Source organism: Manis javanica, chromosome 1, assembly GCF_040802235.1.
Source record: "Manis javanica isolate MJ-LG chromosome 1, MJ_LKY, whole genome shotgun sequence".
In the NCBI taxonomy this organism is placed as follows: domain Eukaryota; kingdom Metazoa; phylum Chordata; class Mammalia; order Pholidota; family Manidae; genus Manis; species Manis javanica.
In genome coordinates this window covers 6,056,243-6,200,421 of record NC_133156.1, presented here as the reverse complement: position 1 = coordinate 6,200,421, position 144,179 = coordinate 6,056,243, and the positions used below count along the sequence as shown (strand labels likewise).

Genomic DNA, 144,179 nt, shown 5'->3' with positions numbered 1-144,179 from the left:
TTGGAGTTGAGAGGCAGTGAGTTGAAAAGACTGCCATTACACTAAAAGAAGTGTCCCAGTTGTGTAAAACTCTTAGAGCCGGAGGTAGGGGTGTAGATAGAGAGGCAGTGAAGTGCGCTGGAGGGGGGTGGAGTTGGGCTTACACAGTGGTACAGTGGTGGATGGTGAGATTATCTGCGTATTCTGGTTCCCATAGGGGTATGCCTGCCAGAGGGCAGAGGGGTTGTCTTTCTGCATGGAAGGAGTAGTTGGAAATATTAAGGGGCACAGCGGCCAGCAGTGGGCACTGTAGTGATGCACACAAGAAACAACTGGCTGTGTTAAGGGTGTGGTTGAGAAAGATGGTGGTGTCCTGAATGAGCTGTAATGAAGAGTAGGAGAAATGGGAAGAGGGGCGGGGATAAGAAGATGAAGAGGCGCAGTCAAGAGTTTGGATAATGACTTTTTTGGAATGTCTGATATCTGATGCAACTTGAGAGATCTGGGAATGAGAGGGAACATACTTTTAAGAGATATGAAGGGTACCGTGGGGGGTCGAGGAACCCCCCATAGTAAACTGAGGCTGTGACTCTGGGAGCCCATCGAGAGTCCCAGGGATCTGGGATTGATAAGGAGAATGAGCCGTTGGGATATTTCATGAAATGGTTGGAGGAGTAATACTGTGGGTACTGGAAGTCACTCATGTAGTGAATGGTGCAAGACCAGTAGGGACATCTCCTGTAGGTGTGTGGCCATCACCTGCAATAGGCTTGTTTTTGGTCATAGAGGAAGCAGAGGTAGGGAGAATAAGGGTAGCTGCTAGTGAACACTTCCGTGGAGGGAGGAAAGTGGAGGTATAAAGGCTCAGAGCAGCTTTTCAGAGGGCAGTCTGGTGTGGCAATGAGGGCAGTAACTTTTGTTTGATGCTGTGTGTAAGTCTGTCTGACTTTGAATCGCCATACAAAGGAGGCTGGGGTGGCAGGGAAGACAATAGGAATGAGGGAAAAAAGCAAGAGAGCAGTAAAGGAGGAAAAAGTCATGATTTGGGTATGGATGGCAAAGGGGGTGAATGGGATTTTGGAGGAAAGAGGACAGTAAGGTCAGGAGTCTGGAGGGAGGGAGGGTCTGTAAACTTTTGTAGGTTAAGAGATCTTTTAGGTGATGTGGGGACAGAATGGTAAGGGGTGCCCTGAATGTCAGTCTATGAGCTGCCTTCTGCAAGAGCTGTCTAGCGGCTAATGCTCGTAGGCAGGGGGCCCATCTCTGAACTGTGGGGTCTAATTGCTTGGAGAGATAAGCTACTGGGGCAAAGGATGGGCCATAATATTGGCCTAGGACTCCTAGAGCTTGACTGGACCTCTCATGAATGTATAATGAGAAGGGCTTTGACAAATCAGGAAGATGGAGAGCTGGGGCTTCCACAAGGGCTTGATGGAGGTTAATGAAGGAGTGTCGGGGTGAGGAGGATAATGGTTTTTTAGGGGGGGCTCTTGCTGAGGTCGTATAGGGGTCTTGCCAACAGGGAGCAGGGAGAAGTTAGGGATCTACGCTCTAAAATATCTAGCCAGGCCTAGAAAGGAAAGGATTTCTGTCTTGGTTTTGGGAATGGGCAGGTCAGAGAGGAGCCATTTTCTGTCTAAGGTAATGGACTTTCTTTGTTGAGATAGAAGGAATCTGAGGTAAGTGACAGAAGGGGAAGAGATTTGAGCTTTGATGGGGGATACTCGGTAACTTTTGGAAGCTAGAAGGTTAAGTAGGGAGGCAGTGTCAAGTTTAGACTGTTCCCACGAGAGACTGCAGAGTAGAAGATTGTCTATGTATTATAATAAGGTGGACTTGGAGTGATCATGATGAAACTGTTTGAGGTCCTGAGCTAGGACCTGTCTAAAAATATGGGGACTATCTTGGAAGCTTTGTGGCAAAACTGTCCAAGTGAGTTGTTCAGAATGTCTTGTGTATGGGTCCGTCCAGGTGAAGATGAAAAAATCTTGGGAGCAGGGGTCTAGAGGGATAGAAAAATAGGTCCTTGAGATCTAGGACTGAGAAGTGGGATGCTAAGGCTGTATGGATTTGGAACTAAGGGATAGATAGGGACAATGGCTATGTTGATGAGGCGAAGGTCTTGGACAAGGCGGAAAGATCTGTTGGTTTTTTTAACAGCTAATATGGGGGTATTAAATGGGCAGTGAGTGGGTCTGAGGTAATTTATGTTTAAGAGATCTTGAATGATGGGTTGGAGGCCTATGAGGGCTGAAGTGGTTAGGGGGTATTGGGCCTGACAGATATACTGAGACGGGTCACATAATTTGATAGAGGCAGGGGGACATAGGGCCACAGAGGGGCTTGTATATGAGGGCAGAACCGGAGCTTTCATTGGGTAGAGGGGTGTCGTCAGCTATGAGGGCCATCAGAAAGGAAGTACTGGGGGCTGTGGGAGTGGATATAGTTATGGAAACGTGGAGGAGGGAAAGGATGTCTCGTCCTAGTAAAGGGATGGGACACTGGGGCATAACCAGGAAGGAGTGGGAGAAAGGTATGGGATTGTCTTGGATTGTGCATAAAAGGGGGGGGTTTAATGGGAAAATCTGTTTACTTCCTACCCCGACTATAGGAGTAATGGCTGGCGTGGTAGGGCCCCAGTATTCTCGCAAGACTGAGAAGGTGGCTCCTGTATTTAGGAGGAAGGAGATGGGGCGACCGTCTACTGTTAAAGTAACCCTGGGCTCCTGTTTGGTGATGGAAATGGTCGGGCGAGAAGCCCCCGGGCCCCATCAATCTTCTTCTGCCAGCCCCACTACGGCGGGCTTAGGATGGGGGTTGTTCGTCCAGCCTCCCCTTCGGGTGGTTGGGCAATCAGACCCCCAGTGAACCTTTTTGTGGCATCTGGGGCATGGGGTGGTAGGAGATCTGGGGGAGGGGCACGCCCTTGACCAATGTCCCTCTTTTCCGCACTTGAAACAAGCTCCTGGGGGGGCTTGTTTGTAGAGGGGCGCCCAGGTTGTGGTTTTATCAGCTGGGCCAACATCTGGAAATTGGCCTGATCAGCCTTTTGTTTACAGCGTTCTTTCTCCTCCTCCCGGTTATGGAAGACTTTAAAGGCCACTGTTAGGATCTCAGTCTGTGGGGTAGTGGGGCCCTGTTCTAACTTTTTGAGTTTAGCTTTAATGTCGGGGTAGCCTTGAGCTAGAAAGTATGTCATAAGGACATGTCTTCCTTCAGGTGTTTCTGGGTCCAGGCTGGTATACTGTAATAGGGCTTGAGTGAGTCTGTCTAAGACCTCGGAGGGCGTTTCATCTCTCTTTTGAATTATGTCTTGGAGCTTTTGAAAACTGACTACTTTACAAGCTGCCTTTTTCAGACCTGCTATTAAGCAGGAGGCAAAAATATCTCGAGAGCGGAGACTTACGGCAGTGTTATAATTCCAGTGTGGGTCTTGTTCGGGGACAGCAGTGGGGCCAGGGGGATAGGTGGGGTCAGTCCTGTGGGTTTCAGCGTGCATTTGGACGAAGTCCCAAACTCGTCTATGCTCTTCAGGGAGGAGAGTATTGGCCAGGAGCATGAAAATGTCATGATGCGTGAGGCTGTAAGACTGGAGGGTCTATTGAAACTCCCTGATGTATGTCATGGGATCAGTGGAAAAGGAACTTAGGCATTTCTCTAGTTGGGCTAAATCTCTTAAATGCCTTTGGATCCTGCTACCTCCAGGAAGGGGGCGATAATTCGGGACTAAGACTGAGGGGGACTGAAGGGTTCTGGCTCAGTCTGTGGGTGAGTGACGTGGTCTAGCTGCGCCTATTCAAGCAGGTCCTGAAGTGCGGAAGAATCAGACCCACGTGTTGCCAGCCTGCAGCCCAGCTGCTTGCCTCTGCTGCTTTAGTTGGGCTTGAACTCATGACTCTAAGGTTATGAGTCCCATGCTCTACTAACTGAGCTACAGCAGGGCTCCAGTTAATTGCTTATGGAATGTGTTGTTCTCTATTCCTGCCACATCGGCAAGTGGGGGAAGGGCATAGCTAGAAGCAGGGGCAGTGTTTCTACACATCTTCAAGGTCTCCCTATTTTCAGAGTGAGGAGTCTTGGCTCGTCTTCGAGGACAAGATATGTTTTTGTGGACAGATAACTTCCAAGGACTTCACCAGTTCTCTAGCTTGTGCTTTCTCATGCTGCATTCAGACATGGGGGAAGGTGCTTTCTCATTCTCCCTACAAACATGTGAGAAGACAAAGGCGGTCCCTAACAGGGGAGAAACAGGTGATGAGGGCAAAGACGGACGAGGCCCCTGGGATCTAGTTAAAGGGGGGCTGAAAGGCTCAGGCTTAATCTGCAGGGGACGAAGGCAGAGGAGGTGAGATGGGGGAGGAGATGGTGGGGGAGGAAGGGACAAGGGCTGTTGTAGGAGAAGAAGGGGAAGGGAGTGAACGGGAGGCTTCTGTGGGGGCAGCGGCTTGCAGGCTAGGAGAACTTGGGAGGGGGCGGGGAGAGGAGGAGGCGGAAAGCTTCGATATAGGGAATCTCCTTCCATTTTTTCAGGCGCTGGCAGTAGTTAAAAAGATCGTGAGTGATGTTAGGATCAAGAGTTCCCCCTGCAGGCCATTGGTTGTTATTGTCTAGGGGGTATGTCTGCCAATCTTGGGAGCAATATTTACGGAGAAGTTTTGGTTTTATATCAGGCGTCAGGGAGAGGGTAGCCAGATGCTTAAGCAGGCATTCAAGAGGTGAACTTTCAGGGAGGGATGAGGAGGCTCCCATGGCTAAAGGACAGAGAAGGAGACAAACAGGGGAAGACGAATGGAGATCCTCGGACTGGAAGCAGTCCACAAGGAGACAAAGGGCGTCCCCGATGATCCTTGGTGGTCTGCGGAAACTCGTATATGAGTCGGAATTTCTTAGGAAGTGTGGGTCGTCACCCAGACTTCCCTAAGAAGGCAGAGTGCCAGAGTCACAAGGTACCTAGCGCTAGGCGTTTTCGGCGGACAGAGCAGAAGGAGGAGGGGGGGGGAAAGGGAGCGTTCTCATCCGCAAAGGAGTCACCTCGTTTATGGCTGTTGGAGGGGGGGCCTGAGAGTCTGCCGCAGCCGTGAAGGCCTGAGGCGGGGATTTATGGCTGTCGGAGGAGGGGCCTGAGGGTCCGCCGCAGCCGTGAAGGCCTGAGGCGGGGAGAGTTCCCTCCTCGTCCCCGAGCGTCAGGGCCTTGCCGGACAATCATGGTCAATGGCACTGCGATAGCTTGGAGAAGAGTGGCCCACCCCGGGTCAATTTTGCTTAAAAAGTTTCAGCACTGATGGAAGGGATGGTGAATGCGTTTATGACTGTCAGAGGAGGGGCCTGAGCGTCCACCGCAGCCATAAAGGCTTGAGGCGGGGATTTATGGCTGTTGGAGGAGGGGCCTGAGGGTCCGCCGCAGCCGTGAAGGCCTGAGGCGGGGAGAGTTCCCTCCTCATCCCCGAGTGTCAGGGACTTGCCAGACGATCACAGTCAATGGCACTGCGATAGCTTGTGGAAGAGTGGCCCACTCCGGGGGGAAAACTTACCTAAAGGCCAGAGAGGAGTGGTGAGTGTGATGAGCCAGCGCCGGAAAAAGAGGATGAGGGCAAGGTGCTGCTGGTGTCGGGGGGAAGACGGGGCCCAGTTGGGGTGTCCCGTCTCCCGGGTTTCGGCATCAATGAAAGGAAAGGAGCGACACATAGCAGCAATTCACCGGAGAGTTCCGCTTTATTAGGGAAAGGTGCTGGGTTATATAGGAAGGGGCATGAATTGATTGAGGTGTCACTTCTACGGGGCTGGTGGCTGTTGGCTAGGTGCTGGGATTGGGAGGAGAGTGAGAGGTAATTGGGCTTCAGGTGGCGCCGGTGGGAACCGAGGACCCCGAAGAGAAGCCAGAAGTTTGCCATCTTACTGGTGGGGGCCCTTCAAACCTTGAGCCCTGTGGATATGCTAACACACATTGCTACCTTTCCTGTACAACTGTATATGAAAACCAAAGAGGAGTTATTGAAGCCAGGATTTGGCCAGCAGAACAACATCCTGCTGCCAGCCCCTACTGCATTTAACTCTGGAGACTCTGTTGAGTAGATGTGGCCCTGGACATTTCACACATGGACCAGTGATGGCTGTCTCTTCTGGCACCTTGGGGAAAAGGCCTGGAAGGTACCCTCATGTGCATTCCTGGAGTAACAGCAGAGTGGCCCCCAAAGATCATGGTAGTGTACCCAAAACATCAGGAGGTAAGAACACCTTACAGGGAAGTTTTGTTTTATCTTTATGGCCAGTGCATGTACCTGCTGTATCCCTTTATACTGACCCATCTGTCACTTACACAGGGAGGGGGGTGAAGTACTGGTATACTAGACCAGGAGAGATTCCGTTCCTGCCACTGTCCTATCACAGGATCACTCTCTTGCATGCATCCTACCTGATGGATAAGATATACCTATGCTGGTGTCATTAAAACATGTATCTTATCACTCTTGAGGTTATTTCCTCCTACAGTCCCTGTGGCCTGAACCCACCCCTGGCTGCAGTTGCTGAGTGATGTTTGCTCTGAACTCCCTACCTGTTCAGCTACTGACTACTTGTTTACTGGGGGAGCTATGGTCTTAATCTAATTTGGACTCTGAACCTAGCTGAATCCTCCCACTGAGGATTATCATGATTTTATTGCTGTTGTTATTGCATGTCATTAGTGTGGTTGCAATCCTACAGTTTCCTTGCACAGCTGCCATTGTGAAAGATGGTGAATGAGTAGATTTTAAGGTGAGATTTCTGCCAAGGGGTGTGGGCTATGGGTAAAATTGCAGTATTTCACAGTATCTCTTGCCTGGCCTTAGTGCATTTCCATAACCAGTGTTTCCAAAGAGTGAAGTAGGCCATCTCCATATCAATAGGTAATTACAAGGGTGAGCAAGGCATATCTGGACCAGAGAGGGTGGGTGGGGCCTCTTCTTCTGCAGCCTGGTGGTGAGAGATGTGGGATGGCTGCTTGTAAGATATAAACGGGTTCCTTTCACTTTATTTCTCCCTTTGTTCATTTCGGTTTCAAAAGTACTTTACTCTGGGATTTTCCCCCCTGGAATTAAACCTACTAATGGGGAAAGCAGTGTTAAAATGAAGTGAGTGTCACTGATGAAAAAAGTTTTTGAAATTTCTAAGTACTACACTATAGGGTTGTGAGAAACAAAGAATGTATGGGAAACATGTAAAATAGTGCTTGCCACATAATTGGTGCTGGTAAATAAAGTTTTTTAGAGTTTGAATAGCTTGTATTTCTTCTGGTAGTCTTATATTAACAATTCTTATATTCATATGATTTTTAAATATTGTTTTGGGGTTTATAGTCTTATTTCCAGTTTCCATTAGGATTACCCAGTGTGGGAAAAACTGTAACATTTCCATAATGTCTCACCTGGCTTTAGTACATCTGCATATCAATAGGCATTCAGGCCTGGAAAGAAGTGTGGCTTTAGTGCATTTGCTTCATTCCTCAGGGGTGGAGAGAACTTCATCTCCATATCAATGGATAATTACCTGGGCAAGGAGGGCTTATCTGTGCCTGAGAGGTGAGGGGAGGGCAGGTTTCACTTCTGCTGGAGCAGGAGAGAGAGTTGGCCCGGGACTGCAGCTTGCGAGCAATAAACAGATTTTAAACTTTATTTCTCCCTTTGACTGATTTCAGTTTTTAGAGGTATTTTGCTCCTTGGGCTTACATCTGGCACAGTCAGCAGGATTCTGCTGAACCCGAAATCTGTCATAATGGGTGCAACCTTTGGGAGGGCCGCCCCAAGAAATGATGGGGAGAAGTGGCGTCATGCTGAGGGACCCATGTCTACACTCATGTGGTCATGGAGGCATCACCACCTCTGCTGGCTGTGCCAACCCTGGCCTGTGGCTCAAGCCTAAGGTTACTGCTTCTGCCACTGCTGCTACTTCTGCTGCCAGATGGAGCTTGGCCACAACTATGGAAAGGAGCAGAGGTCTGGTACATCTTAATAGAGAAGCAACTGGCTGCTGTGTACCATTCCTTGCTGGCTACGGAGGCCATCCCCGGAAAAGCTCCGACCAAGGTAATAACCACTTATCCCACTGTGGGGTGGATGAGAGATTGGACCCAAAGGCCATGGAGTGGCATGGCACAGACACCTACCGTATATCATGTGACTGGCCATTTGCCTTTGGCATCCCCAGGGAATAATGAAGCTGATGCATTGGCCCAGGTGTGCTGGCTAGAAGGAAAGCCTGCCTCTGATGTGGCCCAATGGCTACCATCAGCGCCCTGCACGTTGTGCAGATCAGCAAACCACCAAGAGGGACCTAGAGCATCTCTTTGCAGCCTATGGTCCATTGCTGGTGATTGAGAGTGATCAAGGCACCCACTTTATTGGACATGCATTGAAAGGATGGGTGCAGTCATTAGGAATAAAATGGATGTGGCCCTGGACATTTTGACACATGGACCGGTGATGGCTGGCTCTTCTGGCACCTTGGGGAAAAGTCCTGGAAGCTGGCCTAGTGTGTATTCCTGGAATAACAGCAAAGTGGCTCCCACTGTCACGGTTATTTGCTTCTACAGTCCTTGTGTCCTGGATGTGCCCTTTGGCTGCAGCTGCCGCATGATGGCTGGAGTGGACCAGCTTTCGACTTAATCTGCTTGGGACTTTGAACCTAGCTGAATCCTCTGGCTTGAGAATTATAATTGTGTTGCTGTTGTTGTAAAAAAATTCTTAAAGAGAGGCTTGACTTTGTCTAATGTTTTGTTGGCAGCCGCGCTCAGAAAATAGCGCCCAATGCAGGGCAGCCGGAAGGCCCCGAACTTCCTAATGACAAATCATCCCATACCACTAAACTACATGCTAATTGCGCCTTGGCATAAGGACCAATGAGACCCACCAAATTGTTATGCTAATAAGGCATATGGAGCGGCACCAACCAGGTCAGAGCATGAGAACTATATAAGCAAGCCTCTCCTTCCCCTCTAAGTCCTGCCCAACTCATTTGTTTCACAAAGAGCTGAAGAATAAAGCTTTCTGCAGAAGAATCCTGCTGTTGTTGCGTGCTGTTCTTGCCGGCGAGGACGGGGCACGCGACAAGTGGTGCCGAAACCCGGGGACCAGAACATCACCGGCACAGGGAGGACCCTTCAGACATCTGGAGAGGATTCAGAACTGCAGGTCAGAAGAAAGCCCGGAGGGGTAAGTTCCGAGAGGCCCCTGCTTTTTAGGATGATGGTTGATGGTTCTCTGTAAATAAGGAGGCACCATGGGGAATGCACCGTCATTAGTCACGGCGCTGCAGACAGCTCTCAAAGAGCGAAACTTGAAGGTCTCCAGCAAAGTCTTAGGATCTTTTGTGAAGGAGATAGACCGTGTGGCCCCCTGGTTCATTTGTTCAGGGTCCCTCTCAATCCCGAGCTGGGACAAACTGGGGAAAGATCTTGATAGAGAGGAGGAGGAGGGTAGCCTGAGGGGAGGCACCAGGCCCCTCTGGAAACTGATTAGAGCTTGTCTGCAAGATGAGAGACGTGAAAAGGTAATAAAAGAAGGTCAGAGAGCATTGACAGATATCCAAGAGAGCATGTCAGAAACGGAACGGGAAACAGAGAGCGCGCGCGGCCGAAAAAAGGCCACAAAAACGAAAGTAAAGAAACCCCAGAGTGAGGGAGAAAGCCCGCCTAGGGCAAAAGCGAAAGAGCCCCGAGAAGCGAGTGACGATCGCCTCGGAGAAAATAGTAAATACCCCTGGAAAGAGTTGAGGGACCTCCAACTCTCCAATAGGGAATCTGAGGAGGAATTAACGTCCGCAGAGGAAGGGGAAGAAAATAAAACCACAGAGTGCAGAAGTAAGGGAACCAGCAAAGTTGAAAAGCGGACCAAGGAAAAAATGAAAGCAGGGTGTCCCCCGACGCCCGTTGCCCCGCCACCTTATGTGAGTGGCGCACTCTCCTTTTGCCACCCAGATACTCTTCAGGCAATTAGACAAATGTTTCCTGTATTTGAGGATAATGGTGTACGCTCTCACCAACCCCTGAGTCATAAACAAGTTAAAGACTTAGCGGAATCCGTCCGAGCGTATGGGGTCAGTGCCAACTATACCATAGCACAAGTTGAGAGATTAACAGAGACAGCCATGACACCCGCAGACTGGCAATATGTAACTAAGGCATGCCTTTCTAGTATGGGGCAATACATAGAATGGAAGGCATTGTGGCATGATATCAGTATGACCCAGGCACGCGCAAACGCGGCCGAAGGACAGCCTGCGTGGTCATATGATATGCTGATGGGCCAAGGACAGTGGGTAGCCAACCAGACCGCCTTCCCCTTACAGGTATACGCACAAATAAACACGTGCGCCGCCAAGGCATGGAAAGCCCTCACCAACAAAGGAGAAGTATCAGGCAATTTGACAAAAATTATTCAGGGGCTGAGCGAGCCATTTTCTGACTTTGTCGCTCGTATGATGGAGGCCGCAGGCAGAATATTTGGAGATCAGGAACAAGCAATGCCCCTAGTGGAGCAATTAGTATTTGAACAATGTACCAAGGAATGCAGACAGGCGATAACACCCTGGAAACAAAAAGGGATACACGCCTGGTTGAAAGCCTGTAGAGAAATAGGAGGGCCACTCACCAATGCAGGCCTAGCCGCGGCCATATTACAGAGCCACAAACAAGCCAGGATCACTAACAGAAGTATCAAATGCTTTCAATGCGGGAAATTAGGACATATAAAGAGAGAGTGTAGGAGCCCAGCTTCAGAACAAACAACCCAAAAGACCCCTGGGTTGTGCCCTAAGTGTAAGAAAGGCAGGCATTGGGCCAATGAGTGCCGGTCTATTAAAGATATAGAAGGGAAACCCTTAGAACTGCCAAAAAACGCCCAGAGGGGCCCCCGTCACCAGGGCCTGCAAATATATGGGGCAACCAGCATGCAAGTGTCATTCGGGAACAACCAGGCCCCCCAAGGAGAGCCACTTCAGGTTCCGCGGGATTGGACATCCGTGCCACCACCAGAATAGTGTTGACTCCACAGATGGGAGTTCAGCCTATCCCTTCAGACTTTAAAGGCCCCTACCACCAAATACCATTGGGTTACTCCTAGGGCGCTCTTCTGTTGCATTGAAAGGCCTGGTAGTTCATCCCGGAGTCATAGATCAAGATTATGAAGGACAGGTAAAAATCATGTGTTCGGCCCCTAGAGGAATCTACCCTATATCTCTGGGAGACCGCATAGCCCAGCTCTTAGTTTTACCTAGTCTCCACGCCAATTATCCTGCTACCAACACGGAGAGGGGAGAAAGGGGCTTCGGCTCCTCTGACTGGGATTCAGCCTTCATAGTATTAGATTTAGCAGACAGACCAAAATTAACTCTTCAAATAGAGGGAAAGAGCTTTGAGGGAATCCTAGACACTGGAGCAGATAAAAGTATTATCTCTGCAACCTGGTGGCCCTCCAAGTGGCCTGTGACCCAATCCTCACATTCATTACAAGGTTTAGGATATGAGTCAAGCCCTTCAATTAGTGCCAAACCATTGAAATGGCGAGCCCCTGAAGGACAAGAGGGTACAGTCACCCCTTATGTACTCCCTCTACCGGTCAATTTATGGGGGAGGGATGTCATGAGAGACTTAGGCCTCAAACTCATTAATGAATACTCCACCCCCGCCCAAGGCATGATGATGGACATGGGATACATCCCTGGCAAGGGGCTGGGGAAACACCAACAGGGACGCATAGAGCCCATCCTGCCCAAAGTAAAGAATGACCGTCACGGCCTGGGTTTTTCATAGGGGCCATTGAAGATGCCATGCCCATACCTTGGCTCACAGAGGAGGCCATATGGGTTCCTCAGTGGCCCCTATCCTCTGAAAAATTAGAAGCAGCTCATTGCTTAGTGCAAGAGCAGCTCCAAGTGGGACACCTAAAACCCTCTGTGTCCCCATGGAACACACCCATATTTGTAATCAGGAAAAAGTCAGGATCATGGAGGTTGCTTCATGATCTGAGAGCAGTAAATGCTCAAATGAGAATGCTTGGACCCGTACAATGGGGACTGCCACTCCTCTCTGCCTTACCCAAAGAATGGAAAGTGCTCATAATAGATATTAAAGATTGTTTCTTTTCTATACCTCTAAGCTCCAAGGACAGGGAAAGATTTGCTTTTACTTTGCCAGCTATTAACCATGAACAACCCGATGCCAGATTTCAGTGGAAGGTTCTCCCTCAAGGAATGGCAAATAGTCCCACCATATGTCAACTGTACGTTCAGCGAGTGCTAGACCCAATTCGTAAGACCTATCCCACGCTAAAGATCATCCATTACATGGATGACATCCTTCTTTGCTCCCCACAACCAGCGGAAATAGAAGAAGCATATATAGATCTCCCTAGATCCCTAGAAAATTGGAGACTGAATATAGCAAGCGAGAAGGTCCAAAAATCTAGTGTTAGCAAATTCCTAGGAGCAACCATTTACACAGATGTAATTTGCCCCCAAAAGCTTGAGATAAGACATAATCAGTTGCGAAATTTGAATGACTTCCAAAAACTCCTAGGGGATATTAATTGGTTGCGGCCATACTTAAAGATACCCACCACTGAATTGACTCCACTATTTAAAATCCTAGAAGGAGACCCACAACTAACGTCACCGCGCTCCCTCACACCTGAGGCATTACAAGCCATTCGCAAAGTGGAACAGGCTTTGATGACAGCACAGCTAAATAGGGTTCAATTGAATGAACCCTTTGAGTTGTGTGTCCTTCCCACCCCAGAGCTGCCAACAGCAGTCTTATGGCAGCACGGCCCACTGATCTGGATTCATCCCCAAGCCTCTCAGGCTAGGACAATAGAGTACTATCCGGCAGACGTGGCCAAACTTGCTTTGAGAGGAGTAAAAACCTCCATGACACATTTCGGAGAGGCTCCAGCTAAAATTATAACCCCTTACAGCGTAGAACAGATACAAGTATTATGTGCTATGAACGATGATTGGGCCATACTTGCTTACAGTTTCTCAGGAACCTTTGATAATCATTTCCCTAAACATCCCCTCATCAACTTCACCAAAAATCATCTCCTAGTATTCCCTCGGGTCACTAGCCTAACCCCACTGCCTCATGGAAAAACAGTTTACACGGACGGGTCTAAGACAGGCACAGGTGCCTATGTCCATGATGGCAAAGTTGTGACAAAAGGCTACACGCCTGACACTCCACAAATAGTGGAATGTCGCATAGTCTTAGAGGTCCTACAAATCTTTCCTGAACCTTTAAATATTGTGTCTGACTCCTGTTATGTAGTTAATGCAGTCAAATCTCTAGAAGTGGCCGGGCTAATCAAAGCGTCCAGCCCAGTAGCCACTTTGTTCAAACAGATACAATCAGCACTACTTCATAGACAATCTCCTTTGTATATAACTCATATCAGAGCACATTCAGGCCTTCCCGGGCCTATGACTCAAGGCAACCACCTGGCAGACCTCGCAACCAGAAATATAGCTTTTCCCCTGCTAGACCCTATCACCACAGCTTCAAAATTCCACACACAATTTCATGTCACTGCCGAAACGCTGCGCAAGCGGTTTAGCATAACCAGGGCTGAAGCTAGGAACATTGTCCTTAGCTGCCAACATTGCTGCAGCTTCCTTCCCGCACCTCATGTTGGGATCAACCCCAGAGGTATTAGGCCTTTACAAGTTTGGCAAATGGATGTGACGCATTTTTCACCTTTTGGGAAACTTAAATACGTACACGTATCCGTGGATACTTGTTCAGGAGTCATCTTTGCCTCCCCATTGTCAGGAGAGAGAGCTTCCCATGTCATCCAGCACTGTCTTGAAGCTTGGAGCGCATGGGGCTTACCACAAATCCTGAAAACAGATAATGGCCCAGCCTATACCTCTACAAAATTTGCTCAATTTTGTCAACGTATGGGGATCAAACACATCACTGGCCTTCCCTACAACCCACAGGGTCAAGGGATTGTGGAACGCGCGAACCGCACGCTCAAATCCTATTTACTTAAACAAAAAGGGGGAATTGAGGATATACCCCCCACACCAAAAACTGCCACAGCCCTAGTACTTTTCACTATAAATTTTTTGAATCTGGATGCTCAAGGCCATACAGCAGCGGATCGCCATAATCAGTGGCCAAAAGACCCACAAGAACTAGTAAAATGGAAGGACGTGTTATCTAACCAATGGAAGGGCCCGGATCCAATCATAATCAGATCCAGGGGAGCTGTGTGTGTTTTCCCCCAGGGTGAAGGAAATCCCTTCTGGATCCCGGAGCGCCTAACGAGGAAAGTCCTAAACAAAGGAGATGACTTCGCTGTACCTCCTGACCCTGCTCCTGACAGTGGAGACCCCGACTCAGGGAGTATTGAGATGGGGAATCCTGTCTGCCTTTCCTAAGCCTATGCCTGTCCGTTTCAATGCAGCCGTTTTTCCCCGCTTTTCACCACCAACTCTAGTATGAACTTGCCCTACCTAGAAAAGGACACCCTAACAGCCCCGTTGGGAGAAAACCGATCCTTCGTAACTAATGGGTCATTATGCTTCACCACTCAGAATCTAGCTGGCTGTATCTCCCTGAAACGGAGGAAATACGGATGGTTCAGTGACATAATTCTAGAGGCCAGTGGCCTCCCCGTTATGTCAGCTAAATTTGAAGGGCCTAATAAGGAAGGGAGCCCGCCCTATAAGAACATGACTATCCACCAGATGGTTCTCTGGATCAATGGCACATTTGTACACTCTCCCAGGAACAATTCCACCGACAGGCCTCGTCAACCCAAATATGCCTCCCATTGTGTGGGCGACTATGAGGGAGAGCTGTGGCCCTGGACTGACTGTCAGTCAACTGTAGTAACGTGGGCAACTGAGAGGCAGGAGTTTACCATCTCCCCAGATATGGAGGGACGGCCAGCCAATGAGGCTTGGTGGCCAGTAAAGGTGCTCGAAGGCGAGTTTCGTCAGCAGCTGAGCATGAACCCCTTCCATAAATGGATGCTGTGTGGAGTCAATGGCTCGTGTACCGACCTCTCCCCCTTTTCCGCCCTCCAGGGTGGGGGAATCGGTGTAAAAAATATCACCTTTTGGTGCGAGAACAACCACACGCGCGCACACTGGAACATGACCATGACCCATAACAACGAGAACTACACGTGTTCAGCAAAATCAGGTCCAGAGTCACCTAATTCCCTTTTTCCACCTTCTCCAGTATGCGTATACCCCCCATTTCTGTTTATCTTATCCAATAGTAGCTTTGACTCCTGCTCCAATGAAACCTGCTTTCTGTCTCAGTGTTGGGATGCGCGTAACTTTACCAATGCTTTGGTAGTCCGCATCCCCCGTTGGGTCCCTGTTCCCGTAGACGCCGCTAACACCATGACTCTGTTTCGAGAAAGGCGCGATTTCGGCGTTACAGCCGCCATAGTGCTCCTGATCTCCGCGACCGCGGTCGCAGCCACCGCCGCTGGTATAGCTTTAGATACCTCCATCAAATCAGCTACAGAGCTCAATAACCTTGCAGCCTCAGTAGCTTCTGCCCTGGACCAACAGTCCACACTTGATGGCAAACTGAAAGGAGGAATAATGATCCTCAATCAATGCATAGATCTCGTGGAGGAACAAATGGAAGTGCTCTGGCAAATGGCCCAATTGGGATGTGAGCGGAAATATCGTGCCCTCTGCATCACTAGCATTCAATATGAAAATTTTACACGGGCAGCTAATCTGTCACGAGACCTGTCCCAGTATCTTTCAGGAAACTGGTCCCAAGACTTCGATGGGACACTAGAAGAGCTGCGGCGAGAAATTATCCACATCAACTCCACCCGTCTAGATATCTCCGTAGCGGAAGGACTCTCTTCCTGGTTCCTCAGAGCTCTCTCCCACGTCAAGGATGGGCGGGCATGGCTGGGATGGGCGTGTTCCTGCTTGGAGGTCTCATGCTCTTACTCTGGTTGTTATGCAGACTCCGCAACCAACATAAGCAGGACAAGGTGATCCTTGCTCAAGCCCTAATGGCAATAGACGTTGGCGCCTCTCCCCAAGTGTGGCTCAATATGCTTAAGAAGGAAGCTCAGCTTTAGCTTGAGGTAGCTCTTGCACCCTGAGCCCATGTGGCACTGCACCAGGCCCGAGTACCTCAATGCTTAATCACAGCTTTCTTTAAGAAGCTCATGGTGCAAGAGGGTTGAGAAAAAAGGTCCAAACCCTTTGTACCAAGCGGTCCCAACGCCAGCCAGAGGATGCGAGGCAAAGCACTGCAAGAGGTCTTGGACCCCTCTGAGAGGCATGCCTGACTGCATAGGGGTAGATGCCCAGAAACCCTCTCCAAAAAGGGGGCATCAAGAAGTATGATGGAGGTCAGGCCTCTGTCTCCGCCTCTGCTGGCAAGTTCCGCCTTGAGCTTCTGTTAGACAAAAAAGGGGGAGATGTTGGCAGCCGCGCTCAGAAAATAGCGCCCAATGCAGGGCAGCCGGAAGGCCCCGAACTTCCTAATGACAAATCATCCCATACCACTAAACTACATGCTAATTGCGCCTTGGCATAAGGACCAATGAGACCCACCAAATTGTTATGTTATGCTAATAAGGCATATGGAGCTGCACCAACCAGGTCAGAGCATGAGAACTATATAAGCAAGCCTCTCCTTCCCCTCTAAGTCCTGCCCAACTCATTTGTTTCACAAAGAGCTGAAGAATAAAGCTTTCTGCAGAAGAATCCTGCTGTTGTTGCGTGCTGTTCTTGCCGGCGAGGACGGGGCACACGACAATGTTTGGTGAAAGTTTTGTGAGTAATCTAGCATGGTTGTTAGGAATGAGTAAACAAGTGTAGAAACATTTTGTGCTTAGTGAGAGATTGTGCTGTAAAGTGCGTTTACTTAATCTGCACAGGCTGAATCCTCTGGCTTGAGGATTATCATGATATTATTGCTGTTGCTATTGTATGTCATTAGTTTGGTCAAAGAGGGGTAGGGAGTAAACTGTAAGGTGAGATTTCTGGAGGGGTGGCCTGTGGGTAAAATTGTAACATTTCCAGAATATCTTGCCGGGCTTTAGTACATCTGTTTATCAATAGGCATTCAGGCGTGGAAAGAAGTGTGGCTTTAGTGCATTTGCATCATTCCTCAGGTGTGGAGAGAAGTTCATCTCCATATCAATGGGTACTTGAGAAGTGAGGGAAGGGTCGGTTTTGCTGCTGCTGGAGCAGGAAAGAGAGACGGGGCAGGACTGCACCTTGTGAGCAATAAACAGATTTTTTTTTTTTTTTGAGAGGGCATCTCTCATATTTATTGATCAAATGGTTGTTAACAACAATAAAATTCAGTATAGGGGGGTCAACGCTCAATGTACAATCATTAATCCATCTCAAGCCTAATTCTCGTCAGTCTCCAATCTTCTGAAGCATAACGAACAAGTTCTTACATGGTGAACGAATTCTTACATAGTGAATAAATTCTTACACGGTGAACAGTACAAGGGCAGTCATCACAGAAACTTTCGGTTTTGATCATGCAATATGACCTATAGACAATCAGGTCAAATATGAATATTCGTTTGATTTTTGTACTTGATCTATATGTTGATCCCCCATTTCTCCTACTATTATTATTATTTTTATTTTTAATAAAATGCTGAAGTGGTAGGTAGATGCAAGATAAAGGTAGAAAACATAGTTTAGTGCTGTAAGAAGGCAAATGTAGATGATCAGATGATCAGGTGTGTGCCTATGGACTAAGTATTAATCCAGGCTAGACAAGGGCATCAAGACATCCACGGATGCAGAAGATTTCTCTCAAAGCAGGGGGGGTGAGGTTCTGAGCCTCACCTCTGCTGATCCCCAAATTCTCACCTGATGGCCCCCTGCGACTGTGCCTGTCTTAGGTTGTTCCTCCCTTGAGGAATCTTACCCGTCTCTGGCTAACCAGTCATCTTCCGGGGCCATACAGGGAAATGTAAAGTTGGTAAGTGAGAGAGAAGCCATATTGTTTGCAAAGGTTAGCTTTTTACTTCTTTGCAGATTTATGCCCTGTGGCTTCTATGCCCAGCACTTGTCTCAAGGTATCTTTACCACCTGGAGGAATTATGATACTCGGTAAATTCGATATGAGGCACGAATTCTATTTAAGGACTGTAATTAGGAAGGAAGAAGAAAAGCTATAGATGTAGCATACGAAGGAAACTTGGGAGGATTGATTATTTCTTTGACATATCTTCTTGTATAGTACCTTAAGTATGTATAGGTTTTAAACTACTAACTAATTTGCACACATATATTAACATAATAGGAATACGGTGACATAAACAAAGCAAATCTATAATTACCATCCATCTCCAGTGAAGCCAAGAAAACCATTTAGGCACCCTAGGCATTTGTGAAAATTTATCTATGATATGATGGATATTGTCCAACTGTACTTGAACCATCAGACAAATTAAAGCAGCCCATTTCTGGGATCTGTTCACATCCCATATGTTCTTTTAACCATAGATAGTCTATAGTCATGAGATTTTGGAGTGCTACAACTTGCACCCCTCCCAACTCCTGGTTGAGTTCCAACAGTACAGAACTCATTCTGTACTCACTGAATTCGTTGTCTCACTGTATGCACATGCCAGCCTAGACATCTCCCTCCTCATTCTTATGGCAAGTCCAGGAGATGGTGGGCTGGATGCAGCCACAACCGCAGCATCGTCCGAATCCCTGTGGAGGCTTTTTGATGATCATCCCCCGGCACAAGTCCTCCAGAGAGTGCTGATGCCGGAAGCTCCTCCTCATATCGTATCTTAGTTCATTTTCTGGGTATCCAAGCTAGGCCTTGATCTCCTGCATAGAAACAAACAGACCCTTTGCCCACACTTTGACATGCCCTCTATACCACTGTGCAGAACTCATTGGAGGTCAGCACACAGTAACTGCTTTTTTTTTTTTTTTTTTAATTAAGAGAAAGGAATATTATCAGAAAAGAGTACCTCCATAGCTGATCATCTGACACCCTTTAAGTGATCAACATTAAGGATATTTAAAGCATGCGTTGATCTTTGATTTACCAATAGTTTTATCCTGTTAAGGAGTAATCCCCCTTTTCCTTCTTTCTTTCTTTGTTTCTTTTTTTTTTTTTTTAAAATTTTTAATCTACACTTACATGAAGAATACTATGTTTACTATGCTCTCCCCTATATCAGGTCCCCCCTAACAACCACATTATGGTTACTGTCCATCAGCTTAGCAAAATGTTGTAGAGTCACTACTTGTCCTCTCTGTGTTGTGCAGCCCACCCTCCCCTTGCTCCCTCCCCCCCATGCATGCTAATCTTAATAACCCCCTTTTTCTTCCCCCCCCTTATCCCTCCCTGCCCACCCATCCTCCCCAGTTCCTTTCCCTTTGGTACCTGTTAGTCCATTTTTGGGTTCTGTAACTTCACTGCTGTTTTGTTCCTTCAGTTTTTCCTTTGTTCCTATACTCCTCAGATGAGTGACATCATTTGGTATTTCTCTTTCTCCGCTTGGCTTATTTCACTGAGCATAATACTCTCCAGCTCCATCCATGTTGCTGCAAATGGTTGGATTTTTCCACTTCTTATGGCTGAGTAGTATTCCATTGTGTATATGTACCACATCTTCTTTATCCATTCATCTACCGATGGACATTTAGGTTGCTTCCAATTCTTGGCTATTGTAAATAGTGCTGCGATAAACATAGGGGTGCATCTGTCTTTCTCAAACTTGATTGCTGCGTTCTTAGGGTAAATTCCTAGGAGTGGGATTCCTAGGTCAAAAGGTAGGTCTGTTTTGAGCATTTTGATGAACCTCCAAACTGCTTTCCACAATGGTTGAACTAATTTACATTCCCACCAGCAGTGTAGAAGGGTTCCCCTTTCTCCACAGCCTCGCCAACATTTGTTGTTGTTTGTCTTTTGGATGGCAGCTATCCTTACTGGTGTGAGGTGATACCTCATTGTAGTTTTAATTTGCATTTCTCTTATAATTAGCGATGTGGAGCATCTTTTCATGTGTCTCTTGGCCATCTGTATTTCTTTTTTGGAGAACTGTCTGTTCAGTTCCTCTGTCCATTTTTTAAGTGGGTTATTTGTTTTTTGTTTGTTGAGGCGTGTGAGCTCTTTATATATTCTGGACATCAAGCCTTTATCGGATCTGTCATTTTCAAATATATTCTCCCATACTGTAGGGTTCCTTTTTGTTCTATTGATGGTGTCTTTCGCTGTACAGAAGCTTTTCAGCTTAATGTAGTCCCACTTGCTCATTTTTGCTGTTGTTTTCCTTGCCCGGGGAGATATGTTCAAGAAGAGATCACTCATGTTTATGTCTAAGAGGTTTTTGCCTATGTTTTTTTCCAAGAGTTTAATGGTTTCATGCCTTACATTCAGGTCTTTGATCCATTTTGAGTTTACCTTTGTATATGGGGTTAGACAATGGTCCAGTTTCATTCTCCTACATGTAGCTGTCCAGTTTTGCCAGCACCATCTGTTGAAGAGACTGTCATTTTGCCATTGTATGTCCATGGCTCCTTTATCAAATATTAATTGACCATATATGTTTGGGTTAATTTCTGGGGTCTCTAATCTGTTCCACTGGTCTGTGGCTCTGTTCTTGTGCCAGTACCAAATTGTCTTGATTACTATGGCTTTGTAGTAGAGCTTGAAGTTGGGGAGTGAGATCCCCCCTACTTTATTCTTCTTTTTCAGGATTGCTTTGGCTATTCGGGGTCTTTGGTGTTTCCATATGAATTTTTGAATTATTTGTTCCAATTCATTGAAGAATGATGCTGGTAATTTGAGAGGGATTGCATCAAATCTGTATATTGCTTTGGGCAGGATGGCCATTTTCACGATATTAATTCTTCCTAGCCATGAGCATGGGATGAGTTTCCATTTATTAGTGTCCCCTTTAATTTCTCTTAAGAGTGACTTGTAGTTTTCAGAGTATAAGTCTTTCACTTCCTTGGTTAGGTTTATTCCTAGGTATTTTCTTCTTTTTGATGCAATGGTGAATGGAATTGTTTTCCTGATTTCTCTTTCTATTGATTCGTTGTTAGTGTATAGGAAAGCTACAGATTTCTGTGTGTTGATTTTGTATCCTGCAACTTTGCTGTATTCCGATATCAGTTCTAGTAGTTTTGGAGTGGAGTCTTTAGGGTTTTTTATGTACAGTATCATATCATCTGCAAATAGTGACAGTTTAACTTCTTCTTTACCAATCTGGATTCCTTGTATTTCTTTGTTTTGTCTGATTGCCGTGGCTAGGACCTCCAGTACTATGTTAAATAACAGTGGGGAGAGTGGGCATCCCTGTCTGGTTCCCGATCTCAGTGGAAATGCTTTCAGCTTCTCGCTGTTCAGTATAATGCTGGCTGTGGGTTTATCATATATGGCCTTTATTATGTTGAGGTACTTGCCCTCTATTCCCATTTTGCTGAGAGTTTTTATCATGAATGGATGTTGAATTTTGTCAAATGCTTTTTCAGCATCTATGGAGATGATCATGTGGTTTTTGTCTTTCTTTTTGTTGATGTGGTGGATGATGTTGATGGATTTTCGAATGTTGTACCATCCTTGCATCCCTGGGATGAACCCCACTTGGTCATGGTGTATGATCCTTTTGATATACTGTTGAATTCTGTTTGCTAATATTTTATTGAGTATTTTTCCATCTACATTCATCAGGGATATTGGTCTGTAATTTTCTTTTTTGGTGGGGTCTTTTCCTGGTTTTGGTATTAGGGTGATGTTGGCTTCATAGAATGAGTTTGGGAGTATTCCCTCTTCTTCTATTTTGTGGAACACTTTAAGGAGAATGGGTATTATGTCTTCTCTGTGTGTCTGATAAAATTCCGAGGTAAATCCGTCCGGCCCCGGGGTTTTGTTCTTGGGTAGTTTTTTGATTACTGTTTCAATTTCTTTGCTTGTAATTGGTTTGTTTAACTTTTGTGTTTCTTCCTTGGTCAGTCTTGGGAGGTTGTATTTTTCTAGGAAGTTGTCCATTTCTTCTAGGTTTTCCAGCTTGTTGGCATATAGGTTTTCATAGTAGTCTTTAATAATTCTTTGTATTTCTGTGGAGTCTGTCGTGATTTTTCCATTCTCATTTCTGATTATGTTGATTTGTGTTGACTCTCTTTTTCTCTTAATAAGTTGGGCTAGAGGCTTATCTATTTTGTTTATTTTCTCAAAGAACCAGCTCTTGGTTTCGTTGATTTTTGCTATTGTTTTATTCTTCTCAATTTTGTTTATTTCTTCTCTGATCTTTATTATGTCCCTTCTTCTGCTGACTTTAGGCCTCCTTTGTTCTTCTTTTTCCAGTTTTAATAATTGTGATGTTAGACTATTCATTTGGGATTGTTCTTCCTTCTTCAAGTGTGCCTGGATTGCTATATACTTTCCTCTTAAGACTGCTTTCGCTGCATCCCACAGAAGTTGGGGCTTAGTGTTGTTGTTGTCATTTGTTTCTATATATTCCTTGATCTCTATTTTGATTTGTTCATTGATCCATTGATTATTTAGTAGCATGTTGTTAAGCCTCCATGTGTTTGTGAGCCTTTTTGTTTTCTTTGTAGAATTTATTTCTACTTTCATACCTTTGTGGTCTGAAAAATTGGTTGGTAGAATTTCAATATTGTGGAATTTACTGAGGCTCTTTTTGTGAGCTAGTATGTGGTCTATTCTGGAGAATGTTCCATGTGCACTTGAGAAGAATGTATATCCTGTTGCTTTTGGATGTAAAGTTCTATAGATGTCTATTAGGTCCATCTGTTCTAGTGTGTTGTTCAGTGCCTGTGTGTCTTTACTTATTTTCTGCCCGGTGGATCTATCCTTTGGGGTGAGTGGTGTGTTGAAGTCTCCTACAATGAATGCATTGCAGTCTATTTCCCTCTTTAGTTCTGTTAGTATTTGCTTCACATATGCTGGTGCTCCTGTATTGGGTGCATATATATTTAGAATGGTTATATCCTCTTGTTGGACTGAGCCCTTTATCATTATGTAGTGGCCTTCTTTATTTCTTGTTACTTTCTTTGTTTTGAAGTCTATTTTGTCTGATATTAGTACTGCAACCCCTGCTTTCTTCTCACTGTTGTTTGCCTGAAATATGTTTTTCCATCCCTTGACTTTTAGTCTATGCTTATCTTTGGGTTTAAGGTGAGTTTCTTGTAAGCAGCATATAGATGGGTCTTGCTTTTTTATCCATTCTATTACTCTATGTCTTTTGATTGGTGCATTAAGTCCATTTACATTTAGGGTGACTATTGAAAGATATGTATTTATTGCCATTGCAGGCTTTAGATTCGTGGTTACCAAAGGTTCAAGGTTAGCTTCTTTAGTATCTTACTGCCTAACTTAGCTCGCTTATTGAGCTGTTATATACACTGTCTGGAGATTCTTTTCTTCTCTCCCTTCTTATTCCTCCTCCTCCCTTCTTCATATGTTGTGTGTTTTGTTCTGTGCTCTTTTTAGGGGTGCTCCCATCTAGAGCAGTCCCTGTAGGATGCCCTGTAGAGGTGGTTTGTGGGAAGCAAATTCCCTCAGCTTTTGCTTGTCTGGGAATTGTTTGATCCCACCATCATATTTAAATGATAGTCGTGCTGGATACAGTATCCTTGGTTCAAGGCCCATCTGTTTCATTGCATTAAGTATATCATGCCATTCTCTTCTGGCCTGTAGGGTTTCTGTTGAGAAGTCTGATGTTAGCCTGATTGGTTTTCCTTTATAGGTGACCTTTTTCTCTCTAGCTGCCTTTAAAACTCTTTCCTTGTCCTTGATCCTTGCCATTTTAATTATTATGTGTCTTGGTGTTGTCCTCCTTGGATCCTTTCTGTTGGGGGTTCTGTATAATTCCATGGTCTGTTCGATTATTTCCTCCCCCAGTTTGGGGAAGTTTTCAGCAATTATTTCTTCAAAGACACTTTCTATCCCTTTTCCTCTTTCTTCCTCTTCTGGTATCCCTATAATACGAATGTTTTTCCTTTTGTATTGGTCACATATTTCTCTTAGCGTTGTTTCATTCCTGGAGATCCTTTTATCTCTCTCTATGTCAGCTTCTATATGTTCCTGTTCTCTGGCTTCTATTCCTTCAATGGCCTCTTGCATCTTATCCATTCTGCTTATAAATCCTTCCAGGGATTGTTTCACTTCTGTGATCTCTTTCCTGACATCTGTGATCTCCTTCCGGACTTCATCCCACTGCTCTTGCATTTTTCTCTGCATCTCATCCCATTGCTCTTGCATTTTTTTCTGCATCTCTGTCAGCATGTTCATGATTTTTATTTTGAATTCTTTTTCAGGAGGACTAGTTAGGTCTGTCTCCTTCTCAGGTGTTGTCTCTGTGATCTTTGTCTGCCTGTAGTTTTGCCTTTTCATGGTGATAGAGATAGTTTGCAGAGCTGGTACAAGTGACCGCTGGAAGAGCTTCCCTTCTTGTTGGTTTGTAGCCTTTTCCTGGGAGAATAGCGACCTCTAGTGGCTTGTTCTGGGCAGCTGTGCGCAGACAGGGCTTCTGCTTCCTGCCCAGTTGCTTTGGGGTTTATCTCCGCTGTTGCTGTGGGCTTGGCCTGGCTGGGGCTGTTCCTCCAAAATGGTGGAGCCCCGTTGGAGGGGGAGCAGCCAGGAGACTATTTATCTCCGTAAGGGGCCTCTGTGCTCCCTGCTGCCCAGGGGGTTAGAGTGCCCAGAGATCCCCAGATTCCCTGCCTCTGGTCTAAGTGACCTGTCCTGCCCCTTTAAGACTTCCAAAAAGCACTCTCCAAACCAAAACAACAACAGCAACAATGAGAGACGGAACAGAAAGAATGGAAAAAAAAAAGGAAAAAACAAGCGATTTTTTTTTTTGTCCTCAGGTGCCCTTCCCAGGCACCCGCTCACTGGTCCTGCTGCCCTGTCTCCCTAGCACCAGGGTCCCTGTCCTTTCAAGGCTTCCAAAAAGCACCCACCCACCGGTCCCGCAGGGAAGGAATGCTCGATATTCTTTGTCCTCAGGCACTGGTCCCAGGCACCCGCTCACCAGTCCCGCCGCCCTGCCTCCCTAGCACCGGGGTCCCTGTCCCTTCAAGGCTTCCAAAAAGCACTCGCCAAAAAGAGAGAAAAAAAGGGGAAAAACGCGCGATTTCTTCCGTCCTCAGGTGCCGGTCTCAGGCACCCACCCACCGGTCCCACAGGGAAAAACGCGGGATATTCTTTGTCCTCAGGTGCCGGTCCCAGGCACCCGCTCACCAGTCCTGCCGCCCTGCCTCCCTAGCACCGGGGTCCCTGTCCCTTTTAGGCTTCCAAAAAGCACTCGCAGAAAAGAGAAAAAAAAAGGGGAAAAACGCGCGATTTCCTCTGTCCTCAAGTGCCGGTCTCAGGCACCCGCCCACCGGTCCCGCAGGGAGAAACGCGGGGTGTTCTTTGTCCTCCAGCGCCGTTCCCAGGCACCTGCTCACCGGTCCCGCCACCCTACCTCCCCAGCAACGGGGGCCTGTCCCTCTAAGGCTTCCAAAAAGCGCTCGCCAAAAAAAAAAAAAAAAAACCGCTCCGGTTTCTCTCCACCCGCCGGGAGCCGGGGGGAGGGGCGCTCGGGTCCCGCCGGGCCGGGGCTTGTATCTTACCCCCTTCGCAAGGCGCTGGTTCCTTGCAGGTGTGGATGTGGTCTGGATGTTGTCCTGTGTCCTGTGGTCTCTATTTTAGGAAGATTTTTCTTTGTTATATTTTCATAGCTCTATGTGTTTTTGGGAGGAGATTTCCACTGCTCTACTCACACCGCCATCCTAGCAATAAACAGATTTTAAACTTTATTTCTCCCTTTGACTGATTTCGGTTTTTAGAGGTATTTTGCCTCGGGATTTCTTCTCCCGGGACTTACACCCAGGCTTTAGTTTTAAAGATCTGCCTTAATCACAGCACAGAGCTCATGCATTTCAAGTCCTTGCCTGAGGTCCAAGGCCACCATGTCTCCAGCAGAGCCCTCTGGATTGCCCTTGATGGTCTCGCAGCCCAGTTACCCTTTCTTTGGTAACCCAGGTTCTCCCTGGATAGCACCAGGCCCACATTTACAGGCATCTGGTCATTTTGTGCTTTCCCTACACTGTTCAACCCTGGCAGCAAAACCTCTACTGACCCTCTTTTCCATATCATGTTTCTGGCTATAAAAAACTATAAAGAACTACCACTCAAAATTTCCTGTTATACCGATAATAGCATACCAAAGGGAATGTCATCCTTCATTCAGTATGAGAACCCACGGAAGGAATGATTATTTCCATCCAGAAACAATGTACTGAGATTTCCATTGCGCACAGGGCAGTGCGGGGGGTGGTGGTGCAGGCTAAGGAGTGCACGGGCTCTCTTAAGACCCCAGTTTCTGGGTCAGACTCCCTCAGACAGAGGCACCTCCCCCGAGGTGAGCACTTGTCCAGGGCTGGGCCTGGGGCGGCAGGGGAGTGGCGGAGGTGTCCCCGAGCTGGTCCTTGTAGGAGCCACAGAGGCTGCACGCCTTGGACGAAGCAGTTTCGACGGTGCGCAGGACACAAGAACATACACTTTCCAAGTTCGCCGCTCCGCATGGGGGATCCAGCGAGACAGCGAACGGGGAGCGGGAAGGCGCAGGCGCAGCTGGCGCTTCCCTTCCTGTTACCCTCCGCAGTTCCAGGGTGGGCGCGGCCGGGACGGGGACGGAGGACCCAGGTGGCATCCCATCCAGTTTTCCCGCTCCGCGGGTGTGCCGCGAGCCGCCGACAGACCTGTTGCCATGGGAACTCTGACTCCCCTCACCCGCCACTTCCCTCACCCAGTGGCCCTTAGGAGCGCGCGCCAGCAATGGCAGCAGCTCTGGTCGGGGCCGCGCCCTCTGCGACCCGCTGCGGAGCCCGTTCGTCGCCGCTGGCCGGGCTCTGAGCCCAAGTACGGCCCCCAACGGCCCCCAGCACCCGCCGGGCCGCCGGCCCAAGGAGCTCGGGCCGCAACCTTCAGGGCCGCTTGGGCGGCCGACCCGATAGCTCCTCGTCAGAGGGCGACGCGCGACTAGGCGGTGGGACCCCAACTGTACAGGTGAGGCGAGATGCTGTACTGATCCAGCGACCCTCTGGTACCAGCTTGCGTCCTTCGCGGCTTCGCCGGCCCCAGTGCCCATCCTCCGCCCGGCCGCCCGGCCGCCACCCCCAGTCCCACCCCCAGATCCTCGGGCGGGCGCCCAGACTGGGGTCCTGCTCTCCTCAGGCGCCCTGGGTGCGCGCGTCCGGTTCGGCGCCCCACTCCGCGCTGCGTGGCCTGTGATGGGGGGTCTGAGCCCGATGGTGGTGGGGCCACCAGACGGCGAGCTGCGCGGGTGCGCTGGACGGATGGAGCCATTGCGCGGGCAGGGCACGCCAAGGTTCTGCACCTGCCCGCGAACTCGAAAAGCAGGAAGGTGTGGGCAGACTGGGGTGGGAATGAATCAGATGGTGGCGGCTGGGTGCCCCCTGATGAGAGGAGCGGCCCCCACTGGGCCTGGACGGTGCTGAGTTGGGTCCAGCTTGCCAGGGCCACTTGTGCAGATGCCGCCGGCAAGTAGGCCAAGGTGTGTTTTTGCTTAGAAATGACAGGCCCCTGCCCCTCCTCGCTGGCAGAGAATCTCCTCCACTCAGGAAGTGGGGCCACTGGGAAGGAGCGCCCGTGCGCGCCCACAGCCTTTGGCGCTCACCCAGGCCCTGCAGATGAGCCAGCCCCTTCCCACATACTCCTGGACAAACCTCATTGAACAAAAGGGTGGGTGTACCTGGCGGGGGTGGGGCCTCGTTGGGGAAATGCGGGTCCTGTTGGACTCTGAGAGCCCCCCCTGCTCCTGAGATTCCCTTGCGTTGTCGTGGGCAAATGTATCTGACATGGCTAAGGAACATTTTCTACATGTATGGTTCTAAATGCGTCCCTGGAGAAACTCACCTTTTACTAGTGCGGTGTAATTGGGCTTTAGCAAATGGGTGTCTGTCCTGCTCTCTCTAGAGAGGTCTGTCTACCCACTTAGTCCTTTCCTGTAGGAGGGCACTCTGTCCCTTGTCATTTGTGCCAGAAAGACATGAGGGACGGTGCTTCTGGGCCAACAGGAGGGAGGGCCCCATGAGCCCCCTGCCTGGTAGTGTCCTGGGGAAAACTTGGAGGGAGAGAAGTCTGGAAGGGGCTTCTGGAGAGAACCAGGGGACTGGGGCACTTCATGAAGAGGAAGTCGTGCAGATTTTGCCCAGAGAAGGGAAATGGGGAAGTGGAGAGAATGCAGGAGCCCCAGAGGCCCCAGGTTAGGAAGGGAACACTGGCCTCACCTGCCCTTCCAGGAACATGGCCATGGGTGTGGGACAGAGCCGCGTGGGTCTGGCTCCTGTACAGCAGCAGCTGAGGAGCTGTGAATGAAGAAAGTGTCCTCAAAACTACAGCACTTGAATTTAAAAGTCAAAAATTACCAATGACTTCAAACTAGTTCTCATCTTGGTCACCAGAAGCAGCGGAGAATGGATTACATGAGTTTGTTATTTGGAAAATGGGAAAGGTTACTTAGAAAATCCTTTTGTTTTTCAATGTTATCAGAGCAGCCAGCAGTCTGCTTGTTAAATTTCAAGATTTGGAAAAATTTCCCCTAAATGCAGAATTATCGTCCTACATCCAAAACAGTAAGACAGACAGGAAGTGAGTTCTCTGGAAGTGGAGCTCCCATTGCCGCAGAAATGTGGTGATTGAGAGACTTTTTGGTCCAGTCCCTTCTTCCCTGGCAAGGGTTTCTCCAAACTGAGAGGCGCGGGCTGAGTCCCTTGTGGAGCTGAGGCAGTGGAGATCACACTGCAGCTGTTAAGCTGTGCTGACTCCAGGAATTTAGTTCTCTGTGGGCCCCTGTGTGTCAGACTGGGTAGTCATGGTGGTGGCTTTTCCCTTTCTTTGCTGGGGGATGGAGAGGGGCTGATCTGAAAACAGACTCCTGAAATCCCTTTATCCCACCTCTCTGCCACATGTCCCTAGAGAGGAGTGCCACCTCTGCCTTGGCATATGCTGGAAGCCTTCAATTCCATCTTCTTGAAAGGGATCCTCTTTGGCTCAGATCAATGTCATGATTAGGAAGGAAATCAGGGTGGGATTGTGGAGCTCCATGCCTCCTCTCAGAGAGACAGAGGTTCTCATCTATATTATGGGCATGTGGGGACTCCTGTGCTGGAGATGGCCACGCCTGCTGGCCCAGTGACATATACTTGAGGCTGGGAGTCTGTGGCCCTGAGCCCTGGTACCTGCTCATCCTGGCCTCGGTTTCCTCACCTGGTAAACAGTAGAGACCACACTCCAAGTCTTTCCTGCCACTGCCCCCTGCCAGAATCTGCTGGTCTAATGGTGAGTGCCTTTTTCTGGCTGCTGGGCTGGATCCATCATAGGTGCTCAGGGGAAGTGTTGAATGACAGCACAGAGCTGTCACTACCTTCTCCCATCCTTCAGTATAGACCGGAGGCTTGTGCTCAGCAGATTCCTACAACAGTCCTACCTGCTTTTAGCTCTAGGAAGGAAGTGAATTATTTATCAGGTGTTAGGAAAGGATGACAGGTCCCTAAAGACAGTGGAATTGAGCGGAAAGAAGAGTGGTATGAATATGTGGGCATTTTGTAGACTACTGTGTTGAGTTTTGCAGTGGCTCCTGTAGAGGCCAGCACAGAATTAAGGCAGAAATATGATGATAGGGTCTACAGCTGTCATTATAGTTCATAGACCCTGGAGCCCCACGATTTGTTGTGTGTGTGTGTGTGCACACATGCATGCATGTGTGAGCTCTTGCATAAGCAGTTGAAATGATAATTGGAAATATTTACAGTAGTGAACAAAAATTCACAATATTGTGTAAGCTAAATGTTATTTACATCCAAACCATAATTTTTTATCTTTAATTTCCCAGCTTTAATGGGAGCAAACCAATCAGTAATAATTTAAAAAATATAATTCTGAACATAGCTGGCTTGCAATGGAAAGTGTTGCCATATTTGACAATATTTCATGACTCAGTGGCTATCTAAAAATATGTATAATATGTATATTTATAATATAGTCTATTTTATATGAAATTTTCCATAATACATATTTTATATAAAAATGTTTTATATATATGTTTAATTCCTAGTACCCCACTATGAGTAGTATTCCTTAGATAAATGTATATTAAGGGGACTTCCAAACTTGGCCATTTTAGTAAGCAAAATTCATGAATATCTTTTAGAAGATTGAAACACAATAGTAATTCTGAAAATAACTACTATTAGTAGCACATTTTTCTTAACATCATTTAAGATAACATTTCCATAGAATCTGAATCATCCAAATATTCAAGAACCAAATCAGTGGCTGATTTTTGAATATTGGATAAATTATTTAAAATAATTTAAAATTTCTTAGAAATTCAAAATCTCAAATCACTTTGTCTAATTTTGTAAACCTTTCCATTTCAAAGGTGCCATTAGGATATCTTCCATGTCCTTATTTTGTTAGAGGCCCATTTCCCCCAAGTCCTTTCATCTGGTGATTCATCAATTTCTCATTTTTTTCCCTTTCTTACGGTTTATTTTTAAATTCTGAGGGTATATCCACATATTTTGTTAAAGTTTTATATTCATTGAACACACCTGATTTTGTACAATCTGTATCTTTCCCTGCCAGATGTTTACAGAGCAAACCAAGTACACAGTCATGCTAAACAATAATAATATAATAATGTAATCTGTATGGGATGAACCGAGTGTTTGCATCTGTTCTGTGTTTGCATCAATTCCACACTCATCTACTTGGTATCTAGTCCTCACAGGGCTTATTAAACTAACTGTATTTTTTTATTTTTGTGTTCCTGATGCTCTGGTATTGGGGGCCATAAAGGTATGGGGAGAGATTGCCTGTCCCAGGGCAAGCGAACTCTTAAAAGGTAGCAGCAACTTGCTTAGGAGCTCAGGTTCATGTGCAAACTACAGCTTCAGCCACCTCCTGATCAAACTTTCACACCAAGGCCAGTATTCTCCCTGCCCTAAATCAATCCAGCGGTTGTGAGGAAATAATTAAGATTAAATGAAGTTGTAAAGGTGGGGCTCTGTTCCAAAAGATTAGCATCCTTATAAGAGGAGCTGCTAGAGAGCTTGCTTTCCCTCTGGCTGTGCACAGGCACCATAGAAAGGCCAGGCCAGAACATCTGGGGAGGGCAGCTGCATGCAAGCAGGTGGAAAGCTCTCACTAGGTGCCGGACTGGCTGACACTCCTTCAGCCTCCAGAACTGTGAGAAATAAGTCCCTCCACTTTAAGCCACCCAGTCTGTTGTATTTTATTATAGCCACCCAGGCATATTAAGACATTATCCAAAAATTGTACACATATCTTTGTTACCTTAACATAAAATGTGTGAGATATATATTGATATGATAGGACATTGTTTTCTATAATCTATTAGCAAAAGTGGTATTGCTACGAATATATTAGAACTAAATTAGTAAGAGGTCTTAGAAAAAATATAGGATTTTAAAGTAAACATTTGTCTTTAGAGCTATTTTACATTTAGAGAAAAACTGTGAAGGTATTGCAGAGATTTGCCTTGTAGCCCATATGGAGGGTCCCTTCTTTCATTATAGGCTTGTATGGTCACAATACTGATACATTTTTATCTAAAGTAGATCCTTCACCCAGATTCCTCAGTTTTACCTTTTCTGTCCCACAGTTTGATCCAGGATATTTTGCATTTCCTTGTCATGTCCATACGCTGCCCTTGACTGATGGTTTCTAAGCTTAACTTTGATTTTAATAACCTTGGAATTTTTGAGGAGTGCTCCATAGATTCTTTGTGGACTGTTTCACGGTTTGGGTAGGCCTGGTGGTTTTCTCAGGATGAGACTTGGGCTCTGTGTCTGGGGAGCAGGGCCTTGGGAGAAAAAGTGCTGTTCTTACTACTTCATACCCAGGGCACTGGCTCTGAAGATGCCTAGCATGGTTGGTGCCCTCCTGGGCCTCTGGGCTGTGGGACTGGGTGTCAGTTTCTCTCTGTGAACTCCTCTCTCCCTGTCCTTGCTGTGTTAACCTCTGGAGGAGATCACTCCGGGCCGCACCGCCACCCCTGGCCTCTCCCCCTGTGTATGTTGGGGTAGGGTGGGGAGGGGAGGTGACAGAAGGCAGGGGAGGAGGGGGAACCTTGCTGGTTGACAGCAGATGGTTAGGTGTTGGACACTTGGCAGAGAGGTCATGTTTAAAACCCCAGTCACAGAAGACAGGATGAGAATGTGAGTGCCAGGGACCAAGTATCTCTGCCCACAGGGTGACCTGCCCTCTTCTCCCTGGCAGGAGGTTTATGCAGATGCCCCTCTGTGCCTGATCTTGGGGGCAGAATTTGGGGTCTGCCCATGGCCAGCTGTGTGTCTTGGATGTCTCCACATGTCTCTGAGCCTCAGTTTGCTCCTCTGAAAGGGGGTGGCAGATGATCAGCCTCCTAGGGTGCTCATAGGGAAAATGGGATGAGTCATTGGAGGGGTACACCTGGTGTCTGTCTCTGCAGGAAGGGTTGCAGGACATGCTGTGCCTTTCCAGGCTATTAACTTCTTTCTTCTTATGAGAAGCCATCTGCCTCACCCCTCCCTTGCCTGACGCCTTGCCGAGTTGGGAAGCACATGGAAAGCAGCCTTTTTAAAGGAGGCTTGAGATTCCATCTAGCTGGTCCTGATCCTTGTCCTCGTTGGGGCCACATTAGGGATCTCTGAGTGTGGCAGAGGGGCTTCCAGAAAGATTCTGGTAGGACTTCCTTCAGCAACAATACATGCAGGCTCTTTGTGAGACACAGCACCACCGTGAATGAAGCAGACACTACCCCGTGCCTGCGTCCTCATCGGAGTCAGGCAGTCTCGCCTGGGCACTGTACATTGTATGTGATGCCCTTATGGCCACGTGTGTTACAGGTTACAGGGGACAGGATGAGGTGCCAGAGGAGCAACTGAAAATTGAGTGCCAGTGAGTCCCGCAGGAGGGCCATCCATCTGCACAGAAGGGGGTTTGTGTGGGGGGAGGGACCAGCAAAATCAGCATCTCATGTATCTTTTAATTTCCATATGTCAGCTGAGGTCTGGGAGCTTCCTATTCAGGAGGACAGGGAAGGATGGGGTCTCAAGACAGACACACATGGGTCAGGAGTGGGGAGGGACTGACCTATGGACAGGCAGGGTCACACAAGGGTGCTGTGGGAGAGCAGCATGGCAGGAAAGGCCAGGCCTCTCATTCTGCTGCCCAACGGCCTCCCCTGTGGCTGTCTCTTCCATCAAGAGCCTCTGGCTGGGACAGGATGTGCACCATTTCTGGGAGCCCCAGCATGTTCCCGACTTTAAGCTCCAGCTGGCCTTAATGCAGGGCAGCCTTCCTGGGTTAGACCTGGAGGACCAGGTCCACCTCCTGCAGGTCCAGCTGGAGCAGCGAGGGCCCACTGTGCCAGAACCGGAAGGGTACGGGCTGCAGCCAGGAGAGACTCTCTGGGGTTCCCTAAAAGGCAGTGAGGTCTCTCCAGTCACTGGGAAGTCATGGGGAATGAGTTCCCTGAGTGACCCCTTCTCTGTGTCCTGCTCCAGAACCACATGAGCAGCCCCACCTGGCCCCAGAGACACAGGAAGGGTCGGCTCTTTTGAGCCAGCTCTGGTGCTCCCTGTGCTCCCTGTGCTGAATCTGGGGCCGGTGTCACCTGTGTCAGCCCCTGCAGAGCTGGAGGAAAGCCCAGCAGCAGCCTCAGCCTCACTAATCACGGCAGAGCCGGAGCTGCCCTCAGAGCCCGCTAGCCCCTGTGTGTGACCACCCAGGACCTGCCAAGGGAGGAGGAGCCCACCATCCTGGTGTTCCCCCCCCAGTGGGTGGCAGGCCTTCTCTGTGTCATCAGCTGTCCCAGACCTGCCCTTCCCTGATGTGAATTCTTGTGATCTGGGCTCAAGTCCCAGCTTCCCAACTTTCTCACCATGTGACCTAGGAACTTTTAACCCCCAAGGCTTCACTGTCCACACAGGGACAGAAGGGCTGGCATGGGACCTGCTGCACAGGTGGCCTTGCAGACCAATAAGGAAGGTCTGAGGACCAGAGGGAAGGCAGGTGGAGCCTGGCTAGGGGTGCTGGGAAGGGAGCCAGAGCCTTAGGTCCTTCTTCCATTTAACCAGGAGGCCTCCATAGTCTTAGCAATTAGGGCTCTGCTTTGTAACTGACTCCATGGGAGACAAGCAGACAAAAGCCCTGGTTGTAGTTCCCTTTGGGTAATCTTCATCTGAATTTAGAGCAGAACCCAAGGGATGGCAGATGGGTGTCAGATGCCCAGGATAGCCAAGGTGAGCCACCTTCTTCTGCAAGAGAAGGTGAGGGTGACTGGGAGCAAATGCCTTGCCGCCTTCACCACCAATACCAGGTCCTGTGCATCCTGTATTGGGTGCCTCAGTGAATGGGTACGAAACCTTTGATTCGCACAAGGCTTAACCACATCCTCAGCTTCCTGAGCTCTAGCTCTAAACAGTGACCCTGCCAGGGACTGTGGGGACCATGGACAGAGCTGGGCTGTGGCAGGGCCAGGTGACACTCCCTGTCCTCCCCAGGAGCTGTTCATGGAAGTGGAGACCTACAGCTGCCTGGCCTCCATCTGGTACCAGCCACATAAGGGGGACAGTGAGCACCTGGCACCTGCCATCTACACCATTGTCACAGACTGACACTGTAGCTGACTGCATCACCAACACTTGCTTTAGAGATACCTAGATGATGACCTAGGACAGGGCCAGGGTAGTGGAGTCTGAATCTGGGTGGCCAAGGTGTCCTGTGGAAGGACCCACAAGTGCATCTTGGGGTCTGCCTCTCTCTTTTCCCAGCTCTCAGTACTGATGCCTGGGGTCTGACCATGCACAGTCCCTGGGCCTCTCCTGCCAGGGGCATGCTGACCTGGACCTGCAGGTCCCATGGGTGGAATGCTCACTACCTGGCTCATTCCTTGGGTTGAGGTACAATCCTCCTCCCAGGAGCACTGCTCACCAGGGCCCAAGTGTGCTGGGCTCCCTGGGTGTCTGTCTCCTTAAGGACAGACATCCATGGAGGAGACAGAAGCAGCAAAGCAGGTCCCACTCTCAACTCTGCAGAGCCCTTCCATCACTCAGCTTAAAAACATCTGGATAGAAGATTCCTGGGGGCTAGGTCTGTCCCCAGGAGGGCACCCAAATGGACCAGGACACCCACCTCAGAACTGGCAGTGTCCCCACAGTCAGCTGGGACATCCTGGGAGGTGGCAGAGGCTGAGGACAGGGAATGACCTGGATGGCAGGCTCTTGGAGCCCCCCTGGGATGAGACCAGCAGTTCCTCTGCAGGAATCAGTTTCCTTAAATGTCAGATTTGGGTTGAATCACACTGGAGATAACAGCATTCTGCAGCACTAGGTCTCAGAGGCCAAAGCAGATCCACTTGGGAGAAATGGGAACAGAGGCCCCGAGTGACAACATGCAGCCCCCTCCCCAGGCCACGGAGACCCCAAGCCACAGGGCCCTGGCGGAAAGCCTCGTCCAGGCTGTTGGATCTTCTGGGTTCATAGTAAAAGGGATCTGCCCCCCTGACCCGCTACCTTATTGCCTCCTTTCCGCTTCCTTTCCCCTCTCCTCAGGAAGGGCTCCAGAAAGTACAAGACTGTAACTGACGAAGACAAGGGGGTGAGCAGGAAGTGGCTTCTCAAGGTAAGTAGAGGCTGGAGGTCTGAAAGGAGGGAGGACAGGTAGGGAGGGCTCTGAGGGGATTCCAGGGGCAAGGTCTTGGCTACAGTCCAGCCTGTCCTGGGGGCAGACTCTTGGGGGGCTCTGGAGGGCAGGGTTGGCTCTAGCAGGCCCATGAGATGTCCTGTTTCTCACCCTCTGCAGCTCCATCTGGCTGGAGACCTGACACCCAGTGAGAACCCAGAGGACAGGCCCCTTGTCAGGGCTGGGCTGGTGTGGGGACAGCAGTGGGGATAGGGCCCCTGACTGGGCAGGGCTTGCCTCTCCTTTGGGGCTCCTGAGCCAGTCCCTGCCCCGCTGTGGCCTTGGCTTCTCTTCTGGGCACGGGGGTGACCACCCTGCCTCCCAGGGGTCAGAGGATGTGCTGGGGCTTTGTGCTCACTCCGCCTGGATGCGGAGGGCAGCCATGGGGACAGTTAGGTGACACTGAGCTCCCCAGGGAACCCTGGGAGGCAGAGGGCGCTCCCTTCACACTGCAGATGAGGAAGTGCCTTGGCAGGTCGCGCAGCACAAGGATGCCTCTGAGTATGAGTGTGTGCTGGGGCCGGGTCACCCCGGAGCGAGAGCCTGCTGGAGGTGGGGGCTGGGGTCGCCCCAGAGCGAGAGCCTGCTGGAGGAGGGGGCTGGTGTCACCCCGGAGCGAAAGCCTGCCGGAGGTGGGGGCTGGGGTCGCCCCAGAGCGAGAGCCTGCCAGGGCCGGTGTCGCCCCGGAGCGAGAGCCTGCCGGAGGAGGGGTCTGCAGAGTACCAGGTGACTCGGGCCAGATGTCCAGGAACCAAGGTCTGGGTTTTTGCAGGGGACACATGGGAGGAGAATATGACTTCCCTGACATGTTCTTGACCCTGCAGGATGTGACCTCCATTTTGGCCAAACTGGAAGGGGGCCCAGGGGTTACAGGTCAGGCAGCAGCAGATAAGAAGAGAGGGGCCAGTTTCAGGGGTGTGGGGGTGCCCCCAGCACCTGCTCCTGGTGCCAGAGGCCCTGAACTTCCTGCACTGGAGTGTCTAGGAGGGCTGGAAAAGCTGGGTGCTGGGGAGGGGCAGGGACCTCAGACCCTGGGATTGCTAAAATGCAGCTGTGGGAGGGACCAGGAAGGGAATGGATGGGAGGGAAGGAGGCAGCTCGTCATGTGGGACTAGTTCATGTCAGAGCCCTGGACGGCTGGGCGGGGAGGGCTTTAGGGGAGTGTCCATGGGCGCCCCTGGGACAGGTGAGGGCTAATCACCACCCCATCCCAATGGCACAGGGCATGGGTCCCTTCCTGAGCTTGTTCCTCTCTCACCTGCTGCTGCTGCTGGGTAACCTGCTGGATGGTTATCTAGAGGTGAGTGAGCTCAGAGGGGCACAGAGGGACCAGGACCCCGAGGCACAGAGGAGAGAGCCCCCACTTAGGCCAGAGGTCTCAGCGCCTGGCCACCTCCCCTCCTGAGAGCCTCCCAGCCACTGCAGGAGTTGGTCCTCTTACAGAGGATTGGCCCGGTGGGTCCACCTAAGCCTCAGTTCCAGGTGTCAGGTTCCACTGGCCCCAGGACGGGTGGAGCTCAGGGCTGCAGGAGGCCATATCTGAGCAGGACTGGCCTCTCCCTCAGGCCCTGTCCAGGGGGTGGGATGTTGCCCCTTAATGGCAGGAAGCACTTCTTCAGGGGACAGGCGGTGTCTTCCTGCCTGAGGCCTCAGTCAATCTGTCTGTCCTGAGAGGGTTGGCGTCAGCTCCCCTGTCCGCGCTTCTAAGAGCCCAGAGCCTGGCCCAGGTGCTATTTATGGGCAGGCCTGCCCCTTGGTGGGCTCTAGTGGCAGTGCAACTCAAGAAAGGATGGAATGGGGACTTGTTTTGGACTCAGGGTACTGCTTCTGATAGACATTGGCTGTCTGTCTTCCAAGGAGACATGATTAACTTCCAGAAAAAGAGGTAACTGGCTTACCTCTGGGGTCAGCATGGGATGTGGAATCACAGACCCCCTGGATGGGACCACCCCTGTGGCCCATCCATGAGTCTAACATGTCTTGGGAGGGTTAGACACCCAGAGCTGGGGACACTCAAGGCTTTGGTAGGTGGGGGAAGGGTGTGGCATCAAGGCCACCTTCCTGAAGGAGGAGCTAGAAACCCAGTTGTGAGAACAGGCCGGGCTGGATGGCATTGGATGGAAGGAGGGTTCCCACATGAGCAGGGACCCTGGACACCTCTTCCCTGCTTCTCACCTCCACAAAGGCCTCTCTACAGGGTCCCCGGCCAGGCCCCGTATGCATCCTAGCCTTCCACTGCCCCAGGAATTTTGAACAGTGGGTGAGATCCTGTTGCTTCAGGAGGTTGCCAGTGTGGATAACCTGGAGCCCAAGAAGCAGTTTGTGTCCTGGTTCCAAACCACTGAGTCCCTCGATGATGAGAAGAGGTGGAGCCAGGCAGGAGTCTGGTGTGGGCTACAGCTGCCGGCAGGAGTTGAGAGGGCTCTCTGAGCTGCAGCTCCTGGAGCTCAGGGGTGCCCCTCTGTCCTGAAGCTACATCCAGTCCCGCCAGAGGGCTGGCAGAAAGACACTGTTCTTCAGGACCCAGAAAAACTGGCTATTGTTCTGCTCAGGGCTAATGAGTTTCTGGCCATGGGTGTGGGGGTTGGGGGCTTCTCCCTGGGTGCAGGGCGTCCCTAAAGGCAGGGCTTGGATCCCAGCTTCAGTGCTAACTAGTCCACTCAGTACTGTGATTCCCCTCCCTCTCTGGGACTCAGTTTCCTCCTCTGTGAGTGGGTGGTGCTCATGACCCCTCCCGTTGCAGGGAGCTGTGGGTGCTGCTGATTGGCAGAGTGCTCAGCACAGGGCCAGGGCACAGAGGGCAGTGGGGACGGGTGGAGCGGCAGGATACTGTGGGGTAGCTCCCCAAGCTAAGCTGACTCTTTTGTTCAGCATCCTGGGCCCCAAGTTGGAGCCCCACTTCACTGGAGGATGAAACTCTGAAAGCAGCTTATGTGAGGCCTCTTCTCAGTTGGAGGACACAAAGGTGACACTGGGGGTGCATTGGGCTAGCTCTACCCACTCTAATGGGCTTCAGAGGACCCAGAAAATGCTAGAAGTAAACTTCTTGAGAGGGGATGCCCCTCCCCAACCCCCTGACCTCCCTACCTTACCCCGATTTACTCCCCCTGATGGTGATATTTATGTGATAATAATGTTGGAATCATAGCACATTAAAGTCATGTTTCTTCACAGCCTGGAGCTGTGGCATGGGGCTCTTTTTGGTCCTGGGCTCATTTTAAAAACATACTGAATGTCATGTTCCTCCTTGAAGAAATGCCCTGGGCAGTCAGCTCAGTACACATTTGAGAAGGGAGAAGGGCCAGTCCCCTCCCTGGCTCCTGAAGGACCCCCTCTGGTCCCCTTTCCTCAGGGAACAGGTCCATTCCAGCTTTCGCCTGGGTCAGTGGCAGAGCAGCCCCTCAGTGCTCCTGGTGGGTTGGCGTGGGTTCTTTTCCGCAGGACCTGCCGGGGCCATGTCCTGACCCAGAGTAGTGCTGCCTGTCTGCACTTTGGAGACTGCAAGAACATTTCCTGCTTTTCTCACTGAGGTTCCTTTGGAGCAAATGTTAGAAACTTGTAGTTTTCTAGCTCAGTACTTGAAACTGCATCAGCAATAAAGGGGGAAAATAATGTACAAAGACCCAAATGTGCCTGTGGAAAGCATAAGGCCAGAGGAAGAGCATTTGTAGAGAAGGGCTCGGGGCAGTGGCAGTTTCCGTCCTCAGGTCCCCTTAGGGCCCCCATGATCACCCTTCTCCCAGATCTGAATCTTCCTGGAATCCTGTCCTTGACTCCAAGTTCCCTTTCCTGTGTGTTTCCTACCAGGGAAAGATGTGTGAGGTGGTCTTTAGGGCTACGACGAGGCCTCAGTCCTTCAACCCCACTGCTCCCGGTGACCTAGGGCTTCTGGTCTCCCTGCATACCTAATTGGTCTTAGGGCAGAAATTCCACAGAAGGCCCCTGACTTTGTTGGGGGGGGTGGGGTTCATTTCCCTTGGTCCTTGACCCAGCTGCAATAAAGAAGGGCAGACAGCAGTGAAGCAGAGTAAAAGTTCAAAGTTACGTACTTAGAAAGTGACCCCCGTACCCTTAGAAACAGTAAAGTACAGAAAGGCATCCTCAGAGAGGAGGGGCGCCCTGAAAGGCTGAGAAAAAGAGCAGGTGACCTCAGAGAGGAGGCAGGCCTTGAAAGATTGGGGGTTCCCCCTTTTAAGGATTTTTTTTAGGAATGTGACAATGGGCTAGGGAATGTTGACTTAAGTGGTCTCAAAGTGTTTATCTTTGATGAAAGACATTATTCTCTTCTCTTCTATTATCAGTCTTCCAGGTCATTTTGCAAAATTAACTTAACACAAGAAATTTAATGATCCAGTTCCTCCCCAGGATAGCAGCTTCCCTCTGGCAACTTATCACCTGCCCTACCCCAGAGGTGGACCAAGTTATTGTTTATTTGCATATGTGAAGAATCTTACTTCTTAACAACCTGGGTTTTAAAATGCAATCTTAGCTTTAAGATGGAATCTTTCCTGTTTTTGCTATGCTGTTTATATCTGGGCTTGTTTGCTAAATTAATCATGATGCTTGCCTCCTGCCCAGCTTGCAAATTACTTGATTAGGGGCTGGAGGAGGAAAAACAACATATAGGTTAAGTTAAAGAATAAGCTGGGCCTTCTAGCAGGATAAAGTAAATCTTACAATGGCATAATATAATTGACACAGTGAAGACATGGGCTATGCTGGGATACTTTCCTTGATCTGGGGAATATTTGGACATCCCAAGTTATTCCTGGCCTTTGGAGCTTTAACTGATTAACTCATTAACTCTGAGTCTTTTCTGGCTCTCTGTTTTTAACTGGTTAACTCTTTGTGTCCCTTCTAGTGGGATTTACTGGCCTTATTCTCTCTCCACCCCGCTTGTATCTGTTTTTCTGCCTCACAGCTTCTCCATCAGGTGTGTTGTGGCCCCTCCTCCATGGCTGAGGCCTGATAGAGCATGGAGTGAGCGCCGGTGCCAGGTTAAGGGACCATCGTCCTCATCAGCGAATGTTGCCCAGGGTGACCTCAGGCCCATATGGTTCTGGGGTCCATGGTCTCAACGATCACCAGTTTCAGTGCTCAGCTGTATTGTTGCCATGTCCTAAAGGAGCAGTTGGGTGTGAGCCTGTACACTGTGCAGCCCGGGGATGGCTGTGTTCTCTTCCATGGTCTTGGGCTGTGGTCATATCTTTGGAGTGTGAAGCTTTCCTGTTGGGAGGTTTGAAAGATGTGGAATTAGAGGGTCATATAGACAGGGGGTCCAACAGGGCAAGGCCACCAAACTGATGCTCTGTGGACATGCATGGACATAGCCTTTCCAGTAAAATACAGAAACGCTTCTATCTGGGTGGTAAACACACGATGCTCTGAGCTCACCCCAAGTGTCCACCTTGTGATCCGTAGGTAATGGCTCACCTGGTAGTGTGAACATTGTCCCCTGGAAAAAGTGGCTAAGAGCGAGGGCCTTCTGATGAACTGGTGGTGCTTCTGAGGTAACTGCATCTTGTGATGACTGAAAGGGACACACTGCAGGCTGGCCTCTGCTGGGAGTGCTTTTAAGGACAGTCAGCACTCAGGATAAATCCTGGTTCCAGCAGCTCAGGCCCTTCCTGGTGGCCCAGCATCCAGGAGAGTGATTTTTCCAGGAAAGAAAAGTCTGGTGGGTATCTGCTTTCCCTCCAGTGAGAAAGAAAAGTGCCAGGGCCCAGCATTAATCCAGGGCCGGGAGGAGGGCACCCAGGGCAGAGGGGTGTCGCCTGCTGGGCTGCGGCTCCTGACAGCAGACCCAGCCTCTGGGAATAGTAAGTCTTGTGCCCATGCAATGTCAGGAAGTGACAGTTGCATCTTTGGGTGTTAATTAACTGAACAAGTTTCACCATAATGAGTCACTCCAAAGAGACCCATGCTTGCAGGAAGGGTCCCATGTGGTGGGGAAAATGGAACTTTATGAGCAGGATTCCTGCCTCGCCGAATAGGTATCCTATTTGCACATCTATGGGGTGTTTTTTACTGGGTGCAGAGTGGCCAGTCAGTCATGGGATTGCCTGTGCAGGGTAGGGGAGAGGAAACACCTATTCTCCTCTCCTTGACCTGGTATGTAATTGGTCAGGCTCCTGCTAGTCACCAGGGACCACCTACAGAGTGCCTCCGGGCTGTGGGGTGGCAGCTGAGCAGCGCCCTGGAGGGAGAACTCCAGGGCTACCACAGGAGCTTCTGAGCAGCGGCCCGGAGAGGGCGGGATGGCAGAGGGCAGGACGGCAGGGGTTCGGAGCTGTGAGGATGGGGAGGGGGCTCGGAGAGCCGCTGCTGTGATCTGGGAAAGGCTGAGCTGTGAGAATAAACTTTTCAGTTCCCAACTTCTTGCCCTTGCCTTCCTTTGTTCTCGTGGAATTCATAGGAAACTTTGCCCCGGGTGGGGAACCTCTCCTCCTGGAACTATACCTCCTGGGAGATTTTGTTTTAGATTCATGTAAATTTAACTACTAAGTCCTCACACGGTGAAACTTATTCATAACAAAAAGAAATCAGTCAAGCGCCTGTGTTTGCAGGTCCCCTTCCCAGGGCTGAGGTGCTGATCACTGGCCGCCTTTGTCCATTTCCTGCGCCCTTTGCTCTCAGCAGGCACCTTAGCTGCTCATGGTCCTCCGCCTGGTTGGGCACCCTGACCCTGCATTCCTGAAGGGTCTGGCTCTCTGTCAGCCTGCCTGGATGGTTTTCTTGGACTTTTCCATTGACTTCCATTGCAGGCATGGTGACCCTAAGAAAGCTCCAAGACCTCTGAATTCCAGACACAGGCTTCCAAGTAGGGAAATGGTTTTTCTGTTTTTCAGATCGTTGATAAATTTCTGAACAAGATTCCATATGGATAGGATACTCAGTTCACTGTTCTCATGTTAATGCTTAAACAAATTAAAAACATGACAGAAATGAGTCCCCATGAGAATCTGTTACATTCCCCATCAGTACATGTGGAGGTAACCACTGCCCGAGATTCAGTGGTTTATTCTCTTCCTCAAGCTGTTTTGTACTCTCAGAAAAACTGCTCATCACACATGCTGTGGCTCCCTTGTGTCGTGTGTGCCAGATGATGAACCAGTAGTGTTAGGGTCTGGGCTTCCGAGGCTTCTCCAGAGAACAAACTACACAGGCATAGAGATGTAAATTCAAGCAAAGTCTTTATTCAGCCAGTTAGCTGGGGTCCAAGTGTCAGCCCGATGCAGCGGGTCTCAACAAGGACCCCAAGCACTCAGAGCCAAGGGTTTATATAGCATTTTCAAAGCACTTAACTCATAGTAATTTTCCACAACTATACATTATTCTTGCAAGACATACATCCTGGGGTTAAGCAAGGGCAGGATAAGACTACTCCTCAATGGTTAGGGAGGCTCTGCACGATAAGCTTGGTATGTAGGATTAGCTGACCAAGGTTAGCCAACTAGTTGGGGTCCAAGTCAGCCCGATGACTCAAGGCAATTTTCTATAACTATACATTATTCTTGTTATCCTGGGGTTACAGGTTAGGGAGGTTCTGCACCCTGACCAAGGGTTACAGCTGCCCACCACCCGGTGCTCATGATTAACTTGTTTTTCAAGGCCTTACCCAGTTCTATTTTTTCTTTCTAAGTCACATACTCAGAAAATGGCTTCTAGGCCTTTAAGATGGCTATGCTTATGCTAACCTATTTCTATTCTTACATTCCCCTCTTCTTCTTGTATCTATTTCAATCATGAAATTAGGGGTCATCTGTTTGGTTAACACTCTGATAGTTCTGTCTCAACACTATGATTTGCATGGTGCTAATAGGTTCTTTGATAAAGGTAACACATGGAGTGACTCTGGTTTGGCAGGCCTACTACTTGTTAGAATAAGCTGGGGTGGTGCTGATTACTTCTGTCCTGTTGCAGAGGGAGGTGTAAGTTTTAGGAACTCTCTCAATGCAGGTTCTTTGCCTACTTACAGAGGATAAAGTGAGTCTTGGTCTTTGTCTCATTCTCTCTTCTACAGATAGGGACTCTAGCTGCTGCTAGGGAAAAGGGGTGATGACCGCTCTGGCTGCTTCGTGCTGAGAAGGGGGCGCAGTAAAGGGTGCACCTCGGTCTCTATCACTGGTCAGTTGAGAGGGCCTCAGAAGGCTGGCGCTTTTATTCTGCATTTCATTTCTATTACTATTTGCAGTTTTGTGGCTTCTAGGCAAGATAAAACAAATTGTGTTATTAGGTTATGTAGCAACATCTGGAGTTGGATTTTCTATTCTGGAAGGAGGCTGCTGTTATTGAAACAATACTTTTCTCTAAAATCACTCTCATTTTTATTAGAAGTAACCAGGTTAAGAAAATAATTAACAGCTGGCTTGATCATTTGCACAAGTGCAGCAAGAAGAGCAATTGATTACACAGGCTCTTTTAAATATGCTTTGCTGGAACTTTTTGTAAGGAATTTCAGATTGAGCTTTTAAAGGCCTCTTGAGGCCAGACAGCTAAGCTAGACTTGCCATCAGGCTTTGCCTGCAGTACTTGTAGATTTGGATGAATTTTTCTCTTCTCGAGGTCTTTGCACCTGCCAGGAAGTGACCTTTTTTACTCACCTGGTAAGGCTGCTGGGAACTCTGTAAGCAAGGTACTAGGCCAGTTCTTCCAAGGGGCTTTGTTGGCTTTATAAAGTCAATTTTAGTTCTTTAAAGTTGTTCACATCTGAGTCTATGCACATGTCTCTCAGGTATGACATTTTAGTCAAAGCCCTGGCAGTATAACTAGTGTTCTTAAGTAGTCTTCTCACAAGGAAAGCAGATTTTTATTGAACTCGTGCAAATAAACATACTGCCATGGAATACAAAAACAGTCACTGAAAGTTTTTAAACTCTGGAGGGATCAGGAGAGAAGGATGTTTCAATTCTGCTCATAAAGATAGTCATTTACTAAACTGTTGTCAGTTTAAGAGAACAAGGTTAAAACACTTTATCAGCAACATTTGAAACAAAAAGACACAAAATCATTTTCTTTAGTTTATGTAATCTTATGTAATTAATACTTGTTCTGCTGAAATCTAGTTCTTTACTAGTTTAGGGATAATACTATAAATGACAAAAGACTTACAAATGACAATGGTTAAAGATCTGATGAGAGCTTACTGTAAGACAGTTGACATAAGGAAATTCTGATATTTCTGTAATACAAAACATTCAGTAACAAAGTTTAGCATCATTCTCTTTGAGTGCTTTCCTGGTAAATATATATATCAGATAAATAAGCTAAATTAGTCAAATACTTTATCTAATGAGAAAAAATTCTTCTGACATGTTCTAGGGGCCCTCTGGAAAATATCAGAGTTAACTAGAGGTAAAAGCACTTTTTTGAACTTAGCATAAGTGTCCAAGACTAGATACAAAAAAAAGCAGAGAAAGTGCTTAAGTCTACAGGTCTTCTCTGAAAGCTTTAAGAATGTTTTACTCTTTAATAGTAGATATAAGCTGGTATGCAAATTCTATTAAAAGCTCTAAGATCATTTGCATTAAAAAATACGGAGAGTCCCCCATGTTTTTTAAAACATACAGTATATAAATTAAACAAGAAGACCTGGTGGTTGTCAAAAAAAATCTATTACAACCTTTCTCAAAAGTGGTCACACGTTTGTCTATTTAAACTTTTACAGTGAAACTTGTTTTTCTGGGAGAAACATAATCTTGTTCAGATTCTACAGTTTAATTTTTAAGAATAAATTTCGGTTTGTTAACTAAGTGCATTTAATCAGCTGAAAAAAGCTTTGTTACTATTCTGCTTAGGAGGATAAATTAAGAAAACAAATAATTAGTAACAACTTTAATCATTTGTTGGTTAGAGATTTTTCTACTTACAAAAATATATGGAATAAATAATTCAATTTCTCAGGCCATGCAATTGTTTTCAATAACAAAATATTTCAAAGGCAAATAAAGGTTATACAGTTGTTAACAAACTTTAGCTTTTAGTCTTTTTAATATTATGATTTCATTTTTTTTTTTTTAATATTCTGGCAACTCACTGAGACTTTAAGCATGAGAAACTGCTTTGATCTTTTAACATTAAGAGCAGACTAACAGTTAAAGAAAACTGTTTAACTGGAAACGAGATTCTAATTTTGCTGTGCACTTGATATCAAGACTCACTTGCTTTAATTTCACTAGGCACGACTATATCTGTAAGAATATAGTAATTTATTCTTCATTTGCTCCATGGTCTCAAGCACATAAGCTGGTGAGAATTATGCCTGGGCTTGCCTGCGGCTTGACTGGGTTTATCTCACTTTATCTCTAAACATCTTGACCCTCCCCCCAAAGCAACAGGCTGAGCAGATCTTCCACAACAAAAGGCACCACGCTGTTTTCTTTCTTTAAATAAATAGCTGTACTTTAGAACAAAGTTACTTTCTTTTATCACAAAACACATTCTTTAGCATGCAGAAGACTTTTCATTCTTTATACTTTTTCTTATTAAAACATACATCTTTTAGCATAGAGAAATGTTTTCTTTATTACTTTAAGTAGTTTTAATTAAAACTTAAAACTATTAGAAACTTTAATTTCCAGTGAACACTGAGAAGTAGGCTATTGTAAATTGTTAAACTAACATTCTTTAGATTTACAAATTTATGAACACGTTTTATAATTTCTATAACTATGAGCTTTACAGTACAATCTCTCACTAAACATAGAGTATATCTTCTTAACTTAGCAAAACTTTAAGGTTTTAGGTTACTACAAAGATTCTCAGGCAGTAGGTAGGTATACACACTGTAACACACAATTAAAAAGGTGTTCACTTGTCAAACTCATTTAGTTCACTCATTCGTAACAACTATTCTAGATTACTTACAAGACCTTTACTGAATATTAGACAAAGCCAAGCCTTTAAGCATTTTATTCTTAAAAGATTTAGCAGATAACATGACTTAAATAACCTCAGGTAAATTTAGGCAGCTGATAACTACAAGGACATGCCCGCCTCAGGCAAACTCAAATTAGCATTAATGCTTAACACTTTTTATCAGGTTTTCTGGAAGTTTTAGAATACTTAATTTTCACAAGCGCTTGTCTTTAAATCAATTTCATTAATACTATCTGGAGGTAGAAAGATATGTTCATTTACACACTTAGGGGGTCGTCTGAGTCTGTCCCATGGTGAGAAAGAAGGAAAAAGAATATGAGGGAGACACAGGCGAAGGATGAAGATGCCACTTCAAACAAGATGACTGTTGTATGTGCTTGTGAACGAGTGCCTTTCGTTGCAGTTTTCTTTCCACGGGGGACACGAATTTATCTGGGATTCGCGGCTGTGACCCCTTTATCCTGTCACGGGAGTCTTCTAGCGGTGGGCACCCTAATGGCTCTTAATTGCCCGACCCGTGCCCGCGGGGAATGATGTAGTGGCAGAAAGGAGGAACGGAGAGAGCAGGAGAACCTTAGAACAAGGAAACTTAAAATGAGAAGCGCAATAAAAATATAAACCGAAACCAAAACACAGTAAAACAATCAATGATAACACCAAGCACACACACTACATCTGATCGCACTTGTTCGGACCGGTCCTTCTCTCACTCTGGTGCGCACCACGCTCACCGCTTTCAGGGTCCTCAAAAACTCTCGTAATTCTCCTGAAGGGCGTCCACTCGGACTGCCGCAGGGTAACGAGCTCGATCTTTTCCTCTTCAATTGCCAGTTTTCTGCTGATCAGATTTGCCGTCCTAAGGCCAAGTCACTCGGACCCTAGGGCCAGGATTGGTTACCTGGGCTTTTACCCAGGGTCGCTAACCTGGGGGCTGGGACTACCAGCCTGGACTTCCTCACTCGGGACCACTAACCTGAGACTATACACGGGATGGCGACTCCTGCTTTATAATGGATTTATGCAGACACGAGGGGGCAAACCTCGAATTACACTGCCCCGTCTGGACAATTAGACCTTGCCTCTAGCTGTCCTTTGTTCTCAGGGAAGCCGCTCGTATCCCGGATGAGCCCCCAAATGTTAGGGTCCGGGCTTCCGAGGCTTCTCCAGAGAACAAACTACACAGGCATAGAGATGTAAATTCAAGCAAAGTCTTTATTCAGCCAGTTAGCTGGGGTCCAAGTGTCAGCCCGACGCAGCGGGTCTCCACAAGGATCCTGAGCACTCAGAGCCAAGGGTTTATATAGCATTTTCAAAGAACTTAACTCATAGTAATTTTCCACAACTATACATTATTCTTGCAAGACATACATCCTGGGGTTAAGCAAGGGCAGGATAAGACTACTCCTCAATGGTTAGGGAGGTTCTGCACGATAAGCTTGGTATGTAGGATTAGCTGACCAAGGTTAGCTGACCAAGGGTCACAGCTGCCCACCACCCGGTGCTCATGATTAACTTGTTTTTCAAGGCCTTACCCAGTTCTAGTTTTTCTTTCTAAGTCACATACTCAGAAAATGGCTTCTAGGCCTTTAAGATGGCTATGCTTATGCTAACCGATTTCTATTCTTACAGTAGATGCCGGGGTCTTTGCCTCTGTTGCCCTAGCAGGGCAGGGGGCTTCTTCAGATCCACCTCCGGCTCCGGCTCGGGCTCTGGGCTGGCCGGCTAGGAGCGGGCCCAGCAGCAGGCCCAGCAGCGGGCCTCCTGGCAGGAATGCAATGACTTTGCTCTGCTTTCCATTTGGAGAAAGCTTCTGGCAGAGAGAGGGAAAGGAGACCAGGGAGGGCGGAGGAGTGACTCGGGGCAGCAAGAGCAGGGAGTGGCTAGGGAGAGGTGGGACTCACGGCCACCCTGCTGCCACCACCACCCCCAGAGGGGCTCCGAACAGCCCAGGAAGCAGGCTGGCAACCCGTCCGGAGCCTGCCCGGGTGGGGAGCTGACCCGGATACAGCGGAGGTCAGCCGGGAAGGTGTCCTCAGTCCAGGGGCCTCTTGGGCCTCACCAGCCCCTGCTGTGTTCTCCCTGGAGGACCTCTAACTCCAGGGAGATAATCCCAGAGCAAAGTACGTTTGAAACCAAAATCAGTCAAAAGGAGGAAAAAAGTGGGAGATACCCATTCATTTCTTAAAAGCAGGCATCCCGAGTCTCTCACAACTGGCTGCAGAAGAGACCCCCCCCTTCCAGTCCAGATATGTCCCATGCTCACTCTCATAATTACCTATTGATATGGAGATGGACTGCTTCTCTGCCCCCTTTGAAACACCTATTGATACAGAGATGTACTAAGGCCAGGTGAGAGATTCTGGAAATAGTGCAATTTTTGTTTTTTTTTTTGAGAGGGCATCTCATATTTATTGATCAAATGGTTGTTAACAACAATAAAATTAGTATATGGGGGTCAATGCTCAATGTACAATTATTAATCCATCTCAAGTCTAATTCTCATCAGTCTCCAATCTTCTGAAGCATAACGAACAAGTTCTTACATGGTGAACAAATTCGTACATAGTGAATAAATTCTTACATGGTGAACAGTACAAGGGCATTCATCACCGAAACTTTCGGTTTTGATCACGCATTATGACCTATAAACAATCAGGTCAAATATAAATATTCGTTTGATTTTTGTACTTGATTTATATGTTGATCCCACATTTCTCCCTTTATTATTATTATTATTTTTATTTTTAATAAAATGCTGAAGTGGTAGGTAGATGCAAGATAAAGGTAGAAAACATACTTTAGTGCTGTAAGAGGGCAAATGTAGATGATCAGATGATCAGGTGTGTACCTATGGACTAAGTATTAATCCAGGATAGACAAGGGCAGCAAAACATCCACGGATGCAGAAGATTTCTCTCAAAGCAGGGGGGGTGAGGTTCTGAGCCTCACCTCTGTTGATCCCCAAATTCTCACCTGATGGCCCCCCTGCGACTGTGCCAGTCTTAGGTTGTTCCTCCCTTGAGGAATTTTACCTGTCTCTGGCTAACCAGTCATCTTCCGGGGCCATACAGGGAAATGTAAAGTTGGTAAGTGAGAGAGAAGCCATATTGTTAGAAAAGGTTAGCTTTTTACCTCTTTGCAGATTTATGCCCTGTGGCTTCTATGCCCAGCACTTGTCTCGAGGTATCTTTACCACCTGGAGGAATTATGATACTCGGTAAATTCGATATGAGGCATGAATTCTATTTAAGGGTTGTAATTAGGAAGAAAGAAGAAAAGCTACAGATATAGCATATGGAAGGAAACATGGGAGGATTGATTATTTCTTTGACATATCTTCTTGTAGAGTACCTTAAGTATGTATAGGTTTTAAACTACTAACTAACTTGCACACACATATTAACATAATAGGAATACGGTGACATAAACAAAGCAAATCTATAATTGCCATCCATCTCCAGTGAAGCCAAGAAAACCATTTAGGCACCCTAGGCATTTGTGAAAATTTGTTTATGATATGATGGATATTGTCCAACTGTACTTGAACAGTCTGAGAGAAATCAGACAAATTAAAGCAGCACATTTCTGGGATCTGTTCACATCCCATGTGTTCTTTTAACCGTAGATAGTCTACAGTCATAAGATTTTGAAGTGCTACAACTTGCAACCCTCCCAACTCCTGGTTGAGCTCCAACAGTACAGATCCGGTCAAATTCATTGTCTCACTCTATGCACATGCCAACCTAGACATCTCCCTCCTCATTCCTATGGCAAGTCCAGGAGACAGTGGGCTGGATGCAGCCACAACTGCAGCATCGTCCGGATCCCTGTGGAGGCTTTTTGATGATCATCCCCCGGCACAAGTCCTCCAGAGACTGCTGATGCCGGAAGCTCCTCCTCATATCGTATCTTAGTTCATTTTCTGGGTATCCAAGCTAGGCCTTGATCTCCTGCATAGAAACAAACAGACCCTTTGCCCACACTTTGACATGCCCTGTATACCACTGTGCAGAACTCATTGGAGGTCAGCACACAGTAACTGCTTTTTTTTTTTTTTATTAAGAGAAAGGAATATTATCAGAAAAGAGTACCTCCATAGCTGATCATCTGACACCCTTTCAGTGATCAACATTAAGGATATTTAAAGCATGCGTTGATCTTTGATTTACCAATAGTTTTATCCTATCAAGGAGTAATCCCCCTTTTCTTTCTTTCTTTCATTTTTTTTAAAAAATTTTCAATCTATACTTACATGAAGAATACTATGTTTACTATGCTCTCCCCTATATCAGGTCCCCCCTAACAACCACATTACAGTTACTGTCCATCAGCTTAGCAAAATGTTGTAGAGTCACTACTTGTCCTCTCTGTGTTGTGCAGCCCACCCTCCCCTTTCTCCCTCCCCCCATGCATGCTAATCTTAATACCCCCCTTCTTCACCCCCCCCTTATCCCTCCCTGCCCACCCATCCTCCCCAGTTCCTTTCCCTTTGGTACCTGTTAGTCCATTTTTGGGTTCTGTAATTCTGCTGCTGTTTTGTTCCTTCAGTTTTTCCTTTGTTCCTATACTCCTCAGATGAGTGAAATCATTTGGTATTTCTCTTTCTCTGCTTGGCTTATTTCACTGAGCATAATACTCTCCAGCTCCATCCATGTTGCTGCAAATGGTTGGATTTTTCCACTTCTTATGGCTGAGTAGTATTCCATTGTGTATATGTACCACATTTTCTTTATCCATTCATCTACCGATGGACATTTAGGTTGCTTCCAATTCTTGGCTATTATAAATAGTGCTGCGATAAACATAGGGGTGCATCTGTCTTTCTCAAACTTGATTGCTGCGTTCTTAGGGTTAATTCCTAGGAGTGGAATTCCTGGGTCAAATGGTAGGTCTGTTTTGAGCATTTTGATGAACCTCCATACTGCTTTCCACAATGGTTAAACTAATTTAGATTGCCACCAGCAGTGTAGGAGCGTTCCCCTTTCTCCACAGCCTCGCCAACATTTCTTGTTTTTTGTCTTTCGGATGGCAGCTATCCTTACTGGTGTGAGGTGATACCTCATTGTAGTTTTAATTTGCATTTCTCTGATAATTAGCGATGTGGAGCATCTTTTCATGTGTCTCTTGGCCATCTGTATTTCTTTTTTAGAGAACTGTCTGTTCAGTTCCTCTGTCCATTTTTTAATTGGGTTATTTGTTTTTTGTTTGTTGAGGCGTGTGAGCTCTTTATATATTCTGGACGTCAAGCCTTTATTGGATCTGTCATTTTCAAATATATTCTCCCATACTGTAGGGTTCCTTTTTGTTCTATTGATGGTGTCTTTCGCTGTACAGAAGGTTTTCAGCTTAATGTAGTCCCACTTGCTCATTTTTGCTGTTGTTTTCCTTGCCCGGGGATATGTGTTCAAGAAGAGGTCACTCATGTTTATGTCTAAGAGGTTTTTGCCTATGTTTTTTTCCAATAGTTTAATGGTTTCATGACTTACATTTAGGTCTTTGATGCATTTTGAGTTTACCTTTGTATATGGGGTTAGACAATGGTCCAGTTTCATTCTCCTACATGTAGCTGTCCAGTTTTGCCAGCACCATCTGTTGAGGAGACTGTCATTTTGTCATTGTATGTCCATGGCTCCTTTATCAAATATTAATTGACCATATATGTTTGGGTTAATGTCTGGAGTCTCTAATCTGTTCCACTGGTCTGTGGCTCTGTTCTTGTGCCAGTACCAAATTGTCTTGATTAGTATGGCTTTCTAGTAGAGCTTGAAGTTGGGGAGTGAGATCCCCCCTACTTTATTCTTCTTTTTCAGGATTGCTTTGGCTATTCGGGGTCTTTGGTGTTTCCATATGAATTTTTGAATTATTTGTTCCAATTCATTGAAGAATGTTGCTGGTAATTTGAGAGGGATTGCATCAAATCTGTATATTGCTTTGAGCAGGATGGCCATTTTGACGATATTAATTCTTCCTAGCCATGAGCATGGGATGAGTTTCCATTTATTAGTGTCCCCTTTAATTTCTCTTAAGAGTGACTTGTAGTTTTCAGAGTATAAGTCTTTCACTTCTTTGGTTAGGTTTATTCCTAGGTATTTTATTCTTTTTGATGCAATGGTGAATGGAATTGTTTTCCTGATTTCTCTTTCTATTGATTCATTGTTAGTGTATAGGAAAGCTACAGATTTCTGTGTGTTAATTTTGTATCCTGCAACTTTGCTGTATTCCGATATCAGTTCTAGTAGTTTTGGAGTGGAGTCTTTAGGGTTTTTAATGTACAGTATCATATCATCTGCAAATAGTGACAGTTTAACTTCTTCTTTACCAATCTGGATTCCTTGTATTTCTTTGTTTTGTCTGATTGCCGTGGCTAGGACCTCCAGTACTATGTTAAATAACAGTGGGGAGAGTGGGCATCCCTGTCTGGTTCCCGATCTCAGAGGAAATGCTTTCAGCTTCTCGCTGTTCAGTATAATGCTGGCTGTGGGTTTATCATATATGGCCTTTATTATGTTGAGGTACTTGCCCTCTATTCCCATTTTGCTGAGAGTTTTTATCATGAATGGATGTTGAATTTTGTCAAATGCTTTTTCAGCATCTATGGAGATGATCATGTGGTTTTTGTCTTTCTTTTTGTTGATGTGGTGGATGATGTTGATGGATTTTCGAATGTTGTACCATCCTTGCATCCCTGGGATGAATCCCACTTGGTCATGCTGTATGATCCTTTTGATATACTGTTGAATTCTGTTTGCTAATATTTTATTGAGTATTTTTGCATCTACATTCATCAGGGATATTGGTCTGTAATTTTCTTTTTTGGTGGGGTCTTTGCCTGGTTTTGGTATTAGGGTGATGTTGGCTTCATAGAAAGAGTTTGGGAGTATTCCCTCTTCTTTTATTTTTTGGAACACTTTAGGGAGAATGGGTATTATGTCTTCTCTGTGTGTCTGATAAAATTCCGAGGTAAATCCGTCCGGCCCCGGGGTTTTGTTCTTGGGTAGTTTTTTTATTACCGTTTCAATCTCTTTGGTCGTAATTGGTTTGTTTAACTTTTGTGTTTTTTCCTTGGTCAGTCTTGGGATGTTGTATTTTTCTAGGAAGTTGTCTATTTCTTCTAGGTTTTCCAGCTTGTTGGCATATAGGTTTTCATAGTAGTCTTTAATAATTCTTTGTATTTCTGTGGAGTCTGTCGTGATTTTTCTATTCTCATTTCTGATTCTGTTGATTTGTGTTGATTCTCTTTTTCTCTTAATAAGTTGGGCTAGAGGCTTATCTATTTTGTTTATTTTCTCAAAGAACCAGCTCTTGGTTTCGTTGATTTTTGCTATTGTTTTATTCTTCTCCATTTTGTTTATTTCTTCTCTGATTTTTATTATGTCCTTCCTTCTGCTGACTTTAGGCCTCATTTGTTCTTCTTTTTCCAGGTTTGATAATTGTGATGTTAGACTATTCATTTGGGATTGTTCTACCTTCTTCAAGTGTGCCTGGATTGCTATATACTTTCCTCTTAAGACTGCTTTCGCTGTGTTCTACAGAAGTTGGGGCTTAGTGTTGTTGTTGTCATTTGTTTCTATATATTCCTTGATCTCTATTTTGATTTGTTCATTGATCCATTGATTATTTAGTAGCATGTTGTTAAGCCTCCATGTGTTTGTGAGTCTTTTTGTTTTCTTTGTAGAATTTATTTCTACTTTTATACCTTTGTGGTATGAAAAATTGGTTGGTAGAATTTCAGTATTTTCGAGTTTACTGAGGCTCTTTTTGTGAGCTAGTATGTGGTCTATTCTGGAGAATGTTCCATGTGCACTTGAGAAGAATGTATATCCTGTTGCTTTTGGATGTAGAGTTCTATAGATGTCTATTAGGTCCATCTGTTCTAGGGTGTTGTTCAGTGCCTCTGTGTCCTTACTTATTTTCTGCCCGGTGGATCTATCCTTCGGGGTGAGTGGTGTGTGGAAGTCTCCTAAAATGAATGCATTGCAGTCCATTTCCCTCTTTAGTTCTGTTAGTATTTGCTTCACATATGCTGGTGCTCCTGTATTGGGTGCATATATATTTAGAATGGTTATATCCTCTTGTTGGACTGAGCCCGTTATCATTATGTAGTGTCCTTCTTTATCTCTTGTTACTTTCTTTGTTTTGAATCCTATTTTGTCTGATATTAGTATTGCAACCCCTGCTTTCTTCTCACTGTTGTTTGCCTGAAATATGTTTTTCCATCCCTTGACTTTTAGTCTATGCTTTTCTTTGGGTTTAAGGTGAGTTTCTTTTAAGCAGCATATAGATGGGTCTTGCTTTTTTATCCATTCTATTACTCTGTGCTTTTGATTGGTGCATTAAGTATTTACATTTAGGGTGACTATTGAGAGATATGTACTTATTGCCATTGCAGGCTTTAGATCTGTGGTTACCAAATGTTCAAGGTTAGCTTCTTTAGTATCTCACTGCCTAACTTAGCTCACTTATTGAGCTGTTATATACACTGTCTGGAGATTCCTTTCTGCTCTCCCTTCTTATTCCTCCTCCTCCATTCTTCATATGTTGTGTATTTTGTTCTGTGCTCTTTTTAGAAGTGCTCTCATCTAGAGCAGTCCCTGTAGGATGCCCTGTAGAGGTGGTTTGTGGGAGGCAAATTCCCTCAGCTTTTGCTTGTCTGGGAATTGTTTAATCCCACCATCATATTTAAATGATAGTCGTGCTGGATACAGTATTCTTGGTTCAAGGCCCTTCTGTTTCATTGCATTAAGTATATCATGCCATTCTCTTCTGGCCTGTAGGGTTTCTGTCGAGAAGTCTGATGTTAGCCTGATGGGTTTTCCTTTATAGGTGACCTTTTTCTCTCTAGCTGCCTTTAAAACTCTTTCCTTGTCCTTGATCTTTGCCATTTTAATTACTATGTGTCTTGGTGTTGTCCTCCTTGGATCCTTTCTGTTGGGGGTTTTGTGTATTTCCGTGGTCTGTTCGATTATTTCCTCCCCCAGTTTGGGGAACTTTTCAGCAATTATTTCTTCAAAGAGACTTTCTATCCCTTTTCCTCTTTCTTCTTCTTCTCGTACCCCTATAATACGAATATTATTCCTTTTGGATTGGTCACATAGTTCTTAGTGTTGTGTCTTTCCTGGAGATCCTTTTATCTCTATGTCAGCTTCTATACGTTCCTGTTCTCTGGCTTCTATTCCTTCAATGGCCTCTTGCATCTTATCCATTCTGCTTATAAATCCTTCCAGGGATTGTTTTACTTCTGTGATCTCCTTCCTGACATCTGTGATCTCCCTCCGGATTTCATCCCATTGCTCTTGCAGTTTTCTCTGCATCTCATCCCATTGCTCTTTCATTTTTCTCTGCATCTCTGTCAGCATGTTCATGATTTTTATTTTGAATTCTTTTTCAGGAGGACTGGTTAGGTCTCTCTCCTTCTCAGCTGTTGTCTCTGTGATCTTTGTTTGCCTGTAGTTTTGCCTTTTCATGGTGATAGAGATAGTTTGCAGACCTAGTACGAGTGACCGCTGGAAGAGGTTGCCTTCTTGTTGGTTTGTGGCCTTCCTCTCCCCCTTCGCAAGGCGATGGGTTCTTGCAGGTGTGGATGTGGTGTGGATGTTGTCCTGTGTCCTCTGGTCTCTATTTAGGAAGAGTTTTCTTTGTTATATTTTCATAGATCTATGTGTTTTTGCGAGGAGATTTCCACTGCTCTACTCATTCCGCCATCCTGGCTCCCGCCATTTGTATTTTGATAGAGATTTTGCATTGAAACTCTAGATTGCTTTGGAGAGCACAATCATTTCAACAATATTAATTCTTCCTATCCATGAGCATAGAGTAGCTTCCCCTTTACTAGTGTCTTCTTCAATTTCTTTCATCAGTGTCTTATAGTTTTCAGATATGGATCTTTCACCTCCTTAGTTAACTTGATCCCTAGGTATTTTATTTTTTTTGATGCAATTATAAATGTGATTGATTTCTTAATTTCTCTTTCTGTTAGTTCATTATTTATATGTAGAAATGCAACAGATTTCTATATATTGATTTTGTACCCTGCAACTTCACTGAATTCACTCATCAGTTATAATAGTTTTTTGGTGGTCTTTAGCATCTTCTATATCTAGTATCATGTCATCTGCAGATAGTGACTATTTTACTTCTTCCTTACTAATATTAATGCCTTTTCTTTGTTTTTCTTGCTTGATTGCTCTGGCTAGGACTTCTAGTACTATGTTGAATAGAGTGTTAAGAGTGGGCCTCTTTGTCTTATTCTTGATCATAGAGGAAGAGTTTTCATAATTTTGCCATTGAGTATGATATTAGCTGTGAGCTTGTCATATATACCCTTTATTATGTTGAGGTATTTTCCTTCTATTCTCACTTTGTTGAGAGTTTTTATCATGAATGGATGTTAAATTTTGCCAAACATTTTTTCAGCATCTATTGAGATGATCATATGGTTTTAATCCTTTCTTTTGTTAATGTGGTATATCACACTGATTGATGTGTGGATATCAAATCATCCTTGCATCCCTGGAATAAATCCCACTTGGTGATGGTGAACATGCATGATTCGTTTAATGTAATTTTTAATTTGGCTCGCAGATATTTTGTTAAGGAATTTTTATGTATGTTCATCAGGGATATTGGTCTGTAGTTTTATTTTTTGCAGTGTCTTTGTCTGATTTTGGTGCTACGGTGATGCTGGCCTTATAAAATGAACTTAGAAGCTTTCTTTCCTCTGCAATTGTTTGGAATAGCTTGAGAAATATAGGTATTAACTCTTCTTTAAATGTTTACTAAATTTTCCCTTGAAGCCTTCCAATCCTAGACTTTGATTTGTTGGGAATGTTTTGATTACCATTTCAATTTCATTAGTAGTAATTGGTCTATTAAGATTTTCTATTTCTTCCTTGTTGTAGTCTTGGGAGATTGCACGTTGATAGGAATTTGTCCATTTCTTCGTGGTTGTTCAATTTGTCGGCATATTATTTTTCATACTAATATCTTATACTTGTATTTCTGTATTGTCAGTTGTAACTTCTTTCATTTCTGAGTTTATTTATGTGAGTCCTCTTTTTTTCTAGTGAATCTAGCTAAAGGTTTATCAATTTTTTCAAAGAACCAGCTGTTAGTTTTAGTCACCTTTTGAGTTGATTTTTCATCTCTATTTCATTTACTTTTTTCTGATCTCTATATTCCCTTCCTTCTACTAACTTTGGGCCTTTTCTTTTTCTAGTTCCTTTAGGTGTGGGGTTAGTTTGCTTATTTGAGATTTTTCTCTCTCTTTTTTTGGTAGGCCTCCAACTCTATAAACTTTTCACTTAGAACTGCTTCTGCCACATTCATAGATTTTGAATTGTTGTTTTTATTTTCATTATTCTCCAAGTACTGTTTATTTCCTCTTTGATTTCTTCACTGACCCATTCATTGTTGTGTAGCAGCATGCTGCTTAGGCTCCACATGTGTGTGTTTTTTCCAGTAATTGACTTCCAGATTTATACTATTGTGGTCAGAAAAGATGTTTCCTATGATTTTAACTTCTGAAGTTTTTTAAAACTTCTTTTTGTGGGCTAACATGTGATCCGTCCCTCTCTCTCTTTTTAAAACTAAATTAACAACACTGACCTAGCTAGCCATGGGCTAGGCTAAGGGAAAGGTTGGTTATTTAGCTTTCTAGGTTAATTAACTAGATTAATTTTCATATGCAAGGGCTACCATGGGAGGTAATCTACCCCAGAAATATTGCCATTTGTGAGTTTATTATATCTCTTTACTTTAATTTTTGTTTGAAGACCATCCTTTAAATTGGTATCTCTGTAAAAGGGCTTATGATTTGTACAATTATTGATTTAAATATTTCAAAATTTGATTAATTTATTGCAATGTAAAATTTATTGGTTGCTAGAAAATTAAATGACCTATAGGTTATTAAATATAGTTGATATAGTTAAATATAGTTGATATCTTTGTCTCATTTGTTCTTCTGTGATGGGTTAAGCTCTTAATCTTTTTCCTGTTATTTTCTATTGCCCAGAGCCAGGAATAGGTTTATTATATTTGGTTAAAACCTGGTTTTCATATTTCAAAACAATTTTTTTAATGCTCAAAGCTTAATTAGAAATTTAAAAATCTTATTTATTTGTTCTCATATATTTATTCCCATTACATTATACTTTAAGATTTCAGTTAGATTTAAGTTTTAGAAAGAAATATTTAGAGCCATTTGTATATCAGTGCATATTTAAATAGGAGCCCTTACTTTTTAAATGTATAGCTAAAAATAATCCTTAAAAAAAACTAAAAATTAAATATCAAGTGGAAAATAAATTTGAAACAATGGGCTCACAGATGATGCAAAAAGTTTTTCAACCTCACCCTCTGTAGCTTTGTTTAGCTTCAATGTCATCTTTCATGCTACATCTCAGTTTCTGTGCTATAGGTGTGGTTAATAATGAATCCCACATGATTGTACTTCCGAACAGCATTTCTTGAATAGGACTTAAATACTATTTCTTAAATTGATCAGAGCTCTGCAGTACACTGAGAATAGAAAATGGATATTATGTCTACTTATTAGTCTTATAATGTATTATCAAAATTAACATATGACTCTGCATATTATGTTGGGGTCTTGAACAATGACAGTTAGTGGGAGGATTTGGCCTGAAAATATTCATGGCCTAAATACATACTACTTCCAAGAGTCTTCATTATTTGAGAATTATAGGTATTCTATGGATTTCTGGTTGCTCTGAAACCTTTGTCAACAAACTAATGTTGGTTGGTACAGTCTATGAATCATAGTTTGGATATTAGTATACTACTCACCCCATAAAAATGGGGATATTTAATAAGAGTTAGAAAAACAATAATAATTACACTGATTTAGAACCCCCTATGTGTCCTGCATTGTACTGTAGACATTTTACATATGCCATATATTTTTATTATTACAAAAAAAATGCACTGCAGGGAGCCCATACTTCTTTTCTGAATTTTCTCATTAGCAATACTACATATAACTACTTTGACACCAGCAATCTTAATTGCCAGGTTTGCAAACTAATTCTTTACTCCACAAGCCAAGTCATTATTGGTAATAGCATCATCAGGAATAAAGCTCTTAGTGTTAGAATTCAGCTGACACTGTGGCTGATGTCCCACATGACGTGTGTGGACCCTAGCTAGGCAGTTTCCTGCTGTATGGACACCGTGATTCTCACGCCACCACCACCACCACCACCACAACAAAAAAAAAAAACCCCATCTTGAGTCTACAAAGCAGCACGGGAACTTGAAGGCATAAGGGAACACAGTGCCAGAACATGCAGATGCCTTTCATACACACGCTTTTATGCAGGTCACCATACTTTAATTCTGCGAAAGAACACTAGAGATATGTTGAAGAATTCATTCCCTCATGGCACTGGTTCAACACCTTAGGCTTCTTTACTGACAAGCCTTATGAGGCTGTCCTGCACCAGTGCTGCAGAGAAGGAAGCTGAAGGCCAGCCCAGCAGGGATGACAGAATTCTTTTCTTCCCTACAAAAGAAGGAATCCAATTGATAGAGAGGAAAATTATCTCCACACTGGAGAAGACAAAGCGATGACAAAAAATAAATAGGCATTGTCAAATAGAGCTCACTATTTTCATTACTCACCTTGGGTATTTTAAAGATGAAGGCTTTTTATTACAGAATCACAGATAATGTGGGACTGGATTAGCACTGCATGGGGAAAGTAGTCTCCTCCATCGTAGTCTGCAGCGAGAATTTGGGGGGGGCACAATTAAAAAGAAAACATTTAATTAAACAAATATCCCTGAAATTTACAAAACTTGCTCTTTAAGTTAATTTTAGGTCTCCCCAACGACTGAGACGCATAGGCCTTAAGATCGTGTTTCCCGTAGCCTTTTCCCCCAGCAGTGAGGCTCACAGACGACTCTCCTGCTGCTGCTACTTGTTATTTTAACCGTGTAAAATCCTTTATCTACGTGTCTGTAGCGTTTGTAGGCAAAACTTGTGAGATGCGGTTTCTGAGCAGCGGCACACAAAGGGAGCGGGGCGCTGCAAGTTCGCACGGAATGAGAGATTTGGGACGGCAGTGCGGGGACTCGGGCGGCAGGCCGGAGCCTCCAGGCCCCGTTGGGGAACCTCGGACGTCGTGGCCGGAACCAGGAGCACGGTAACGGGTACTCGAGAGAGAGCCGCTGGCGAGGCCGGCTGCGAGGGCCCTGGGGCGCACACGGGGCGACCGCAGGACTCCGCGCGGCGGGCACCCGCGCGTGGACAGGACCCGGTGCGCCCGGGGGCGTCCGCACCTGCCGGTCCGCACCTGCCGGTCCTGCTCCGACCCTGCGCGCCCGGCCCCTTCCCCCGCGCGCCCGCCGGCGCAGCCGCACCTCGCGGAGGCCGGCCCAGGTGCAGCGGGCGCACACCGGCCTGCGGGGCAGACGCGGGGCGGGCGTTGGGCCCGGGGCCGCAGCAGGAGCGGGAGGGGCGCCCGCAGCGCGGCCGGCGACGGGCCCGGACCTGAGGCGCGCGGCGCCACACGCGGCCGACCCCGCGGCGGCGCGGGCTGAGGAGCGCGGCCGGGATGTCGGCGGACGGCCGCCACGAGGAGCAGCGGAAGCTGGTCGACATTCACCACTGGAATGCCAGCCGGCCGGACCTGTTCGAGACCAGCCAGCACATCGAGGTGAGCGCGGCGTTGGGCCTTCCGGACCACGCACTTCGGGGCGGCGTGCGGTTACCTGTGGGGGTGGGGGGGGCAGGGGCCCGGGTGCGGCCTCGGGCCGTGGCGCAGACGGGGGCCCGTGTGTGAGGTGCGGGCCGGTTTCAGGGCTTCCAGCGCCGGCGGTGGCCTTATGCCGCCCGGGGTCTGGGTCGCCGGCCGGCCCGGGGCGTGGCTGCGGACGGGATCCCCGGCCCGGGGTGGGGCCGCGAGCGAGGCTAAGGGCAGGCGCCGGCGGGCAGGGGTCTGCGCCGCGAGGCCGTGCGGAGCGAGGCGGCCGTGCCGGGCCCGCGCTCTGCCCGGCCGCGGCTCGGCTCCGGGCACTCCTGGCTGTGGCCGACTCGGACCTCTGTCACTAGGGCGAGCACGTGACCGGCGGTGTTTTGCTTCAGGGGTGAAAACTTGTGGGTTGCTTGGGTGAGTGTAAACACCAGGAAAGGAGTTGTGTTTGCGCGCATTTGCTGGTAACGCCGCCGGGAACTGAGCCCTGGTGCAAAGGCAGGTTCTCCCTGGGCGCCGTCGCTGCGGGTGGAGGGACAGCGCCCTTCCCCGCCGGGCTGTCGGCGCGTCCGCGGACTGGGTGGGGCTTGGGGCCGGGGCGGGACGGTCAGGCCTGGGGCAGGGGCTGCTCGGGGCCTGCGGCTCGCCTGGGGGCGGGGGGCGGGGGGCGGCCAGTGCTGGCGTGCTCCCGAGCAAAGGAGGAAATCACACCTGCTGGCCCAGGACAGCGGTAGTTGTTTATGCCGAAGCTGCAGTCGGAGTCCCAGCAGTTTTACAAAGCAGGTTTGAGTCCAGCGTCTCTGGGACGGGAGAGGTTATGCGGGAACAGGTAGAGGGTGAAGAGTCAGGCCGCAAGGGTTTCCCAGCCGGCAGCGTGTAGGCTTGGGTTTCATTCTCGCAGTTGCTGCCAAACTTTAACAAGACGAAGTGCACCTTACTCAGGATTGTGCCTCTAGAAAATTATTTAATAACATCTATTTTTTATTCTAATTGGTAATTGACAGTTAACATTTGCTGAGATACCAGCTTTTATGCGCCAATGTTTGGCCAAACATTCTCATGAAATTGAGTATCATTAAGCTCTAGTTCATATTTTTTAATAAACTTGACTTTTACTTTTTCATCTTACTGGTTTTGCCTGTGGTGGGAAGAAGTCCTTGTCTTCATGGGTAGAGCCATTCCTCTTAATCCTTAGTTGAATGCTAATGTAAACTTAGTAGGTTTAAGTGCCCAATTTGATCACTGATGGGTTAAGTTACTTCTGATTCACAGCTCATTTCTCAAGTGCCTTGAGTTACATGCTAGCAGTTGTATTCCTTCGGACTTACTACTATTCTCTTGAAAGGTGATATGCAACACTTTAGCTTTCAGGATTATGTTGTCTTTCAGAATGAGTTCATTTTTCCTCTCTCTGGCTAAGAAAATTCACATGTAAAATATTATCGTGGTACATCTGTTTAAATAGATCTACTTATGATTTTTGTTTTGTCTTGAGACATTTCCAAAGTCTGGTTATGAAAAGGAGTATTTTCTCAGTTTAGTAATAATAGATCACTGAATTTAATTTTGGGGATTTTAGACTGAGTTAGCATTTTAAAAAATCCTAAATCAGAAACAGATTTTAGTTAGTTGTTTTCATTAAAGTCCATTTCTAAGTACTCAATTGAAATTCTCTGTTTTCTTCGAGATATGAGTCACTGGTAAAGTAAAACTGGCCTGTCATTTGGAGAGCTGCTTATTTCAGTTATTCAGCCTGTGTAAAGTTGCTGTGTACATGTGCTGAAGCAAAACAAAGGTTGAAGGACCCTTTTTGAAAATGATTATGAACTTCTTTAGATCCTCGCCACTCTCCTCCCCCTCAATTATAACTGAACATGTCTGTTTTTAGAAATGATTCTCTACGATTGTATGGGAAAGGGTTTCATGAATAAATTACTTATTTAAGATGTCCATATGTAATTTTTCTTACTTTCATTATGTAGCACCTACTTCACACTTTGTATTTTTTTTTCTGGAGAAGCTTTGCATACTATTAAATTTATTATGGTCTTGAAAGTGAAGCTTCGCATTTCACATGTTATGTCTTTGATTATGATGTAGGTAACCTTATCTAACAATAATACTCTAGGCTATTGGTTTCAATCTGCTTTGTCTAAAGTGTGTCTAAAGTTTTTTACCACCTAGTGATGAATTTTTACTCTTATTTGGCCAGCACAAATCATACTATGTAGTTTTCTACAGGAATGCACTCCTTACAGTGGCCTTTACTATGTTCAATGACTGTTGAGCTAATTTACTATAGGATGTGATTTGCAGGAATATGATTTAAAACATTCAAAACAACAGATTTGACTGGATCTATACTGTCGGAACTCAACCAAGAATTAGGGGAAGTGCCAGAATCTTGCGACTATAGACTATCTACTGTTAAAAGAACATATGGGATGTGAACAGTTCCCAGGAATGTGTTGTTTTCATTTGTCTGATTTTTCTCAAACTATTCAAATTCAGTTAGACAATATCCATCAAAGCATTGATAATTTTTCACAAATGCCTAGGGTGCCTAACTGGTTTTCTTGGTTTCACTGGATATGGCTGATAATTGTAGGTCTGCTTTGGTTATGTAGCTGTATTCCTATTATGTTAATGTGTGCATGCAATTTAATTAGTAATTTAAAACCTATACACGCTTATGTTACACTACCAGAAGATATGTCAAAGAAATAATAAATCTTCCCATGTTTTCTTCCGTCTGCTACTTCTGTAGCTTCTCTTCTTCCTTCATAATTACAACCCCTAAGTAGAATTCGTGCCTCATATCGAAATTACCGATTATCATAATTCTTCCAAGTGGTAAAGATACCTCAGGACAAATGCTGGGCATAGAAGCCACAGGGCATAAATCTGCAAAAAAGTAAAAAGCCAAACTTATAAAACAATATTGCTTCTCTCTCACTTACCAACTTTACATTTCCCTGTATGGCCCCAGAAGATGGCTGTTAGCCAGAGACGGGTAAGATTCCTCAAGGGAGGAACAACCTAAGGCACAGTCGCAGGGGGGCCATCAGGTGAGAAATTGGGATCAGCAGAGGTGAAGTTTAGAAGCTCACCCCCGCCTGTTTTGAGAGAAATCTTCTGCATCCGTGGATGTGTTGTTGCCCTTGTCTACCTTGGATTAATACTTAGTCTATAGGCACAGACCTGATCATCTACATTTGCCCTCCTAGAGCACTAAACTGTTTTCTACCTTTATCTTGCATCTACCTACCACTTCAGCATTTTATTAAAAATAATAATAATAATAATAAGGGAGAAATGTGGGATTCACATATAAATCAAGTATAAAAATCAAACGAATAATCATAATTGACCTGATTGTTTATAGTTCATGATGCGTGAACAAAACCGAAAGTTTCTGTGATGACTGCCCTTGCACTGCTCACCATGTAAGAACTTATTCACTATGTAAGAACTTGTTCACCATGTAAAAGCTTGTTCGTTATGCTTCAGAAGATTGGAGACTGTTGAGAATTAGGCTTGGGGTTGATTAATGATTGTGCATTGAGTCCCCTATACAGAATTTTATTGTTGTTAACAACCATATGATCAATAAATATGAGAGATGCCCTCTCAAAAAATAAATAAATAAATTTTCTCTGATTAGGAAGATGATGAACTTGGCTTCTGGGATTATATTTACTTTTTTAAAGAAAATTGGAATACATTTTAAAGTCAACCTGGTTAAGTTTGCTTTTTCTTTTTTTTTTTTTGAAGAACATTATGTTTACTAGGGTCCCCCCTTCACCAAGTCCCCCCAAAATACCCCTTCACAGTCACTGTCCATCTGTGTAGTAAGATGCTGTAAAATCACTACTGGTCTTCTCTGTGTTGCACAGCCCTCCCCGTGTCCCCCACGCACTATACATGCTAATCGTAATGCCCTCGTTCTTTTTCACCGCCCTTATCCCTCCCATTCCCACCCATCCTCCCCAGTCCCTTCCCTTTTGGTAACTATTAGTCCATTCTTGAGTTCTGTGATTCTGCTGCTGTTTTGTCCCTTCAGTTTTCCTTTGTTCTTATACTCCACGTATGAGTGAGATCATTTGGTACTTGTCTTTCTCTGCTTGGCTTATTTCACTGAACATAATACCCTCTAGCTCCATCCATGTTGTTGCAAATGGTAGGATCTGTTTTTTTCTTATGGCTGAGCAATATTCCATTGTGTATATGTACCACATCTTCTTCATCCATTCAACTACTGATGGACATTTAGGTTGCTTCCATATCTTGGCTATTATAAATAGTGCAGAGATAAACATAGGGGTGCATCTGTCTTTTTCAACCTGGAGTACTGCATTCTTAGGGTAAATTCCTAGAAGTGGAATTCCTGGTTCAAATGGTATTTCTATTTTGAGCATTCTGAGGAACCTCCATACATACTGCTTTCCACAATGGTTGAACTAATTTACATTCCCACCAGCAGTGTAGGAGGGTTTCCCTTTCTCCACAGCCTCGCCAACATTTGTTGTTGTTTGTCTTTTCGATGATGGCGATCCTTAGTGGTGTGAGGTGATATCTCATTGTGGTTTTAGTTTGCATTTCTCTGATGATTAGCGATGTGGAGCATCTTTTCATGTGCCTGTTGGCCATCTGAATTTCTTCTTTGGAGAACTGTCTATTCAGCTCCTCTGCCCATTTTTTAATTGGATTATTTGTTTTTTGTTTGTTGAGGCGTGTAAGCTCTTTATATATTTTGGATGTCAGCCCTTTATCGGATCTGTCATTTATGAATATGTTCTCCCATACTGGAGGATACCATTTTGTACTATTGATGGTGTCCTTTGCTGTACAGAAGGTTTTTAGCTTGTTATAATCCCACTTGTTCATTTTTTCCTTTGTTTCCCTTGCCCAGGGAGATATGTTCATGAAGAAGTCACGCATATTTATGTCCATGAAGTTTTTGCCTCTGTTTTTTTCTAAGAGTTTTATGGTTTCATGACTTAAATTCAGGTCTTTGATCCATTTAGAGTTTACTTTTGTGTATGGGGTTAGACAGTGATCCAGTTTCATTCTCTTACATGTAGCTGTCCAGTTTTGCCAGCACCATCTGTTGAAGAGACTGTCATTTCCCCTTTGTATGTCCATGGCTCCTGGGTTTCCATTTGTTAGTGACCTCTTTAATTTCTCTTAAGAGTGTCTTGTAGTTTTCAGGGTATAGGTCTTTCATTTCCTTGATTAGGTTTATTCCTAGGTATTTTATTCTTTTTAATGCTATTGTGAATGGAATTGTTTTCCTGATTTCTCTTTCTATTAGTTCATTGTTAGTGTATAGGAAAGCTACAGATTTCTGTGTGTTAATTTTGTATCCTGAAACTATGCAGAATTCTGATATTAGTTCTAGTAGTTTTGCAGTGGAGTCTTCAGGGTTTTTATGTACAATATCATGTCATCTGCAAATAGTGACAGTTTAACTTCTTCTTTACCACTCTGGATTCCTTGTATTTCTTTGTTTTGTCTGATTGCCGTGGCTAGGACCTCCAGTACTATGTTGAAAAACAGTGGGGAGAGTGGGCATCCCTGTCTTGTTCCTGATCTCAGAGGAAAAGCTTTCAGCTTCTCGCTGTTCAGTATGATGTTGGCTATGGGTTTATCATATATGGCCTTTATTATGTTGAGGTACTTGCCCTCTATGGCCATTTTGTTGAGAGTTTTTATCATGAATGGATGTTGAATTTTGTCAAATGCTTTTTCTGTATCTATCGAGATGATCATGTGGTTTTTGTCCATCTTTTTGTTGATGTGGTGGATGACGTTGATGGGTTTTCGAATGTTGTACCATCCTTGCATCCCTGGGATGAATCCCACTTGGTCATGGTGTATGATCCTCTTGATGTAGTTTTAAATTCAGTTTGCTAATATTTTGTTGAGTATTTTTGCATCTACGTTCATCAGGGATATTGGTCTGTAGTTTTCTTTTTTGGAGGTGTCTTTGCCTGGTTTTTAGAGGAATGGGTGTTATGTGTTCTCTGTATGTCTGATAAAATTCTGAGGTAAATCCATCTGGCCTGGGGGTTTTGTTCTTGGGTTGTTTTTTGATTACCACTTCAATTTTGTTGCTGGTAATTGATCTGTTTAGATTTTCTGTTTCTTTCTGGGTCAGTCTTGGAAGGTTGTATTTTTATAGGAAGTTGTCCATTTCTCCTAGGTTTTCCAGCTTGTTAGCATATAGGTTTTCATCGTATTCTCTAGTAATTCATTGTATTTCTGTGGGGTCTGTCTTGATTTTTCCTTTCTTGTTTCTGATTCTGTTGATTTGTGCTGACTATCTTTTACTCTTAATAAGTCTGTCTAGAGGCTTATCTATTTTGTTTATTTTCTTGAAGAATCAGCTCTTAGTTTCGTTGATTTTTTCTATTGTTTTATTCTTCTGAATTTTTTTATTTCTTCTCTGATCTTTATTATGTCCCTCCTGCTGCTGACTTTAGGCCTCATTTGTTCTTCTTTTTCCAATTTCTATAATTGTGACATTAGCCTATTCATTTGGGATTGTTCTTCCTTCCTTAAATATGCCTGGATTGCTATATACTTTCCTCTTAAGACTGCTTTTGCTGCGTCCCACAGAAGTTGGGGCTTTGTGTTGTTGTTGCCATTTGTTTCCATATATTGCTGGATCTCCATTTTAATTTGGTCATTGATCCATTGATTATTTAGGAGCATGTTGTTAAGCCTCCATGTGTTTGTGAGCCTTTTTGCTTTCTTTGTTCAATTTATTTCTACTTTATACCTTTGTGTTCTGAAAAGTTGGTTGGCAGGATTTCAATCTTTTTGAATTTACTGAGGCTCTTTTTGTGGCCTAGTATGTGGTCTATTCTGGAGAATGTACCATGTGCACTTGAGAAGAATGTGTATCCTTTTGCTTTTGGATGTAGAGGTCTATAGATGTCTATTAGGTCCATCTGTTCTAGTGCCTCTGTGTCCTTACTTATTTTCTGTCTGGTGGATCTGTCCTTTGGAGTGAGTAGTGTATTGATGTCTCCCGAAATGAATGCATTGCATTCTATTTTCTCCTTTAATTCTGTTAGTATTTGTTTTACATATATTGGTGCTGCTGTATTGGGTGCATATATGTTTATAATGGTTATATCCTCTTGTGGGACTTAGCCCTTTATCATTATGTAATGTCCTTCTTTATCTCTTGTTACTTTCTTTATTTTGAAGTCTATTTTGTCTGATACTAGTATTGCAACAACTGCTTTTTTCTCTCTGTTGTTTGCATGAAATATCTTTTTCCATCCCTTGACTTTCAATCTGTGCATGTCTTTGGGTTTGAGGTGAGTCTCTTGTAAGCAGCATATATATGGGTCTTGCTTTTTTATCCATTCTATTACTCTGTGTCTTTTGATTGGTGCATTCAGTCCATTTACATTTAGGGTGATTATTGAAAGATATGTACTTATTGCCACTGCAGGTTTTAGATTCGTGGTTACCAAAGTTCAAGGTTAGCTTTTTTTCCTACTACCTTACTGTGTAACTTAAGTCACTTATTGAGCTATTATAAAAGCAGGCTGATGATTATTTCTCTGCATTTTTATTCCTCCTCCTCCATTCTTCATGTGTTGGATGTTTTGTTCTGTGCTCTTTTTAGGAGTGCTCCCATCTAGAGCAGTCCCTCTAAGATACCCTGTAGAGGTGGTTTGTGGGAGGCAAATTCCCTCAACTTTTGCTTGTCTGGGAATTGTTTAATCCCTTCTTCATATTTAAATGATAATCGTGCTGGATACAGTATCCTTGGTTCAAGGCCCTTCTGTTTCATTGCGTTAAGTATATCATGCCATTCTCTTCTGGCCTGTAAGGTTTCTGTTGAGAAGTCTGATCATAACCTGATGGGTTTTCCTTTGTAGGTGACCTTTTTTGTCTCTCTGGCTGCCTTTAATACTCTGTCCTTGTCCTTGATCTTTGCCATTTTAATTATTATGTGTCTTGGTGTTGTCCTCTTTGGGTCCTTTCTGTTGTGAGTTGTGTGTACTTCCGTAGTCTGAGCAACTATGTCCTCCCCCAGTTTGGGGAAGTTCTCAGCAATTATTTCTTCAATGACACTTTCTATCCCTTTTTCTCTGTCTTCTTCCTCTGGTACCTCTATAATGTGGATATTGCTCTTTTTGGATTGGTCACACAGTTCTCTTAATATTGTTTCATTCCTGGAGATCCTTTTATCTCTCTCTGCATCAGCTTCTGTGTGTTCCTGTTCTCTGGTTTCTATTCCATCAGTGGCCTCTCTCATCTTACCCATTCTGCTTTTAAATCCTTCCAGAGTTTGTTTCACCTCTGTAATCTCCCTCTAGACTGGATATCTGTAATCTCCCTCCGGACTTCATCCCTTAGCTCTTGCATATTTCTCTAGAGCTCTGTCAGCATGTTTATGATTTTTGTTTTGAATTCTTTTTCAGGGAGACTGGGTCGGTCTGCCTCTGTTCCTTTCTCAGGTGTTTGAAGTATCTTGGATTGGACCAGATTTTTTTGCCTTTTCATGGTGGTAGCAGTGGCTGTAGGCAGGTTGCAGGTGTGTCATCCTGTTTGCTGAATGCCTTGCCCTTCTTTGCTGCCTGTGACGGTTACCCGAACCCCTGGAACAGCCACCGGGTTAGTCCCCTAAGCTGCTGTGGGCAGGGTGTCCGTCAGAGCAGCATGGAGCCCTATGGGGAGTGGCAGGCACGCCAGGTGCGGTCCTCCGTGGTAGCGGCGACCCTGCCGTGCAGGTTTGTGACAACAGCGGCCTTTGGGTCTGGCTCAGGCATCTGTGCGTTGGGCTGGGATTCCAGTGGGCTGCTGGGAGAGCAACTGCTCCCTCTCGCTCCACTGCAGGTGCGTGCGGGGCTCTTCCCCGCAGGCCTCTACTGGGCTCCTCTGGCTTCACTGCTGCCAGTGCACGTGAGCTGCGACAGGCTGTTCGATCGCGCCACTGTGGGCTAGCACAATCCTCTCCTGCGGCACATGGATCTTCCCCCGGTCCCTTCGTGCTGCCACTCTCTCGCTACTGGGCCGGTGTGTCGGGGTCCGCGCCAGTTGGAGAAATGACTGGCAGGCTGCTTAGTGCCGTGAGAGGCTTCAGAGCTGCACTGCCTTCCCAGAGTTTAGGGTGTCTAAATTTCCCTGGTATTCCCAGCTGCCTGGACAACTTCGTCCAACTATGGGGTCCCTGTCTCTTTAAGTCTTGCAGAAAGCACTCGCTTTTCTTATGTCCTGGGGCACCGGTTGCAGGGACCTGCCCACAGGTTTTGCTTTTCCATTTCTCTAATATCCAGCACCCTGTGCACCTTGTGTCTACGTTCCGGGTGCGGATTTCTAGAGCTGGTTGTTTAGCAGTCCTGGGCTTTCACTCCCTCTCCATTCTGACTCCTTTCTTCCCGCCGGGTTTTGGGGTGGGGGAGCGTTTGGGTCCCGCCTCGCCGCGGCTTGTATATTTCCCCCTTCGTGTGATGCTGAGGTCTCGCAGATGTAGATGTATCCTGGCTGTTGTACTGCATCCACTGGTGTCTCTTTTAGGAATAGTTGTATTTATTGTATTTTCACAAATATATATGTTTTAGGGAGGAGATTTCCTCTGAGCTACTCATGCCACCATCTTCCCATGATCTAGAGTTTTATTTTCTTAAACATTAATTCTTATGTCTTCTTGTGGTGCTCAGTAAACATTTTGTGGAAGGAACATTGTATATGGCCTCTTTCATAAATACCCTTAGTCCTGCCAAAATAATGGGATGCGCGTTTACTTTGTGAAATTGTCTGTTAGGCTGTTAGAGATTGATGTTGCCACATCTTACTCTTTGGCAGAAGTGCAAAAACTCTGCTAGGCAGTTAATCACTTTGCTTTATGAGTTATTTCTTAAAGTTATTTCTTTTTTTATTATTTCCTGAGTTCATTGCTTTATTTTTACATTGATGGGAAAGAGTCACCTAGGATCTGTGTGTGCATACTGACACCTTTATTAACGATGAGTATGTTTTAATATTCTGATTAATCTTGAGAGTAATGTGGTGATTCACTGTACTGAGAGATATGTGTAAAAAATCACTTCTGGTTTGTCAGCAGAGGTGGGGTAGGAAGTCCTTAGGTGAAGTCGTAGTAAGTGCATATTTATAGCTAAATCTATATTGCAGACTAACGCTTAAGTTGTAACTGTGCTTTATCAAGCAACTTAACTATACTTGCAACTGGTTTTGAAAACAACAGCTGTATTAGTAAACGTTGGTCCTCAGAAGATCTGTTTGGTGACTTAGGTATCCTGAGCTGGGCAGCAGGCATCGCCACTCCTTTGTTTGGTAACTTGAACCTCAGTGGTTATAACCTCTTTTTTTTCTTTAATTTTTTTAAAATTTTGGTATCATTAACCTACAGTTACATGAAAGACGTTATGTTTACTAGGCTCTCCCCTTCACCAAATGCCCCCCACATACCCCTTCACAGTCACTGTCCATCTACATAGTAAGATGCTGTAAAATCACTACTGTCTTCTCTGTGTTGCACAGCCCTCCCCGTGTCCCCTACGCACTATACATGCTAATCGTAATGCCCTCTTTCTTTTTCACCACCCTTATCCCTCAATTCCCTCCCATCCTCCCCAGTCCCTTCCCCTTTGGTAACTATTAGTCCATTCTTGAGTTCTGTGATTCTTCTGCTGTTTTGTCCCTTCAGTTTTCCTTTGTTCTTATACTCCACATATGAGTGAAATCATTTGGTACTTGTCTTTCTCTGCTTGGCTTATTTCACTGAGCATAATACCCTCTAGCTCCATCCATGTTGTTGCAAATGGTAGGATCTGTTTTTTTCTTATGGCTGAGTAATATTCCATTGTGTATATGTACCACATCTTCTTCATCCATTCATCTACTGATGGACACTTAGGTTGCTTCCTTATCTTGGCTATTGTAAATAGGGCAGCGTTAAACATAGGGGTGCATTTGTCTTATTCAACCTGGAGTACTGCATTCTTAGGGTAAATTCCTAGAAGTGGAATTCCTGGGTGAAATGGTAAGTATATTTGGAGCATTTTGAGGAACCTCCATACTGCTTTCCACAATGGTTGAACTAATTTACATTCCCACAAGCAGTGTAGGAGGGTTCTGCTTTCTCCACAATCTCGCCAACGTTTGTCGTTGTTTGTCTTTTGGATGGTAGCCATCCTTACTGGTGTGAGATGATATCTCATTGTGGTTTTAATTTGCATTTCTCTGATGACAAGCAATGTGGAGCATCTTTTCATGTGTCTGTTGGCCATCTGAATTTCTTCTTTAGAGAACTGTCTATTCAGCTCCTCTGCCTATTTTTTAATTGGATTATTTGCTTTTTGTTTGTTGAGGTGCATGAACTCTTTATGTATTTTGGATGTCAACCCTTTATCGGATCTGAATGGTTATAACCTCTTTTTCACCTCTGTTTTATTTCTTGTAATAACTGGGTAAGGTTTATGTTCCATAGGTGTGCGCTTGTGAGTCTGGGGTAGAGTCCTTGTCATTGTTTAGTATCTTAAGTTGAACCTGCGTCCAGACTAGCTGCTGTCATCCTCCTGCCAATGAACAATGATTTTACTTTTTATGCCACCTTTAGACTCAGTGGAGTATAAATGTTGCAACTGTAGACCTTTCTAGAACTATCAAATTTTAATTTTGGTAAATAGAGTAGCAGAAGTGGGTCTTTCATATTCCTTAAAACTATAGTAAGTTACACAGCTTGTGGTACCGAATTGGTGGGAAGCTTAAGATAAAAGGGTTTAGGGTTATGTCAGTAAGGATTTAACTGAGCAATGGTAGTGTGTATTGCATTATTATTAGGTCTTGGCTGTTATTCAAGTGGCATGGGTTAATCAGCTTATAAATAGTTTTACCAGACTTGAGTTTTTGTATAATGTCTCAAAACGCTAGCAAGTAATATAGGAAGTATTTTGATATAAACCTGTATTCCTTATTGTAAATGGAAAATGGATATGTAATATTAATGGAGCATTAAACTGACCTCTTAATTAAAAATAATTTTCTGGTTAGGTAGTCTATTGATTTTTGTTCAGAAGTTTGCTATTTCTATTACTCTCCCGGCTGATTGTATTTAGGACATACTCATTCATCTTAAAGATGCCTAGAATGAGGATGAAAATTTGCTTTACCTACATTTGCACTTACAAGTTAGGCACCTCACAGTGTGCCAGATCCCACAGACCCATTAACCATTTTTCCGGTGTGTCCCAAGGCTGGGGCGAACACTGCAGGGGGGCAGGGCCTGAAAATGCAGGGGTGGGCTTCTAGTTGGTCTCCCCACAAGTGTGAGCGGGCATGTGGTCAAAGCCGGGCCATCTTTATGCATGAGCAGAAGCTGTCTCTTAACATTTCTATTCATATGTTAGGGGCTAAATAAAGCAGACTGAGAGCTGGTGAGGGGGATGTCTGTTTGCCTAGCTCAGGTAATCTGGTTGAGGTTTTGTTCTAGCAGCCAAATAATATGTATAAAACTTCATTCATTTTGGTATATGTGATGGACCAATGCCATATTATAATTTAATTAGAAAGTGAATGTATTTTATAAGGTAAAGGCAAACACACATGGGAGCATTTCATTTATAAACCAGGAATGGATTTTCCTAGTATAAATTGATTTCAAAAGATGAGGGTAACTTAGGAGTTTTACACTCACAAGTTTACAAGTGTGTGTCATGAATGAAATTGTTTAGAGGAACTGAGATCAGATAGTTTACTGTGACTGGAATGTAGCCAAAATTTCTATACTTGTACTCAAAAGAAACTTATTGTTAAAGAAAATTAAATTGTGTGGCTTATAGCAAATGGGCCGTGTGTCTTGCCAATGGATTTCAGACCCGGGCAAGTTCACTATGGATTCAATGTGACCAAAGAAGTGACAGTAGAATGTTCTTGGGGCCAAAGAGTTATACCCAACTTTATTTCCACGGAGGCAGGTCAATCACTAGAATCTTGTCCACTCAGAACGAGTCTGCATGCAGCAATCTGGTCTCTGCCTCTGGGCCCCTCTGGCCACACAGCCGTCCTCTGGTCCTCTGGTCCTCGGTGCTGCCACCAGTCCAGCCTCTGCTCTGCTCTCCTGGAGCATTGCAGCCATGCCACTGTGTCACTCAGAGCACTGTGCAGGGCTCTCTATATAGAGTCAATAACGATGCATTGCCCAGACATGTGCAGGGCCGGGTGAGAATCCTCACCACAGGAACCTTCATTTTATCCACACCGTGAAGACAAACTTCTGTTGCACTTGTTTGCATTGCTGTTTTGAGGTTGAATACACACAGTTTGCTTTGCTCTGTAAATGCTGTCACTACACTTAGTTGGGACGACCTTATGGAACACCTGCATGAGTAATAATTATATGAGGACAACAGGAATAAACTGGGATTGTCTCCGTTAACTCCAGGTGTGAACAAGGTGACGTCGCTTTAACCTTTTCTCAGTTCCTCAGGTGTCAAACTTCTAAGACGACCTTGGCAGATGGGACAAGACCATTTCACAGCCATCTTCAGCCTGGCAGCGGCACACCGAAGAGGACACTGCACTCTTGCATCTGGCCCTGCCACTGCCTGCAGTCTGAGCAGGGTAACGGGCTGTTCCTCCAGAGGTAGTCCTGCTTGATCCTAAAGCTCCTTGAGAGTTGTTGTGTCTTGTACAGAAGAGGGCTTGACCCCCAAAATTAAGACTGGACAAATGCTCACGTGCTACTGTCAGGTAGTTCATTGGTCAGAGCCATCCGTGTGGCCTGGTTCATTCAGTCATAGCTCAGAGTTCTGTCCTGGCTTGATTTCATACATGTTCTGTTAAAGGAAAATCAGACTTTGCTCTTTGAAAATTTAAACTGCTTGTTCCTCCCAAGAATGTAGTTTCTCTTTACCCTTGTTTGCTAATAGTGGTACTTTCCATGGTGACCTACTTATTATTTCTATTTCCTGATTTTTACAGGAGAACTAACAAAGTTCCCGTCTTATAATTTCTTTTCGTGCTTTTGGTACTGAGACTTGAGATGGCCAGTTTCCTACCCTCTTGCTTTGACTAATTCCATAGGTTCAGTAGAGAATAGAAACAAGAGCAACTATATGATGACTGTTGGACACAATCAAATGTTTAACCAATTCTTAACATGTGCAGCTTCTCCTATATACATGGCTAGTGTAAGATCTATACATCAGGCAGATATCTTTCAGATATGTTATTTTTAGATGGGTGTTGATATAATGACCTGGGGGAATTTCAGAGTGCCCTGGACTTATAGAACACTACTTAGGAAATATACCATGATTTCATGTGAGTTTACAATGTCCCATGATTTTACATGAACCCTTTAATGAGTTATTTGGTTACATTACATTACATTTTTCACAATAATGAATTTTTGTGTTGGCAAAAACTTGGGGTAATTATTAAAAGATGTTGACAATGAAAGTAAGAATCAGTTATGTGAAGGCTTTCAGTTTGAGCCTAAGTTCTTTATTTTCATTTGTGGTACTAATTCTCATTTAGAAGATTCTTTTAAATATTTTTCATAGTCTGTTACAGAAAACCCGCTTGTCTGTCTTGCTCTTTGAATGGCCGATGCATGATTTTGTGCCATCCTGCACTCACTGATTGGAAGATACTGGTTCATTGAGTTATGTGGATTTCCCAAGTGTTGATAAGTATCTTTAAACAATTATCTATTTGTTCATTTCACCACCAGTAAGAAAAATCTTGAGTATTGGGAAGCTCTGAAGTGCACAGTGGTGAATGCATGTTTTCAAAACACTGAATTTCCTATCAAAACTCAAATTTTATTATTGGCAGTACTTGAAGGGACTGGCTTGCTTCTCTCAGTCCTGAGAAAATTCCTGCCAAAACGCAGCTCCAAGCAGCCACAGTGTGCCATTCACTCAGGTGAAAATGGTGCTCCTGGAAGAGAGTGGTGCACTGAGTGCACAGCTTCTGCAGGTGCCTGGCACGTTCTGTGGGGAGGCCCTGTGGGCTTTCCCCCTGGCCCAGGTGGAAGTTCTTTCTGCTACATCCCGTCTGGGCACACAGGCTATTGAACAAGAGTGCACTCAGGAGTCAGAGTTCAGGAAAATTAATCACTTTTTCTGTTTCGTCAAGGACATTCTTAGCAACTGGCCTTTTTTAAAAAGTGTGAGTGCATAGCAGTGAAAAACACCTGACTGTTAGTATCTGATACCGCTGCCTGGATGCTGTACTGTGTTTACCTGCCAGTACCTCAGACTGGAGCTCACCTGCTGACAGCGAGAGAGGGTGATGCTATATATTAGAATGACAGGAGTTTGGCCTCAGGTGGACCCCAGGGATTCCTGGACTAGAGTTTGTGAGCTGCTGCTCTAGAATATTTGCTGATGGGTTTTAAGAATTTTGGTTTGGGCCAATTTTTAAAATACATTCTAAGGTAGATATTAAGTCTATATTGATGGTATTTTCCAAAGTAGGGCTACAAAATTATATGTAACATTTAAAATGTGAACGTAGAGTTCATTATGACAAAAGGGTAGATTTCAACATATCTTAATTTGTCATTTTGCATATTATGTATTGCTTATTTTCTATATTTATAAATCCAATTTTAATTTTCACTTACCAGTAATAAGATGTGGGCATTTATATTTTTCTTAAGTGAGGAATGCTGGCCGTCACCTAGCTAACATGATGGTCCACAGAGTTTTATTACTGCAATTCACTGAGGATGTGAGTAGGCCACTCTATTCATGGGTTGATTTCTTGTTTATAGAATAGTCGTATCTAACGTACGCAAAGTAACGAGGTAGGTACATGCGTTGTTCAGTGTGGTCTTTGTCTCCTGGCACTGCTCTGTGCTTTCCGTCTCCCCTTCCCAAGCGTCAGCTCTGAGTCATGCCAACGTTTGACCATGCCAGGATGTCTGTCTCTACTGTTGTTGGTTGTATTTTCCCTTAGCTTTAGTATATTTTCCAAGATGGATAGAAAGATAAATGCACAAGCACAGATACATTTGTTTTTATGAATTCACATATTTATATTTTTACGTGTTTATGTATTTATATTCCAAAACTTGCCAAACAAAAAACCATTTTAATATTTCAAAATAATATGTGAATATATTACTTTTCAAAATGCACATGGCAAACAGAAAATATACAGTATTTAATTTATCCTTAAGATTAGCAATTTATGATTATTTACTCAGTGATAAATTACTTTGTAGCAAATATATGGTTAATTCTTGGCTAGGTATAAGATATTTTGAAATTTCGGTGACCACTTACTTTTTATAGATAGCATTAGTAAATTATTTTGCTGATATACTATTTTTAATCACTTAGTGAAACATGTTTATTAATAATCATTGTTTTAATTTGTCAGGGTAATAAAATACAGATAAGAAGTCTTAATTGTTGAATAAATGAATTTGTAAGTCAGCTAAACTTTTGCTTCTAGAGGAAGAGGCTACCAAGAGTACCATGGACAGTGTTTTTACCACATTTAATGTTCAGAACTTTGAATACTTAAAAATGTGTTTTTAAGTTTGGCAAAGGTGGCCTTGTTGAGTTCATATTCAGTTAATGTTTTTTTATGCCAAGCTTGGTGATTTCAGTTTAAAAAATAATTTTTTTATTGCCTTCATGTAATTGTTACTTGGGGTATATCAAGGACAGTAAAATAAAGAAGAGTAAACCTGGAAAAGCATGAAAAAATTTTATGATGTTATTTCGTGGTTTATTTTTCAAGTATGTCCTTGAAAATGTAGTTATAAGTGAAGGAGTTGATGCATTTATGGGCATACCTCAGAAATTTCAGGTCTACTTCCAGACCACAGCAATAAAACAAAAATCACAATGAGGCACGTCAAACAAGTTCTTTTCCCAGTGTGTGGGAAAGTTATGTTTAGTCTGTACCATGATATATTAAGTGTGTAATAGCATTATGCCTATAAAAAAGCAATATACACACCTTAATTAAAAAATACCTTATTGCTAAAAAATGCTGACCATGATCTGAGCTTTCAGGAAGTCATAATCTTTTTGCCGGTGGAGGGACTTGCCTGCATGTTTACGGCTGCTGACTAATGAGGGTGGTGGCTGCTGAAGGCTGGGGTGTCTGCGGCAGTTCCTTGAAGTAAGACAGCAGTGACATGTGCTACACTGATTGATTGCCTCTTCCTTTCGTGAATGGTTTCTCTGTAGCATGCCATGCTGTTTTGAAGCTTTTTACATACAGAATTTCTTTCAAATTTGGAATCAGTCCTCTCAAAGCTGCTGCTCCTTAATCAACTAAGTTTATGTAATATTCTAAGTCCTTTGTGGTCATTTCAGCATCTTCACCACAAGCAGATTCCATCTCAGGAAACCACTTTCTTTGTTCATCCATGAGCAGGAACTTCTCATCTGTTCAGTTTTTACCATGAGATGTAGCAATTCAGTCACATCTTCAGGCTGCACTTGTAATTCTAGTTCTATTGTTGTTCCCCACACACCAGCAGTGACTTTCTCCACTGGAGTCTTGAACCTCAAAGTCATCCAGAGGGTTGGAATCAACTTCTCCCAGACTCCTGTGAGTGTTGATACTTTGACATCTTCCCATGAATCACAGATGTTCTTAATGGCATCTAGAATTTTGAATCCTTTCCAGAAGTTTCTCAATTTACTTTGCCCAGATCCACCAGAGGAATCACTGTCTATGGCAGCAATGGCCTTATGAAATGTGTTTCTTAAAAAGACTTGAATGTTGAAATCACTCCTTGATCTGTGGGCTGCAAACAGATGTTGTGTGAGCAGGCATGAAAACAGCATTAATCCCATCTGCCTCCATCAGAGCTCTTGGGTGACCAGGTGCATTGTCAGTAAGTACTCATATTTTGAAAGGCATTTTTTTCTGAGCAGTAGGTCTCAACACTGGGCTTAAAATATTCACTAAACCATGTTTTAAATGGATGGGCTGTTACATCCAGGCTTTGTTGTCCCATTTACAGGCAGAGTATATTTAGTGTAATTCTTAAGAATCCAAGGATTTTTGAAATTCCCAGTGAGCACTGGCTTCAGTTTAAAGTCCCCAGCTGCATTTGCCCATAACAAAACAGTCAGCCTGTTCTTGGAAGTTGTGGAACCAGGCATTGACTTTCCTTTCCAGCTATGAAAGTCCTACAGGGTGGCGTCTTCCAACAGAAGGCTATTCCATCTGCCTTGGAAATCAGGTGTGTAGTGCAGCCACCTTCATGAGTTACCTTAGCTGGACCTTCTGGACAACCTGTTGCAGCTCCTCCACCAGCTCGTGCTGCCTCACCTGCACTTGGATGCTGTGGAGACGCTTCTGTCCTTAAACCTCATGAACCAACCTCTGCTGGCTTCAGACTTTTCTCCTGCAGCTTTCTCCCCTCTCTCAGCCTTCGCTACATTGCAGTCAGGGCCTCGGTCTGGATGAGGCTTTGGCTTCAGGGAATGCTGTGGCGTGGTTCGATCTTACATCCAGATCACCAAGCACAAGGCTGTTTCACTTCCCTGTCACTCACTGGAGGAGCACTTAAATTTCCTTCAAGACCTTTTCCTTTATGTGCACCCTGGCTGGCTGGCGCAGGAGACGAAGCTTTTGATTGAAATGTGAGACATGTGACTCTTCTTTTCACTTGAGCAGTTAGAGGGTATTGTATGGTTATTCATTGGCCTAATTCCAGTATTGTACTGTCTGGGAGAACAGGGAGGCCCCAGGAGAGAGAGAGACTAGGGAATGGCTGGTCAGTGGAGTGGTCAGAATACACACAAAATTTATTAAGTTCACTATTGTATCTGAGCATCCCCAAAAGTTACAGTAGTAATACAGAGATTGCTAATCAGAGATCATCATAGCAAATATAATAGTGAGAAAGTTTGAAATACTATATTGCCAAAATGTGACACAAGCTTGAAATGAGCAAATGTTGGAAAAATTGCGCTGATGAACTTGCTCAAGACATGGTTACCACACACCGTCAGCTGTAAAGAAGAAATGTCACTGACTGGGAAGTGGAATAAAATGGAGTCTTACTTCACTGTAGTAAGATTATATATTAAATTTTTTTCTACTTTGAAAGTAATGTGCTGTATGTTTAGTTGAATGTTATTCGTTATTTGCATTTTTAGCCAGTGGCAAGGCCTGTTTCTTAACCAGCTGTGTGTCTGTCAAGAGTCTGGTTTGTGAGAGCCTGCGGGTCGTTCTCGTGGTGAGCGTGGTAGTCGCCTTGTGAACGCTCCCTGCCCTTGTACCTGTGAGCGCTCGGCGGTTCCCTTGGCCCTTACAGCAGCGCTGGGGGGCGGGCGCTGCTGCAGCGTGGAAACCAGGGCTCAGGGCGGCCAGTGCTTGCTCAGGGGGATGCAGTAGTAAGGTGCGAAGCAGTGGTTTGAACCCAGTCTGAGTCTAGAAGCTTCTCATAACCACTGTGTTTGTAGGATTAGAAGTTCAAGACTGCTGTACTGAAAGCAGTGTTTCGAAGTTTTATGGGAAAATAATTTATAAATTGAATGGTTTAGCGCTAGGTTTTAAAAAGCTTAAGGATGACAGTGACACGTTTTCTGTTTCATTTACATTGTATATTATGTGCATATATGCTGTGTACATCTAATATATACATGTATACATGGGTGTACCGAGTGTCATCCTGACTTTTTAAAGTCCTGTTGCAGCTTTCATCTTTGGGACAGATGATTCTATTTTGTACCAGGGTGGCGCATGCCATACTTCATGTTTTAACTGTAATGCAGACTGGAATCCCTTGTATCTTGAAGAGCAACCAAGAATTCAAGTGAGTGAGGGGTGCAAGGCAATCTGATGGCTTCATACATAGCTTTGCTGTGCTTCAGGGAAAGAAAGGTAGGCAGTCTGCCTGCGGCTCTGGCCGGATGTGTTGTAACCGCTGGTCGGACGGTGTGGCTGTGATCTGGGGTTGGTAGGACAAGTCTTCATCTATGCCCACGGTTTGGCTTCGTCCCTTTCCCTCTTAGCATGCTTCCTGTGTTGGCATGGCCCCAGCCCTTTCCTCGTCTGTGCTTAAAATTAAACAACAGATGAGACTTGTTGGCTCTCATCATGGTTAGGGCTTAGCTACTTAAATTTCATAAAGTTCTGTTTGCACATTAACTAGCAGTTTTCCCCCAAGTACCCTGAATTTCAATGGAGACTTCCAGAGACAGTCCATCGATTGTCACTAACAATTCTGACATCGATCTATTGAGGAAATGTTTGCCATTCCCAGACCAGAAGGGGAAGTGCTAGATGAAACAGCAGTTTGGAGAACAGCGATATGAACCTTTGATCATACAAACTCACCTCTTTGGTCAGGAGTCTGTTTTCTCTTATAAGAAAGAGTAAAGTGTGGAGGAAGTTTCTCGATGGGAAGTGTACTTTCTTTAAAGAGTCAAGGCCTCTGAGTAATGGATTATAACGACCTCCCCTCAGTGTACAGTTTGTGTCAACAGCAAACAAGGTGTCCTCCTAACCTGTTGTCACTGGGTAATGATGTGCTGTAGCCTCACCCTTTCACCTGTCATATTTTACTTACTCATATTAGTTTGATGAAGTGTTTGCTTGTCGAATTTTGTGGCTCATATTGTAGCATAAAATATCTTTCAACTTTATAAAGTTGTTTCTTGTTTCCCCACGTGGCCCCTAAACCACCAATGCTGCTTGTCTGACTTGTACAGCTTCAAAACAAGTTTCTGATGTGCCAGGATTGTTTACATTCATCAGTACAATGACATTTTTAGACATTTTCTCGTTAGTGTGTAATTCCACATGTAATTTGTCATCTTGTTGAGAAACTTTGCAGATTTTTCATTAATGAAGTGATAATTTCACTTTGCTTCTGCCTCTGAGCAAAGTTTTGGAGCTAGTGAGGCTTCTGTATTACAGGCTGCGCAGTGTGAGAAGTTGATTCTGTTAAATGTTTGTGTTTTAGTGACTTAGCCCTGTCAAAACTGTGGGCACTTGAACATTTCTCTTGGCTCATCTCAGCCAGTATTCATTCTTTGAGAGCAGTGTTCACTGGGGGCCTACTGTGTGTTAGGCATTGTTAGGGCCTAGGTCTGCCCTGAAAGGATGCAGTAGTCAGCTCTCTCAGGGAAGGATGTGAACAGATGTGCCCCCACCATCCCCAATGGACCCTTTGTGTCTGAGAGCTTGGGCAGTAAAAGCACTGACGCAGTGGGGCCTGATGCCGTGCTCTGGCCCTCCCACTCACTGTACATGGCCCTGTCTCCATTGCAAGGCCACTCATTTAATTGTTACCTGCTGTGTGCCAGTCACCGTGTAAGTGCTGAGCTGGCAAAGCTTACTGAGCACAGGGTCCTTTTCTCAAGTACGTCCTATGTTACAATAGCAAGAATATGGTAAATGCTCTGTTTGGGTGGTGGGGAACAGGGACATCTGTGTAGACTGTTGAGGTGAATTTTTAGACGTTAAGGAATTTTATGGAATTTTCTATTTGAATAACATGCAGAGCATCCCCAGTGGAGAGCATCATTCATTCAGCAAATACATATTCATCTACTACCTGTCATGCAGAGGTGAGCAAGAGAAATGTTTGTCAGGAATGTCGTTGGCAGAAGATTATGTACCAGTGAACAAGGATAGTGTGTTCAGAGCTAGGAAGAGGGGAGCACTGGGCAGCGTACCTATCTTAGGTTGGCAGGCCAGCCAAGCATGACCAAGTGCACTACCAGAACGCATGCTGTGAATCCTAAAGAATTTATAGGGAAGAGCACAGGAAGAGGTGGAGAAATCACTTAGAGGTATTCAGGCCAGTTGGAAATTGTGCGTGTGTCGTGAAAACGGAGGCATGTCTGTGACCTGCAGGTCATCCTGTTTCTAGTTACTGCTCCTCCCCATGGGGGATCGTGGTTCCCTGCCTCATTGGCATCAGCCTTGAGCACAAGACTGGCCTTGGCAGGTGCATCCGAGCCATAGCTGCAAGTCCCCTTCCATGGGCCTGTCATCGCTCTTCTCTCTCCATGAACTAGTGTCCCAGGCTGGGGCTGATCCCCTGACGTTGGTGTGAGAATGAAGACTGGAGGATAGTTCAGCTGTCCACACGGTGGGATGTTGTCCTTAGGAGGAAATGAAACTTTGTGGAAAGCCGCTGAGATCTTGGGTTTTCACAGCCTACCTAGTGAGTGAAATACTGTGTGTGTGTCCAAACAACTGTGCCTCCTAGTCTGTCTGGGTCTAAGAGCCAGTTGCTGTGAAACTGGTGGTGGTAACCAGGGCCAGTTTCTAATGAGCCTGGTGAGCCAAGTTAAGAATGTTCCAGATGAAGGAACACAGAGGTTTGCAGCTGAGCACGCCCTAAGCACGTGTGGAGGCAGGAGATGTGGGGTGCCTGGGTCACTTGGCACTGTCTGTGGTAGGAGGCCTGCCCTAAGGTAGAGCAGTTCACCTGGAAGAGGTGTACATTCTGGAGGTATGACTGGGACTCAGAGATGAGAGTGAGCAAAAGGAAAGCTGCCCAGTAACGCCAGGCTTGTCCTTGGCTGCCTAGGCAGGTGGTGGGAGCCTCCACCAGACCAGGGAAAACTGCAAGTGGTGGATGAGATAGGGGTGGGGAATTAAACGTCTTTGAGAACACGTAGTATTTGCGGCACTTGTGAACTTGAAGGTGGAGATTTCCTACTTAGGAGAAATAAGAATGGGAAGGAGTGTGCCTGCTTGTGTAGGTGGGAGGTAGCCCAAGGCATAGGTGAGACTTGGAGAAAGGGTTGTGCAAAGAAAGAAGCCAGGGCAGAAGGCATGAGGCCAGCAGACTGGTGGGTGGAAGAGGAGGAACTGGCTGAGCGCAGATCAGGGAACCACCGTTGAAGTCTCATGAAGGAAGAAATATCACTGCCGTTGAGTCAGGAGGAGGGCTTACAGTCTCACCTGTTCAGCTTCCCCTCTGCGATCTGACACCTCATCAAAACCCTGCCTTTCTTGCTTCCTGTCCTGTTACCCTTCTGAACTGTTTTTCTTGAGATTGTGGCTAAATTGGCTAAAATCTGTTGACTCTGTTTTGCTCATCTCTCAGCAGTGTAAAGTATTTTAATGTTGTGCTCTATTCTCTACTTATTTTCTCAATTTAAGCCTGTAATTAAGTAGGGGACCATTTTCCTGAGATCAAGAAGGCAAATTGGTATTGACAGTAGCTGACAAAATATGCTTGCTTCAAACTATGCATGCTTGTTTAGGTACCAAAAAACTTCACTGGCATTTATGGGTACCAGGATCCTCTGCAGGGGAGAATTAATCTAGGGTCTGATTTCCGGATGGCTGCTTTGTACTTGACCATGTCATCAACCTTTGCTCCTTTACAGGGATGCCTTCCCTGGGGCTCCATCTCACTGTGCTGTGAGCTAGTCACTGCTGTCATCACAGAACCTGGACTCTGTATTTTCTCAGGCACTCTAGGTGACAGCCTGTGTATGCCAAAAGCCCAGTATTGCTTTTCAGCCCCTTCCATCTTGATCATCGTCTGCCACCTCCAGTAATGTTTTCACACACGTGAACTCTCAGGCATCTACCACTGTCTATAAATAAATTCCAAAAAGCAATGCAAAACCATATTTGCTATTGGTGGCTGATCTTGGAGGAGAGGAATTTAGGAAATGTAGTAGGTAACGAACAGTAGTAGCAGAAGAGAGGGAAGAAAAATAAACTAAATTCTAGGGGATCCAGTAGGACTTAAGTGAACTTGGGCACTTGGCTTAGAGTGAAGGTTTGAGTAGAGATAACTTGAGATTCTCTCTCAAATTAGCGTCTGTGATGGATTTACCTCAGAATTTTATCAGACATACAGAGAAGACATAATACCCATTCTCCTTAAAGTTTTCCAAAAAACAGAAGAGGAGGGAATACTCCCAAACTCATTCTATGAAGCCAATATCACCCTAATACCAAAACCAGGCAAAGACACCACCAAAAAAGAAAATTACAGACCAATATCCCTGATGAATGTAGATGCAAAAATACTCAACAAAATATTAGCAAACCGAATTCAAAAATATATCAAAAGGATCATACACCATGACCAAGTGGGATTCATCCCAGGGATGCAACGATGGTACAACATTCGAAAATCCATCAACATCCACCACGTCAACAAAACGAAGGAGAAAAACCACATGATCATCTCCATAGATGCTGAAAAAGCATTCGACAAAATTCAACATCCATTCATGATAAAAACTCTCAACAAAATGGGCATAGAGGGCAAGTACCTCAACATAATAAAGGCCATATATGATAAACCCACAGCCAACATCATACTGAACAGCGAGAAGCTGAAAGCTTTTCCTCTGAGATCGGGAACAAGACAGGGATGCCCACTCTCCCCACTGTTATTTAACACAGTACTGGAGGTCTTAGCCACGGCAATTAGACAAAAAAAATAGAAATACAAGGAATCCAGATTGGTAAAGAAGAAGTTAATCTGTCACTATTTGCACATGACATGATATTGTACATAAAAAACCCTAAAGACTCCACTGCAAAACTACTAGAACTAACATCAGAATTCAGCAAAGTTGCAGGATACAAAATTAACACACAGAAATCTGACTTTCCTATACACTAACAATGAACCAATAGAAAGAGAAATCAGGAAAACAATTACATTCACAATTGCATCAAAAAAATAAAATACCTAGGAATAAACCTAACCAAAGAAGTGAAAGACCTATACCCTGAAAACTACAAGACACTCTTAAGAGAAATTAAAGAGGACACTAACAAATGGAAACTCACCCCATGCTCTTGGCTAGGAAGAATTAATATAATCAAAATGGCCACTCTGCCCAAGGAAATATACAGATTTGATGCAATCCCTATCAAATTACCAACAACATTCTTTAACGAACTGGAACAAATAGTTCAAAAATTCATAAGGAAACACCAAAGACCCCAAATAGCCAATGAAATCCTGAGAAAGAAGAATAAAGTTGGGGGGGGGGATCTTAGTCCCCAACTTCAAGCTCTACTACAAAGCCATAGTAAGCAAGACAATTTGGTACTGGCACAAGAACAGAGCCACAGACCAGTGGAACAGAATAGAGACTCCAGACATTAACCCAAACATATATGGCCAATTAATATTCAATAAAGGAGCCATTGACATACAGTGGGGAAATAACAGTCTCTTCAACAGATGGTGCTGGCAAAACTGGACAGCTACATGTAAGAGAATGAAACTGGACCATTGTCTAACCCCATACACAAAAGTAAATTTGAAATGGATCAAAGACCTGAATGTAAGTCATGAAACCATAAAACTCTTAGAAAAAAACATAGGCAAAAATATCTTAGACATAAACATGAGTGACCTCTTCTTGAACATATCTCCCCAGGCAAGGAAAACAAAAGCAAAAATGAACATTTGGGACTATATCAAGCTGAAAAGCTTCTGTACAGCAAAAGACACCATCAATAGAACAAGAAAGTACCCTACAGTATGGGAGAATATATTTGTAAATGACAGATCCGATAAAGGGTTGACATCCAAAATATATAAAGAGCTCACCCACCTCAACAAACAAAAAACAAATAATCCAATTAAAAAACTGGGCAGCGTTACTGAACAGACAGTTCTCCAAAAAAGAAATTCAGATGGCCAACAGACACATGAAAAGATGCTCCACATCACTAGTTATCGGAGAAATGCAAATTAAAACCACAATGAGATATCATCTCACATCAGTAAGGATGGCTACCATCCAAAAGACAAACAACAAATGTTGTAGTGAGGTTGTGGAGAAAGGGGAACCCTCCTACCCTGCTGGTGGGAATGTAAATTAGTTCAACCATTGTGTAAAGCAGTATGGAGATTCCTCAAAATGCTCCAAATAGACTTACCATTTGACCCAGGAATTCCACTCCTAGAAATTTGCCCTAAGAATGCAGCACTCCAGTTTGAGAAAGACAGATGCACCCCTATGTTTATCGCAGCAGTATTTACAATAGCCAAGAATTGGAAGCAACCTAAGTGTCCATTAGTAGATGAATGGATAAAGAAGATGTGGTACATATACACAATGGAATATTATTCAGCCATAAGAAGAAAACAAATCCTACCATTTGCAACAACATGGATAGAGCTAGAGGGTATTATGCTCAGTGAAATAAGCCAAGCAGAGAATGAAAAATACCAAATGATTGCACTCATCTGTGGAGTATAAGAACAAAGGAAAAACTGAAGGAACAAAACAGCAGCAGAATCACAAAACCCATGAATGAACTAACAGTTACCAAAGGGAAAGGGACTGGGGAGGATGGGTGGGTAGGGAGGGATAAGTGGTAGGGGGGGAGGAGAAAGGGGGTATTATGATTAGCATGCATAATGTGGGGGGTTGAAGAAAGGGGAGGGCTGTGCAACACAGAAAAGATGCTCATGGACAGTGACTGTAATGGGGTTTGTGGGGCGGACTTGGTGTAGGAGAGAGCCTAGTAAACATAATATTCTTCATGTAATTGTAGATTAATGATAACAAAAAAAAAAGAAAGAAAAGGGGGATTACTCCCTGATAGGATAAAACTAACTGCAAATCAACGATTAATGCATGCTTTACATATCCTTAATTTTGATCTTTTAAAAGGTGGTGGATGATCAGCTATGGAAGTACATTTTTCTGATAATATTTCTTTCTCTTAAAAAAAAAGCAGTTCCTGTGTGTTGATCTCCAATAGGTTATCCACAATGGTATAAAGGTCATATCAAAGTGTGGGCAAAGGGTTTGTTTGTGTTTATACAGAGGATCAAAGCCTAATTTGGCTACCCAGAAAACGAACTAAGATGCGATATGAAGAAGAACTTCCAACAACAACATCCTCTGGAACAGTCATTCCAGAAGATGATCATCAAAAAACTTCAACAGAGATCCTGGCGCTGTTGCGCTTGTAGCTACATCCATCCCACCGGTTCTTGGACTTGCCATTGGAATGAAGAAGGAGATATCTAAGCTGGCCTGTGCATACAGTAAAACAACAAATTTGACTGGATCTATACTGTCGGAACTCAACCAAGAATTAGGAGAAGTGCAAGTTGCAGTGCTCCAAAATCATGTGACTATAGACTATCTACTGTTAAAAGAACATATGGGAAGTGAACAGTTCCCAGGAATGTGTTGTTCTAATTTGTCTGATTTTTCTCAAACTATTCAAATTCAGTTAGACAATATCCATCATATCATTGATAATTTTTCACAAATGCCGAGGGTTCCTAACTGGTTTTCTTGGTTTCACTGGATATGGCTGGTAATTGTAGGTCTACTTTTGCTATGTATCTGTATTCCTATTCTGTTAATGTGTGTACACAATTTAATTAGTAGTTTGTTAAAACCTATCCATGCTTATGTTACTCTACAAGAAGATATGTCAAAGAAATAATCTATCTTCCCGTGTTTTCTTCCATCTGCTACCTCTATAGCTTTTCTTCTTCCTTCCTAATTACAACCCTTTAATAGAATTCGTGCCTCATATCTAAAATTACTGAGTATCATAATTCTTTCAAGTGGTAAAGATACCTCAAGACAAATGCTGGGCATAGAAGTCACAGGGCATAAATCTGCAAAAAAGTAAAAAGCTAAACTTATAAAACAATATTGCTTTTCTCTCTTACCAACTTTACATTTCCCTGTATGGCCCCAGAAGATGACTGGTTAGCCAGAGACGGGTAAGATTCCTCAAGGGAGGAACAACCTAAGACAGGCACAGTCGCAGGGGGGGCGATCAGGTGAGAAATTGGGATCAACAGAGGTGAAATTTAGAACCTCACCCCCCCCGTTTGGAGAGAAATCTTTTGCATCCGTGGATGTTTTGTTGCCCTTGTCTAGCTTGGATTAAGACTTAGTCTATAGGCACAGACCTGATCATCTACATTGGCCCTCTTAGAGCACTAAACTGTTTTCTACCTTTATCTTGCATCTACCTACCACTTCACCATTTTATTAAAAATAATAATAATAATAATAAAGGGAGAAATGTGGGATTCACATATAAATCAAGTATAAAAATATAAAAATCAAGTGAATAATCATATCTGACTTGATTGTTTATAGTCCATGATGCGTGATCAGAACCGAAAGTTTCTGTGATGACTGTCCTTGCACTGTTCACCATGTACAACTTATTCACTATATAAGAACTTGTTCACCATGTAAGAACTTGTTCGTTATGCTTCAGAAGATTGGAGACTGTTGAGAATTAGGCTTGGGGTTGATTAATGATTGTGCATTGAGTCCCCTATACAGAATTTTATTGTTGTTAATAACCATTTGACCAACAAATATGAGAGATACCCTCTCAAAAAAAATTAGCGTCTGTGAAAAATATCAGGCCTTCTCATCAGAAACTTAGTCTCTGCTTCCCGCCCATTCTGTACTGTAACTGACATGTCTGCCGACTTTTCTCCAAACTACCCCCATCCAAGGCACTAGACACCAGAATGTCACCTTCACAGTTTCTGACCTCTCCATTGCCAATTTGGGAAGTGGAGTTGCTTTGGGAAAATCTGCTTAAAGCCAAGAGCATGATGATTTTACTCTAAAAATTAGGTAGAAAGCTTCATAGAGCCATTTCCTTCCCAGGATGAAGAATGAGTCATTAACACTGAAGTACATTTTTGAACATGGGCTCTCACACAAAACGTGAGCTGTGAGGATGAGGAGCAGGCTGTGTGTGGCTCAGTCTTTGCATTTTGAGTCTACAGTGGAGGCGTGATACACACAGTAGATAATTGAAGAATGTATATACTAAGAAATTGATGAATGGTGATTAGTAAGGACATGGCTGTTATGTACAAACTTGATAGGATAAATTTGAAGCCTTTCAAATTTGAGGCTTCAAGAGTCTGGTCCTATTCTTCTGAGCTTGTGTACATTTCTTGAGAAATTAAGTAACTCATCTTACAGCAGAAGTGTGTTAAATCTGTGTAGCTCCGTACAGGTGTGAATGACTTGCTAGCACACTGAGAGAGATGCAGGTTTGTTCTGGACACCCGCTGCTGCTCACTTCGTGCTGTGGTTTGTTCACATAAGTAGAGCCTTTGTGTCAGCGTTTCAGTATCTGGTTCATTTAAAGAGAAAAACCTACCAGGGATAGTGGTGTTGAAGAATAAAGTAAGCTTTTTCAGGTGAGTAGTAACTGACCTATTTTTATTCAAAAGGACACAAAAGACAAGTTTTGTCACAGGTGATGCGGACAACCTATTTTACTAAGATTTATGTGGATGAAGAATTAGTTCATGGTTTTTGGATGGAGCCTGTAAGATATCTTGGAAGGTCTTCTTTTTCATCCCTGCTGTCCAGAGACTCCCACTGTTATGAGTTACAGTATCTCCTCCAGTTTTATTCTGTCCACTCAGAAATGAAGGTGTCTGTGTATTTGTACTTTATTTTACAAAATGGGGTCATATATATACTTTTGTAACATTTTTGGTTTCTTCAAGAATTTCTTATGTGTATCTGCCTATATCAGAAACTTAAGTATGTATATAAAATCTTGTTTTTAATAGCTCTATAATATCCCACATACTAGTCATTTCCCTAACTGTTATACACAAACAACACTTTGACTATATCTACTGAATACACATGAAAAAAGAAGATTTCTAGAAGTGAAATTTGAGTTAAAAGGATTTACATACTGATAATCTAGATGGGCTCTTCCAAATTGCTTTAAAATGCTTTTCAGTTTATAGCCCTACTCTTGTGGGCATGTTTATTTAGCTAACACAATATTGTGAATTAAAATTTTTTCCAGTCTGACAGGTAAAAAGACATAGGTTTCAAAATTCACATAACCTGGTCCATTGTGGACATGGAGTGTCTTTCCTGAATTTACTGTCCGTTAAACTTCATTTTTATATGAAGTACTTTTTTTTTCTGTTGGGATATGTGTTTGATCTTTTTGATTTATGAGAATGCTTTTTATGAAACATTATTTTTTTATCCTATGTTTGCAAATGTTTTTTCCTAGTCATTTTGGTCTACTGTTTTATGCTCTAAGTAGATATATTTTATTCATTCCTTTGTTTTTTTATTTTATTTTTAGGGTACTTAAGTAACTAAAAAACCAAAGTAGCATTTATTTTTAAAACCCTGAATATCTTAGCTTGAGTTACAGCTGATAGCTTATGCCTTACCTTTCTGCTTCTGTTTATGAACACCATATTTATCAGACTTGGTGTAGCCTTTTTTTTTTAATCAGGCTCAAACCTTTTAAACTCTTACCACTGGACTTTATAGTGTCACAAGGAAGCTTGCCTATATATATAGGTTTGTTTCTGACATCTTTAAATGTTGACCAGTTTGGATATTTTGCTTTAAGTCTGTCATTTTCAGTTTGAACATTAAAAACAAAATTAATTATAACATTTTTATTTATTTCTGCATTGAGAAGATTCTCGAACTGTAGGAATATATTTTTCTTTATTTGTAATAAATGTGCTTAAACAAACAAAACTCTTCCAAAAACTAGCATGTGAACTTTTAGGAGTTCAAAAATAAGCAGTGAGTGGAGGCGGAGCCAAGGTGGCAGCATGAGTAGAGCAGCGGAAATCTCCTCCCAAAACCACATATATTTTTTAAAATACAACAAATACAATTCTCCCTAAAAGAGAGACCAGAAGACACAGGACAACAGTCAGGCTACATCCACACCTGCAGAACCCAGCGCCTAGCGAAGGAGGTAAGATACAAGCCCCGGCCCGGCAGGACCCGAACGCCCCTTCCCCCAGCTCCCAGTGGGAGGAGAGGAGTCAGAGTGGGGAGGGAGAGGGATCCCAGGACTGCTGAACACCCAGCCCTATAGCCATCCGCACCAGAGCACAGACACAGTGTGTGTGTGGGGTGCTGGACACTAGGGAAACAGGACAGTAAGACCTGTGAGCGGGTCCCCGCAACTGGCGCCCCTGGGACAAAGAAAAGTGAGTGCTCATGTAAGAACTTGTTTGTTATACTTCAGAAGATTGGAGACTGTTGAGAATTAGGCTTGGGGTTGATTAATGATTGTGCATTGAGTCCCCTATACAGAATTTTAATGTTGTTAACAACCATTTGATCAATAAATATGAGAGATGCCCTCTAAAAAAAAAAGGAAAATGATAAATTTTATGTTATATAAATAGTGGTGATGGTGTACAATTACTGCCATAGACTGTACACTTAAAAATGACAAAATGGTAAGTTTTATGTTATAGAAATTTTACCACAATAAAAAATAAATAATTTTCAAAAAATATATATGTATATTTAAAAAGAAAAAGAAAAAAAGAGAGTGCTTTTTGAAAGTCTTAAAGGGACAGGGACCCCACAGCTGGACGGGAGGGTCCTGGGACACTTAGCTGCAGCTGGGAATCCCGGGGAACTCTGGGCAGGCACACTAACCCCCTGTGCAGCAAGGCGGCTCGGAGGCCCCTCACGGAGATAAACAGCCTCTCCGCGGTATCCCCTCCCACACAGCTCCGCCATATGGAAGCAGCAGCCTGAGGCAGGCCACGCCCACAGCAACGGCTGAGCTAAACTACATAGCGGCCAGGCAAGAATCAGAAGCCCAGTCTGAGCGCAACTACCCAGCACAAGCCGCTAGAGGTCGCTGTTCTCCCAGGAGAAGAAGGCCACAAACCAACAAGAAGGGATGTTCTCCAAGTCGTCAGTCGCCCCAGCTCTGCAAACTATCTGTATCGCCATGAAAAGACAAAATCTGAGACAGACAAAAATCACAGAGACAACACCTGAGAAGGAGATAGACCTAACCAGTCTCCCTGAAAAAGAATTCAAAATAAAAATCATAAACAAGCTGACAAAGCTCCAGAGAAATATGCAAGAGCTAAGGAATGAAGTCCAGAGGGAGATTACAGAAGTGAAACACACTCTGGAAGGACTTATAAGCAGAATGGATAAGATGAAAGAGGCCATTGATGGAATAGAAGCCAGAGAACAGGAATGTACAGAAGCTGATGCAGAGATAGATAAAAGATCTCCAGGAATGAAACAATATTAAGAGAACTGTGTGACCAGTCCAAAAGGAACAATATCCACATTATAGGAGTACCAGAAGAAGAAGACAGAGAAAAAGGGATAGAAAGTGTCTTTGAAGAAATAATTGCTGAGAACTTCCCCAAACTGGGGGAGGAAATACTTGCTCAGACCACAGAAGTACACAGAACTCACAACAGAAAGGACCCAAAGAGGACAACACCAAGACACATAATAATTAAAATGGCAAAGATCAAGGACAAGGACAGAGTATTAAAGGCAGCCAGAGAGAAAAAAAAGGTCACCTACAAAGGAAAACCCATCAGGCTATGATCAGACTTCTCAACAGAAACCTTACAGGCCATGAGAGAATGGCATGATATATTTAATGCAATGAAACAGAAGGGCCCTGAACCAAGGGTACTGTATCCAGCATGATTATCATTGAAATATGAAGGAGGGATTAAACAATTCCCAGACAAGCAAAAGTTGAGGGAATTTGCCTCCCACAATCCACCTCTACAGGGTATCTTAGAGGGACTGCTCTAGATGGGAGCACTCCTAAAAAGAGCACAGAACAAAACACCCAACATATGAAGAATGGAGGAGGAGAAATAAAAATGGAGAGAAATAATCATCAGCCTGCGTTTATAATAGCTCAATAAGTGACTTAAGTTACACAGTAAGGTAGTAGAAAAAAAAGCTAACCTTGAACCTTTGGTAACCACGAATCTAAAGCCTGCAATGGCATTAACTACATATCTTTCAATAATCACCCTAAATTTAAATGGACTGAATGCACCAATCAAAAGACACAGACTAATAGAATGGATAAAAAAGCAAGACCCATCTATATGCTGCTTACAAGAGACTCACCTCAAACCCAAAGACAGGCACAGATTAAAAGTCAAGGGATGGAAAAATATATTTCATGCAAACAATAGGGAGAAAAAAGCAGGTGTTGCAATACTACAATCAGACAAAATAGACTTCAAAACGAAGAAACTAACAAGAGATAAGGACTCTACATAATGAATACTATGAAAACCTATACAAGGAATTCAGATTGGTAAACAAGAAGTCAAACTGTCAGTATTTGCACATGACATGATATTGTACATAAAAAACCCTGGAGACTCCACTGCAAAACTACTAGAACTAATATCGGAATTCAGCAAAGTAGCAGGATACAAAATTAACACACAGAAATCTGTGGCTTTCCTATACACCAACAGTGAACTAATAGAAAGAGAAATCAGGAAAACAATTCCATTCACAATAGCATTAAAAAGAATAAAATACCTAGGAATAAACCTAACCTAGGAAGTGAAAGACCTATACCCTGAAAACTACAAGACACTCTTAAGAGAAATTAAAGAGGACACTAACAAATGGAAGCTCATCCCATGCTCCTGGCTAGGAAGAATTAATATTGTCAAAATGGCCATCCTGCCCAAAGCAATATACAGATTTGATGCAATCCCTATCAAATTACCAACAGCATTCTTCAATGAAATGGAACAAATAGTTCAAAAATTCATATGGCACCATCAAAGATCCCAAATAGCCAAAGCAATCCTGAGAAGGAAGAATAAAGTGGAGGTGGGGGGGGGGGGCGGATATCTCGCTTCCCAACTTCAAGCTCTACTACAAAGCCACAGTAATCAAGACAGTTTGGTATTGGCACAAGAACAGAGCCACAGACCAGTGGAACAGAATAGAGACTCCAGACATTAACCCAAACATGTATGGCCAATTAATATTTGATAAAGGAGCCATGGACATACAATGGGGAAATGACAGTCTCTTCAACAGATGGTGCTGGCAAAACTAGACAGCTTTGTGTAAGAGAATGAAACTGGATCACTGTCTAACCCCATACACAAAAGTAAATTCAAAATGGATCAAAGATCTGAATGTAAGTCATGAAACCATAAAACTCTTAGAATAAAACATAGGCAAAAGTCTCATGGACATAAACATGAGTGACTTCTTCATGAACATATGTCCCCGGGCAAGGGAAACAAAAGCAAAAATGAACAGGTGGGACTATATTAAGCTGAAAAGCTTCTGTGCAGCAAAGGACACCATCAGTAGAACAAAAAGGTATCCTACAGTATGGGAAAATATGTTCATAAATGACAGATCCGATAAAGGGCTGACATCCAAAATATGTAAAGAGCTCACACACCTCAACAAACAAAAAGCAAATAATCCAATTAAAAAATGGGCAGAGGAGCTGAATAGACAGTTCTCTAAAGAAGAAATTCAGATGGTCAACAGACACATGAAAAGATGCTCCACATCGCTTGTCATCATAGAAATACAAATTAAAACCACAATGAGATATCACCTCACACCAGTAAGGATCGCCATCATCAAAAAGACAATCAACAACAAATGTTGGTGAGGTTGTGGAGAAAGGGGAATCCTCCTACACTGCTGGTGGGAATGTAAATTAGTTCAATCATTGTGGAAAGCAGTATGGAGGTTCCTCAAAATGCTCCAAATAGACTTACCATTTCACCCAGGAATTCCACTTCTAGGAATTTACCCTAAGAATGCAGCACTCCAGGTTGAAAAAGACAGATGCACCCCTATGTTTATTGCTGCACTCTTTATAATAGCCAAGATGTGGAAGCAACCTAAATATCCATCGGTAGATGAATGGATAAAGAAGATGTGGTACATATACAAATGGAGTATTACTCAGCCATAAGAAAAAAAACAGATGCTACCATTTGCAACAACATGAATGGAGCTAGAGGGTATTATGCTCAGTGAAATAAGCCAAGCTGACAAAGACAAGTACCAAATGGTTTCACTCATATGTGGAGTATAAGAACAAAGGAAAACTGAAGGGACAAAACAGCAGCAGAATCACAAAACCCAAGAATGGACTAATAGTTAACAAAGGGAAAGGGACTGGGGAGGATGGGTGGGAAGGGAGGGACAAGGGCGCGGGGAAAAAATCATAGGGATAAAGGAAAATAGTACCAGCTGTGCTAAAGGACGTATTAACTTTCTTATCTTTGGTCATTATTTCACAATCTTTGTGTAAGTATGTATATATATATATAATTCATATGTTTATCTCTATATAAGTTGTACACATTAAAAAAAATAAGCAGTGAGCTTCCTCTAGAAATTAGCCTTATTGTTCATTGAAAACAGGTAAGGTTATCTGACTACTTAGAATTTCCTTCTAATTCATTTGGTATTTGTTGTAGTGATAAAACATGTGTTTTTAAAACATGTAATTTCTACAAACATCACAGTAAAGAAAATAAATTGTAGGCAAAAAAGGATAAGGAATAAGGATAATTAGCATTTAAAAAAGCAGTTTTATCTTCTGGTATATTTTATAGGGTCTTCTGCTTGATTTGGGGAGAGGTGGAGACTGGAGTGCCTAGTAAGTGGCATTTCAGGGGAATGGCTCATTTTAAAGGCATAATTGGAACTGGAGGTAGTGTAAACTGAACTGTACACCCGCTCTGCCCTGATTCTGCCTCGGGACAACAGTGATTGGAGTCTGGCTGTTTGGTTCTTGGGAGCGTGTCATTTTGGAGAGTGGAGCATGGCTATCCTCTGCTGTCAGTCTTTTAATTTTAAAGACTTAAGTTAAATTTTAGAGCTTTCCCATTGCTCTTTCCCCAAGGGGGCCCAGCCCTTGACTTCACCCAAACCTCTCATCCAAGTCACCAGGGGCCTTCATGCTGCTGAGTCCAGTTGCCATTTATTAACCTTCTGATACACAGCAGCGGGATGGTGATGATGATTTAACTGGGTCCCATCCGCTAGGAAATTATTTCTCCACCAGGCGGGGCCCGCTCTCCTTTGAGCAGAGGGGACTCCAGCGTTTGACCGCCAGCCTCCTCTGCTCCACACCTTCTCCTAGGTGGGGTCTTTGCCTCTCCTGACGTTAAGTGCTGATGTCCCAAATTTATGTATCTCAAGCATTGATCATTGCCCTGAACCTAACATGTCCAGAGCTGGTCTCTGGTCTCCCAGCGGTCTGCTGCCATCTGCTTTTCCTGCAGCCTGCCATCTGAGTCAGCATCTGACAAGTCTGTTTTATCAGGTGCTTATGCCCACACCTTGCAGTCAGTCTTTACTCCTTCCTCTCAGGCCTCCCATCTCATCTGCAAGCAAGTTCTGGCAGCTCTACCTGCAAAATAGTTTTGTAGTCTAAGCAGTCTCTGTCTCCAGTTCCTGCTACTGCCTACTCCACGTTCCCACCCCTTACCCTGGACTGCTGCAGTGACCGCTTACCTAGACTCTTTTTCCCTTTATGTTCGTTCTCACCATTTACCTTTGCCCCACTCTGTTCCCCACACAGACATATGCTTCTCAACCTGAAGTTAAACTGTAGTTTTCTGTTCTGACTCTCCCAGGTTATATTATTGACTCCTCTAGGTAATATATTGAGTTCATATTACTCAAAGTGTACCTTGGCCTCCAAAGTCCAGGATGATGCCTTTTCCCCAAAATCCAATGGTATTTAGCCCCTCATTTTGCTCTAGCCACGGTGCTCTCGCTCTGTCTCAAATGTGCCAGGCAGGCTTCTGCCTCTGGGGTCTTTGCTATCAGTCCCCTGCTTGTACTGCTCTTCCCTGCAGTCAGGCTCCGCCCAAGTGTTCCCTCCCATCTAGCCCCCAGTGACTGTTGGTCCCTCTGCTCTACTTAATTCTTGTGTCACTCCATGTGTCATTCATGTGTCTCCTGCTAGATTGTATTCCATGAACAAAGATAATGTTTTGTTCATAATTTTTCCCCATTGTCCAGAATTAGGGAGAGGAGGAGGGGGATGGGAAGATGGTGGTGGTGATGGGGAGGATCATGGGGAGGATGGTGATGGGGAGGAAGGTGATGATGATGATGATTTAACTGTCAATAAAAACATTCTATCTCCTGGGCTTAATGTCTTCTCTGGTTTCTAAATTACAGTTTTTGGTTCCTTTTAAAACATTTATGAGAGCTTGTTATTCCCATATTACTGAATGTTTAATTTTTTTTTAATTTTATTGAGTTATGATTGATATACACTCTTATGAGGGTTTCACATGAAAAAAAAATGTGGTTACTACATTTACCCATATTATCAAGTCCCCACACATACCCTAATGCAGTCACTGTCCATCAGTGTAGTAAGATGCCATAGATCCACTATGTCCCTTCTCTGTGCTACACTTTTCTCCCCTTGATCCCCCACACCATGTGTACTAAACACAATGCCCCTCAGTCCCCTTCTCCCTCCCTCTCCACCCGCCCTCTCACACCCCTCCCCTTTGGAAACCACTAGTCCCTTCTTGGAGTCTCTGAGTCTGCTGCTATTTTGTTCCTTAAGTTTTGCTTCATTGTTATACTCCACAAATGAGGGAAATAATTTGGCATTTGTCTTTTTCTGCCTGGCTTGTTTCATTGAGCATAATGTCCTCCAGCTCCATCCATGTTGTTGCAAATGGTAGGATTTGTTTCTTTCTTATGGCCGAATAGTATTACATTGTGTATAATATGTACCACATCTTCTTTATCCATGCATCTACTGATGGACACTTAGGTTGCTTCCATATCTTGGCTATTGTAAAAAGTACTGTAATAAACAGGGTGTATATGTCTTCCTTCCTCCCTTCCTTCCTTCCTTCCTTCCTTCCTTCCTTCCTTCCTTCCTTCCTTCCTTCCTTCCTTCCTTCCTTCCTTCCTTCCTTCTTCCCTCCCTCCCTCCCTCCCTCTCTCTCTCTCTCTCTCTCTCTCTCTTCTCTCTCTCCTTTTTGTATTTTGGTATCAGTTAATCTACAAGTACATGAGAACATGTTTACTAGGCTCCCCCTTCACCAAGTTCTCCTCCCTCCACAAACCCCATTACAGTCACTGTCCACCAGCATAGTAAGATGCTGTAGAATCACTACTTTTCCTCTCTGTGTTGCACAACGCTCCCCGTGCCCCCCCCCCACATTAAAGATGCTAATCATACTGCATCCTTTCTTCCCCCCATCCCTCCCTTCCCACCCATCCTCCCCAGTCCCTTTCCCTTTGGTAACTGTAAGTCCATTTGTGGGTTCTGTGATTCTGCTGCTGTTTTGTTCCTTCAGTTTTTCCTTTGTTCTTATACTCCACATATGAGTGAAATCATTTGGTACTTGTCTTTCTCCATCTGGCTTATTTCACTGAGCATAATACCCTCTATCTCCATCCATGTTGTGGCAAATGGTAGGATTTGTTTCTCTGTTTATTTCTTATGTCTGAATAGTATTCCATTGTGTATATGTACCACCTCCTCTTTATCCATTCATCTGCTGTTGAACATTTAGGTTGCCGCCATACCTTGGTTATTGTAAATAGTGCTGCTATAAACATAGGGGTGAATATGTCCTGAATCTGAGAACTTGTTTTCTTTGGGTAAATTCCTTGGAGTGGAATTCCTGGGTCAAATGGTATTTCTACTTTCAGGTTTTTGAGGAACCTCCATACTGCTTTCCACAATGGTTGAACTAGCTTACCTTCCCACCCTCAGTGTAGGAGGGTTCCCCTTTCTCCACATCCTCTCCAGCATTTGTTGTTCCTAGTTTTTTGGATTTTGACCATCCTAACTGGTGTGAGGTGATATCTCATTGTTGTTTTAATTTGCTTCTCCCTGATAATTAGCGACGTGGAACATCTTTTCATGTGCCTGTTAACCATCTGAATTTCTATTTTGGAGAAGTGTCTGTTCATATCCTCTGACCATTTTTAATATGGTTATTTGCTTTTTGGCTATTGAGACATGTGAATTCTTTATATATTTTGGATGTTAACCCGTTATCGGATATATCATTTATGAATATATTCTTCCATACTGTAGGATGCCTTTTTTTGCTGCTGATGGACTGCTGTTTGTGCTGCCGTTGTATACAGAGCTTTTTTGATTGACATAGTTCCATTTGTTCATTTTTGCTTTTGTTTCCCTTACCAAAGGAGATTGATTCATTCAGGATAAAGTTTCTCATGTTTAAATTTGAGAAATTCTTGTGTATGTTTTCTTCTATGAGTTTTATGGTTTCATTACTTACATTCAGGTCTTTGATCTATCTTGAGTGTAACTTTTGTGTGGGGGATTAGACAGGAATCCAGTTTCATTCTCTTGCATGTAGCTGTCCAGTTTTGCCAACACCTGTTTTTGAAGGGACTGTCATTTCCCCATTGTATATCCGTGGCTCCTTTATTGTCCATATATGTCCATATATATTAATTGTCCATATGTGCTTGGGATTATATCTGGGCTCCCTATTCTCTTCCATCAGTCTGTGGGTCTGTTCTTCTGCCAGCACCAAATTGTCATGATTAGTGTGGCTTTGTAGTAGAGCTTGAAGTTTGGCACCGTAATTCCCCCAACTTTATTCTTCCTTCTCAGGATTGCTTTCACTTTTCAGGGGACTTTTGTGGTTCCATATGAATTTTAGAACTATTTGCTCCAGTTTGTTGAAGAATGCTGTTGGTATTTTGGTATGGATTGCATTAAATCTGTAGATTCCTTTAGGTAGGATGGCGATTTTAACAATATTGTCTTACTATCCGTAAGCACCGGTTGTATTTCCATTTACTGGTGTCTTTAATTTCTCTCATGAATGTCTTGTAGGTTTCATTGTCTATGTCTGTCACTTCCTTGGTTAGGTTTATTCCTAGGTATTTTATTCTTTTTGATTCAATTGTGAATGGAATTGTTTCCCTGGTTTCTTTTTCCTAATTCATCATTAGTGTATATGAATGCAACAGACTTCTGTGTATTAATATTGTATCCTGCAACTTTGTTGAATTCAGATATTAGATCTAGTAGTTTTGGAGTGGATTCTTTAGGATTTGTTCTGTACAATATCATGTCACCTGCAAACAGTGACATTTTAACTTGTTCGTTCCTTACCAATCTGGATGCCCTTTATTTCTTTGTGTTGTGTGATTGCTGTGGCTAGGAACTCCTGAACTATGTTGACTAAAAGTGGGAGAGTAGGTGTTCTTGTCTTCTTTCCAATCTTAAAGGAAAAGCTTTCAGGTTCTCCCTGTTAAGTATGATGTTGACTGTAGATTTGTCATATATAGCCTTTATTATGTTGAGATACTTGCCCTCTATAATCCTTTTGTTGAGATTTCTTATCATAAATGAATGTTGAATTTTGTTGAACACTCTTTCAGCCTCTATGGAGATGATCCTTTTTTTCCTTTTTATTGATGTGGTGGATGGTGATGATGGATTTTCTAATATTGTACCATCTACATGCCTGGAACAAAATCTACTTGACCATGATGGATGATCTTTCTGATGTATTTTTTAATTTGTTTTGGAGTGTTTTGTTCAATATTTTTGCATCTCTGTTAATCAGGGATATTGGCATGTGATTTTCTTTTTTTGTGGTGTCTTTGCCTGGTTTTGGTATTAGAATAATGCTGGCCTCATAGAACAAGCTTGAAAGTATTCCCTCCTCTTCTACTTTCTGGAAAACTTTAAGGAGGGTGGGTATTAGGTCTTCACTAAAAAAATTCAATGATGAAGCCATGTGGTTCAGTGATTTTGTTAATAGTTGGTATTTGATTACCGATTGAATTTTGTTGCTGGTAAGTGGTCTGTTCAGATTTTCTGTTTCTTCCTCGGTCAGTCTTGGAAGGTGGTATTTTACCAGAAAGTTTTCCATTTCTTCTAGGTTATCCAGTTTTTTAGCATATAATTTTTCATAGTATTCTCTAATCATTTCTTATGTTTCTGTGGTATCCATACTGATTTTTCCTTTCTCATCTCTAGTTCTGTTCATGTGTGTAGAGTCTTTTTTTTTTTCTTGATACATCTGGCTAGCGGTTTATTTATTTTGTTTACTTTCTCAAAGAATCAGCTCCTAGTTTCATTAATTTTTTCTATTATTTTATTCTCAATTTTATTCATTTCTTCAGTGATCTTTATTATGTCCCTCCTTCTACTGACTTTGAGCCTCATTTGTTCTTCCTTTTCCTGTTTCAATAATTGTGAATTGGGGGTTGTTCTTCCTTCTTTAAATTGGTGTAGCTTGCTGTATACTTTCCTCTTAGAACTGCCTTCACTGCATCCCACAGAAATTGGGGTATTGTGCTGATGTTTTCTTTTGTCTCCATATCTTGGTTGATCTCTGTTTTAATTTTGTTGTTGATCCATTGATTATTTAGGAGCATGTTTTAAGCATCCATGAGTTTGTGAGCCTTTTTGTTTTCCTGGTACAATTTATTTCTAGTTTTATACCTTTGTGATCTGAGAAGTTGGTTGGAACAATTTCAATCTTTTTGAATTTGCTGAGGCTGTTTTTGTGGCCTAGTTTGTGGTCTATTCTGGAAAATGTTCCATGTGCACTTGAGAAGAATGTGTATCCTGCTACCTATGGGTGGAATGTCCATATGTTCTAATGTGTTTTTCAGTGCCTCTGTGTCCTTCCTTATTTTCTGCCTGATTGATCTGTCCTTTTTAATCAATGGTGTGTTGAAGTCACCACTAGAATGCAGGCATTGCACTCTATTTTCCCCCTTTAATTCTGTTAGTATTTGTTTCACATATGTAGGTGCTCCTGTGTTGGGTGCATAGGTATTTATAATGGTTATATCCTCTTGTGGGACTAACACCTTTATCATTATGTAATGTCCTTACTTGTCTCTTTTTTAAAAAACTCTTTTATTTTAGTATGATTAATATACAATTACATGAGCAACATTGTGGTGACTAGATTCCCCACATTGTCAAGTCCCTACTTCATATCCCATTACAGTCAGTGTCCATCAGCATAGTAAGATGCTACAGAGCCACTACTTGTCTTCTCTGTGCTATACTGCCTTCCCCATGTCCATCCCCTACATTATGTGTGCTAATCATAATGCCCCTTATTCATTTCCCTTATCCTTCCCTTCCCACACATCCTCCATAGTCCCTTTTCCCTTTGGTATCTGTTAGTCCATTCTTGGGTTCAGTGAATCTGTTGTTGTTTTCTTCTTTCAGTTTTTGCTGTGTTATTATGCTCCACAGATGAGTGATATAATTTGGTAGTTACCTTTCTCCACCTGGCTTATTTCACTGAACATAGTACTCTCTGGCTCCATCCATGTTGTTGCAAATGGTAGGAACTGTTTTCTTCTTATAGATGGGTAATATTCCATTGTGCACATGTACCACACCTTCTTTATCCATCTATCTACTGATGGACAGTCAGGTTGCTTCCATTTCTTGGCTATTGTAAATACTGCTGCAATAAACATAGGGGTGCATCTTTCTTTTTGTAGCTGGGATCCTGCATTCTTAGGGTAAATTCTTAGGAGTGGAATTCCTGGGTCAGATGGTATTACTGTTTTGAATTTTTTAAGGAACTTCCGTACTACTTTCCGCAAAGGTCGAACTAATTTGCATTCCCACCAGCAGTGTAGGAGGGTTCCCCTTTCTCCACAACCTCGCCAACATTTGTTGTTGTTTGTCCTTTGGATGTTGGCCATCCTAACTGGTGTGAGGTGATACCTCATTGTGGTTTTAATTGGCATTTCTGTGATGATTAGTGATGTGGAGCATCTTTTCATATGCCAGTTTGACATATGAATTTCTTTTTTGGAGAAGTGTCTGTTCAGATCCTCTGCCTATTTTTTAATTCAGTCATTTGCTTTTTGTTTGTTTAGGTGTGTGAGCTCTTTGTATGTTTTGGATGTCAACCCCTTATCGGATATGTCATTTAGAACTATATTCTCCCATACTGTAGGATGACTTTTTGTTGTACTTATGGTGTCCTTTGCTGTACAGAAGCCTTTTGGTTTGGTATAGTCCCACTTGTTCATTTTTGCTTTTGTTTCCCTTGCCCAGGGAGATATGTTCATGAAGAAGGCGCTCATGTTCATATTCAAGAGCGTTTTGCCTATATTTTATTCTAATAGTTTTATGGTTTCATGACTCACATTCAGTTGTTTGATCCATTTTGAGTTTACTTTTGTGTATGAAGTTAGAGAATCCAGTTTAATTCTCTTAAATTTAGTTGTCCAGTTTCTCCAACAGCAACTGGTGAAGAGGCTGGCATTTCCCCATTGTATATCATGGCTCCTTCATTGTATATTATTGACCGTATATGCTTGGGTTAATATCTGGACTCTTATTCTGTTCCACCTGTCTATATGGTTCTGTTCTTGTGTCAGTACCAAATTATCTTGATTATGGTGGCTTTGTAGTAGAGCGTGAAGTTGGAAGGTGATATCCCCCCAGCTTTGTTCATCCATCTCAGGATTGCTTTGGCTATTCGGGTCTTTTGTGGTTCCATATGAATTTTAGAACAATTTCTTCTAGTTCATTGAAAAATGGTGTCAGTATTTTGATAGGGATTGCATTGAATCTGTAGAATGCTTTAGGCAGGTTGGCCATTTTAACAATATTAATTCTTCCTACCCACCAGCATGGGATGAATTTCCATTTATTGGTATCATTAATTTCTCTTAGGAGTGTCTTGTAGGTTTCAGGGTATAGGTCTTTCACTTCCTTGGTTAAGTTTATTCCTAGGTATTTTATTTTTCTTGATATCATTAATCTAGAATTACATGAAGAACATTATGTTTACTAGGCTCCCCCCTTCACCATGTTCCCCACACTTACCCCCTCACAGTCACTGTCCATCAGCATAATAAGATACTGTAAAATCACTACTTGTCTTCTCTGTGTTGTAGAGCCCGCCCCCTACCCCCTCCACATTATATATGCTAATTTTAATACCCTCTTTCTTTTTCTCGCCCTTATCCCTCCCTCCCCACCCATCCTCCCAAGTCCCTTTCCCTTTAGTAATTGTTAGTCCATTCATGGATTCTGTGATTCTGCTGCTGTTTTGTTCCTTCAGTTTTTCTTTGCTCTTATACTCCACATATGAGTGAAATCATTTGGTACTTGTCTTTCTCCGCCTGGCTTATTTTGCTGAGCTTAATACCCTCTAGCTCCATCCATGTTGTTGCAAATGGTAGGATTTGTTTTCTTCTTATGGCTGAATAATATTCCATTGTGTATATGTACCACATCTTCTTTATCCATTCATCTACTGATGGACATTTAGGTTGCTTCCATTTCTTGGCTATTGTAAATAGTGCTTTGATAAACATAGGGGTGCATCTGTCTTTTTCAAACTGGGCTGCTGCATTTTTAGGGTAAATTCCTAGAAGTGGAATTCCTGGGTCAAATGGTATTTCTATTTTAAACATTTTGAGGAACCTCCATACTGCTTTCCACAATGGTTGAACTAATTTACATTCCCACCAGCAGTGTAGGAGGATTCCGCTTTCTCCACAACCTCGCCAACATTTGTTGTTGTTTGTCTTTTGGATGGCGTCCATCCTTACTGGTGTGAGGTGATATCTCATTGTGGTTTTAATTTGTATTTCTGTGATGACAGGCGATGTGGAGCATCTCTTCATGTGTCTGTTGTCCATCCGAACTTCCTCTTTAGAGAACTGTCTGTTCAGCTCCTCTGCTCATTTTTTAATTGGATTGTTTGCTTTTTGTTTTTTGAGGTGTGTGAGCTCTTTATATATTTTGGATGTCAACCCTTTAGTCATTTATGAATATATTCTCCCATACTGTAGGATACCTTTTTGTTCTATTGATGGTGTCCTTTGCTATACAGAAGCTTTTCAGCTTGATGTAGTCCCACCTGGTCATTTTTGCTTTTGTTTCCCTTGCCCAGGGACATATGTTCATGAAGAAGTCACTCATGTTTATGTCCATGAGATTTTTGCCTATGTTTTTTCTAAGAGTTTTATGGTTTCATGACTTACATTCAGTTCTTTGATCCATTTTGAATTTACTTTTGTGTATGGGGTTAGACAGTGATCCAGTTTCATTTTCTTACATGTAGCTGTCCAGTTTTGCCAGCACCATCTGTTGAAGATACTTTCATTTCCCCATTGTATGTCCATGGTTCCTTTATCATCTATTAATTGACCATATATGTTTGGGTTAATGTTTGGAGTCTCTATTCTGTTCCACTGGTCTGTGGCTCTGTTCTTGTGCCAATACCAAACTGTCTTGATTACTGTGGCTTTGTAGTAGAGCTTGAAGTTGGGGAGCGTCCCCTTTTATTCTTTTTTATGCAATTGTGAGTGCAATTGTTTTCCTGATTTCTCTTCCTTCTAGTTCGCTGTTAGTGTATAGAAATGCAACAGATTTCTTTGTATTAATTTTGTATCCCGCAAGTTTCCTGAATTCAGATATTAGATTCAAAAAGATTGAAATTGTACCAACCAACTTCTCAGACCAAAAGGGTATAAAACTAGAAATAAATTGTACCAAGAAAACAAAAAGGCTCACAAACACATGGAGGCTTAACAACATGCTCCTAAATAATCAATGGATAAATAACCAAATTAAAACAGAGATCATTGCTGGTAAATGGTCAGTTTAGATTTTCTGTTTCTTCCTGGGTCAGTCTTGGAAGGTTGTATTTTTCTAGAAAGTTGTCCATTTCTTCTAGGTTATCCAGTTTGTTAGCATATATATTTTCATACTATTCTTTAATAATTCTTTGTATTTATGTTGTGTCTGTCATGATTTTTCATTTCTCATTTGTGATTCTGTTTATGTGTGTAGATTCTCTTTTTTTCTTAGTAAGTCTGACCAGGAGTTTATCTATTTTGTTTATTTTCTCAAAGAACCAGCTGTTCATTTCATTAATTTTTTCTATGGTTTTATTCTTCTCAATTTTGTTCATTTCTTCTCTGATCTTTCTTCTGCTGACTTTGGGTGTCATTTATTCTTTTTCCATTTTCAGTAATTAAAAGTTTATACTATTCATTTGGCATAGTTCTTCCTTCTTTAAGTAGGCCTGGATTGCTGTATATTTTCCTCTTAGAACTGCCTTTTCTCTGTCCCTCAGAAGTTGGGGGTGTTGTGCTTTTGTTTTCATTTGTCTCCATGTATTACTTGATCTGTTTTAATTTGGTCATTTATCCATTGATTACTTAGGAGCATGTTGTTAAACCTCCATGTGTTTGTGAGCCTTTTTTTTTTCTTGGTACAATTTATTTCTAGTTTTATACCCTTTTGGTCTGAGAAGTTGGTTGGTAGAATTTCAGTCTTTTTGAATGCACTGAGGCTCTTTTTGTGTCCTAGTATGTGGTCTGTTCTGGAAAGTGTTTTGTGTGCACTTGAAAAGAATGTGTATCCTGCTTCTTTTGTGGGGGAAGGTCTGTAGATGTCTGTTAGGTCCATCTGTTCTAATGTGTTGTTCAATCCCTGTGTCTCCTTCCTTATTTTCTGTCTGGTTGATCTGTCCTTTGGAGTTGGTGGACTGTTGAAGTCACTTCGTTATATTCTATTTCCCCTTTTAATTCTGTTAGTATTTGTTTCACATGTATAAGTGCTCCTGTGTTGTATGCATGGATATTTATAATGGTTATATCCTTTTGTTGGATTGACCCCTTTATCATTATGTAATGTCAACCTTTTTCTGTCTTGATTTTCTTTGTTTTGAAGTCTATTGTGATACAAGTCTACAACACCTGATTTTTTCTCCCTATTAGTTCCATGAAATATCTTTTTCTATCCCTTCACTTTTGGTTTGTGTATGTCTTTGGGTTTGAAGTGAGTCTCTTGTAAGCAGCATGTAGTTGAGTTTTGTTTTTTATCCATTCAGTGAATGTGTGTCTTTTGATTAGGGCATGCAGACCATTTACATTTAGGGTGATTATCAATGGGTATGTACTTTTTGCCACTGCAGGTTTTAGATTCATGGTTACCAAAGGTTCAAGGGTAACTTCCTTACTATCTAAGAGTGTAACTTAACTCACTTAGTATGCTTTTATAACAAACAGAATCTAAAGGTTCTTTTTATTATTTCTTTTTCTTCCTCCTCCATTCATTATATTTTAGGTATCATATTCTGTGTTCTTTGTGTGTTCCCTTTTTATTACCTCTGGTGGCAGCTGTTTAACCTTAGGAACACTTCCATTTATAGCAGTCCCTGTAAAATACACTGTAGAGATGGTTTGTGGAAGCTAAATTCTCTCAGCTTTTGCTTATCTGGAAATTGTTTAATCCCTCCTTCAAATTTAAATGATAATCTTGCCAGATAAAGTATTCTTGGTTCGAGGCCCTTGTGCTTCATTGCATTAAATACATCATGCCACTCCCTTCTGGCCTGTAAGGTTTCTTCTGAGAGGTCTGATGATAGCCTGATGGGTTTTCCTTTGTATGTGATCTTATTTCTCTCTCTGGCTGCTTTTAATAGTCTGTCCTTATCCTTGATCTTTGCCATTTTAATTACTATATGTCTTGGTGTTGTCTTCCGTGGGTCCCTTGTGTTGGGAGGCCTGTGCATCTCCGTGGCCGAAGAGACTATCTCCTTCCCCAGATTGGGGACGTTTTCAGCAATTATGTCCTCGGAGACACTTTCTCTTTTTCTCTCTTTTCTTCTTCTGGTACATGGATAATATGAATATTGTTCCAGTTGGTTTGGTCACACAGTTCTCTCAGTATTCTTTCATTTGTAGAGATTCTTTTTTCTCTCTGTGCCTCAGCTTGTTTGTATTGCTCTTCACTGATTTCTAATTCATTTATCATCTCCTGCATGGTCTCTAATCTGCTTTTAATACCCTCCATTGTGTTCTTCAATCATTGGATCTCTGTCCTAAATTTGTTCCTGAGTTCTTCAATATTTTTCTGTACCTCCATGATCATGTTAATGATTTTTATTTTGAAATCTTTTTCAGGATGATTCATGAGGTCGATTTCATTTGAATCTTTCTCAAGTGTATTCATAATTGCTTTGAACCAGGGTCCTTTGACATTTCATAATTCGTCTGTGGTGCACTCCAGTGTGCAAAAGCTCCACTCTTTGGAGCTTCGCAGCTTCTGGAGCAATGTCGGGGGTTGCAGGAGAGCAGTATTCATGCTTTGGGGGCAGGAATTAGCTGTTTCCTACTTCCCAGTTGCTATGCCTTTCTCCACTGCCAGAACTAGTGGGCCAAACACACACTTGTAAGCCTCTATGCTTTGCATTTGTAGCTACTGTAGGAGGAGCCTCCCTGTGGCTGGCCTGACTCCAGGGCAGGGGTTTCCTGTTTGTGAGCCTGAGCCAGGTGCAGGGTAGCCAGGAGGAAGACACAGCAGGGTGCATACCACAGTGGCGGCCTTGGAGCTGCGTAGCCAGCCAGGGGGATGGAGTGCCTGAAGATCATTTAAGCTCCCATCCTGCTGGGCACAGTGCACCTCGACAATTTTGTCTACCTGTCCTTTCTCCTGAGCAGTAACCTTTGTGCAATCCTTTCCCCTTCAGCAGTGTTCTTGCTTTTAGGAAGTATCTCAGACTCCCCACCCAGATCAGGTGGATATGAATCCTTGTTTTCCACAAACACCTGGAATCTCCATCTCTCCAGGTATTCCGCCTGTCTTAGCTTTCCAAACGCACTAAATCACCAGAGCACCATTCAATGTAAGTTCATGCTCCCAGAGCAGATCTCCAGGGCTAGGTGTTCAGCAGTCCCTGGCCTCCACTCCCTCCCTGCTCTGTTTCTCTTCCTCCTGCCAGTGAGCTGGGATGGTGAAAGGGCTTGGGCCCTGCTGGGCCACAGCTTTGGTATGTTACCCTGTTCCATGAGGTCTCCTTTTTTTTCCTGGTGTATGCAGTCCAGTGCAGCCCTCTTTCCTGTTGCTCTTTCAGGATTAGTTGTATAATTATATTTTCATATTGTATGTGGTTTTAGGAGGAGGTCTCTGTCTCACCTCTCACACTGTCATCTTTAATCCATTCCCCTTCCAAGGAATTTATTCCAATTCAAAAGATAGTATTTTTCAATAGATTCAGAAGGTTCCAGTGAAGATTCATGGAATCACCAAATTATATTCTTATCCAGGGGTTGAAAATATTCCAATGATCCTTTACTTCAGTTTTGAGTATTAAGTACTTAGATGAGGATTTACTTTATATGACTAAACAACCTTTCCTTATATTATGGTTTGATCTTGACTTTTAAAAATGGTATATACCTAAGCAGGGAGAAGAAAGATACTTCCCATATGCAGTCCCATCGCGGGTCGTCCGCCCACAGCCCACACTGTCTCTTTAGGACTTTTTTCTTCCCTAGAGAACTTTGCTGTTGCAATATACACTTCAGTGGTTATTCTGGGCTCTGTCTTATTTCCCCACCCTCACGTCACTCTCAGAGTTAACTTTAAATATTTATCTCATCTCTGTGCTATCTACACTGTTACCTAAACTAAGGAGAGCTTGGTGCCTTAAGGTCTGTGTAGGGGAAAAGAGGCTTTTCCTGCATGTGGCATTGCAGCACTGTGTGGCTTACCTGTTTGTGGAGGAAGCGAGGAGGAAGGATTCTTTGGGTTCTGACCAACCTAGAATCATGCCTGGAAAGAATATTTACATTTATATATTCCCATGTAACTTCCACTAGGATCGATAGACACATTCCAGCACCCTAGAAGCTTCCCTCACACCTTTTTCTAGTATTACTTAGAAAGAATTCAGTGCCTTTTTGTGTCGAACCAAAGCCTCTGGGAGGTAAAACGAAGCAAATAGCTAAGATTTCTTTTTTTTAATTGAGATATGATTCACATACCATAAAATTCCTGCTTTTAAATTGTACAACTCAGTGTTTTTTAGTATATTCACAGAATTATAGCTCCACCGCTACTACCTAATGTTCCAAAGCACTTTTATAACCCCAAAAGTGCACCCCCTACCCATTAATAGTCTCCCTATTTCCCTCCAGCAACTACAGCTCCAGCACCCAATAATCTGCTTTCTTTGTCTCAGTGTATTTGCACATTCATAGTTCATATAAATGGTCTTTTATTCCTGGCTTCTTTCATTTACTATGTTTTCAGGGCTCATTCTTATTTCTCGTGTGTATCAGTACCTCCTTCCTTTCTATGACTCAATTGTTTTCCATCATATGGAAATATATATTTCACATTTTGTTTATCCAGTCATCAGTAGATGAATATTTGAATTGTTCCTACTTTTTGGCTATTATGAATATTGCTGCTTATGAACATTCCTGTACAAGTTTTTGAATGAAAGTATGTTTTAGTTCCCTGGGTATCTATTAGAAGGGGAATTGCTGGGCCTCATAGTGATGGTATGTTTAAGTTTGGAGAAACTGCCAGACTTTTCCACAGCAGCTGCATCATTTTTCATTCCCATCAGCAACGCGTGAGGTCGCCAAGTTCTCCACATCCTTGTCTGTACTTGTTATTGCCTATCTTTTTGTTCTCAGCCATCCTACTGGGAGTAAAGTGGTTTTGCTTTGCATTTTCCCAATGGCTAAGGATGATGAACGTCTTTTCGTGGACTTATTTGGCCAACATTTCGTAATGGCACTAACGATGGCTTGTTTGGTGCCATGTCCGATACCCGTACCGTTATTATTACAGTAATTATCACATAGCATGTTTATATTGGTTTGGATACCACTTGCTGTTAATAACAAATAGTGACTTCTACATTTTAGCATCTCAACACAGTAGTTTGTTTCTCAGTCATGTGATAGTCACTGGGTATTCCCGGTTACCAGTAGCTTCTGCACAGGTGACTGAGGAGCCCAAGCATCTCTCTTCCTGTAGGGCTGCCATCATCCAGAGCCTCTCTGGTGTCGTCTGTATCTAGCTGGCAGTTGGGAAAAGAACAGAGAGAAGGTATACCTGGTTCTGAACAGTCTTGGCCTGAGTGTACAGTGAACATCCCTCCTACTTGCATTCTCATGGGGAGAAGTGGTCACTTGACACACTGGCTGCTGGTAGGACTGGCTGGGCAGCTGCCCCTCAGTGGAGCACAAGTGTTGCAGCTATCTCTGCCGTAGCATAAGAAAACTAACAATTATTTAGTGGCTAGCGCCACTCCATTACTTTCATGTATTTAATCTCATTTTGTCTTGAATACAAAACACCTTGTAGGATATTGTTCTTGTCTTATGAAAGAGAAAATGAAGGGCTCTTTCCATTGTACCACCCCACCCCTGGTGTCCAAAGCATTATGAAAGAGAGCTAAACCAAGCTAGATGATGAAAACTGGGAAATGAAGTGAGTAACTTGTTTCCAAGTTCCTAGAACCCTTTTTTATACAATAGGGGGACCTTCGAGGCCCATGAACAGCTGCCCTTTCATCTTCCAGAGTCATTGCTTACTGAGTCTTCACACATGTAACTCGTTACTCTTGCCCATCTCTTCTGTCACTTTATGTGTGATAAATTGGATTCCTAATCTCTTTTCTTTTTTGTCCCCCTGTTGAAAGTGTTCTATAATACTGGTTTTTAACAAGAAATAGTTGACTCGGTTCCTGACCAGGTACAATACCATAATGATTATATCTTTATTTAAATGGGTTTCTTCTTGAACAATTCACTCCTTAGGCTCTGTCGGTAGCTTTGCATTAACTCATCAGAATGGGTTTTTCCTCTTGTTTATTATTAATTAATAAATTTGTTTATTATCCTCTTTTTATTTTTTGTTTCCATTAGTTGATGGACTTAAATAGTTTATGTTTTTAACCTCATTCTGTTAGCATTTATATGCTATAGCAGTTTAAATGTTTTGCAAGTTAATAAATAATATATTAGAAGAACAAGAGTAACTAGCAAGAAGGCAAGTGTCTGTTAACCCCCTAAGGATCGGTGGAACCAAAGGTTATGATTTATGTTCATAGACATAACTTAAATCTGTTGTACCTCCCATTTTGAATTAGGTCCTAAGAAATATAGTAGAAGCCACTAAGATGGTAGAAGAAAATCTTTCCTTTTTAACTAATATACTCCAGAGCAGTCCTCAAGAGAGGATTCTATTAGTTTCAGGAGGTATAGCCTGTTTTATATTGAAATAAAGTATGTGAGTCATGTTATAAATGAAATTCTGTACAATCTTTAGAGGCCATAGCCCTGCCTCTTGATAGCACTCTACCTAGTCAAGAAAGCAGAGGACAAATTTTTGCTGTTCTCTGAAAGATATCTGTGGAATGACAAGTCTCCCTGTAAGTCCCTCTGCTCCTGGGGCAGGATATTTTCCTTTATTGCTATCCTAAATTCTTTCTCCTATAGTTGGAGCTTCTCTTGCTTTGCTTTCAAGATAAAGGCTTGTTTTCTATCATAGATAACCCTGTTTTTTAATTGACTGATTTATATATTTGTATATGTTTATTAGTTTATCAGCTTTCTAACTCCTTGCTATGAAAAATTAGGAATTTAGCTTACTTAACCACTCCTCAGTATTTGTTAGTTATGTTTTTATTTTTAGTTCTGCTACTACACTACCTACCTTTTAAAATTAAACAATATGCTTAAACCTCTATTTTCTGATCCATCAATTGAGGACAGTACTTCTTGACTCCCTATTACGTTAATGATGAAATTACCACCCCCACACTTTCCTCTCTCTCTCTCTCCCCATCTTCTGTTAGCTGTCTCACCGCTCTGACATTGTAAAGATTTAGGATACTTATTTTCTAATCTGTCACTTATAGTTAAATCTTCCATGTGTTAACTCTAAATTGATCCTGAGAAAGTAAAACCATGATGAACCTATTATAATATTATGGTAATATATACATTGTTCACTAAAGATCTAGTAACTCATTGGATGTGTGGTGAGGGAATAATATTATCCTATGTCACTAAACTTGGAACCCTCTTGGAACTGTGCTGTGTTCAGACCACGTAGGTTCAGTTCTTACAAGTTCTCAGAATTATTCCACAAATAATAAATAAATAGCTTCATATCAGCCAGCTTATTGTTTCCCTGGAGTTCCTAATTGCCTCTTTGTCCTGTTACAGAAGCATCTGAGGCGTTCCGTATGTTCCTTGTGTAATTTTGAATGGACTGCTTCCTAGGCCTACTTTACAGCTGTGATCCTAAAATTTAATTTTCTTTCCTATCTAGCTTGGTTCCACTGTTTCTTGGATTTCTTTCTGTGGAATGTGGGGAAACGGTTAACAAAACTCTTTCATTTGTAGTCGGATATTGACTTTGGGCCCAGTTACCTATCTAGATCTGTTCCCCTTTAAGCCTGATGGAAATAGACTGTTAGCTGTGTTACTAGGTAACATTGTTTATATAAAGATTACCCCTGACTGGTGAATTGCACCTGGCTCAGGAGAACTGTAAATATGTGGTTGGAAGCCATAGCTTGGGTTTCTTGACTGTGATGACTTTTGTGACTAGCATGTCCCTTGTGAAAATTCTGGGATCTGTGTTTATGGATCTATTACAAGAAATACTAGTTTTGATTTGGACTCTGAGACATCTAAGTCAGACTGGCCCCACACTGCCCAGTGTGAATCCTGGGCACTGTCACCTGAGCTGTCACCTCCATGGCAGCAGGAATAGCTCCTGCACAGTTGTGAGGACACTGCAGTTACTCCCACGGAAGTGAAATAACCTGCTGCTCCCCTGGTGGCTATGTTTCCTGTTCTCTCTCCTGGGTGTATTTGATGCTAAATGTGGCTTGGTAGAGTCTTAGTTATAAAGATTCCTCATGGGCCTTGCAGAGGAAATATATAGGTAATTGTTTTCAGGAAGGATATGTGAAAAAAAAAAGTTCAGAAATCCTGCATGCCTGAATCAACTCAGTTCCTTTGGCATTTTGAAGGTTGGATTTATTGCCATCTAGTATCTAAGGTTGCTGCTGAGAAATCTGGTATAATCTCATTATTATTCTTTCTAGTAATTTTTCCCTGTAGAAATCTTTAGAATCTTCTCTTTATCCTTGGAGGCCTTGCATTTCACAATGATATGGCTCGACCTGGGTCATTTTTCATCTTTCCTGGTCAGTTTGCTGCAGTATGGAAATCTGCCCAGTTCTCCTCAGATTTATGAATAATATTTCATCCACTTGAATTGCTAATATCCCTCCCTCCAGTCTGCAACACCTTTATGAATGTATTCCCTTTGCATTTCTTTGTATTCTTCACCTCATTGGTTTTCCTAGCAGGGAGAAAGGAAACTGTGCCTACAATGTCATGCATTTTAATCTTGGATTCCCAAAAGCTCGGCTGTGTGGGCATTTAATACTCCCCAGTGTCCCCAGACCTTCTTCCTTGCCTTCTTTGTGCCTGGCCATGCTTCTCCCACTTTATGTAACTGTCTTGTTTCCTGCCAACATACTCCTTAGCACACTGATCTCACTCATGTTCATGTTTTAAGTGCTGTACATAGGAACATCCTCATAGCTTTTCAGAACCTTGAAGCCACTTACCCCAAGCACAAGTTGTGCTTCTCTGAAAAGGGCACCTGCCTCATTTTTCTTATGCTTCTCCCCTTGGGCCTCTCAAAGCCTGGTTCTGTAAGAGTACATCTTCCTTCTGCCTTTCCCCAGGACTTCAAAAGTCCGTGTCCACCTAGGTTTCCTCTCTGATGGGGGCCTGGCTGACTTGGGACCTTGGAGCACCAGCCTAGACCAGGGAATTTCCATCGCATCCAAATGTTAGAAAGTTCCTCCCCTGTGCCTTCCCAGAAAAACACGGATGCTGTGTGTGGGTCCAGCTCGTCTGCTTCCTCGTCTTCAGCATGATGATACTCTATCTGAGAAGCAGTGTGTCCTGTCCCTGCAGCTGATTAGACTGTCACTTAGTACTGGGGAAGGGCAATATTCTGTCCTGGGGTCTGTTTGTGTAGCTGGTGCTATTTATTCACTAGAAATCTTAGAAGAAGGAGTCATGTTTCTTTCTCTAAGTGCTGCTGTGGTTGAGGACGATGGATGAATTAAAGGTGGAGAGTTACAGCCTCAGCAAACTATTCGAAGTGTAGCAAGATTGAAAAACGGGACATTTAAACCTAGACTGTTTAGCCAGCCCGCGATTTTCTGCATCTTCTTTGCCATTGTTAGTGATGAAGTCAAGAAAGTATTCTTTCCACCAGCTTTGTTTCTTAGTCTGACACTTAACAAAAGGGAATTCTTGGAGTGGTTCCAGGACGTTGCTGCTAACCATGTGACTGGGGGTTGTGTGTAGAGGGGCTTAGGGTCACTAATGGGATACAATAGAAAGAAAGTGGATTTTAAAGACGGAAACATCTTCACCATTCAGACTGCTGATGAGGAAAAGTTCATATTTAGTGTCAGGTTTTAGTTTCGAGTATGGAATTGCAGCTCTTGGCCGTCACATAGATCCTCTATTGAAATACTACTATTTACTGCATACTCTGCTGTGGTAATAAATGAACGGACTGTGATCCTCAGACCCTCTTCCCTTCGAGGCTGGAGGAGGAGTGTGCTTGCTCTCTCCCTCTTGAAGTGTGAGCCAATTAACGCGCTGTGGTTGTGTAACTCACTTTTAAAATGCTCGATGCAGATTTTATTTTTCTCTTTTCATACTTAATTCCATTTTCCTACACAGCATTTGACAGTAATGTAAAAAGGCAGTCATGTCCTTTCCTGTTTTTTTTTTAAAAAGCAAACATTGGTGTTAATTTTGTCAAGAGTTTTAGAACTTGAGCAATAAAGACACGAGTACCTGTAAGAGGAATGGCAAGAAATGAAACATAAAAGAATTCAGGTAACACACGCACTATGTGTGCATGTGCACAAACACACACTGAGGGTAAAATGATTCTAGGCAGACCCCCATGTCAGTGATGAGATAGAAGAGCCTGCCCTGTGGAAGGCATGTGTTAAGTTTAGAGCTGTCAGCCGGTTCTGTGGACCACCAGTGACGAGGTCCCTGCCATCCAGAGCATTGCACAGGTGAGGGAACTGAAAGGAAGTGAAGTCCTCTCGGAAAGCAGATGGTCAGGAGGGAGAAAGCTAAGAGCTCTTTCCCTCCTCTTTGCCAAACCCAGGAGCCATGTTATTCTGTGAGGATAATTTTTTCCATGCCTATTATTTAAAAAATGAAGCATACCTCAATAAAACTTTCCCAGTAAGTTGTGTGAGCCCACTTAAAATGTACATGGTCACATATAATCGTATCTGACTTGATGGTTGATAGTTCATGATGCGTGATCAAAACCAAAAGTTTCTGTGATATGACTGCCCTTGCACTGTTCGCCATGTAAGAACTTGTTCACCATGTAAGAACTTGTTCATTATGCTTCAGAAGGTTGGAGACTGTTAAGAGTTAGGCTTGGGGTTGATCAATGATTGTGCATTGAGTCCCCTATATAGAATTTTATTGTTGTAAACAACCATTTGATCAATAAATATGAGAGGTGCCCTCTCAAAAAAAAATGAACATGGTCACAAAGTTTTTCATTTTATTATGGAAATAACTTTATATCAGTAGTCCAATACAAATGACAGAGCTCAGTCCCAACCACACTACCATCATCTCTGTCCTCTCCACTCCATTCTGCTAGCTGCCCCACCCCCCACCCCCCCAACCACCACATTTCTCTCTGCACCCTCTCTCAAGTTTACTTACTGTGGCCAGAGTGGCATTTTCCAAGCACTATTCTGGTATTACATCTGCTTACAGCCCTTAACTGGCTTCCCATTGCTTTCTGGATAAAGACCAGAGTTCTTCACATGGCCTAGTGTGCCTACACAGTCTGGTCCCCTCCTACCTCTCCAGACTTAACCCTGCACTCTGTCTGCAGTCACGCATGCATGCTGGTTTCATTTTCCTGCTTCTTTCTGGAGCTGTTTTTATCACAGGGCGCAACCAGGAAGACTTCCCATCCATCCCAGCTCAGATGCTATCACATGGAGCAAGGAAGAGTTTGTGGGAGAAATAAAGTTGTTTGTTGCCCCTAATAATGTCATTCCTATAGCCTAGGAATGTGTCTTCCCAACTTCTCTTTATTAATCCATTGTGGCTGTCTCATCCTTGGTTCATTTACAGCGTTTTTCCAGATTCAATCACTGCTAGAGGTTTAGTTTTCTCTGATCTTTCCATCTATCCTTGCCCCTCAAGTTGATGATTTAAATCCCCCATTCACAGTTTATCACTGGAGATTGGTTACCAGCTGGAAGTCTATTACCTTTATTTTTAACCACTCTTAGAGTGAATTATGGAGGGGCCAAGTGCTTTAAAAAGTGTTTGGCAGCTGTGCCCCTTTTACCTCAGATATTTATTTGATTTAAAATCCCAAGTTTTTCAGGTTAATATGTTTCAGTTGCTCTTCTGGATTTTTCAGAGCAGAAGGTTTAAAAAACAAAAAACAAAAAACTGACTTTAATATATGGAGTGGAGCTGCAAACCACTCACCAAGCCATCCATGTACCTCTCCCAGCAGGGCAGAGTCTGTCTGGCCTGGAGCCCTGGAGCTCTGGATCCCTCCCATGGTTTCAGGTTGGCTGCAGAGGGTTCAGCTCCAGCACGGACCAGAAAGGGGCTCCGGAGGCACCCCTTGCCGTGACCGAGCTTGATAAACCTCTTTCCTGAGATAGTCATTGCCAGTAAAGCAAGGCAGGCTGCCCCTCAGTGAGCCTCTAGGCGGTCACATAACACTAATATAGGCAAGCGAACTGAATCCGTAGAGAAACCAGAATAACAGTCATCATAGAAATCCACTTATAAAGTGAGTGGGCAGAATGCACATCTGCACAGAAGGAAAGGGAGCCTATTTGCTGGTCAGCGAACAAAGACAGCAAGAAGGCAGTAGAGAAATGCAAGGAAATACTTAGGTGGCTATAGTAGTAAGTTCTAGAGGGAGAGGGACAGGACTAAAAAGGGGCAGTGGCATTGAGAGTTGAAAGAACAATGGATGGAAAAATTCATGCTCTTACAGGGAATCTCTGGATGTGGAGGTGAATTACATAGAGTGAAAAGGAAGAAGGCTCAGAGATGTCTTAGGCTCATGACTTGGAAAACTGGGTAAATGGTGGTACCATCAAGTAAGAGAGGAAACAGGAGGAGGAGCACGTAGAAAAGGACCTAGAATCAGTTCAGTTTGGGGATATGTTGGATTTATAGTAGCTACAGGTTTTCAAGGCAGATATCACCCCCCAGGCCTCACACCGCAGGTCCCTCACTGCAGACTGCACACTGCAGGCCTCTTGATCTGACTGCACGCACCTCAATGCAGGCCTCCCACTCTCACCACAGGCCCCTTCCTGCAGACCTCACACCACAGGCCCCTGACTGCAGACTTCACACCGCAGGGCCCTCACTAAAGAACTCAGATGTCAGGCGCTTTTTTCTCATCGCAGGCACCTCTGTATAGACCTCACACCACTGCTCCTCATTGTCACCACAGGCCCCTCCCTGCAGACCTCAGAACTCAGGCCCTTCATTCTCACCACAGGCTCCTCTCTACACCTCACACTGCAGGCCCTGCACTGCAGACCTCACACCGCAGGCCCCTCAATGAAGGCTCATCAATATCACCGCAGTCCATTGACTACAGACATCACACCATAGGTTCCTCACTGTCACTGCAGGCCCCTCACTACAGACCTCACACCACAGGCCTCTCACACTCAGCACAGGCCCCTCACTGCAGGCGCATCACCCTCACCACAGACCCCTCAGTATAGACTTGACACCGCAGGCCCCTCACCCTCACTGCAGACCTCACCCCTCAGGCCCCTCACTATGTATCTTACACCGCAGGACCCTCGCACTTACCATGGGCACCTAACTGCAGGCCCCTCACTATGGGCCCATCACACTCACCACCGGCCCCTCACTATGGGCCTGTCACTCTCACCGCAGGCCTCTCCCTGAAGGCCCTCACTCGCCCCACAGGCCCTTCGTTCTCACAGGGGGATTGCCGGTGGTTCCCAGTGCTGGATTTAAAGCATGCGTTCTTTTGCATTCTTTTGAAGGAGAAGGACCAGCTGTTGCTTGCCTCTGAACAGCAAGATCATGACACTAAAGTTACTGCTCAGCACTGTTGGACTGGACTGCCCCAGGGTTTACGAGCTCTCCCATTTAGTTCAGTGAAATCTTCACAAAAGACGTGAGAATTTCACTGTTAAATGGGGGCATTCTTTTGCAATATGTGGATGATCTGCTCCTAGCAAGCCCCGATGTTGAACATTGTTTGGCTAATGCTATTTTAGTTTAAAATCATTTGGCCACGTGTGGGAAGGCATCACTCCATGAGGCTCAAATTTGTAAACAGCAAGTGACTTACTTCGGTTTCCAATTGAGTCAAGGGATCTGGAACCTTATGACAGACTGGAAATAAGTCATATTAAATCTTAGAGTCTCTGGAAATACATAGAATCTAAGGGGATTCCTTGGAATGGCCAGTTTTTGTCATATCTGCATCCCTAATTTTGGACTTGCTTTTTTTAAAAATTTTTTGTTAAGGTATGATTGATATACACTCTTATGAAGGTTTCACATGAAAAAACAATATGGTTACTAATTTACCCATATTATCAAGTCCCCACCCATACCCCAATGCAGTCACTGTCCATCAGTGCAGCAAGTTGCCAGAGATCCACTATGTCCCTTCTCTGTGCTACACTGTTCTCCCCGTGATCCCCCACACTATGTGTACTAAACACAATACCCCTTAGTCCCCTTCTCCCTCCCTCCCCACCCACCCTCCAACACCCCTCCCCTTTGGTAACCACTAGTCCCTTCTTTGAGTCTGCTGCCATTTTGTTCCTTCAGTTTTGCTTCATTGTTATACTCCACAAATGAGGAAAATCATTTGGCATTTGTCTTTCTACGACTGCCTTATTTCACTTAGCATAATGGCCTCCAGCTCCATCCATGTTGTTGCAAATGGTAGGATTTGCTTCTTTCTTATGGCTGAATAGTATTCCCTTGTGTATATGTACCACATCTTCTTTATCCATTCATCTACAGATGGACACTTAGGTTGCTTCCATATCTTGGCTATTGTAAAAAGTGCTGCAGTGAACATAGGGGTGCATATGTCTTTTTGAGTCTGAGAACGTGTATTCTTTGGTTATATTCCAAGGACTGGGATTCTGGGGTCAAATGGTATTTATTTTGAGTTTTTTGAGGAACCTCCACATTGCTTTCCACAATGGTTGAACTAACTTACATTCCCACCAGCAGTGTAGGAAGGTTCCCCTTTCTCCGCATCCTCGCCAGCATTTGTTGTTCTTAGTCTTTTCGATGCTGGCCATCCTTACTGGTGTGAGGTGATATCTCATTGTGGTTCTAATTTGCATTTCCCTTATGATTAGTGGTGTGGAGCATCTTTTCATGTGTCTGTTGGCCATCCGAATTTCTTCTTTGGAGAACGGTCTCTTCATATCCTCTGCCCATTTGTTAATCAGGTTATTTGCTTTTTGGGTGTTGAGGTCTATAAGTTCTTTATATATTTTGGATGTTCACCCCTTGTCAGATACGTCATTTACAAATATATTCTCCCATACTGTAGGATGCCTTTTGTTTTGTTGATGATGTCCTTTGCTGTACAAAAACTTTTTAGTTTGATGTAGTCCCATGAGTTCATTTTTGCTTTTGTTTCCCTTTCTCAAGGAGATGGGTTCAGGAAGAAGTTGCTCATGCTTATATTCAGGAGATGTTTGCCTATGTTGTCTTCTAAGAGTTTTATGGTTTCATGACTTATATTCAAGTCTTTAATCCATTTTGAGTTTGCTTTTGTGTGTGGGTTTAAACAATAATGCAGTTTCATTCTCTTGCATGTAGCTGTCCAGTTTTGCCAACACCAGCTGTTGAAGAGGCCATCATTTCCCCATTGTATGTCCATGGTTCCTTTAACATATATTAATTGACCATATATGGTTGGGTTTATACCAGGGCTCTCTAGTCTGTTCCATTGGTCTATGGGTCTGTTCTTATGCCAGTACCAAATTGTCTTGATTACTGTGGCTTTGTAGTAGAGCTTGAAGTTGGGGAGCATAATTCCCCCTGCTTTATTCTTCCTTCTCAGGATTGCTTTGGCTGTTTGAGGTCTTTTGTGGTTCCATATGAATTTTAGGACAATTTTCACTAGTTTGTTGGAGAATGCTCTTGGTATTTTGATAGGAATTGCATTGAATCTTTAGATTGCTTTAGGCAGGATGGCCATTTTGACAATATTAATTCTCCCTATCCATGAGCACGGGATGTGTTTCCATTTATTGGTATCTTCTTTAATTTCTCTCATGAGTGTCTTGTAGTTTTCAGAGTGTAGGTCTTTCACTTCCTTGGTTAGGTTTATTCCTAGGTATTTTATTCTTTTTGATGCAGTTGTGAATGGAATTGTTTCCTGATTTCTCTCTCTGCCAGTTCATTGTTAGTGTATAGGAATGCCGCAGATTTCTGTGTATTAATTTTGGATCCTGCAACTTTGCTGAATTCAGATATTAGTTCTAGTAGTTTTGTAGTGGATTCTTTAGGGTTTTTTATGTACAATATGCCATCTGCAAATAGTGACAGTTTGACTGCTTTTACCAGTCTGGATGCCTTTTATTTCTTTGTGTTGTCTGATTGCCGTGGCTAGGACCTCTAGTACTATGTTGAATCGAAGTGGGAAGGGTGGGCATCCTTGTCTTGTTCCTGATCTTAAAGGAAAAGCTTTCAGCTTCTCACTGTTAAGTATGATGTTAGCTGTGGGTTTATCATATATGGCCTTTATTATGTTGAGGTACTTGCCCTCTACACCCATTTTATTGAGGGTTTTTGTCATGAATGGATATTGAATATTGTCAAATGCTTTTTCAGCATCTATGGAGATGATTATGTGGTTTTTATACTTCTTTTTGTTGATGTGGTAGATGATGTTGATGGATTTTCAAATGTTGTACCATCCTTGCATCCCCAGCATAAATCCTATTTGATCATGATGGACGATCTTTTTGATGTATTTTTTAATTTGGTTTGCTAATGTTTTGTTGAGTATTTTTGCATCTATGTTCATCAGGGATATTGGTCTGTAATTTTCTTTTTCTGTGGTCTCTTTGACAGGTTTTGGTATTAGAGTGATGCTAGCCTCATAGAATGAGTTTGGAAGTATTCCTTCCTCTCCTATTTTTTGGAAAACTTTAAGGAGAATGGGTATTAGGTCTTCACTAAATGTTTGATAAAATTCAGCGGTGAAGCCATTTGGTCCAGGAGTTTTGTTCTTAGGTAGGTTTTTGATTACCTGTTCAATTTCATTGCTCATAATTAGTCTGTTCAGATTTTCTGTTTCTTCCTGGGTCAGCCTTGGAAGGTTGTATTTTTCTAGAAAGTTGTCCATTTCTTCTAGGTTATCCAGTTTGTTAGCATATAATTTTTCATAGTATTCTCTAACAATTCTTTGTATTTCTGTGGTGTCCGTAGTGATTTTTCCATTCTCATTTCTGATTCTGTTTATGTGAGTAGACTCTTTTTTTCTTGATAAGCCTGGCTAGGAGTTTATCTATTTTCTTTATTTTCTCAAAGAACCAGCTCTTGCTTTCATTGATTCTTTCTATTGTTTTATTCTTCTCAATTTGATGTATTTCTGCTCTAATCTTTATTATGTCCCTCCTTCTGCTGACTTTGGGCCTCATTTGCTTTTCTTTTTCTAGTTTCATTAATTGTGAGTTTAGACTGCTTATATGGGATAGTTCTTCTTTTTTGAGGTAGGCCTGTATTGCAATATAGTTTCCTCTTAGCACATCCTTGGCTGCATCCCATAGATTTTTGTGGTGTTGAATGATTGTTGTCATTTGTCTCCATATATTGCTTGATCTCTGTTTTTAATTGGTTATTGATCCACTGGTTATTTAGGAGCATGTTGTGAAGCCTCCATATGTTTGTGGGATTTTTCATTTTCTTTGCGTAATTTATTTCTAGTTTCATACCTTTGTGATCTGAGAAACTGGTTGGTACAATTTCAATATTTTTGAATTTACTGAGGCTCTTTTTGTGGCCTAGTATATGATCTATTCTTGAATATGTTCCATGTGCACTTGAGAAGAATGTGTATTCTGTTGCTTTTGGGTGTAGAGTTCTGTAGTTGTCTGTTAGGTCCATCTATTCTATTGTGTTGTTCAGTGCCTCTGTCTCCTTACTTATATTCTGTCTGGTTGATCTGTCCTTCAGAGTGAGTGGAGTGTTGAAGTCTTCTAAGATGAATGCATTGCATTCTATTTTGCCTTTTTAATTCTGTTAGTATTTGTTTCACATATGTGGGAGCTCCTGTGTTGGAAGCATAGATATTTATAATGGTTATATCTTCTTGTTGGATTGCCCTCTTTATCATTACGTAATGTCCTTCTTTATCTCTTATTACTTTCTTTGTTTTGAAGTCTATTTTATCTGATACAAGTACTGTAGCTCCTGCTTTTTTCTCTCTGTTAGTTGCATGAAGTATCTTTTTCCATCCCTTCACTTTTAGTCTGTACATGTCTTTGGGTTTAAAGTGAGTGTTTCTCTCACTGCCTCTGTCTTTTGATTGGTGCATTCAGTCCATTTACATTTAGGATGATTATCAGTAGGTATGTACTTATTGCCATTGCAGGCTTTAGATTTGTAGTTATCAAAGGTTCAAGGTTAATTTCCTTACTATCTAAGAGTCTACCTTAACTCACTTAATATGCTGTTATAAACACAGTCTAAAGGCTCTTTTCTTTTTCTACTCCTTTCTCTTCCTCCTCCATTCTTTATATATATTAGTTATCATATTCTGTATTCTTTGTCTATCCCTTGATTGACTTTGGGGATAATTAATTTAATTTTATGTTTGCTTAGTAATTAGCTGTTCTACTTTATTTACTGTAGTTTTATTACCTCTGATGATAGCTAATAAACCTTAGGAACACTTCCATCTATAGAAGTCCGTGTAAAATACACTGTAGAGATGGTTTGTGGGAGGTAAATGCTCTGAGCTTTTGCTTTCTGGAAATTGTTTAATGCCTTCTTCAAATTTAAATGATAATCTTGCCAGATAAAGTAATCTTGGTTCCAGGGCCTTCTGCTTCCTTGCATTAAATACATCATGCCACTCCCTTCTGGCCTGTAAGGTTTCTGCTGAGAAGTCTGATATTAGCCTGATGGGCTTTCCTTTGTATGTGATCTTATTTTGCTCTCTGGCTACTTTTAATAGTCTGTCTTTATCCTTCATCTTTGCCAATTTTATTACTATATGTCTTGGTGCTGTCTTCCGTGGGCCCCTTGTGTTGGGAGATCTGTGCATCTCCATGGCCTGAGAGACTATCTCCTTTCCCAGATTGGGGAAGTTTTCAGCGACTACCTCCTCAAAGACACTTTCTATCCCTTTCTCTCTCTTCTTCTTCTACTGGTATCCCTATAATGCAAATATTGTTCTGTTTGGATTGGTCACACAGTTCTCTCAATATTCTTTCATTCTTAGAGATTCTTTTTTCTCTCTGTGCCTCAGCTTCTTTGTATTCCTCTTCTCTAGTTTCTATTTCATTTATTGTCTCCTCCACCGTATGCAACCTGCTTTTAATACCCTCAATCATGCTCTTCGACAATTGGATGTCCGACCAGAATTAATTGCTGAGTTCTTAAATATCTTTCCTCCGTTCGCATGTTGATGATTTTTATTTTGAACTCCCTTTCAGAAGAGTCATAAGGTCTATGTTATTTAAATCTTTCTCAGGGGTTATATTAATTTTACTCTGAACCAGGTTCCTTTGGCGTTTTTATATTTGTATGTGGAGCCCTCTAGTGTCCAAAAGCTCTACTCTGGAGCTGCTCAGCCCCTGAATCAATGTCGGGGGTCGCAGGGGAGGGGTATTGGTGCCTGGGGTGAGGAAAGAGCTGTTTCCTGCTTCCCAGCTGCTGTGCCTGTCTCCACTGCCTGAACCAGTGGGCCAGGCACACAGGTATAAGCTTTTGTCCAAGAGCAGCCGGATACGGATTCCTGCTTTCCACAAGCGACTGTAGTCTCAGTTTCTCCAGGAATTCTGCCTGTATTAGCTTTCCAACCCCGTAATCACGCGAGTATCATGAAAACAGCATGAAATGTAGGTCTGTGCTCCCAGAGCAGATCTCCGGAGCTAGGTATTCAGCAGTCCCAGGCCTTCCATTCCCTCCCTGCTCCATTTCTCTTCCTTCCGCTAGTGAGCTGGGGTGGGGGAAGGGCTCAGGTCCCATGGAGCCACAGCTCTGGTATGTTACCCTGTTCCGTGAGGACTGCTCTTCTCTCCAGGTGTGTGCAGTCTGGCGCCGTCCTCTTTCCTGTTGCTCTCTCAGGATTAGTTGCACCAACTATGTTTTCTAATTTAGTACGGTTTTAGGAGGAAGCCTCTGTTTCTCCTCTCACGCTGCCATCTTTAATCCACTCTGGACTTGCTTTAAAACCTGTATATGAAACTTTAAACAGCTCAAATGTGGAGGCTCTGATTTGGTCAACAGAAAGTCAAAAGACATTCAAAACTCCTCAACCAAACCTAATGACAGCCCCTGCTTTGGGTCTACCTGACCTTAAAAACGAATTTAAACTCTCTGTGCATGAGAAACGGTGAATTGGATGAGCAGTGCTGATACCAGTGCTGGGCGATGTACCACGATTGGTAGCATATCTGTCCAAACACATGGACACACTGTGAGGGGATGGCCTCACTGTCCAAGAGCAGTCGCTACCCCTGTGACTTACTGCAGGGGGCAAAATAGCTCACTTTGGGTCAGCATAGTGTCGCCGTGCTCCACATCAGGTCCTGACCTTGAACAAGGAGGAGGCTACTGGCTGACAGTAGGGCAGCTGGGGAAATAGCAGGCCATCTTTCTTGACAACCCCAAGGAGAAGTTGAACACTGTGTCTACTCTAAACCCTGCCAGTCTATTGCCTGCCCAAGGAAAGTAACCATATGGCCTGACTGTTTGGACATTTTAGAGACTGTCAACTGGCCCTTGCCGAAACGAAATTCGGACCTGTTTACCGATGGAAGCAGCATCCTGGAAAATGGACACCAAAAGGTTGGAGAGGTGGTGGTCACAGCAGAGCAGGAGACAGAGTCAGCGGTGCTGCCATCTAGAGCCTCAGCTCAGAAGACAGAGCAGACCGCCCTGACTGGAGCCCTCCAGTTGTCTAGTGGATTGAATTTATGTAGACTCTATGTATGTGTTCATGATGGTGCATACCCGAGGGAGCAATGTAGGAAGAAAGTTGTTAACAGTAGGAAGTAAGAACAAAAACTATGCACCTGAAATACTCGCCTTGTTGCAGGCAGTGGCTGAGGCTGAGCAGGTGGCCATCATGCACTGTCCAGGGCACCTACAACTGGGGAGCTCTGTGGCCTGAGGAGACTAGGCAGCATTTAAAGCTGCACAGGCAGAAGCCAAAGGGGACTCCTTTTAAGGAGCCCTGCTACCTTAGTGAGGTTTGGACAGATTCAAACCTCATACAGAACAAGAGTGGGGTTTTGATCAGTGGGATGAAAATTCTACATGGACGTTGAACTCCCAAGGACTACCATTGCTGCCAGAAGCCTTTGTCACACCCATAATGAGACAGTCACAGAACAGTGTTCATTATGGGTGAGATGCCCTGATGGACTTAGTAACCCCATGTATGAGAGGGCCTTACTTTTAAAAGACTGTGCAACAACTTACTCAAAATTGACAGTTATGTGTCCACAATAACCCTAATGTTGAGAGACCCCCATTGGAAAAGGGGGTACAACATATGGGACATGGTCCTTTGGAAGACTGGCAAATGGACTTCACCCAGATGCTGAAGACTACCGGGAGCTTCAGACCTGCTAGTGTTGGTCGATACATTTTCAGGCTGGGTTGAAGCTTCTCCTGCAAGAATGGAGAAAGCCGCTGAGGTGGTGCAAGCCCTCCTCAAGGAAGTAAACCCCAGGTATGGGCTCCCAGATTCTGGCTTCAACCACCCATCAGACTGACTGTTAGATATGCCTCCCAAGAGCCAGTTCTGCAGTGGGGTGCAGTGATCCTTTAGAGCATCTGGTATGAGTTTCTCTGCAGCTCCTGAAGGCACTGGTGTTCTCATGTTTTGCATGTACCCTCATGTCTTAAGTGGAAATAGCTAATTCCCCAGGGAACACATGAGTAATTTATCTTGTTTCACTGCACCTTTGATTACAGAACTTGCCCCAGTCTGTTTTAAGGGAGAATGGGTATTTCTGCTCCTAAAGCTTCCCACCTGGATCTACCTGAGCTTAGAAGTCTGTTTATGGGTTCTCAAAACAGTGTCCCATTTCCGGTCCCCAAATCATATCACATTCATGACCTGGTGTCTTCCTAAGTTCTGCGAATTCACTGGCTGGCACCTTGGGGCAACGGCATCATCTTTGATAACAACTGGTGCGTGCCTTCCATTTTAAAAGCCCTGATCTTCTCCCTGATTCAGCAGAAAGTACCAGAAGAACTTGGCCATCCACATTCCCAGGAAAATGTAAGGTGAAATTAACAGGGATAACAGAGGAAAACTGAATGAAATCTCTGGGTTCAGAATTTAATAGTAACTTGAAAAGGAGCTCAAGAAGCCCCCAGAAACTTTGTGACCACTAAGAGGGGTCGGGTTCTCTTTGTTCTCCCTGTTTGCTATGTCTCGGGGTCAGAGGCATTGCAGAAAGTTGTATTGGCAGAACCCAAGCCATCCTGCCCCAGGGCACTGAGGAGGAGCCACTGAGAAACAAAAAGCAGTTGAACTGGTACAAGAAAATCTGCTTTGATCTCCTCCAGTGGCTGCCTTGTGTGTCTATGAACACCACAGCCTCTCTCCCACGATGCCCTGTTAGATGCCGTACGTACTTGTGCTGCAGGAGGACAGTGGTTCTTAAGGCACAAGCCTGCCACTCTGTCATTTGCTGGCAAATTAATTCCTTTCCTTTTCTCAAATCCTTGCCATTGTGATTTGTGAATTGACTTTGGTGACAAGGACCAGTTTTCAGTAACACTGAGAAGGTCTGAGAGGGTCCCTGTGAGGGTGTCTGGTTCTGTGAGGATCTCTTTAAGGGTCATTCAGTGTGTGGGAGGGTCTGTGAGGCTCTCTGTGGGGGTCTCCATTGCAGACCTTAGCACGGTCATGGCAGAAGGGCACAGGGGCTTGTCTGCCCTGTTTCCTGCTGTCCCTTCAGCCCCCGTGTGTGGCACTTATACTGCAAGGGTGTCAGTCCCCTATGCTCCCATTCCCAGGACTCACCTCTAGGGGCCTGTGAGAGGACGCAGCTGTCCTGTGCCTTGGGGTCCCTGCTGTGCCTCTCACCTGACCCGAGGTGGGTCTCTCTCTCCCTGGGGTCCCAGTCCCACAGGCCCTGGCTGGGCTCTCATGGGGGGCCCCTGGAGGAGCCAGGGAGCTGCACGCAGAGGCAGGACCCAGCTCCAGGGAACAGTGCAGCACCAGCATCTGCACCCATTTGACTCCTCCGCCCCGGCCCACATGCGGGTCGGGGGGTCTTGACAGGCATGGGGCAGGGTCGTTCCATGGTCCCTGCAGCTGGCCCACTGCACATCTGCATGTAGCTCAAAGTTGGCATCACTCCAGCTTTCCCATGGGGACTGCAGTGGAGGGGTGTAGGCTGGAGCACAGCACACAGGGGCCATCCTGGACTGCACCCTCATTCTGAGCAGGTCACTTTCAGCCTGTTGTGTGACAGACCCTGTGTGATGGCCTCTTCCCCCTCCAGGCCCTGGGCTGGGCAGTGCTGGAAGCCATGTGAGCATTACTGTGGGACCCCAGGCCCATCCCTCGCCCTTTAATGTCCCCTGGAAGCCTTCCTTGAGCCACATGTGGAAGTAAGATCAGAGACCTTGAGTCAGTCCTGAGGTCCCCAGCCCTGTTCTGGTTTATTTAATATATCTTGGGAAAGTCAAGCTTCCCCACCTGTGGGAGCCCGGCCCTCTGTCAAAGGTCCACGTGGCAGCTCTTGGGCTTCATGGGCTGGTGTGTGTGGAGACCCCGGGTGGGCCACCATGCAGGAGCCATGGGCCCCCAGCTGCTTCTCCCCTCTGGGGATGGTGGTGGGTCTCCAGAGGTCCTCGGTCCCTGCACGTTTTGGGGTTGCACTGTGCTATTTTGCCACCTTCTTCCCCTCTCCCCCCTAGGTTCAGGGTCCACCTTCAGATGGTGAGTGCGCACAAGCCACAGCCTTGATCCCTGATTCCCCAGAAGGAAGGTGTGGACCGGCCCTCAGCGCCTCTGTGCACCCCGCCCACACACCCTCAGCACTAAGAGTGCATCTTCTTTCTGCTGCTTCTGAGTGGGAGAAAGGTGGAGTGAGGGGGACGCTGAGCTACAGGGACCCCGGCCCACCACAACCCCGGCTTCATCAGAACAGAAGGGGCTGCTGGGGTAGGCATCACCTAGTCCCCACCAAGAACTCTGGATGGGGAAGGTTTCCTCCACCTCTGCTCTCAGGCAACCACTTCCCAGGACACTGATGGGAACTTGTCAGACACTTTCTGGAGCCAGAGGGGAATTTCAGCTTCTGTAAACTTCTCTCTCACAGCTGCGCAAGTTCAAGGTACAGAGCAAGCAGTGGGGCTGGCCGAGCCAGATCATGGGGTTGGGGGGCACCTTACAGGTTTTCCTTATCTTGACAAGTCCAGGATGCTTTTGTTTGTTTTGTAATGAGGCTCTCATGGAAACCTAAGGTGCACCGAGGGCAAGGGGTGCGGGTGGGCATGCCACACCACAGGCATCCTCAACCTCCCTTTCCATCTCTCAGGAAGCCATGGTGGGTATGTGGGAAGAGCAGACCCTGACTCCTTTCCTTCCCCCAGCAGGACACAGACAGAAGCCACCACCTCTCATGAGAAAAAAGCATGTATTTTGGGAAACGATGGAAGTTGAGGTAGGAAGAATCCATCAGCAACTAGAGGATGTACTGACATGAGAAAAAACAGTTTCTCTTTGCACTGTATGGATCTTTTCTGAAGAAAACTTGTCCTACCAGGAAACATGTGTGAATCATGCTCTAGCTGAATAGGTGACACATATTTCTGAATCACTTGCTGCCTCGGGCGGTAGTGGGTACAGGCTGAGGCACCTGCCGCCTTTGGCCCATGCTGGCTGTGCCTGCTGGGCACCCCACCTCGCGGGGTGGGAAGGCCTCATTGCTATCTTGGTCTCTGGCCCCCTTGCTCTTGCCAGGACTGCTGTGGCCCTTTAGGGCGGCTGGGTGATTGCAGGCTTTATCTCCTATCACTCTCCCTTGCTCTTCAAGGAGAAAAGATTGTGATACCATGTTTGCCTGCTGGAGCCTGGAATTTCCCTTTCTGCCAATTTAACTCCAAGCGAGGATGTCCATGTGGAACTGTGGTTTTCTCCTCTAGGATCTGTCCCACAGCTGTCATGATCCCGAGCCTTGGTGGCCCTGCCGTCTGGAACAGATCTGCTAATGCCTTGTCCCTGGCTCTGGATAGTGGCTGATGGAGGCCTGTCTTTTTGCTGGGAAACTCGACTGGAGAGAATCCCCTGCAGGAAGTGCTTTATCAGTTTTGTGACGTGGCTTTCTGGAGGAGCCTGTTCCTCCTTCAGTCCAAGCTGGCAGGACTTGCTTCTTAAGGACTGTGCTGTTTCCTTATAATTATTCTTTAACATCCCATTGTGTTGGGAGGCCCTCAGTTCTGCCAATCCTTTTTCAAGCTGTACTTGGTCAGACCTCCCACAGTCCTTTACATCACCAGCGGGGGCAAACATTTTGCTTTGGCTCTCACCCTGCTCCTCCAGCCTCAAGGACCCCTGGCTGCTCTGACCTGAAGCCCATCTACGCAACATGATGTCGCCTGACACGTGTGAAGCTGACGTGTCCCCACTGGACGTGCTCTGGGAGCTGCACAGAGATCTCTGAAAAGCCGAGCTGTCTGCAGCAAGAAACTCACGGGAGTGGCAGTGCTGAAGGAGCACATGAGCGTCGCTGTCCCGAGGAGGCTCACTGGGGCCACTGTCCTGAGGCTGCTTCCCGGACTCTACCTTCTCGTGGAGCTCAGAGTCACTGTGGTGTACATGGAGGTGTGGCTCTTCCAGATCTTGAATCACGTGCTTTACACCAGGCAGTCTTGGGATTTTACTTGTCTCTGGAGTCCCTGATCTACTCAGATCCACATTGTTAATTTGGGAGTGGGCCGGCACACGGGATTCCAAGATGATTTTCCAAGCAGAGGCCTCCTCAGCCGCCACCGACCCCCCATCCTCTTCAGCACTTGAAGACCCAGAGCTGCCCTCCAGTGATGTCGCCCTGCGGTGGGGGTGTCGCGCGGCCCGGTCTCTGCTCTCCCCCGCTGGCTCAATCCTGGCTGTGGCTGCACCGGGGCTCAGCTCCCGGCTGGCTCTGTGGGCCCTCATGGCCATCTCACTGTGCCACATTCTGCCCACAAACATGCATGTGGAGGTCTGAGCAGGTGGCCCGCTCTCCTGTGTGGTCAGAGGGGCCTCTGAGGACACGTGGCCATCGCCAGGTGGGGTCTCTCCCTGGGCCTTGCTGATTTCCTCACACCTAGGGGAGGGGGCAGGGAGGGGACTCACTGGGCTGGGAACTGACTCTTTCCTTATTGCTGCCTCTCCCAGTGGGGACTGAGGATTTTCCAAGAGCTGGGAAAACGTGGCTTTTGAGTGGGCCCCAGGAACACAGGTAGCTGAGCAGGTACTGGGAGAGCAGAGAAGGAGTGAGGATTGAGGGGTTTTCAACTTAAAGGAGTTTATGACCTTAAGGATCTTGAGGGGTAAGCGCCACCTGCACCTCGCCAGAAGCCTTGTAGCATGTGCTTCCAGATTCTGTTGTATAGGTGGCTTGAAGATGGTGAACCCATGGGAGGTGCTCGTGTCGGGTCCCTGTCCCTTGGAGGGTGCTGGATTCTTCGTGGCTCCCCTGTGAGTGAGTGATTCTGCAGGAAGGTCCAAGGCCTGGTTGACAGCAAACATGGAGGGATGAACACCCCCAGGGGTCTGACACTCACTGTTCTTCCCCAGCTTCCTGCCCGAATGGACACTCAGGATCTTTTCTGGAAACGTCTTGCCCAGGCCCCATGTGGAGGACCTCATCAAGCCTCTTTCTGGTTCTGCAGAGTTAGCTCTTGGAACCTTCACAGGGGAGCTGGCTGAGCCCCCGTACACCTCTCCCTGTTTGTCTGTGGGGTGTTCCCAGAATGAGACCTCTGGTGGGTGGTGGGACAGGTGCTCTTGGTGGGATGTGCACTGTGAGGAGGTCAAGAGGCTCCAGGCTTTGGCATCTGCCTGATGCCTGGAAGGGGCTGGAATGGGAGAGTTTGCACGACCAACGCCTGAGATGACTCGGGTGGGAGGAGCCAGCCAGTGGGCATATGGGGACAAGCTCCATGGGATGGTTCCTAATCGGAGTGCCATTGAGTCAAATTGAGTATGAGTTGGGGTGGAGTTTGGTGGTGGGACAGAGCAGGCTATTGGAGGTTGAGGGCAGGGCTCTGAATCCGTAGGATTTGGTGGGGAAGGGGAAAGAGTAGGTAGGAAAGGCTCTGATGGCTGAGAGTCACTCCGGGATGAGTATGAATGAGTAGAACCTGAGGAAGTTATCACGCCTGGTGAGGTGGTGGAGGCCCGAGGTGGAGAGTGTGTGGCTGGAGGAGCCAAGGAAGCCAAAGGGCACATGGCAGGAGCAGTACTGCCCCCAGGCTCCCCGCACAGCCAGTGGGCTCCCGCAGGCTCTGCTTCGTGCCCCTCACTGGGGTGGTCTTGAAATAAGTTCTGAGAGTCACCCTCGTCAGGGAGCCTCCTCATATGGCTGCAGAAGACAGGAGGCAAGAGCTGCAGCCAGGGCCATGGGAGCCGAGCAGGCCAGGCAGGGCTGGGTGCCTGAAGCCCACGGCCCTCCAGGTCCCCATGCTGACTGCACAGTGTTCCTGCTGTCCCCCAGGTCTGCAGTCACACCTGTCCCCACATCTCCCCCACCAGGTCAGTCCCACGCTGCCTGCAGCCCTGGAGTCCCGTCATAAGGCTCTGGGAGGAAGGAGGACCCTGAGGAGAAGGGAAGATTCTTTACCTTCTCAGAAGAAGTAGCAGGTGCTTCATCTCTTCTAGGTTACAAAGGGATTCTTTGCAAACTGGAAAGCAGAAGACGGGGTCATGGTGGTGAAGGCAGGGACCTAGGGGTCTTATAGGAGACTGAGTGCCACATCCCTTTAGGGGAGACATTGGGGAGATTATAGAGTCTGGAGTCCAAGCCTCAGTGTCTGAGGCCACAGGATCCCTGAGGGCAATGGGAATACTCACAACAGGGAGTGCTTTGTCATTTGCAAAGTGCTTCTACATCCATTACCCCCTGCAGCCCTCACAGCCACCCTGTGGCAGGGACAAGGCAAGGGCCACCTCACAGAGGCACCTGAGGGAATCACCTTGTGCACACAGGTCCCCCCTCCCAATCCGGGCACTTTGGGTCTGCTCCAGCCCACCCCGTCCCTGCCAGGCAACACCCACCTCCTGGCCCTTGCAGCTTTGTTCCAGCACAGACCCTGGGGAGTGTCTGGGTTCTGATCATCTACCCAAGATCCCCCTGAGACAAGGACCATGGGTTTAGATAGAGTAGGGTGAGGGCCTCTGGAAAAAAAACGCTACCAAAACTTCACCAATTAAGTAAAGCCAGAGTCACATTAATTCTCTAAAGTAGAAATATCAAACTAGGAATATAAGCATTCTTCAGTGAGATTAGTTAAAACTAAAAAGCCAGGAGCAACTTGGCCTGGAAGTTTGAATACTCCCCAGATAAAGAAAAGTATCTCAACATAGCCTATAATTTCACTGCATCAATTAAAACATAACATTGTAAGATTTACTGTAGCCTGCTCAAAGGCCCAGCTTATTTTTTAAAATTCTATCTTGAAGGTAAGATCACATTTTCATCAATCAAACAATAACTCAGCCCATCTTGGAAGCAAGGCAGGCAGTCTTAATTGATATGCTCCCAGATCAAAAAGCGGCTATCCTGAGAACAAGTCAGAGCAGGAAATTTCTTGTGTTAAGCTAACTTTAAAGAATAACCCACTGATAAGAAACTTAGTAGCTCTTAAAAAATAAACATTTTGGGACCGTCTGGCAGGTGTGCATCCCCTAGCCCATTGTCTCTCAACCGCCTGTAAATCCCCAGACAGTGCACCACCCTGGACTCTCTTTCTCTGTCCTCTTTATCTCTAAATAAAGGCTCTCACTTGCTCTCCTACTTTGAGTGATCGTGAAGTTCATTCTTGGACTCTGTAAACAAGAACCCCAGCATCACCCCCAGCCCCACCCACTGGCTTCCTCAGGGGCGGCACAGAGCTGGGCCCTGAGGCAGGAGGGAGGGAGGCTGACTCAGGGTGCGCAGGGCCGGCTGGCGGAGAGGCTCACCTTTCAGAACTGCACTTCTTTTTTTACACTTTTTCTTTCCACTTGGCTCCAGGTGGTGCTGAGGGACCAAAAGCATGACAGGCTGGAACCAAGGCTCAGCTCCACAGACAAGCTGCAGAGGCTCGGTGTCTATAAACATGACTTTGTTTGTACATTTACCTAATGGGCCTTGAGGTTTCCTGGCCTTGTACTGATTTCTAAAGGAGATAAAAATATTTTCCCTTTTCCTTCTTTGAAGAATGTAAAGAGGGATTTTCTGTGTGAGACCTGCCCTGGCTCTCTTGCTACAGTATTTCTGTGCTCAAGAAACACACGTATGCTCAGACCCACAGGCCCCTCTAAGCTCCGTCGGGCTGTACTCTGCCTCCCAAGGCCAGCGCCCCACCGCAGCCCCTGCTCAGGGGCACCGTGGGCTTAGCACCACCCTCGGGTCAGCCTGGATGAAGCCTCGCCCTTAGACCCCTGCCCCAGGAAGGCGCAGCTGGGGAACCTGCTCAGGGGCCTGTCCTCCCACAGACATCAAATTCTTAGGCTCTGGGCCGCAGCCACTGGCCACTGGGTTTGGGATTTGGGCCTGGAGCCCTTTGGCCCACCTGGCTCCTGTCTGGGATCTTTGGATAGATCCTCCTGCCGGAACTCCTGGCCGGCCTGGTTTATGCCTAGAAGGAGGATCTGTTCTTTCCTGAGATGTTCTCTTCCCCATCCCAGGAACCTCTGCAGCTGACTCCAAGAAACAGAAGTAATAATAGGAAAGAGAGAATCATATTCTGTCAGGTCTTGGCCCAGGGTTCCTTCCTTACCTTCCTGATGTTTCTATGTGTCCTAGGCGGTGGGGAGGATGGATCACTTGGCAGGAAGGGGAGTAGCAGGAGGAATAACCCCAGTCCACACAGGATGGTGAAGATGGTATCAGTCGCCCAGGAGGTGGAACTGGAGCTCAGCCAGGTAGCGAGAACGCTTTTCAGAGATAGGAGAGGATTCTCCATCATCTGAATCGCACTGCTGCCCTCAGGCAACTGACCTCTGCGAGTGTGCTGGGGTACAGCACACCAGGCCCACATCACTGAACAATGGCCTTGTCACAAAGGGCTCCTGAGGGTGGGAGAGGGGACAGAGGAACAGGCTGGACCCCAGCCCAGCCCCCACCTCCAGCCCCACAGATCCCTCCACCCTTTTCTAAGCCTTCCAACCCTGGAAGTGAGATAACCTGAGATTCTGTTCTGAGGTCTTTACTTGAGATTTCTACTTGAGCTCCATCAATTTCATAGCTTTAAAAATCTGGAGTTGTCCCTGGAATTTGGTTAATTGCTAGGGATTTTTATTCTCAGGATCCCCTCTTTGTGCAACTCCAACATTTCCACGTTTCTGCCTTGTGTCACATCAGCTGAGGCATAGAACTCAAATTTCTTTTATGCTGCTTTAGCCATGTGAATTTTAAAAACATTTTGAAATTTTTATTTCAATCTTTACTCTTTTTGACTACAGGGACTTCAAATTTATTATTCAAATTTTATAAAGTTGAATAAGTATAAAACAAATAGAAATAGATAAGCCTTCAAAGTACAGTTTTCATAAGTTTCCAGCACTTTTGTTTCTGAAATCAACAAAGGTTAAACTACACAAAAACTTCTGAACATTCTGCATACACACCTACACACATCCATTAGAAAAATCAATCCAAAAGTTACAAACCTTGAGAATCAAGCATTTCTTTCAGTTCGAAAAGGCTTCCTTCAGTAATTACTGTAAATAGAACTTCTAGTGAATTCCCTTAGTTTTTGTTGAGTTGGGGATATATTTATTTTGCTTTCATTTTTGAAAGATTTGGTAGACATGAAATCTTTGAAGTTTTTTTTCTTTCTGCACTTTGAAACTCACCTACACCCTTTCCTCCATTGTTTGTTTTTTTAATTGAAGTATAGTTGATACACATTATATTGTTTCAAGTATACAACACAGTGGTTCAACAGTTACCCTTATTATTATATCCTCACACCCACGAATACATTGCTATCTGTCCACATAGAAAGGTGTTAGATAAACATTGGCTACATTCCCCATGCTGACTTCCATCTCTATGACAAGCTTATGATGGAGATTTTTTTTACCTCTTTATCCCCTTCACCCACCCCAACCCCTCCCCCGTGCTAACCACCAGTCACTTCTCAGTGTCTCTGAGTATACTGCTGTTTTGTTCATTTTGTTTTGCTTTCTTTTTAGATTCCACGTGTAAATGAAATGATACAGTGCATTGTTTCTGATCACAGGTCTGTGCTTAATTTTCCACTTACTCATTCCTCTTACCCTGATATTTTCTTAACTTTGTATTCCTCCTCACTTACTGAATTTGTAAAAAATTTAACTTAGGCTGTTGCTGGTCTCTGAAGATTATTCTCAAGTCGTGAACACAGAGTTTCTCTTTACCTCTGGTGATAAAGAATCAGGGGCATATGTGTAATTGTTTTGTTCATTCACCGCTTCTGCCCCTCACACGATGGGTTGGTAATGCTGTCTCTGCTCACGCTCAAGTCAGGTGCTAAGAAGGCTTGCTGGTGAGTGTGTGCACGTGTGACAGGAGCTCAGGGCCTGGTGGCCGCTGGATGTGCTGGATCCTTTCACTGCACATGTCAGCGCCTGGAGGTCTTTTCTCCAAAGAAGGCACCGACGGGGCAGTGGGAGTCTGCCTGCGAGAATTTCAGGAGCTAGGAAGGGCAAACATGCTGGACAGACATGCCCTCCAGTTCCTGCTTCAGGGAGAGCCGGCCCGGCCGTCACTCCTGCCTGAGCGGCAGGAAGCCCCTGCTCCAGGCCGCCCAGGGCCTGACCACAAACACCTGCCCTCTGAGGCGGCTGCTGAACTCGAGCAGCACTGGCAGGCCTGCTCAGAGTGCAGAGAGCAGGGGAGCAGCCCAGCGTGGCAGGGAGCTCTCCATGTCTGTCAAAGCCTCCGGTTTGACTCTCCGCTGTGACCAGTGTCTGGAGGCTCAGTAAGCAGTGGGTTCTCATTTCTGAAACCCAAAATAGCAGTCTCGGCAGATACCATCAGTGCCCACATTGCTTGCAGATCTGTGACCCCCACTGCATGTACCTGCGGCCATAGGAGAACATGCCCGGAGCAGGCTGCAGCCAGACTGGGCAGGAGCAGTGGGTCTGCTTCTGAGGGAGCCCGAACTCAGACACAGTCAGTCCTGAGAGAGTCAGCCAGCACTAAGCTAGTAGCCCTGCCTGCGTCCTCTTATCACAGCTGCCTGGAGCGCGACCTGTGTGCATCCATTTGGAGGGGCCATCTGCTGGGATCTCAGTGTTGCTGCCCATGTGGAATGAATACCTATCCCCACTGCCTGCTTGTGGTTCACCCAGCACTGTGAAGTGGGTCCTAATCATCAGAGAAATGCAAATTAAAACCACAGTGAGGTATCACCTCACACCAGTTAGGATGGCCAACATCCAAAAGACAAACAACAACAAATGTTGGCAAGGATGTGGAGAAAGGGGAACCCTCCTACACTGCTGGTGGGAATGTAAACTAGTTCAACCATTGTGGAAAGCAGTATGGAGGTTCCTCAAAAAACTCAAAATAGAAACACCATTTCACCCAGGAATTCCACTCCTAGGAATTTACCCTAAAAATGCAACAGTCCAGTTTGAAAAAGACATATGCACCCCTATGTTTATCACAGCACTATATACAATAGCCAAGAAATGGAAGCAACCTAAGTGTCCATCAGTAGATGAATGGATAAAGAAGATGTGGTACATATACACAATGGAGTATCATTCAGTCATAAGATGAAACGAATCCTACCATTTGCAACAACATGGATGGAGCTAGAGGGTATTATGCTCAGTGAAATAAGCCAGGTGGAGAAAGACAAGTATTAAATGGTTTCACTCATCTGTGGAGTATAAGAACAAAGAAAAACTGAAGGAACAAAACAGCAGCAGAATCGCAGAACCGAAGAATGGACTAACAGTTACCAAAGGGAAAGGGACTGTGGAGGATGGGTGGGAAGGGAGGGATAGGGGAGAAAGTGGGGCATTACGATTGGCACCCATGGTGTAACAGAGAGGGACACGGGAAGGGTAGTATGTACAGAGAAGACAAGTAATGATTCTATAGCATCTTGCTACGCTGATGGACAGTGACTGTGTGGGGGGTGTTGGGGGGATTTGATAGTGGGGGAAGTCTAGTGGCCATGGTGTTCAAGTAATTCTAATTGTACATTAATGATATTTAAAAAAAGTCCTGATCAAAGAGCTGGGAAAGGAGAAGCCCAAAAGAACCCACATGGGGGCCATTAACCCCCACTTCACAAGGGGCCACAGTCAGGGGCCCGATTTGCCTCCAAGTCCCTGGGCTGACTCAACTCCTCCACACCTGGGTCCTGGTGGGTGGCCAGCACAGCCCACCATCTCTCTGCCATCTCCATGGAACACCCCCAGCCAAGTGGTTTCAGCCCCTGCCACCTCTCAGGGCAGAAGGTGGCCTCACCACATCAGGTGGCCAGGGAAGCAACTTCTGCTCTTCCAGGCAGCACCAGCAGTGACTGGGCAAGAGACCCAGAAATGCCAGAAGAAGGTGTCACACCAGAAGAGAACTGAAAGCACTCTGATAATTAAACTGTCACTGGAACTGCACCCATGAAAGGAGGTCAGAGCCTAGACATGAAATTTAAAAAGGGCAACTGCCTGCTAAAGTAGATTTAAGTGGCATTAACGGTCCTTACTATAATAACAAAATGTCCAGGATACAAAAATTCAATCATACCAAGAACCGTAAAAATCACATTTAGAGTGAGAAAAAACAATGTCACTACAGAAATGAATATGATGTTGAAGTTATTTTAGCAAGAGTTTTTAAAACAGTTGTAATAAAAATGCTTCAACAAACAATTACAAATTCTCTTGAAACTTCAACTCTATTCTAAATGCATTTTAAAAGTAGCTTATTAGAAACATCTTGTAAATAGTGTCTATAGTCACTTTAATAGAAGTGGGTCCTAGTAGGGATTTACTAATAAAGAATGGTTTTAAATGTATCTTATAAGTAGGTTGTTAAAGCGTCTTGTAAGAAGTGTTCACAAACTCTCATATAAGTGGAAGATCTGTGATTCCCTTCTCAGTGAAATAACACTGCATCCTTCTGCTTATTCTATTATTATATAAAGAGCCATTAAGTCTGTTAAAATAAGACAGAGAGAACCAATAGAAAATCATAAGCAAAGTGGAAAAACAGACAACTCTTGAAAGAAGCACCATTAGCCCATAAGCCTGGTTTTAAAATCTCTTTCTACACACTGGCCCACTGAGGCCACTTTTGGACTGCCAAAGCCACATCCTCGTCATGAGCCAGGGGCCTGCTGCCAGGTGAGGTTGGGGTAGTGGAGGCCCCCAGGCTTCAGGAAGGCTGTGGGTGCCTTACGCTCTGCTCCCTGCACCTCCTCTAGGGGGACCTCCCGCCACAGACCAGGTGCGAGGCTGGCTGTGGCCTGCGTGCTATGCCGTGCTGGTCGCCACTGCCCTGAAACGGGCACTGCCGCTCCACGGCCATGTAGCACTGGCAGCTTATCTGTAAGTTTTCCCAGAAGAGACCACCTCGCGGAGCAGGAGGACACTAAGACCAGGGAGGCGAGGAAGCCTTTGCAGCCTCTTCCTGGGTCCCCTTCCTCCAGGCCCTGATAGGCCGTGGACTCGCACCTGGGTCCTACAGCCTCTGCCCCGCTCCGAGCGCCTCTCATGCCCTGCCTGCCTGAGAAAGGGCTGTGCACATAGCTGGCCAGCAGCATTCCCAAGTCACCTCAACAACCCTTGTGTACCTGCTGTGCACCAGGCTGCCAAATGTTAGAGGTATGGAAAGAAACCAGCCTTACTGCCAATCCCCTTTCCAGGGTCTAGGCCATCTCTGGTGCCAGAAGTGCCCAGGAGGAAAACTTTGCAACCAGACAAAGCTGGATGGTCCCACATCATGTCTCCCTGGGCACTCCTGCCCAGGCGAGGGCCTGCTGTCCATCCCCCATCCCATATTGAGAAGCTGCCCTCAGCCCTTCCAGCATCTCTTGGCTTTTGCAGGGGAAGGTTCTGGTAGTTGGGGTGGATGACATCCCTTCACAGTGGCCTGGCCACACTGCAGCCCTCTACTTCCTGCCCCCACTCAGATGAGGACTGGACCACTCACCGTCCTGCAGCTGCTTTCTGATGGTGGCGCTAGGCCAGAAGGTCACAAGGGGCAAAGTGACCCAGGCCTGTGCAGGTGGAGGGAGGTGGGGGAAAGGAGGGAGGCGCTCCCCGCAGGGCACAGAGTAGGGGAGCGCTGTGTTCTCCAGCCTCCAGAAGCCCCTCTTCCCACCCCCAGCCATGGCTCTCTCTCCGCAGATACACCCTGGTGCTCCTGGCCTGTCTTGTCCTGTGCTATGAATAGCTGCTGTAAAGGAGTTCTGCTTACAACAGTTCTTTCTGGGGAGTGTTTTGCAGTCAAACCCTTTTGTTCTACTGAAAAGCGAATCCCACCCATTCCTGCACGGGTCTTGGAAGCCAAGTTCTTTGAGCAGGCATCTCCTCACCCCCTTCCCCATGTAGACAGAGCAGCCAGCTGTCTGGGCCTAGAGGCTCCCTTCCAGCCTCCAGGACCTTGATTTCATCAGTGTCCTTCTCTCTCCCAGAACATTTTCTAAGAAGCCCCCAGGGCCACCCATGTGGAGGACTGCCAGTTGTGCCACCCGGAGGCCTTCTGTGGCAGAGCAGGCCTGGCTGGGCCCCAGGGGCTGTGCAGTGCTGCGCACCACTGTGGGCCTAGTTCCAACACCTCCACCCCGGTGAGTGCAGGCGCCACTGGGCCTCCCAGAGGCCTGAGCACAGAAGTCTGGGGGATAGGGCGGGAGGGGCTTGCACGAGAACGACAGAGGGCTGAGGCCCAGCATTTGCCCTCCGGGCTCCCTGCCCGGTGGGACACACCCCTAGGACAGCCAGCGAAGATGGATGAAACTGCTGCAGGGAAGAGCAGACAGAACCACCAACATAAAACATGGCCGAAAAAACACGAAAAGGCAAAAGAAGGGCCACAGTGTCTACTGTCATTTCCAGCTTCCACCTGAAAAGTGGCCACATACAAATATATCATCAGCTGGGAAAAGCCACAGCTGGGCTGACAATTAAGGACATGAAGCAAAGCCGCCTTTGTACATCTCTGTGCCCACTAATCATCCAAAGCAAACACAGGTGCCAAAGAGCCCCCATCTCCCCCCGCTGCCCCGGGCCCAGCATCGAGAGCCTGGTGCAGCGGGCCTCTCTGAGCCCGTAATTCCAGTGTGACCACTGATGCAAAAATATTCACAACTTCACAAATTTGAATAGCAAAGACAAAACACAACACCCAAAAAAATCCCACAGAAGACACCGCCACGGTCCATAATAGGAAAATATCTAGGCAGAGATACGGCATCTCAACCCAGTGGGTTAAAGGTAACTATTAATGATGGGTGAATAAGGATACTGTATTGATACACGAATAACTGACAAAGGGTAGATAGCTGCTGTACCTTACCACAATTAAAGCTGTGTATCAGGACTTTTAGCAAGTAGGCAGAGAGCTGGGATTGCTTAAGCTATTTAACATTAAAATTTGTTTCATTTTTCTGAAAAGTTCAACTCCCAGAGCGGTTCCCAGAGGGAAATGTAGGCACAGATCCATGTGCACAGGTAAGCAGGAATGGCCAGGCTCAGCCACGCAGGCTTCCTCAGAGGGTCCTGAGGGCAGCCCCGGTGGAAAGAAGCTAATTGCTCTTGACTTTGAAGCCTCCAGGTGGGACTCAGCTTTGGTGACCTCTGCCCCCCTGGCCACTTTTGCCCAGCTGGCACCTGGAATGCAGAGAGAGGGGCATCAGACCTAAGGTGGTGCCTGCCCTGCCACCAGGGCTTTTCTGTGCCTCAGTGGGCCAGTCTGCCCCAGGAGCCTGTGTGCACCAGGTGAGGTGCCCAGGTGTCCCCCAAAAGCCATGCAGGAAGAACACCAAGCAAAGGGTGGCCAGGCCTGCACCTCGGCTCTGGTCCTGGGACCCTCAGGCCCTGAGGCAAAGGCATGTTGCAGAGAGCCCAGGGGAAGTGTGCCGGGCCAAGTCAGGGAGGCTGAGCTTGGCCAAAATAGGAGGGAGGCAGGGTAGAAGTTACTGGGTGGGGCTTCCAAAGGTGGTGGGGACACGCAAGCTGTTTGGATTAGCCCAGCCCCTGAGGCCCTGGTGTAGGGGGAGGAAGGACGGGGAGAGCAGGGGACAAGGGGGTGTTCACAAATCCAGAGAGGACACTCCTGCCCCCTCAGCCCAGGAAGGTCTGTCTCCTTGATAGAAAGCACAGCCTTGTCTGTCCTAGGGACACGGACTATACCCAGGGCCTCTGGGACAGGGGTCCCCTGCACAGCAGGATATCCTGGGCTCAGTGGGGAGTGAAATTTCGGCCCAGAGAGATGATAGGTGGACATTGCCCCCCTCTGCCCTGCCACTCACTGCATCCTCCCCTTGACTGAATGGTGGAGGAGTATTTGAAGATGTGGATTTAGAGGGAGTTAAGTTATTAGCTCATCCGGGACCCCCACAGCGCCTGTTCCCATCAAAGCCTGTGTCTGTGTGGCAGGCCCCTCATGGAAAGGATGGCAGAGAGCTGAGCTCCCACCCCCAAAAGCGGACCAGGCTGCGTGCTTTCTCTGCTTCCAGGGTTTTGCTGCCCAGGAGGGGCACAGACTCCAACACCCCTCAGTGGGATGTGGGGAGACCTTTTCCCCGAGGGCCATGCTGTCCAGAAGACTCACTGGTGGCCACTGATGGACAGTACAGCAAT

The 144,179-nt window shown here is 44.5% G+C and overlaps 1 protein-coding gene across 1 annotated transcript; it reads left to right on the top strand.

Moving 5' to 3' along the window:
- The first annotated feature begins 36,944 nt into the window (after positions 1-36,944).
- Positions 36,945-135,394, top strand: LOC140849836 (uncharacterized). Its single transcript, XM_073238342.1, has 3 exons — positions 36,945-37,019; positions 60,668-61,274; positions 130,784-135,394. The coding sequence occupies exons 1-3, from the start codon at positions 36,945-36,947 to the stop codon at positions 130,891-130,893; spliced, it is 792 nt and encodes a 263-aa protein (XP_073094443.1). The 3' UTR covers positions 130,894-135,394.
- Positions 135,395-144,179: the final 8,785 nt, after the last annotated feature.

Bases quoted from the DNA above. Each gene is read 5' to 3' on its own strand.
- LOC140849836 (XM_073238342.1), top strand. From the start codon at position 36,945: ATGGGTCCCTTCCTGAGCTTGTTCCTCTCTCACCTGCTGCTGCTGCTG. The intron at 37,020-60,667 runs GTGAGTGAGCTC...ACGGAATGAGAG, and splicing joins TGCTGGATGGTTATCTAGAG to ATTTGGGACGGCAGTGCGGG. The intron at 61,275-130,783 runs GTGAGCGCGGCG...TTCCCCCAGCAG, and splicing joins AGACCAGCCAGCACATCGAG to GACACAGACAGAAGCCACCA.